We start from the raw sequence: 144,179 nt of genomic DNA, 5'->3' as shown, positions 1-144,179 counted from the left end.
GAGATGTCTTTCTCAAGGTCACGTGGTTGGTAGTGGAGCCAGAACTAGGATCCAGGTCTTGTAACAAGGAGGTGCTTTTTCCTGTTGCCTCTGCTGGCCAGGAGTGGAGCGCTAAAAGGGTTGTTGACCTGGCAGATTGATGCCACTTTCTGACTCTTTCTGTGGACACAGCGGTGATATTTTAGTATGACTTCAAAGAAGCTCAGACCTCTGGAAACCAGCTCAGCAAGAACCCAACTCACCTCACACCCAACACCTCTGTGCCTTTTGACCATAGATCATGGCAAGGGAAAAGGACTCTGGTTTGGTGTCAGAATGAAGTTAAATCCTGACTCTGTGTCTTACCACTCCCATGATCTTAGCCACCATTCTTCAAGCCAGAGTGTCATTTCCAGTTTCCAGAAGCAATAAATGTCTTTGCTTCTTGGCCCTTTGTTGCTTGATGCCAGCTTCATTATCCACTGCAGTTGTAGGATCTACAGTTAGTCCTGGGGTTTAGATTGAATATTCATAGTACCTTCCTTTAGGTATGAAGCCCAAGTTGGCATTGTTCTTGTCTAGTTTTTACTGGGCACAGGGGTTTCTTAGTCTTGGCTGCCAAGACATTGACCAGGCCTTCATTAATTTCCAAATCTAAAGAAACATATTAGAAGTTTCCTGTGGGGTAACCCCTTTGGTCCAAAGTTAAGATGATTGCTCAGCCAAAAAAGACTGCCCATCGCAGTCACTGCTACCAATCTTTGAGGTCTTCTAGACTGTGAGTTACCTAAAGACTATAGCCAGGTGGGGTTGAGGGTAGTTTCTAGGTTTTTTTTTAAACAACAAACACCACCACCACCACAATGGTGTTTTGCAGACTGGCATCAGAACAAGGGTTGAGCCTACACACAAGGCAGATGATAAAGAGACCCAAGGCAAATGAGAAAGCCAAATGGTACTTGAACTTGAAAAAGGAAAGTAGAGTGAAGGAAAGAAGTGAGAACTAGTTATTATTCATAAATGAACCACATTATTCTTATTTTTTGTAACTTTGCACTGAACAGTATCTGAATAAATAAGAGGCTTTTTAAAAATGTTATATTTAGCTAATTAAAAATATTCCACATTTTAAAAAGAAAGACAAGTATAAATTCTTTTGTTCTGATCCAAATCTCAGATTAAGGCACAAGGCTTGATGTTTATATATCAGCCAGTTAAGGTTGGTGGACAATCTCTATGTTGTGTTGGCAAAGAGATAAGCACCTGAGCTAATTGCACAAATGCCACTGGCTTGTTTATTAAACAGCTTCAAATATTTCTTAAATGGGGATGGACAATCAGCCTGCACCCTATAGGTGATGTAATAGGCAGGGCCTAGGGGTACCAGGAATCAAAGACTAATTGGCACCATCATTTACTGAGCCTATATTCATGGTCCTTTGGGGAAGGGTCATCTCTCCTTGATTCAAGAACACTTGATGTCTGCTCCTCAGTGTCAGTATCAGGAAGTCTTGGCTGAGCCTTGGTCCTTCTTGAGCAAGGCAGGATGTGTGAACTTCAAATACACATGTGCCCTGTCATCACTGTCCCTCTATTGATTGTCCAGAAATGAGTTTAATGAAGACAGAATGTCTCCTGTAAACAAATCATTATCCCTGATCAAGGACGTGTAAACAGAGCCCAACCTGGGAAGCAGGCTCTTTGTCTCTCCCTACCACAGATATGCGAAAGGCCTGAGCTCTGGGGATTTCCTCAAGTCTGGAGTCAATAATGGAACTTCCTGGAGCATAGGGGGAAGACCCAAAACCCAGACTCGCTGAGAGCCCCAACAGTGTCTTCAACATCAAATCTTACTCTAAAAATGGAAAAGTTGGGTGAAAGCAGGACGAGGTGAACCTTGTTTTAAAAAAATTAAGTGATCATAAATGTTTAAAATGTTGATATAAAGGGGATGGAAATATATCACAAGGCATTTTCTCTAAGACTACTTTGAATTAGAGGACCTAGAGCGGGATTCAATTTACTTCATATTACTAACATCAACGTTTACTTTCACTGTGCTCTTATATAAATCATTAGACCCCCTTGATGCTTCATTTATAATACATACTTCATCTACTTTGTATTTATAATACATACTCTAGGAAATTTGTTTTGTTTCTTGATGAAGATAAAGCTGCTTAGATAATTACGAAGGGCCAGGTAAACAGAAGGGGTTATATTTATACAATGTCCAGCACACCTGTCCATAATAGGTGCTTGTTCTTATCATCGTTATAATAATTATCATGATCAGCATCCTTCTACCATTTAATTACCTTGGTGCAAAGTGAAGGGTAGACGTATGTTCAAATTAATAATGTAATAATGGATACCTCTTATTGATTGTAAACTGTATGCCAAGTCCCATACTAGGTGCTTTGCATACTAATTAACATTTCAGTTATTTCAAGAGCCCTGGAGAGAAAGGCATTGTAGTCATCATTTTACTGAGGCTCAGAAAAGTCCAGCATCTTATTATTTTTTTTTCAGGTTGCCCAAGTTATTCTTATTCTATAGCCAAGATTATGAGCCATTGTTCCAGAAGTCTTATGGTCCTCCAGATGGCTCGTTAAAATGAATCCACTCATATTCTTCAGTAAGGGAGGCAAGAGAAAGAGCCCAGCACCTGCTTTCTACAAGATTGTTATGGCAAGGGATAACTCCTTGGCAGGGGTACCCCGGTGGCTGAGGGGTTTGGCACTTGGATATTTCCATGATGCCATACTTGCACCCAACAATCCAAGCCCCCTGATCAGTGCCTCCTCCAGACGAGTCTGCTGGCCCAGCTCGAAGGTCCAGCTATTTCCGAGGCTCTGGTGTGACTGGCGGGTTGTGTCTAACTTTCTGCAGGGTCCTGTTTGTGTCATTTTCAAACTCAGGAATTTGAGTGTCTTTTGTGAAGTGAAGATACCAATTCCTGCCTCACTGGACTGCTGTGAGGTTCAAAGCAGACAGTGTGGACAGAGCTCTGCTGTGCTCTCTACTGGATAGGTACCCATACCCACGAAGTGGGCTGAGTGAGGGAGGAGAGAGACTGCTTTACACCATCCCAGAGGGAGGGAGGCAGAGGGGACAGGCTGAGGAGCCCAGAAGATGCTGAGCTAACCTGTGTGGGCTTTCCTGAGAGTTCCTCCTAATGCCCCTACCTGTGAGAACCCCATGCCTACCCATTCCTCCAGATGGAGCCTGACCACATCGGAGCCACCTTCTGGTGGTTTCTCTGCCCATCAGCCAGACTTCCAGATTTCACCCTCCTATCTGTGTTCCTTACAGGTAAGAACTTAATTCTCTCTGAATTCCATCCAGGGGGTCAGAATTCCCATTCTGGACCCCTTTGCTAATTCCTTTTATATGAATTGGAAAAAGCACCAAAATATAAAATCTTTCCTCTTCCTTTCTGTCTTCTTTTCCTCCTCATCTTCTTGTCTCCCCTTTCCTCATTCCTCAAAAATAAGTGTTCTTGTCCCACACCTCAGATGGGGGAATCACTCAGCTTCTATTCTTATGGCTTCTCTGTCCCTCAAAATGGCAAGTTAAGGTCAAAGTGAGATGTCTGGGAGTATGTCTTTCAGAACCAGCATCAAAATCCTCCAGATTGTTCATTCATTCATTCATTGAATGAACGTTCAGTTTCAGGCATTCTTGAATGGGCACTTGCTTGAAGTCAGAGGACAGACAATCTGGAAGCGAAGGCAAAATGCATTCTGGGATCTGACCATTTTCCAGCATCCCACCAAGCCCAGCCTGGTCCCCATCGCCACCTCTTGTCTGGATAACTGCAGTGACCCCCTAAATCCTCTGAAATTCCTTCTTTTCTCCTTCTCACCTCACCACAGGCTAGTCTCAACAAAGAAGTCAAAAGGTTCTTTTGAAAATGCAATTTCTAAGAAGTTACTCCTCGCTCAAAACTCAACAATGACTCACCATTTCACTCAAAGTGGAAAGCCAAATTCTTACTATGACATATAAAGTTGCCAGATCTTCCTCTGTCCAACCCAGTCCTACTTAGTTTTCTGGCTGCTGTCCTCACCCTACCTACTCTGGCCCTGAGCTGTTACACACAGCTCCTTGTCCCCTCCTCAACACAGCAGGCACTCCTGCATGGGGGCTGTGCGCCGTCTCTGCTCTCTCTCCTCTTCCCTTATGCTTGCGTCCTTATGGAGGCTGATTGACTGTGCAGTCCATTTAAGAATGTGAAATTCCCGGCTTCCCCAGCCTAGGAGATAGCAGGGCGGTCTGGACGTTCAACATGGTAAGAAACACTAGTCTGCTCATTAAGGATTTCCTAGTCTGCTTCTACCTGAAGCCAAACATCTGGACGAAATATGCACAAGCCAGACCACATAGTTGGGTGTTCTTCACATGTGAGGGTATGCCAGCAGAACACAGACCAGCTGGTGATGGCTGCACTTTCATTCTGTGTCCTTAAGTTAAGGTTCAGTTACTTTAAATTCGACAAATATTTGTTTACAGCAACCCTTTGCTAGACCCTGTGTTGGTGGCAGGGGATCTAGAGATGAATGATTCCCACTGTGGAGGAGCTGGCAGTCCAGAGGAATGGGTGACAGGGTCACAGTAGATTCTACTCAAGGCCAAAGTATCTTGTAAAGATTCCAAAAGCTGCATTGGGTGGCGGTGGTGTGGGGGGTGTCATAGACCATCAGTGAACGGGAACGTTGGAAGCTGCCATCTGTCAAAGCCATGAGACAGCCTCCAGAAGCTCAATTGTTAAATCTGTAGAATGGGGAGAAGTCCTTGGGTTGTCTAAGGCTACAGTGGACAGTGAGGCAAAGACTGTGAGGTCCATGGGGTAGGGGTTCTGCCGTCTTTCTCTGCAAGTGGGGGTGTGATCAAATATAGGAATTTTACCTCTTTTGTAAGCAGATCCTCTTCCTGCTCTCTTTACTGGGTAAACATTTACTCACCACTTAAGACACCCCATAACTCTCACTACCCGCACCCCTGCCCCCATCATGAGAAGTCTTCTCTGATTGTGAGTACACCAGCCACTCTTTGCTGTCCGTGGTCACCTCTCGCCTGGCGAAGCTCCACTAGAGTTCCTATCCCACCGTGTTCTCATGGTCTGTGTCCGGACCCCATACGGACCAGATGGAAGGGAATCCCTGCCCTTCTCCCTGGACACTTCAGGGCTCACTGTCCTTCACATCCCAGTTGTGATGCCTTCTCCAGACACTGTCTAGGGAGCAGATCCTGCACGGACCATGAGGAAGGGACAGAAGGACCCCAGATGGCTGGGATGGGGGATGGTGGAGAAAAGGGACACTGCCTGGGAGCAAACAGTGCCAAGCCCTTTGGCTTTCTTTCAGCTGGAGACACAGAGGACATCTTCTGGCAGACACCATTCCACGACCAGTAGCCATGTCACGATGCCGGGCGTCTGTGTGCCGAGTGAAGACCCACTCTCCCTTCTTGTGCCTCTTTTATTAACTCCATACTGCATTTTATTTTCACTTGGTCTTGCTTCCTTTTTCCTTCTTCCTCATTCACCTTTATCTTGCCTTTCATTTCCTTTCCCTTTCTACCTGCCCCTTTTGATTCCCATGACTTGGGCTGGTCGAGGGTCCTGCAGCTGAGGGGGTACTGAGTAGGCAGAGGAAGCAGCCCTACTGAGCTGACCATGCGTTTCGCATACATATCCTGATTTCATGCCCATCCTCACTCTGTTGGCAGATTTTTCTCATTCCTGCTTTGCAGATGAGAAATATGGGGCTGGAGAGATCAAAGGAGGTTTTCAAAATCTTACATATCTAGTTTAAGAGGTCGCCAGGCCATTCTTTGAGTGCCAACGACACGCTAGGTCCTGCTCAAGCCCTGGAGAGCAGAGATGAATACGTCATTTACTGCCAAGCTCTCATAATCTAGCAGCAGCTGAACCCCTGTGGTTCTGCTGAGATTTTGCTGTAGCATGCTGCCTGGCACAAACCAATCACAGTTTGGGTGGAAACATACAGAGTAAAAATGGATGGGAGTCCCGGATGAAGTGAGAATGGGAAAATGTTGGTAGTTGTTGAACTTGAGTGATGAGTACCTTGAGGTTTATTGTACTGTTTTGTCATACCTGGCTAATGTTTGAAAATGCCACGTCAGGTGGCTTAAAATTATGCCTTCTCAAAAAAGAGACCCCACTGGGAGCATCCCTTCTCAGAAGTTAAAGACAGACTCCACCAGAACAGGTCTGTCCCTATAAATCCTTGTTCTTGTGTAGGGTTATATGGGTAAGAATAGCCCTAGAGAAAGGAGGAACTGAATAATATAAACAACACATGTGGGACACAGGCAGGAGAATCCCATGGAATGAGAAGTCTCTGTCAACCAAGACATCATGGAGTACATTATCTTCTATTTTACAAGCCTTCTGTGATACATGCTCTATTTATGACGATTGTTTAGAAGGCACTAGAAAAAAAAAATTATGATACCTTCAGACGCCGAGACCATTTGTTCTTTTGTCTTTTCTCTTCAGTATCAGAGTCTCCGTTTCTAAGAAGGCAATAGAATAATCGATTTCCTACAAGATTGCTTTGTACAGGAAAGAGCTTGACTGAAAACCAAAGCCACTGATTCCATCTCCCATCTGCTTGGAGGAGGCTTTTCTTTCTGGTTCTTTGAAATCTTGGCCATAGTGGCTTACTGGTAGACGGATCCTACTCTATAAAGAGCCTGGCAAAAGGCAGGGTCCTTTGCTAATGTCAGATCTTGCCCCACTGAAAGGCGGCCATGTAACGATCTCAGAAAGCTGCTCTTCGGGTTCTTTCTGGATTTAGAAACTGGTTTTAGCTGCTGACGTGGTGCTTCTATGCATGCATAATCTATAGCCCGAGTGTGGCCAAACCCAGCTCTGTTGGTGGGTGAAATCTGTTAGGCTGTGGGGAATATGGGGTGGGAACATAGGGTGGGGAACAAGGAGAACATGGGGTGATTGTACCAATCTGTCAGTTCAGTGTTGTTTACTGAGTACATTCTACATGCTGAGGCTTGTGCTAGGAGCCTGGGAGAAACGGAGAGGAACGTGGTGGGGTCCTTTCATGTGGGAGCCGGGGAGACAAGCAGCATCATTTAAGCTGAACATGTTCCAAAGCAAGATTCTCCCATTTTACCCACAAACTCTTGCCTATTTCTGTGAATGATCCCGTTCACCCTCCACCCCCATCCCCATCCCGCTTCCCAGAGACGTGGGATTCCTCCTGGATCGTTCCCTCCTCCCCTCTTGTATAACATCCTAAATGCTCTAGATTACTCTTCCTTCCTCCTTTCCCATCTCATGAGCTCTGCCCCATCAAGTGTCTTGTGTGACCTCTCTCTCCAGTTTCCTCTGTTTCCCCTTCCCAGATGACAGCTCATGTCAATGGCTCTCCATCTCCTTCTAGGTCAAGCCTACCTAGGCATCTGAAAGCCAGGTGCTTCCCGCGATGCAGGCTCATGAGATACTTCCCATCAAATTTCCCACTGTTTTCCTGTGGGAGTCATCCAGCAAGTTCCTTTCCTTCTTCTGGGATTCAGTTCTGTTTCCCTGATGCTCCCCTGCTTCTTGAAATTTATTCTGTCTGGCATGTATCTCCCTCTGTTGAAATGCTACCTATGCTCCTTACTTACTCAATGCCACCTCTTTTATGAAGCCTTGCATCTTCTTCCTGTCCGAAGGCATCTTTCATCTCCAGATCTCTCCTAGAAGCATGGTGGCTAGACCTGAGGCTTAAGATAAAAGAGGCTTGTATTGAAATGTGATTAAGTCACAAAATAACCAGGTGCTGTGAGGGAGTTGACTCCCCAAGCCTCAGTTTTTTAATCCATGAAATGGGGATGAATCATACATTTATTGTGAGTATGTGAGACAATCATGCCATGTGCTTTAGAACGATGCCTGTAGAAGGTGTTGGGTAAAGAGTGGGCATCATTATTATTCATGACCATCATTAGGTGTGGGCATTGGCCAAAGTGCCTACACTCAGAGGCCCAAGTCCAGCTCACAGAGTGGCTGCCCAGAGCCTGCCCCTATGGGTGGCGGGTGAGGGCTGCACTTACTGGGGGGTAGGGGTTTTGGTCCAGCTCCTGAGGGCACCGAGTGGTCAGGGGGAATAGCAGGCTCAGGGCCGATGCTGTCGAAGCCCTGAGGCCCCGCAAGGACCAGCCTGTTTCATTAAAACAAAGGGAAGGGTTTCCTTGAAAATCCTATTTTTTCCCCAGATTTCCCTCTTGGCTGCTTCTGTGGCCACACATGTTTCCGATGAGTACACATTCAAATGAATTTCAGCCGACAAATAACTCGATACAGCTCTTCGGTGGGAGAGAATTCCTCCGGGATGAGGTCATGGTTTGGCTACAGTAAAATTAAAAATAACCCAGAGCACGCTCCCCCCACCCCCCACCGCCCAACCTGGCATCAAACCAGGACAGTGCATTTGGGAACTATTATCGGGTTTATCGGGGTAACGTATCGCAGAAAACCTGCTTCTGTTTATAGACCATTTTATTATTCCGTTTTGACATTTCCCTTTTTTCTTCAACCTTTTTCCCCCTTAAGCAAATATCTATTAGACTGAGTTGAAATGTGATCCAACCAAATGTACTCTTTTTCAACTTCAGGCTAAAGCAGGTCTGACTAGAAGCAGAAATGCTTAAGTGAAAAGTTATGATTTACTTTCTTTCTAAAGGGAAACAGTGTCAGAAGGAGAATTTTATGTGACAAGGGAACTTGCAGAGCATGGAGGAGCCGGGGCCAGCAGCTGATGCGGGCCTGGGGAAGCCTCCCTGCTTCGAGAAGGCCAGGCACAACCCGGCCAGGCCCCATACCACCGACAGCAGGCGAGCAGAACCTGTCAGTTCCAATTCGGATAAGTTCCCAGATTGGATGGTAGATGTGTGGATGGTCAGGTCAGGAAGAAAACTTAGAGATAACTGACTATCATCTCACTATTAGGTAAACCAAGACCCACAAGGCTGCAATGACTTGCCCAAGGTAATTAGGCCGAGCTATGGAGCTGAGAATGCAAAAGCCTGGAAAGCAGCTCTACCACATGACCCTGGGTAAGAGACTCAACTTTCTTGGGTCTCAAGGCCATTGTCTGTGATATGGGATAATGATGATTGCTGTCCTACCCATATTGCACAGTGATGGAAGGATCCAGTGAAGGAGCAGCTAATGGCACAGGTATTTTCTGAGTGTATGCACTGTTGTAAGCCATCACACACCCACCTACTACTCACGGCCAATCTACCAGGTGGATAACCAGAATTGTGCCCGTCCTAAAGATGAGGGAGCTGAATCAGACTCAGACAGAGTCTGTGCTCTTGACTGTGACGTGGTCAGTTCTCTGTGATCACTTAGACCAGATCCCTGACATGGATGTGAAATGTGACATCTGGGCTGAGCCGGGATGGAGATCCAGGTCTGCTGACTCCTCACCTCTGCTCCTGTGTCCTGACTGCTCAGCTTCTGTGCAGTGGGGGCAGATGGCCAGGCTGCTTTCCTGCCCTTTTGGCCAGGCCTGGAGCAAGAGACTGAATTATGAAATGGAAAGATGGTTTGAATTCTCTATGAATGCATCAAAGGACAGACCTGAAAGGAATGTGTGCTGCTGCGGGTTGGGGGTTTGAGAGGCGGGACTTCCCTGAAGGCTGACACGCATAACAGCATTTCATGGACAAGGCTGTGAGGTTGGGAGGTCCCTGCGCTTGCTGCATCAGGCTCTGCCCTTGCATCTGCTCTCTCCTCCCTCTTCCTCCTTCCCTTTGACTTCGGATTGTTCCCAGGCATGACTGCCTCCTGGCTCCCCTCTTCATAAGCTCCTGATGATCTGATGACCTGGTCAGCTTCCTCTTTCATCTCCATATTCTCGTCCTTTTTCATCTTGGAGTTACAGTTCCACTGCTCTGTGTGTGTGTGTGTGTGTGTGTGTGTTGTGGTTTGACTACTTCTTGAATGCACCAGGCTCTCCCCCTCCCAAGGACTCTTGCCTCTGCCCAGAATGTCCTACCTTCACTCTGCCCAGTTAATAACTCACTCTTTGGGCCTCCATCCCAGTGTCCTTCCTCAGATACAAACTCCCTGATGCTCTGTTTTAATCTTTCCCTACATCTCCTTTGTTCTCCCATGGAGCCATTTATTTTCCTTTCCTTCTTACTCTTTGGGCTCCCACATGCATTTATTCTTTTTATCTATCCCTTTCCAAAGACCAAAGATCAACAAACTATCTATCTCTATAATAAACAACTAATTAAAGCATGAGTAAAAATGATTTTTACATTGCCAATGGCTACGTAAGTGTCTATATGATATCCTTGATTTTGCTTCCTGAGCCTGCAAAGCCTAAAATACTCTTATTTATATTTACCTTTTAGGATAAAGTTTGCTTACCCTGTTCTGGACTGTAAGTGCCATGAGACGATAGGCCACGTGTCTTTTACCTCCTCTGTGTACCTAGTATGTAACTCAGTGCCTGGCGTGTGGTAGGGGTTCAATAAATAATGATTTACTGATCAATCAATTTTCTCCACTTTTTAGTTCCTCCTGGAGGAAGGCAGTGGGCTTGGTAGGAAGAATTCAAATGGCCATCCAAAAAAATCTCATTTGAACTTCAATTTTACTGTTGACTAACTGTGGGACTCTGGATGATCAACAACTTTGAACCTCAATTTCGTCATCCCTCAAATGAAATTAATAAAGGGAGGAGTGAAATAAGGCGATAAACAGAAAGGGGATTTGGCCAAATATAAAGACTGTATAAAATGTTAACTATTATCATAATAATTGATGCTTCTGTGTCAAATATTGCCTCTTAGCTCTCACCTTTCATTGCTTGCTTGTGATAATGAAAGACCCTGTTAAATATTTCCCCTTTGTCAGTTCACGAAATGTTTAGCTTTTCCAGTAGAGGGCGCTGAAGGGACAGGTCAAGAAGAAGGGGGCCTCTCTGTTCTGGTGAGCTGCTTCCTTCTTCTACCATTCTGCTGTCAGAGTCCCATTCAGGGACCTCTGCTGATGCTCCCCTCTATCAGGGTGTGGGGGCAGCTCTGTGGATGATTTCCCTTTGACTTTCAGCACCGCCTCCGTGGGGAGGTTCCCAGTGGGTCTCACAGACTCTCCAGGCAAGCTTCCCAGCCTTGCCTGCTTGCCCGCATCACCGTAGGCTTCCGGCCTGCCAGGTATGCCTGGGACTCCTCGCCTTCCATCCTGAGTCCATGAGCGCCCCAGAGGGGCATTTCCTTCTTACCAGTTCTGGATGTGGGGTCCTTCCCTTCCATCCTGGCCTCCCTCAACCTAGGAGAGCTGTTTCCTGTTTGCCGCATTTGTTCCATAGTTCCGTGCCTGCTACCCTCAGCCTGGTGTCTCTGCTTCAGCTCTGACCTGTGTCAACCCACCAAGCCTCCCTGCTGCCCACCAAATACAAAAAGCACCTTCTCCAAGGAGGTGAAGCCTATCCTTGAAGAAAGTCCTTTATTTCCCTCTTTATTTCCCCCAAGACGTTCTCCGTCAATCTTAGGGATTGCTCATTATTCCTTTATAGGTGAACTATAACTGTTGTTAGTTAGTGATTCCTTATGTTGAACTTTTCTCTGTTCAAATAAGTGTATGCATTCTGTCTCCTGACTGTACCTGGCTGATACAGAATCATTGTGGGAGGGAGCCTCAGGAGACAGACTACAAAGACGGGATCTAAGGATTGATTTGGCTGGGTCTTCAAACTTCAGTGTCGTGCTAGGTTTTTATTTTTGTTTTTATTTTTGCTAATGGGACATGAGATGCTAGAAGTCCATGGCAGGCATGCAGGGACATCCTGGTGAGTCAAGCTATCACTTGTGGTTGGACACGGTCAAGTGCCAACTGGAGACACACCTTGGGGGCCCCAGTGGCTTCTGCATGGGATGATTGTGGTAGTGATGGTGACTACAGGAACTGTGGTGCAGGAGCATTCTTTGAAGCGCAACTGAGCAATTGCACAAAGAAAATGATGAACTTTAGTCCTTTCACTATCAGCTCAAGTGTACTGAGGCTCAAGAAGGTTCTAATGTGCCTGGGTGGCTCCATTGGTTAAGCGTCTGCCTTCCACACAGGTCGCAATCCCAAGATTCTGGGATCAAGTCCTGTATCAGGCTCCCTGCTCAGTGGTGAGTCTGCTTCTCCTTCTCCCTCTGCTCTTCCCGCGGCTTGTCCTCTCTCTCTCTCTCTTGCTTTCTCTCTCAAATAAATAAACAAAATCTTTAAAAAAAATTAAAAAAGAAGACCCTAAAATGTGCTGTTATTTCTTATAGCCACAGAGCTGATGCATGAAAAACAACCAAAAATTTATTGTGCAAGTTGCTGAATGACAGTGACAACTGAATTTAGAGTCTTACTAAGTGTCTTATGTGGAAGTTAGGACATTTTTTTGGGGAAATATTAGGCTACTAAAATTTGGAGTGAGAGTATCTGGTTGAACCCAGAAGCAACTGGCAATCCTCAGCTTCCCAGTGACCCTGCGGTCCCTTTGTCACTGATTAAGCATCTTCTAGACTACCCTTCCTTTACCTGAAAGGCTTATCATAACCCTACCTGGAGTAGGTTATTCCTATCCTGTGCCTTAACAGTGGACAACCATTTTCCTCAGAAATCCACCACAACCACTCCTGTGGTTGGACTGGATGGACACCCAGAGTTTACACCCCAGAGGCTCCAGCCATACAGACACATACTAAAGCCCAGATGGAGATAGTTTAAGCCAAAACGGATTTTATTTGTGCCTTTATATCAGCAGAAACCCAGAAACATGAATGAGGGCGGATTTTATGGATGTTAGACCAAAGAGGGTGGAATATAACAATAGATTGGGCCAAATCCATTGCTACTACTAAATATTCCAGATCACGTGCTAACTCCTGCATCCAGCCGTGGCTCTCAGAGCTTACTTGGGAACAATGAGCCAGCAGGAGAAGTGGATTTTGTAGAGGGAGAAAGTATAGAGAATTACAAGCCTCACCTCTACCCTCCACAAGATCATGATTCTGCTGGAGAGAAAACCACATGAAAAGTGAATCAAAAGGAATCTTTCGGGAAGGCAGGCACCTCAGAAGAGTAAGAAAACAGGCAAAATAAATGGCCAGAGCTGTGGTCCTCAGAGGACTGGGCTGGAGGAGTCAGCAACTACTCCTTGGAAGGGAAGGGCTTTTGTTGGAGCTGGACAGATGCCTCGGTGTGAGGAGACCATGACAACAGAGCAGGGTAGGTGAAAGAGAGAGGCAAGCTTTTAGATCAAGAGGGAAAGCATGGCCCCAGATCAGGGTCATGGGATCTGTGGAGCCTGACAAATGTCCCACAGATGCTTAGGAAAACTCAAGGTCCCCATAGGGCACAGACTCTCATGTCAAAGTATGACATATGGCTTCAATATCTTCAGCCTGTAACTAGGGCTGAAGTGTCTTCTGTCCAGATCGAAATGGCTTAGAATCACAGTAATAACACTTTGACGAGATACAGTAGTATCTTGACCAGAGATTCTGGAAAAAAGCAAAACAAAACAAAACAAACAAACAAACAAACAAAAAAACCCTCAGTCCTTGGGCAAGTCACTTCCCCCTAGTAAACTTGCCTTCTTGCCTAAATGATGAGGAACTTGCAGTGGGCAACACTTCAAGCTCTGAAAATTTAGGATTCCTTATATCCATCCATTTGGTCCACACCAAGTATCCTATCTGAAGGTCTGGAAATCAGTGAGTTAGAAATAGGGGTGCCGGTTTGTCTCAGAAGAGAGACTATCCACGTATGGGTCAGCAGGGGAAGAGTCAATCCGCTCTACTCGTTCTGTCTCCCAGACTCTGATGTTCATGGTCTTGTGTCACTTTCGGCTTCTGAGCATTGGTAGGGGTTGGTGAGGCAAAGCTGCCATTAAAGGAACTACAATCCTCTATTTCAGCTGAATACAAAGAACATATTAAATGTTAAAAAGGTAATTGACTAGTATCCCTTTAGAGGTATAAGCTCCCCAGTCCTGAGGTGTGCAGACATCAACAGAATGACTGTTCTAGGAATGTTGTAAAAGGACATTTCAGAATGGCCTAGAACCCAGGGAACACATGCCAATCTTCCACTTTCTAGATTTTACGCTGATTAATCCATGAGATAAATATGTGTGCTGGTCACATAAGGTTGTCTTACTCCACATATCACAGAAGAGAAAAAGACACTTCCTTCATTCATGGGCCCATCTCTGGATTGCATGGACCTTAAATCCTTGATGGTATCAGGATCTGATGCTTTTCTCTTAAGTAAAGCATACACTTGTGAAAAGAAAGAAGAGAAGACACCAGAAATTGGGCGGCTGCCACACAGCTAAATTGGATATGTCATGAATAATAAAATAAAGATGAAATATGCCTTATTATTTGCAAATTTAACTAAATCTATTAGAAATATTTAATTATAGCTATAAAAGTTGTCATCAAAATGACCTACCCTAATATGAATATAAAAGAGTAGACAATGAAATCTTCATTAGTTAATTAAAATTTCTTAATTTAATGAAGTAAATGTCATTCTGATAGATTAAGTTAAATAAATATGGTATGCCCTGTAGTTTACAAATGAAACCCTGAATATGAGTTAAAAAAAAATAACATTCTGTCTTTGTTTTGTTCATCTGTTCATTCAGTGACCTCAGTATGGTCTGATAGGACATGTGTAGTATCAAGTGTCAGAGCTAGAAGGATCCAGGACAGTGGTTGGAACTCAGTACAGATTTCTGCATGCACAGATGATTATCTCCTCCACCACACACTGGACACTCAGAGGAGGAAACACCCGCTGCCAGAAGCACTTGCCTTTTATCAAGGATAAAATATATCTTCTACAAGGGTATTGCTGTAATGGGGGCCTTATAGATATTATCTGACATGTTTGGATGAATTGCCCAGTGTTGATGCCAAAGACTTGTTAAGTTGAGCCAGGGGTGAAAGAATGAAGGCGATCGGATGCCTGTCTGTCCCACTACATACGGCATTGGCAATCATCCTTCACAGATTGCTAAGTGAGTTTAGAAACTTCATTAACCAATTCAAGCCCCAGCCCAGGGCTTGCTGAGAGGAATGCATTTACCCTGGCTTCTGTAGGAAAGTGGGCCAGCCTCAGAACCCCAACAGGAGGCAAGATTCCAGCACTGGGATGTATGCCATGTAAACCAGACAGTGTGGCCAGATCCACTTGGTAAAGATTCCTTTGTCCTACACAAATCTGTCCCTTGAGGTGATAGTTGCACATCCTTCTGAGATATTCCATTCCCAGATACTCCATTCATAGCTCATTACCACTTCCTGAAGCTGTCATTTCCCTTACTCTGTGACATAGCAGTCCATAGACTGTGGAGTCCCCAAACCCTGAGATTCAACTTTGAGGTTTCTTAGGGCCATAACAGCTGTTAAAAACTACCCAGGAGATGCGTAATGGGACCCATGGAGAACTGGTATCTTGGAGAGCAGTGGTGTGATCTAGTCCCTCACTTGCATTGACAGCAAGTGATTTGTCACCGAGCCTGACTTACTGGGGGACAATGTAACCTTTAAGCCTTTGTACATATGAGTTGTACAGACATTCAATGCATGACCTCTGTATCCAGCCTCAGTTTATACCCCTGGGTGTATGAAATGGGCCCTGAGTCTATGGCTCTCATAATATCATCTTCACATTATCTATCTTCTTGTCTATAGGGGTTTAGAACCTCAGAGTTCCTGGGAAGCTTCCATAACTTCTGGACCAGTAGTTTCTAAAATGTGCAGTTCAATATCTTTGGTCTTCCATGTTCGAGGATACTGGGCAGTGAGAAAGTAGGCATCTAGACCTATTCATCCTACCACTTCAGCCAGCTCTGCTTATCTGTGTTTCACCTGCTGGCATTCCAGGAAAGCTTTGTTAAAGCAAAAGGATTTTTTTGGGGGGGGAGCAAACATGTTTAAAACTGTTACCTACCAGCAGCTGTTGTTGTGAAGAGTAACTGGAGGAAACCAGTCTCAGCGGTTAACATATGGTCTACTCGTGTGGAGAGCCCCTGAGAACCCACCTTGCAAAGTGAAACACAGTGATTGAGAACGTGAGTTCTGGAGCTCAGCTTCCGGTTTAGAGTTCTCTACCCGCAATTACAGCTCTGAGAACTTGGAGCATTTACTTAATATCTTTGTGCCTCAGTTTTCTTTTCTGTAAATAGGAGGCTTTAAAATAGTAGGGATTCCCCAGAAAGGTTAAGACATGTAATTCACCTTCTGGGCTTACCTCCTGGTAAGTGCTATATGTTAGCATCCATACTTATTTGTATCCTCATTACTAATTGCTGGTCTGTCTCCAGTTCCCTCTTTTCAGTCCATAGTTTTCAAGTCTTCCTCCCATAGAGCCATCAAAACAATCTCTGGAAGGCATAAACTCAGCCAGGTCACGTCTCAGTGTAAAATCTTTCCATACCTTCCTATTGCCCTCATATGTTTCTGCCTTCTTGTCCAGCCTCACCTCCCATTGGACTCTCAACATTTATACCTCAGAAGAGAAAAGCTGTGTTCTCCAGCAGTATGAAGTCCCAGATTGAGTCATGCTCTCTAGCCATAAGCTGTTACTTCTGTCTGATACAGTCACCCTCTTGTCCTTGTCCCTTTGGAGGTCTCCCTCTAGTCCTCAAAGCTCAGCTAGCTGCTGTCATCAGGATGACCTCTTTGATGTCCCCCCAAGCTGACTAGGCTACAGGCTACATTAGACTTCCCATGTTCTGATGACATGATTTTGTATTTATTTCTACTATAGTAATAATCAAATAGAATCATGTTGCTCATGCTTCCCCTCATCAGAATGTGAATTATCTGTCTTCCATAATCATATTTTTGGCAATTAGCACATGGTCTTATACTCAGCATAAGTAATTTGGTAGCTGAGAAATGGGCCAAAAAACCCATCATGAGTTCAGAGAAGAGAAAAAAATGTTGTCACGCAGAATTTCCTCCCTTTATCCCTGGGTCAGTGATCTTCCCTTATCACCTCAGGAATTCAGAGATGCTAATCTGACAACCCTCTGAAAAAATTGGGTAAGGGAAATTATAATTTTATAGGTACAGTCTAGCTATCTTGAGGCTATAAGATGAGTTAATAACAGGTAGTTTAAGTCAATATGCCATGCATGGCTGCTACTCTAACAACCCAACTCAGTCTAAGGCTAGAATGGGACATTTATTAAAAACACTGGCAAAGTCTGTCAGAGTGAGACCTTTCATATCTGTAATTCCTACCATCTGTAACATCTTATGTTACATAAGATCCCCAATTACCAGTAGCAGTGTTAATCCATCATCTGTCCTAAATATTTTTAGCTGTTCTTTATATACCCTACTTAGCTCTTCTTTCTGTTTTTGTAAGTATCTGTTCTTTACTTGCCACAATTAATTTTATGCTGACTTTATCATATTACAGGACTAGCCAAAATCCTTTGGGAATGATTTTTCAGAAGGATTACAGGGTGCAATAACAACTTATACTGAAGCCATAGAAAAAAAATCACAAGTCTATCAGTTAAGGAGAGGCAATCAAGTTTTCCTCCCCTTTTAAATATTATAAATATGACTTCTTATGGGTTTGTTATTTTTACCTAATTAAACGTCATGCTATAAGTCTGTGTTACTATTTATAGTAATAAGAAAAAAATACATTTTCAGGAAATTACTAACACTAATGATTTTAGAATGTATCTAGTCTATCTATTCTTAATGAATACTAGAGTTATTTACTCTTCAAGTTCCAGTTTAACATAAAGAAAATCTTCATCAAATACATGTGCGCAATTATTTACCATTTGTTAAGTGAGAAAATGATACAGAGCTGTATCTCTATTTCTTTTGGGATCTTGATACTCTCATGTATCCCTAAATAGTACTGTCTGCCTTGTGAAGTATTGAAAGTCTTCTATGCAAATTTAGAAGCCAAGACTGGAAATCATACCTCAAAATATACTCCTATTGTTAGCACACTTTACAAATGGAGATGATTTTGTGAGTAAGATACAGTATGGGTCCCCACACCTGACCCTGTAGGTCAACCCCATGATGTCAGAGGCAGCTGACTGTGGTAAGTGGGCAGTTCTCATGCACGTTGCCAGTGGTCCTCTCAGGGTCTGACCTTGCTCTCTCCTCATGTTTTTGTTTCTCACTTTCTCTGAAGTCAAGGAAGCTTGCTCAACTCATGTACAGGCACAGCCCAGGGAAAAACTCAACTAATAGAGTCAAGGAAACTGTGGATGAATTCTCCAGCTTCCAGCCGTGTGGTGGGAGAACACGTAGGAATTTCCTGTGCAGTTTCTTAGAGGGTTTTGAGAGGACTGGACCCCGGCTGCCACATAATGCACTTTGTTCAACGAGGTGTCAGCTGTTAAGTGCTCCTCTGTTCCTGTTTCCTTCTTTGTTCCCTTGCTCCTCCTGCCTGGTTTATCTCCTTGGTCACTACCTGTGGCTGAGTCCTTATATCGGGCTGTATTTTGGGGGGCAGGTGGGGGTTTGAACCAAGATTAGGCTACAGAGACACCGTTGATGAATTCCAAAATGGTAGCAGTAGCAGAGATTACACATTCTGATCATGACACAATAATACTAATATTAATGATAAAATTAGAGTACTAAACCCTCAACTACTTGAATATTTCAGATCACTCCTAAATAACACTTAAATGATTACAAATTATATCTAGAGTATAAAACAGCTTAGTAAAAATGATAATGAGATGCAACTAAGGTGTTGCCATAGAAAAATCCATTTTCTGAGTTTTTCCATGCACAAACACAAATCCACTAAGTATTCCACATGAGACATTATAAAATAGAAATTAAACATTTAGTAAATGAAAAAAGTTTCCCTATGAAAACAGGAAATAATGAAGATAAAAATTACTGCAGTAGACATTAATAGTTACAATTAACAATTAACGATCTGTTACTATATGCAAGACCTTTGATTGCTTTTTAATAATTAGCATCATTTTGCAGATGGTAAAACTGAGGTACAAAGTTGCCCAAGATTACACATTTAGAAGTCATGGGACCTGAATGGAAACTCAGGCTGCTGTTTGAATAAAATGATTCATTCCATTCCATTCACCTCCCCCCACCTTTTTTTTTTTTTTTTTAAAGATTTTATGTATTTATTTGACAGAGAGAAATCACAAGTAGATGGAGAGGCAGGCAGAGAGAGAGGGAAGCAGGCTCCCTGCTGAGCAGAGAGCCCGATGTGGGACTCAATCCCAGGACCCTGAGATCATGACCTGAGCCGAAGGCAGCGGCTTAACCCGCTGAGCCACCCAGGCGCCCCATTTACCTGCCTTTTTAAAGCCATGCACAGCCACTCGATAGCTAGTTCTTATAGCACACAGACACATGCATACATGCACAAACACATGAAACAATAAAGCACATGTCTGTCTAATCAAGGTAAAAAAGGAAGAAACACAGACTCAAAAATATAAGTTCCAAGGAAGTGCATGTAACTACAGATAAAGAGAAAATAGTGAAACAATGAACAATTTATAAAAGTTTTTGTTAAGTAATTTTAAATACCAATAAAATATATCACTTTCTGTGAAAACATAAACTAGTAAAATCAAAAGAAATGTAAATAGTGCATGAACAAGTCTCCCAAATATGGAAGAAATTGGTAATACTGACTGAGAATACCTCCCTCTAAATATCAATTGAAATAGTCTCTTAAGTAATTTGTTTGAGGCCTTCAAACAACATGTTAAGTCTTTAGATGTTTTTTTTAATTCTAGAGTTGATAGAAAAAATAAGTAAATCTGATTCTTTAAAGAAGCTAGCATAAATTCTATAATAAGTCTCTTGTACCTGCATACTTACACATGCATGTACACATGCAAGGCTAATATCACTATGAAAATTGAGAAAAAAATGCTAAATAAAACTAAACCAAAGAGAATGCATCTATATCTGATACTACTCTACAAAAAAGTATATCCTATGACTATGTAGAATTTACTCCAGGATTTAAGGATGGTACAATATTAAGAAATTTGTCAATATTACTCTTGATAACATTTTATCTCACAGGAAAATTTATAATCTTATTATATCCTTAAATGGGCATTTGGTTAAAAAATTAACTTACTTCACAAGGAAGTTGTCTAGGTCTACTATGAACTATGTATTACTAGGCAATTGTGATAGAATGGTGAGCAAGATGGAAAAGGGCTTTGTCTCATAGCTGGCCAAAAAATAATGGTAAAAAGCAATTATAAGTATAATATGTATTATGAAAGAGGAAATATGGTGGGTTATGGCAACATATACCTAGAAAAGATGAAAAAAAAATCTAAGGATTGGAGATGGGGCTTCAAAAGAAAGTGATTTTAAACTAACACAAGAAGTTTGGGAAAGAATTAGGTAGGTCAAGGAGTTTAGTGAAGGGCGAATTCTGTCCAAATTCTTCCAAAAATTGAAGAGAAGAAAATACTTTCTTATTACATTCTATGAGGCCAGAATTATTCTGATACTAAAGACAGGCAAAATCATTACAAGAAAAGTAAATTGAAAGCTAAGAATCCTCATGAACGTAGGTGCAAAAATTCTCAACAAATTTTTAAAAGCCAAATACAAAAATGTATAAAAAGGACAAAAAAATCTTGAGTAAGTAGAGTTTACCTCAGCATTGCAAATTTGGTTTAACATTCAAAAAATTCTTTTTTTTTTTTATTTATTTTTTTTTTTTTTATTTTTTATAAACATATATTTTTTATATACATATATTTTTATCCCCAGGTCTGTGAATCACCAGGTTTACACACTTCACAGCACTCACCAAATCACATACCCTCCCCAATGTCCATAATCCCACCCCCTTCTCCCCAACCCCCTCCCCCCGGCAACCCTCAGTTTGTTTTGTGAGATTAAGAGTCACTTATGGTTTGTCTCCCTCCCAATCCCATCTTGTTTCATTTATTCTTCTACCCACTTAAGCCTCCATGTTGCATCACCACTTCCTCATATCAGGGAGATCATATGATAGTTGTCTTTCTCTGCTTGACTTATTTCGCTAAGCATGATACGCTCTAGTTCCATCCATGTTGTTGCAAATGGCAAGATTTCATTTCTTTTGATGGCTGCATAGTATTCCATTGTGATTCCATATTAATAGTGTAAGAAGTAAAAAAAAAAAAAAAAAAAAAAGAAGATGTGATTATCTTAATAGATTCAGGGAAAGCATTTGTCAAAATCCAACATGTATTATTTTTTAACTCCTTAAACATATTAATAATAGCTTTTTAAAGTTTTTGTCTGCTGGGCCCCTTGGTGGCTCAGTCATGAAGTGTCTGCCTTGGGCTCAGGTCATGATCCCAGGGTCCTGGGATTGAATCCCACATCAGGGTCACACTCGCCCTGCTTGTGTTCCTTCTCTCACGGTATCTCTCTCTGTTAGATAAATAAATACAATCTTTAAAATAAGTTTTTTCTAATTTTATCATCTCTTATATTTATGGATGTGTCTCTGTTGTACTGATAAAAGTTCTCTGATTCTCTGTATATTAACTGAATTTACTATATATTGTATATTGTAGATGTTGTATTTTTAAGAGTCTAGTGCTTTTATTGTGTGATTTATTGATGATTGATTTAATTTCCAGTATAATTAACATACAGTGTTATATTAGTTTCTGGTGTACAATATAGCACACCAGATGTGTGGTGTAATTCAACAATTCCACACATCATCTGGGGCTCATGACTACAGGTGCACTCCTTAAGCCCCATCTATTTCACCCATCCCCCTATCAGCCTCCCCTCTTGTAACCACCAGTTTGTTCTCTATAGTTAAGAGTCTGTTTCTCGGTTTCTCTCTCTTTGCCCTTGCTTGTTTTGTTTCTTAAATTGCACATAAGTCTGGAATCAAATGGTATTTGTCTTTCTTGGACTGACTTGTTTTGCTTAGCATTGCATTTTCTAGCTCCATCTAGGTCATTGAAAATGGCAAGATTTAATCATTTTATGGCTGAATACTATTCCATTGTATATATACATATATACCACATCTTATTTATCCATTCATCAATTAATGGACATGAACTGGTTCCATAATTTGGCTATTGTAAATAATGCTGGTATGAACATAGGGTGCACATATCCCTTTGAAATAGAGTTTTTGTCCAATATGTATTCTTGGTAAAAGTTCTCAGCAAGAAAAAGAGAGATTCTCAATCTGGTAAAGGACATTTACATATAGCCTACTACTAACAACACTCACAATGATGAAAGACTTGATGTTTCCCTTTAAGGCCAGGAACTAGGTAGGAATATTTATTCTTACCACTTTTATTCAACATTTTGCTGGAGATTGGTTAGTCTTATAGGGCAGGGAGAAGAAATAAAAGGGATTCATATTGAGAAAGAAAAAGTAAAGCTACCTTTACTCACAGATAGTTTATGTAAAACATCTTACAAAATCAAAGAGGTCTAAACAAATGGGGGAGATTCACTGTATTTACAGATCAGAAGATTCAATATTTTTAAGATGTCAATTCTTCTCAAATTGATGTGTAGATTCAATGAAATCTTAATAAAATTCCAACAAACTAATGTGTGTGTGTGTATGTGTGTGTAGAAATCAATAAGCTGATTTTCATGCAGAATACACTCTACCTTCCTATGGATATTTACAATGAATAAAAAATCTGGTAGTAAAAAAATAAGTAAGAAAATATTGTGTTTGACCTTGTTTCATAAGTACTTGAAAACTGGAAAAAAAAAAGCTTTTTAAAAAAAATAGATCATAAATTAACATCTCTGGGACCAATTTTCAGGAAACTTGCTAAAGGCAATCATATGGCACAGGCATGCTCAGATATATGTCACAGGAAGATGAGTGTTGGCTGCATAAAAAATGGGCATGGGGGAGAGTAAGGACTGGATGATCTTCTAAGGAAAAGATGGTGAAGCATAAAGGAAATAAAGCAAAATGAACTGGGAGAAGTTGATTTTGAGACTTTTTAGAAAAGATATTTGTTAGGACTTAATGATCAGCTCAAGGAATTAGGGTAAAGAGGAAGAAGAGTCATTCCTATGAGTTTGGCTTGAATCTAAAACTATGAATATAAAAACCCAAGGTGATACTTGTGCCTTTCCAAAACTATTTTCTTTCCTTTTTTTAAAATTTAATTTTATTATTTAAGTGTTCCAAGATTCATTGCTTATGCATCACACCTAGTGCTCCATGTAATAAATGCCCTCCTTTAATAGCCACCACAAGACTCACCCATCTCCCCACTTACACTCTTGGTGGGAATGCAAGTTGGTGCAGCCATTTTGGAAAACAGTGTGGAGATGCCTTAAGAAATTAAAAATAGAGCTTCCCTATGACCCTCCAATTGCACTACTGGGTATTTATCCCAAAGACAGAGAAAAAGAAAGGTCATATGTACCCGAATGCTCATAGCAGCAATGGCCACAGTCACCACACTATGGAAAGAGCCAACATGGCCCTCAACAGATGAATGGATAAAGAAGATATGGTTCATATAATATTATGCCTCCATCAGAAAGAATGAATACCCAACTTTTGTATAACAAGGGCGGGACTGGAAGAGATTATGCTGAGTGAAAAAAGTCAAGCAGACAAAGCCAATTATCGTACGATTTCACTTACTTAGGGAGCATAAGGAATAACATGGAAGACATTAGAAGAAGAAGAAGAAAGAAAGGAAAAGTGAATTGGGGGAAATTGGAGGAGATGAAATGAGAGACTGTGGACTTGGAGATCCAAAACTATTTTTTGCCCATCTTATGTGATATTCGAAGTCTCAGGACAAGGAAAAATGCATTCCCAAGTACCTAGCAACTTATTTTTTGTAATGAACATATTATCTTTAATAATCAGAGTTTTAGAGACAAAGTGAAACCAAGTAATAGGACAGATTCCATGATAAGTGGCTCAGGACTGTTAGGACAACACGCCTAGATTGCTATCCAAGGTGCTGAATGGATTTGTCTAGTGATTGGAAACCCTCTGCTTCTGTTGCCCTTTTGCCTTTGCCTAAACTCAGTCCTCTGATGGAGTAGCAGCCTTGTCCCAGACCAAGCTAGACTTCATCTGATAGAATGCCTGTCCTTGCTAGAACTAACTGACTCTGACTTTTGATTAAGACAACAGACTGATTTCTCAACTGGACTCCTGGCATATCAGCTGCAAGCTGTAAACTGTGTCCACAGAGGTTAAAAATATCCTGGCACATAGGTAAATATTTCCTCCAGGAATAACGTTGACCAGCCACGGGAGCAGAGACTTTGTTACTATGGATAGTTGTGAGCTATAGAAATTAATTCTCTGTGTTTCATTTCAGCACATTCACGTGTCAGAACCCTGAAGTTTCCCCTTTACAGGCAACTTTTATTGGCTACTGGCTTACATTGAGCTTGACCTTGTTGGGATATATTCTTTTCCCTTAGGAACTTAACAGCTAGTATAAGAAATAAACATATAAAGTGCTGTTCAGTGCCCTACATCTAGCATCAAATAAATTAAATGCTTTAGAGACCAAGAACAGAGAGGATTAGCATGAATTGGGGGTGGTTAGGAAAAGCTTCTGGAAGAGGTAGAGTATGACCCTGATGTCTAGGTAAACTTCAGGTAGGCAAGGAAGAAGAAGGGGTGCGTTAATGACAATATCATAGGAGTGGAAATGCCCATGACACATGAAAGTAGTAAATACTCACCTGGGTCTGCCTAGAGCTCCCTATTCTTTTAACCTCCCCACCCACTTCACATATAACACTATCGTCTTTATCCACATCCCCACAGGGTGTGCATTATTTCTCTTATACAAAGGGAAGATAGCTTTCCAATGTGGAAGGAGCTTTTTAAAACCACTGATGCTCAAGCCACAACACTGTAGGAATGGCTAATAAAATATAGCTCCTAACTTGAAACAAAGCCCGTCAAGAACAATTAAAAAAATGAACAGTAAGTGCAGGGAGAGAGAAGAACAATCTAGAGATATACAATTTGTAGGGAAAATTGGAAGATATCATAGGGAAAAGACTTTCTTAAATGAGTTTACAAGATGTCTCAGCCTAAATGACTCCTCAGAAAATTCTGGGATTTATCTAAAATCCTACTTACCACAATTTCAAATGAATTTTTATAGAGTTTGTAACTTGAGGTGACCAGAGCAGAAAAAAGTCCCTTCTTTGTAGTCTGACTTTGAGCTGAAGAGACAGAACAGTCAACACCTCTCTTTATTGCTGTATAAAAGCAATAAATGGGGGTGTGATCAGCAAGGCTTTGTTTGTTTCTTTGTTTGTTTTTTGTTTTGTTTTGTTTTGTTTTTACTATTAGGGATCAGGATTTTGGCACTGGATGGAATAATGTACTTAATGAATATGAATATTACAAGTAGATAGTATAAAAAGTATAAGTACATATTATTTAGTATTACTTAATTACTTAAGTTGTGATGAATAAATATAGTACAGACGTTTCAAGCAAAAAATGCCTGCCTAGAAATTCTATCTAGTCAGTGATACCTCAAAGTATGAAGTCAGTGTGAATAGAGATCACATATATTCACTCTTTACCAGGTTTCACGAATGTGACTAGCTAAACTCCTCATCTCCATCCTTTCAAGAAAGCCCTGATTAATAACCAGCTTTTTGGATGGCATGAAGGTATTCCTCATTAGCTGTATTCCTCTTAACAATCACACATACACTCATTTTTCCCCCATGTATCTTAACTCTCAACATTCATTTACTTAGTGTCTTTCTCTTTCTCTCTTGGCCCTTTTCTTCTCTCGCCTTCCAGCTTGAGTCCATTTATAATTCATCAGTGTGTCAATTTACAGAAAATTTGACATTCCTACTCATTTCTCTTCTGAGTCCCAAATAGTCCTAATTATTGTATTTTTGTTTTTTGTATAGAAAAGGTCTCTTTTGGAGACTGTGACCCATTGATAGCACACACAATTAGGTCTCAGGTGGAAAACATAAAATGTCCAAGGATGCTCTAAGCGGTTTCAATATTCAATTTTTAAAAGAATTGCTTTAGAGCTTAAGTTGCCTAAAAAATATACATATATAGAATAAGGCAATGGCTGATATTGTTGAATCCAGGGGGCTCCTACTCTCAAAAGATAGAATGTGTGGGTATTTATCAGTGTTCCTTAGCATCCTTGGGCAATTAGGTCTCATGCTTCTCTAGATATCAATCTACCTCTTTTTATTCTATACCTTTTTAAATAATGAAAGCTCTTTGCTTAAATAAATAAAATATAGCTGGTACCAAGAGCAGAACATTTTTCATATTTTATGTTGTAGGTAAAGAAAGGTGAAAGGCAGATGGTGTGATTTGCTGGTCCTCAGAGCAGTTGTTTAGCAAATACTGATGTTTAGCAAATATCCATGTTCATGGGCTCATCACATGGAACATCATGTAAAATAGAGGTATAATTTTAAATATATGTACCAAACTTTAATTTTCATTTCACACTCAAAACTTCTGTACAAAAAGAGGCAAAGCAGGCAAAAAAAATTACAATGACTTTAGCAAACAGCATATGACAACTTTAAAACAGGTTTGTGTAGGCAACAGCCTTTATAGATGTAATGGAGAAGTTAGGTTCCAAAATGTCTTTAAGATAAAATTCCACTGTTTATTATTAATGTATAGAAAAATTTGTAGCTGGGTGGATACCAGATTGAATGAGAATTCTCTGAATTCTACTTGCACAATTGGATTCCAAGACTGGGTAGGCTTCATTTTTCTTTTGAGGAAGCACAATTCTGACTTTTTTAAAACTTAAGTGTGATGATGTATCAAAAACCTCAGTTTACCATTAATGTCTTGATATAATGATGATGACTAGAAGCAAGTGATGAAGCATGAGATTAACTAACAATTAAGAGATTACTATCAAGACTTTCTTTCTGGTTGTTAATAAATTCTCCAGCCCTAATGGGCTACCACAATTCAAAACACTCATCTCCACTTGCTTTCATTAGCAGTTCTTAGTGATGCATGAAAAACTTCTGAGAATAATGTCATGGTGTCAAAATAGCAGTACATCTGAGCAATGTGATTTTCACCTGTTGTCTGCCCCCAAATAAATAGCTGAGTAATGGAAAACACTGTTTATTTGAAAACTATGAAACATCAAATATGAAATATAGTTAACATCGACATGGATACTGTGGCTAGCTCTTTCCCCTAAACCACCCACGGGTCTTAAACACATGTGCATGCAGCACACACAGGAAAAAAAAAAAAAAAACCCAACAACAAAAAAACATGATTGTTCACAGACTCCTGGTGCCTGGAGGACAGACTGTTAAAAGAATTTGTCTCCCACAGTAGCTCAGGAGTGGATCCAAGGTCCATTACCTGTTAGTGATCACAGACATTCAATTAACTTGTCCTCCTGATCACCAGAGGCAACAGTTCTGGCCCTGGGCTTTTGAAAATCCATGTACAGATGAATCCTAGCTTTGAAACAAGGTAGCCTGGCTGTATTGGGGCAGGCCAGCAGCACCCCCACCCTGTATATTTGGTCCCATTTGATAAAATCTTACTAAAAATTATAAATGTGCTCAACTGTTTCTTCTCTTTCCTCTTTTCTCTCTCCAAGAATTAAGCTCCTCACCCGATAACGGAACAAAGGGACCCAATGATGATAAACATCGAGAGCCTCTATGATTCTTGTCTTGATGTTGCTGCCCAAAATTGCTGCCCAAAGATGACATGTGGCTGCCAAATAGAGCATTTCTTAAACTAAATAGTCAATGAACTTGACTATTTACCTTGTTGTTACCCTATTTCCCAGCTTCCTCTAAGGTATTAAGATCCCCAGATTTGAAAAGATCATGAAGGCCATCAAAGTGCATTTCTGTCCTGATGAGAAAGCCCCATATCCAAGGAGCTATATTTACTCAGCTTGAAAAGCTAAGGAAAATAGTCTTTTTTTCTCTCTCTGTTGACTGGCATTTAGATATAAACCAGAGAATCTGTTCTGCCACTTGATTGGAATTCTTGTTGCTGTTGTTGTTAAAAATAAAACAAAACAAAAGTATGTTTCCCCCTTTTTGGAGAACTCGAGAGAATGCCAGCTGGATCCTAAAGTCTGGAGATCAATTATGTCTGACAGCTCCTTCCTTGGGATATGGTGCATGAAACCCTGATGTACCCAGGCCCAATTTCTGGGATTATCAATCACTCGGCAACACTTTCTTTCTATCAGAAATAGGCAAGTAATAATATAAGCCTGACTGAAGGTTGACTTTAAAGTGTCCAATCTCATTCCACAGTATATATGCATAGGCCACATGGTGAAGAGGGAGAGTCAGGAGTGAGGGATCCTGGGCTCTAGTTTTACCTGGGGTCTATCCTATTTGATTTCACCCTTGTCTGGTTTCTCCACTGGAGGTTGGAATAAGAGATTTCCAAGATCCATTATAAGCTCTGATCCACATAAAGAATGACTCTAGGCCCTGTCTTATTTTCAATCATCAAGACAAGATGGCGTGATGCTTCCTGGACGGTCTTTCTTAAGGAAGCATGTAAGAGTCTGCCATTCTATTGGCTGGTTGCCTTGCAGAGATCGTCTGTTCTAACTGTCCATTTTATAGATGAAGACAGTGATACACAAAGACCTTAAGTGAATTTCCAAAGATCGCACAGTGGATCAGTAAGGTTAGGACTAAATCCAGGTACCCGGATCAAAGTTGTACACATTGCAACAAGCTAGCTATGTGGTCAAGGAAGAGCTACCTTTTAAATAGTAGGGGACTGGAAAATGTAGGGTCTCCCTGCTCTGAATTCCCTAGTCTTCTGGAAATCAGGGAAAAACCTGAGACCCCTGTCACCACATGATCAATCTACAAAGGGCAGGGCCCATTTTAGGAGGGGGGCTGGGTTTCCAGCTCCCCAAAGACACCTGGAGTGCCAGTAAAATTACCCAAAGCCGGAGGCTTGAAGTGGAGAGAGGACTGTCCTGTTGCCTGTGTCTCCTTCCTCCCAGCCTGTCCCCCACGTCCACTACAGCCACCTTCCCAGCTCATCTATGACAGCACATCTATCTATACCCACTTCTTTCAAATGAATGGATTCAAGTGCAGGTGATTTTCCTCTTGCAGAATTGAAAGGGAATGTTAGAGGAACATAAATCCAGAGATAAGGAGAATAGGTTGATAAATAAAATACGTGCAAACAAAAAAGCTGCACATGTGGTTTGCAGTCTGAGGAAAGAGGTGGGGTGGGGGGGCGTGCTGAATTCCAAACACTTGAGTTGGAGTCTTCACATGCATTTTTCTTTTCTTGGATTCCTCTCTCCCTCTGTCAGGATAATGGTTGTGTTTCTTGTAGCCAAGCCGACACAGGAAATCAAATAGTTCGTGTTTCTATAAGTAAACTTCCCAGAGAGATTACACATCTAGAATTAAAACACTACCACAAACTATTGGGAATTTCGGATTGTTATAGGGGTAGTTAAAGGACTGCAGTAGCAAAGATCAACATCGCCAAATTTTGGCTTTGGAGAAGAGGGCTTTGTTTTAGACATCAAAGGTAAGGCTCTCAAGTCAATTTATGCTCTGCTGGGTCGAGTCAGTCAAGATACAAATTAAAGTCCATATATTTCAGTGACAAGAATGAAACGGTTATGTAAATACACAAGTATTAACATCAATCTGTATTAAATTATGTAAACATGTACATCTTCTGAGGTCAGTACATAGATCCTCTTCTCTCCTCCGAGCAGAGCTCTACTGAAGCATTGCTCGAATCTGTTTGGAAGTTGATTCATCATTCAAGTGCTTGGTAGTGAACCTGGATGGAGAGAAAGCGACAGGGGTCAGCGTGTGAACAGTCCTCTGCCAAAGCTTCATGACGACTCTCAGCCCATCTTTACCTTGAGAGACACGATGGCTATGTAAAAATCAAACTTGGGCTCTTTCCTTACACAAAGAACCAGATTTTGATGCCGAGTGTATTTTCAGAAGGATTTAATATTTGATTCTTCTTCCCAGAGGAATTTTGGGATTGTGGTTATTTAACCATTAGACCTTTTATCTAATCAAATAAATACCCGGAGAAGACAGTAGCCGTCTCGTTTTCTGGGGAGAGAGACGTGAAGGTGTGTGACATTTCAGTCGTCTCAGATCCCCTTGCTGAGTTACAAATTTCAGAATGTGGCTCCGCATCCCAACATTCCCCCAAACCTCAATGCTGATGGTTTTCTACTTTCCTGGGAATGCTTATGCTCATTGTCACCACAAGGGGGCCCGAATGCAGGTAAACACACCAAAAAAAGGAGGGGGGCAGTCTGCAAGGTCACATTTACCTGGCACAGGCCTGGGGTCCGGAAAGGGAAGGGAGGGGAGTTAACATGTCATCAAACCCTGCCAAGTCCCAGGCACTTTGTGTACGTTCTCACTTCACCCACACTAACTCTGCAGGAGGGGTCCTGTCTCCATTTACAGGGGAGAAAACTAAGAATCAGAGAGGAGAAATCACCCATTTCAGACCACAAGTCTGCCCACGTGTGATTTGTGAGCGATCTGTGGCTTCTGATTTGGACGCAAGTCTGTCTGCCTCCAAAGCCCTTCATCACAGACAAGACACCGCAGATACCTGCACTCGTTTGGGACTCACTGCTCAGTCGGTGCCCTGCTCTTCACGAAGCCTTGCTCGACTGAACAAAGTTGGAAAGTTAAAAAAAAAAAATTCAGGCATTAACGCCTTACTGTGTATGGGAAGCCAACGTGCCATGAAATGGGCACCAATGGAGAAAAGCTTGGTTCATGCACAGAGTCTGGGAGGCTCCATCTGTTCTGAAGGACGATGACCTAGCAACTCCACAAAACAGCACTGACCTCAGTTTTATTCATTAAATGTGTGGCTGTTTCTTCCTTTACTAAATGGGGGTGACAGATCACCTCCCCCTGTGAGCTATGACGCAGTCGGGAGTGGGGCACAAGACACGAGTGTTGCACACAGAAGGTTGCTGGTCCCTTCCACTTGTGCTAACTGAGCCCTTCCTGCACGCACAACAGAGAGTGGGACTTGGGGAAATCAAAGATGAATGAGACAGCGAGGACCTGAAACCTTCCAGATTGCAATCCAGCATTGGAATAATTCATATGGTAGGAGGAGTCAACAAATTCCTGTCCATGTGTCATGGCTAAAAAATAAGAATGCCTTCTCTGGAGTGAATCAAGTGCGTGTATCCTTGGAAGAGAGGCCGCTGGGGCATCAGCTGTTAGCAGGGAGAAGCCGAGATGAACCACAGCGGCCAAATACTTGGGCATCAAGACAGGGTTGAGCAGGTCCCCCAGGGAGCTTTTGAATGAACACAAAGCGGATGCCTGTGTCCCCACCCTCGAGACTCTAATTCGTTCGGTCAGGTTGGAGCCCGAGTGTCAGGGTTTCCAAAAGCCACCCACCCTTCCCAGATACAGCCAGGGGCAGGGAAAGGAAGACTTGGGAAGCGGCTTCTGCTGAGTCTCCACTCACCACAAGATGGCACAATGTGGAATGAGGCTCCCGGCCCGTGGGGTGACCAAGACCCAGGGTTAGGCTCTAGCTCTGTCATCTGCTGTGTGACTTTGGGGAAGTTATTCGAGTCCCTACATCTCCGTTTCTTCTGTCTGAGAAAAATGGTGCTGACTTCAACTGGTTGTTGGCAAGAGTAAACGTGTGAAGACATGCCCGGGGTCAAGCCTGGTGCTCCAGCGCCTGATCCCTAAGAACATGTGAATTTGAAGGCGCTCCGAAGGGTCGCGGGGCTGAGGCTTACCTGAGGGCATTCAGCAGCCCCTCCACGCTGTCCGGGGCCTGTTCCTTTAAAACCTTTATGCAGCCTTTCATCTGCGAAGAGAAAGCACAACATTTTGTGAATAGCCTAGCAACGGTGTCTGTGGTAGGGTCCGTTCACGCTACCAATGGTCTCTAATCAGATCGCGTTGTTTCAGCCCAGAGAAATCAAAACAGAAACGACCCACAGACCTTCCTACTCCCTCAGGGAGTTGCTCCTCAGAGCAGTTCTCGAAGTTGTGTATCACTTTACTGTCAAACACTTAATATTTCCCTTTCTTTATCCTTCCTTCTTTCTTTCCATCCTTCCTTCCTTCCGATAGAGCTAAAGATCATCCAAACCGGATGATGACCTCATTACCTTCAACAAGTAGAAGTAAACACCGCCTCTTTGTGCTCCTAACAGCACACTGGCAGTCATCAGAGGACCTTGGAGATTTTAACGCCTGGGTTGTTTGGGCTCCCTCAGCAGCAGGGGACTGGTGAAGGACAGAGGTCAAGGATATGAGGGGCACCTGGGTAGCTCAGTCAGCTGGGCGTCTGGGATGGAGCCTGGGGTCGAGCCCCGCATATGGGTCCCTGCTCAGCGGAGAGCCTGCTCCTTCGTCCCCCTCTGCCTGCTGCTCTGCCTACTTGTGCTCTCTCTGTCAAGTCAATAAGTAAAATCTTTAAAAAAAAAATACAAGCCACTTGGGGGTGGATGGCTTTGGTTTCCTCCATCCATGTTTATTTAGTACCTGCATGAACCTGGGCAAGTTTCTTAGTTTTTTGCATCCCTGGAATATAATTTAGTCATACTTTGGGGAGTGTATAAAAACTAAGTTTACATGGATCACATTATGCATATCTTAGAATTTTTTTTTTTTTTTGGACAGGGAAGTATCTTCCTGCAAAAAATATAATCGCTCATTTTAAACTCAGATGTTCATGTGCTGTATTGAACCTGGGCAGACCAAGGGCCTCTTTTATGAGGGTCTCCTTCAAATACTTTCTGTGGGACTACTTCTGGTATGTAGGAAGTTTTATCTTCTGGCCTGAAAGACTCTGGTAGTTTGAAGGAGGCAGCCAGAAGCACAGCGTTGAGAATCATTTGGGGGTCACAGTATAGGCTCATCAAGAAAGAATGTCATGGTCCCTCAGAGATGTCTGTCACAGGTGCAGGATAGCAGACTAAAACATGCCCAGTGTGTGCCATCCTGAGGCTGCTCACTTCCAAGAATGGGCTCCCAGCCAAGGGATATAGAGATTTGGTCCCTTTCCCAGTAGAGTTCATGGTCTAGTGGAAGAAGAGACCCTCAAGGTTCTCCGGCAAGTGTCCATATTCTATCAGGAACACAAAGAGCCTGGCCTTCTGGCACCCAAGAATGGTATCTTTTCTGTCAATGACCCAACCCTTCTGGGCCTCAGTGACTTGGCTCTGATGATTCACCCTTCCAGGAGCCTTCCTCCTCCCCTCTGTCCACTTGGGGAAATCCTAGCCCTTCTCCAAGATCCACCTCAAACATCACCCTCTGTCTCTTCTCTAAACAGAATAAGCTTCTCCACCATCTGGGTTTCCAGGATACGTTCTTTGTAAGTGCATGGAATGAATGACACGCATCTCAGGGCTTCACAAATAAATATTTGTGTTTTTTTTTCCACAGTTGATGATACTCAAAAGATGTATAAATCCAGTGCGTGGAACTGCTGGCTTAGAAGCAGACTAGTATCTCAAAGAGCCCCTTTATGGTGTCCAAGAGCATGGCCCATCTTGACTATGTATTGTATTGGGTAAGCCTGAAACTTTCTCAGAGAAACATGCACAGTTCAGTATGAACAAGTTTTTCCTAGTGAGACCAAGGAACAAACAAGATTTCATGAAGACTCTGGGTGGTTAGATGTAACATTATATAATGATTGTGACCTCAACAGAAAGACTCAGTAAACGATCAGCAAGGACAAGCCATAGTTGTCCCCAGTGTATTTTGAATTGTTGACTCTTAGGTAAGTTGACAAGTGGCTCTGGTCAGTGAGAATGCCCTGTGGGTTCCAAGTGATAAACTCAATCCACATTCAAATGATGTCCATGGAGTTATTAATAGAGTTATTTACATGTGATCCACAGTATGAACATGTTCAAGCCTCACAAAGAATATAGTAAAAATGTTCAATGGTATGAAAAAAATTCTGTAAAATACTGTGATGCAAATTTTAAAATAGTAATTACAGCAGGGGGGTGATCTGTTATGTACACACACACTTGCATATACACAAATATCCGCATAAAAGGAAGGGAGGTACATATGCTGCCATGTTGACCATGGTCATTGCCTATGGTAAGGTTACTATAGAAGACACGTTCCATTTTCTGTATTTTGAATTCTTAGGTTTTCCTAATTCTTTTATACTAAATATTTCCCCCCCGGCAAACAGAAAAATAATAAAGTGATATTAAAAAATAAAAAAAAAATTATAACGAAGACTATGAAGAACGAAGACTAGCTGTGCTAGGAAGCCAGACCTGCAAAATAAGTCGTCTAAGTTTACTGTAACTGGTAAATTTCCTTATGGTCTTCAGCCTTGTGGTCCCTCTGGGCATGAAGACTTTTCTGTCTGCATTGTACTAAAGTAGCAGGGACGTTGTTCTGTGCAGATGAGTGAGGACAGAGTGTGCCTCCCAAACTGTGCACGGTCAGAAGGGGTTAATCCCAAAGGGGCCTTCCTATTCTGCCCCTAGAAGGCTGTATATTAATGTCTGGGGTATGCTATTGGGGTGGTGCTGCAGAAGGGAGCTAGGAGGAGATGTGCTTTATGCTATCGTCAAGTCACTTGTATACCAAAACCAGGTGTCTTCTGGTTATGTGCATTCATTCAGCAAAAACGCTATGGAGTATCTATTGAGTGCCATGCTCTATGTCAAGTACGACGTTAGGCAGTAGAGCAAACGGTGGGTGTACAGATCATGGTCTCGGCCCTGAGAGACACACTTGAAGTCTGTGAGGGAATCTGAAAATCCAAAATGGTTAAGTGGTGTGGGGGCCAGAGGAGGAGAGAGGTCCTGATCACAGAGGGAGGGAAATGTGTTCCTAAGTGAGGTGACATTTGTGGATTGGCTTAAAGGAATCCACCCATCAGAAAGAAGGGAGGGTCTTCTGGGCAGGGAATGGGGCTCAAGCATCTCCCAATGACAAAAAAAGGCATGGCCATCGGAGAGAGCCACCAGTGGGGAGTGGTTGGAGAGGAAGTTGGAACGTTGCTTGAAATTTGACTATGGTGTTTTGTAATCAATCCAGTCTCTCCCAACACTGTTTGCTTTAAGATACATAAAACATATTAATATCGATATATTTGCATGGCACATTGGGTGCAGACGGAAGGGGCAGTTTGTAACTAAGTGACTATTCACGTCTGCTCTGTTCCCCTGCCTGCTGTCAGGGTCAGTGTCTCTGAGCTCCTTGCCAGGATTGTTGACTGGATGTTTTGCTGTAAGAACATGCAAAAGTCTGTACATCTTGCTATGAGGATAGCTGCCAATCGGGGGTCTTGCCTCCTGGACAGATCCCTGTCTTCAAGTGGTGGACAGAGGGGAGAGAGAGAGAGAGAGGAGAAAGGTCTGTCTGGCATCATTCGTGAGAGCTCTTATTTGGAAAGCAGAGTTCGTCACTGTTCTTACATCAATCTTGGATGTCTTGCAGAAAGCTCCCACGGGGTGGACGTGGTCGTACAGAATGATAACCCCCACCATGACCCTCATGCAGAACATCAGCGTCTCGTCGCTGGTGAACCTACTCCTATATTCCCTGCAAGACAGAAGACATGGCAGCCGTGTTACTTCCTTGCCTGAGCACGTCCATTTCTGACCACTTTAGGCTCCTCCAATCATCTCTTGAGAACAATCCTGGACCTACAACAACCAGGTTAATATGCTCTTAAAGAAGCCCATGATGATAATTCTCCTTGAATCTATCCAACCAGCAATTCAGTGGGAAAATAAGGTAAATTAGAGGGCAGTAAATTCTTTTCTCTCCTGCCCTTCAGCGGCACGGCTCATCACGCACATCACTCCCCCACCCATCAATCTTGAATATTTTATAGCAAGTCCCTCTGGCTGTCCAAGATTATCGAGAATAATGGCTTCATTATGGAGAAAAAGAATCGGGCTCATTTCTACAGAGCGGCTATCGTGCCTCCAGTCAGAGGAACTTCCTTTGTTAAGACACAGGCTGCAGATTGAATTGGATGGACAGAGATACGTAAAAGAAATTATGTACCATTCACTGGGGCTAGGAGTATTTGTGGAGCTGGAATTTTGTTCACTTACCTTGACAGGGTCCCTGATGATTCAGATCATTCAAGATAATTCTAGAGGCTTTCTTAACAACTATTTCATTATGAATTCGGCCCACAATGAAGATGATTACTATTTCTGTCTTGGGATAAATCCTAACTTGGGTATAAGTGAAATACTTGAAATGAACACCATCTTACATTTGAACAGAGTGTCACATTTCATATGGCACTTTTGAGGTCTCTGGCCCTCCCCAGCCCTCTGCCGCATAGAGGACCTTACGGGAACCCCATCAGGGAAGGAAACCAAGGCCTGGGCAGGCCATCGACCTGTCTACAGGCACAGAAGTAGCTAAAGAGATTACAGGGTATGGAGAGGTGTTCCAGGAACCCTGGCTTGTGGGTGTGGACTTCCTCATTACCACACTGCCTTATCATTAACCACCTCCGCCACTTCTAAAATCCAGCAACTAGTTTAATTAAGCATAAAGGATCTGCTGAGAGAGGGAGACAGAGTGAGAGGCAGAGAGGGAAGGGAAGGGAGAAAATGCAAAGGAAAGAGGGAGAGAAGTCTGCTAATCCATTATCATTCTTGCAACAAGACTACCACTTGTACTCTTTTGTTCTAAATCTTCTGCCAAATCCCTTCTCCAATATACTTATAATAATAATAATAATAATACCCAGTCATGTAAGCTAGCCCTCCATTTGGCCCTTCCCCATCTTCTACAGCACCTTTGGTGTGAGTCCTGGTTCTGCCATCTAATAAGCTATGAGAACTTTGGGAAGTCAGATAACCAATTTGGACCTCAGTTTCTTCAACTATACAATGGGGCTGATTACATTTATCACCCAGAGTTCCTTATAAAATTAATTCAAATAATATATCTGTTAATGTCAATATGCTGACCCAAATGTTAACACCACCACCATCACCACCATCATCATCGACATCAAGATCAACATCAACATCATCACCATCAACATCATCAACATCATCAACATCAAGTTAACAAGCTCTCTCCAGGCGACCTCCAGACCTTGGACTCTACTCTGATCTCACTTACGGTGTCTCCAGCATGACTTTACAGACACTTGTCATCGTGCTGAGGCAATCTGTCGTGTTCTCTATCGGCAGGGTTTTGTTCTGAATGGGAGACACAGAAGTGTGTTAGCCCTGCGAGCAGCTTTTCTGCGCAGCTGGGGAAAAAGCACCTCAGGGCTCAGCTTCACTTACTTCGGAGACAAAGTGCATGGTGGCATTGCTAAGGGTTTTCAGCATTGGTGTGGCTTCTGCATAGAAGAGGGACATTCGATTGGCCATCTCATTATTGACTTCATTCTCAATGTCTAGCTGATGAAAATAAGAAAAAGCAACTGATAAAGACAGGGTCGACAATCCCCAAACAGTCTCCGCTGGAAGGGAAATCAGAGACAGGGTTGTCTTTTCCTTGGGCCCTGCCTGAGGCAGCAGCCAATGGACGGTGTGGGGAGTGGGTGCACAGACCAGGAGACCCAGGAGCTCACATGCATGTTGTTGATGCGGTTGCGACTTATCGTCCTTCTGTAGTAGCTGAAGTCATTCTGAATGGCTGGGTTCCTCATCTGAAATTCAGAAGAGAGCAAAGAAAGTCATCTCTCTGTGTCACAGAGAGGACAGGCATTAGGGGCCCAGACACTAGACTTGGGAAATACACCAGGACATCTCTTGATTATACAACAATCAAAGCAACTTCTACTTAAAAATGAATACCCAGTGCCTCGCTGTTTTAATACAGGCCCTGCTTTTCCTGTCTGCTAGATCTCAAGGAAAGAATACTTGTTCTCAATCAGGATACAGATACTTTGAAAAGGTCTCCTCTTCTTGTATTTGGCGGATTTTGAATTTACACACACAAACTGCGATTCTAAGTCATGTGGACTATAGGAATGCAAATTCTCACCATGTTTGATGTCTCTGTAGGGAGGGAGCTACATCCTACTCATCTATCCCCCGCCCCATGGCATTAGCAGAGTGCTGACACACAGTAGGCCCTCAGGACAAGTTTGTTAAACTGTCTTAACGTGTGTGGTCTAACCTTCAGCTCATCAAATCGCAGGGTAAAATGAAGAATTTCTGCAAACTCCTTCGCCAGGGCCTGCTCGCGTTCCAGGTGCTGGGTTGGTGTGTAGGGTGGACAGGTCAGAGACTCTAACAAACTCTGAAGAGCTTTCTCTGAAAGTCAAAGTGATAAATATATATATGAGGTGGCCCACAGAGATCCTTCTAGAAGCACAGTTCTTAGGCCCCATTGACATTCTCAGAGACAACCTTCTTGGATCTTTCTTTCCCATGTCTTTTCCCACAGCTGTGTACAGTAGGACATGTGCAGAAAGGAGAAGGAGGCCATCAGGCCTGAGCAGGTGGCCCCCCACCTGCGGAAGACCCCCCCCGGGCCACACAGTTTCCCCTGTGTTTCTCAGAGCTCAGCAACTCTCAATGTTCCATAGTGCTGACTCCTACCACTGTTTGGTACCAGATATGTTTTTGGATCCTGTGCTCAAGAATGTGCAGTGCTTTTCTGCCAAGCCATTGCCATATCAACCTCCATTACTGTCCTTGAAATAGTCTCATTACTCCCTCTTGTCTATTCCTAAACATTCCCTCCTATTTTCCCTTCACCATATTTCTAATAATACCGACTCACTTAGCCAATCCTCTATAGCAGGGGTTGGCAAACAATGGCGCACAGGCCAAACATGGCTCACAGTCAACTGTTACAAATAAAGTTTTATTAACACATAGCCCCACTTTATTTCCATTCCTTAATGTACTGACTGTGGCTACTAATGTGCTACATTAGTTGTGAGAGTTGGGTAGCTGCAACCAAGACAGCGTGGCCCATAAGCCTAAAATATTTATAATCTGCTTTTTACAGATAAGTTTGATGGCTCCTGATCTGCAGTCCTGAATTGTCTTTCATAGCATCTTTACAAGAACATCTCTTGCCTTTTTCATTTATGGGGATGTACTGCCTTCTGAGGTAGCCCTGACAGGGTGGGTCTTTGTCCTGTTAAAAATTTGGCTCGTTAGAATTTCAGTTCAGTGGATCTAGATATATACTTTGGTCTGCTCTGACAGGTGGGTCTTTGTCCTGTTAAAAATCTGGCTCGTTAGAATTTCAGTTCAGTGGGTCTAGATATATACTTTGAAGAAAGAGAGAGGGAGGAAACAAGAAGACACTGACCGAGAGTCTCCAGAAGCTCTCTTTTAGTTCATTCAACCATTCCCTTTGGGTCTTCATTTCAAGTTCTCTCAATACTATTATTTCCCCAAAGTATTTCAATTTCTCTGTTTAACTCTTAAAATGTGATATTCACTTACAGCAAAAGTAAACATGACTATCCCTTTCCTCGTTCAAGCTGTATTAAATAATGAAACCACAGACAGCTTAATTCTTGGGGGTGTGGTTAGATCATTCAGGTGGTCACGTCGAGCCTATTGTTAACCACACCTAACTTAGCTCTTGCTTCTGCAAAGCCATCCTGTACCTGTACATGTTGTTTTTAAAGCTTAAGGGCAGAATATTGTCTGTTTTCCCCATATTTTACTATATTAAATTTATCACAAGACTCCAGCAAATCAAGTTTTTGGGATTAGCAGGTGACTTGTTTGTTTCAACTTCTCTGCCATTTAGGAATGTGATCAGCCTATAACAAAACTGTTAGCTGAGAACAAGACCAGAGGACATCCAACAGCAGAGATATGCTCAATGTGCACGTAACTGCAGGGTAAGGATCTCTGAGCTGATTTAAGGAAATGAAAATGACAGGTGCTTCTGTCCATGGATGGCCTCTCCTAAGACACTGGGGACGGATGTGGGCCACTCCCCCGCTCACTGAGCTCGCTCTTCCTGCTCCCTAAGCAAACTCCATAACAGAACCTCACACGCGGGATGCAACCTATAAACACATACTCACCTAGCCTTATGGAAAATTCATAAAATCTCTTTAGCCTCACAACCAGAGGACATACTGCATTCCAAGCCTTTTCTTGAAGCTGAATGTCATTGGGATTCTGAATCGCCTACAAAAACATGATAAAATTGTCTGTTTAAAAAGCAGGAATAAGCTCCACATCAAAATGCTGTAAGATTGAGAAGGGATTTTAGTTTAAGAAAGTACAATGCCTGATGCACTTCACTACTGTGCTAGTAAACTGACATCAGTTTCACCGACTGTCCTGCAAGATGTTCAATTAGAATGGAGATCTTAGCCCTTAAACATAATGCAAATGACCCTACAATTAGATCCTGTGTCATCTTACTTGTTTCTCTGATTTTCAATGCAAAAAAAAAAAATTGCAAATCTAATTGGAAACCAGTCAGCTTTCCTCCCTCACATGTTGATTTTACTAAAGTAAAGCCAGTGCTCATTAAGAAGTGCGGATCCTGCAGACGTCTTCCTTTCTCTATAATATGCATTACGTGCCTTCCGTTCTGGGATGTTACCTGAAGTATCTAAATTAATGGCGACCCCTAAGTAGAAAGACGACCACTTAAGAGGCTGTCACATTCTTAGAAATGCTGTTTTGTCTGAGTTTCAGCAGCTCATGGATTATGCCAGTGGGATTTTTCCCAGAAAGACGAAAGCGGCGGCAGTAGCGTGTGTGTACGTGCGCGTACGTGTGAGTAGGTGTACGTGTCCGTGCGCATGCGTGCGTGTAGGCGTGCGCATGTGCGCGCATGCGTGTAGGGGTTGATACGGCCACGAAACTGATTTCAAATACAAGGAGTGTGAAGTTTTTTGCCTTTAAGGCATAACCGAGTCTTAAAAGCCACACCGACAACCTCCTTTGTTGTTTGGGTGGTTGTTTTTTCAGGGATTTCTTTTTTACAGCTCAAAGTCATTTCAAGATGACAGGCCTGTAGGCTACTTGAAGCGACCTTGCTTACAAGGAGCCTGCCCTTTGTGATACTGTGGGACCTGCTAAAATTATTACAAATGCTGAGAAATTCGTGCAAATCCAGACCTCATGACTTATCGTTCTTCTTCTTTTTTTTCTTTTCTCGTGACTTCTATTTCAACTTTTGTACAGAGACCGTGCATGTATGTTTCCCTTACCGAGGTCGTATGCGGACCAACCAGTGTCTAAGCGTCAGTCCTGCGCTACCGCACGTACGGCTGAGAAGAGAATGGCTAATTTTTACACGGTCTACGGCGCCGTGTGCTCAGATGAATGTACCAGAATAAAAGGGACCATTCATACTTTGTGAGAACCACATTACCCTCCTTGTTCTTCCTAGTACACTAGGAAATATTAGGGTTATTGCTTAATCTTGCTGCGTGTGTGTGCGTGTGTGTGTGTGTGGGTTTCCCTTCTCGTCCAAGGGTGTTGTCCGCCCAGTGTTATCATTGGCATACATCTCGGATCTCTGGCCCCGCGCCTTTGTAAGCCTGCAGGTCTGCGAGGATGCTCTCCGAATCCTGGAGGACCGCGCTGATCTGGTTCCAGATTTCCCTCTCTCCTTCTGTGGGCTGGGCATCTGAGCAGAAGGGAAACCAAAAGACACAGAGAGCTGATGTTTACAAACAGCTTTTGGAATGAAGATCAGCATTCAGCTCTACTTGCTACAGAGTTCTGTTTGATTCCTGCAGGTTTGGTCTTTATGTTTTAAGGTAATAAGCTGCTAGGAAAGGAAACTAACACAACTTCTGCCCATGACTCAGTTCAAGACAGTCATCTGACTCTGTACATGTTACACAGAGCACACTGGAATCACTGAGAGCACTTTATTTATTTGTGTAGAACATACTTTTTGCACTCCAATTATGTGCCAAGTGATTAACTGGGTGATGGAAGGAATCGATGTTGTGTTCTGGGGACCATGTTTAATAGGAGAAGCTACTGAATAGATCTGTTATGACTAAAAATCTGTGAATTTGAGTGTAGGTGAGAAAAACACTCCCCCCCATTACCATAGAAACAAATAAGCTTAAGATATTAGATAATCCTTCAGAGCCATGACAGAGATGTATCTTTCTGGAACACAAAGACAGGGAGAAAGCATTGAGATTTATAATTGAATGTAAACTAAAGAAGTACATGAGGTTCATTTGATTTATTTATTTGCTTGTTTATTTCCAGTAAGCTCTACACCCAATGTGGGGGCTTGAACTGATGACCCAAACATCAGGACTTGCACGCTCTACTGACTGTGCCAGCTAGGCACCCCCAACAGGAGGTTCATTTTAAAGATACTTATACTATTCAACTTTGATCTTGATTATAAACAATTCCCACAAGAGTAAGTGACACATTCAGGTTTACATAAATAAAGAACATATTCTAACAGCCATAGAAGCCTCCTCTCGGCTCTGAATTCCAACTTTTACACTGCATTCCCGTAGCCAATATATATTCTTGTCCCTACGAGTATTTTGTGGAAGCTGGTGAGTGATAAAGATTGGGTTTTATCTCCGAATACTTACAAAATAGGTTACTTTCCCGGCTATTAGGGAATTAATTTCCATTCCAAACAAAGGTACTGCTAATGGAGAAGGGGGATAGATGCCACCTCCTAAAAATTCATTTTAAAAATCCAAGTCCTAAGGTAGTGAATTCTCTCAGCAGACCCCACTCATGAAAAGGGAGCTAGAGTTATGTCAGGTAAAACATTCATGAGAACATTATTAGGAACATGACCGAGACCCACCGTGTTATGGTACAGAACCTAGCCTGGGAGGAGAGATTACTCTTTTATCCTCGTCTATCCTCCCACTGTTTCTAGAATATTCTCAGGTATAGTGTTACACACAATATCAATCACTTTAGAGCCTATCCTTTCCTGTTTCCGAAACTTTCCCCAAAGTGATATGGGTGTCTTAAACAGAAACCTTTAAAACTTAGTAAGTTAGGAAGCCTGTAACTGAGGACAACATTTTAGTGAACAGAAATCCAGGGAAATTTCTGAGAAAGAAAAAAGTCTGGGAAGAGAACGTGTGCCAAAAATGCAACACGAAGGTATTAAAAAACAAAGAAAAAGGAAAAGCTCATTTCCTCATATCCTTTTTCCCTTCTGATGAATGCACTGAAAAATCACAAGCTAAAAAAGCCAATTTCCTAGGGAGAAATTTGAAAAGGAGGAAAAGAAAAATAGGCTGTAACCAAGATTCTGGGAGGTAAGCCTCCTTGAATGTAATTATAAAATAGTATGAAAAGAAGAAGACACTTGGGGATCAGGAAAGGGAGACTTCTGATCTTGGCCATCACCAGGGTTCCATCTGAGCGAGTCCCCACTTGGTGAAGCTTTAGACAAAACAATTAAAGTGGATGGAAGACGTGGGCCAGACAAACACAAAAACCTGTTCTTCTAGTGGTGATTAACACAAAAGGAGAAAACTTTCAGTCAGTTTTTAAAAGCAGAAGCCCTTTCTTAAGTGCTTCAAAAAGAAGACCATCTCCAATAGAGTGGCCTGAACGTGGTATTGGCAAACTTTGCTCTCTATCCCAGGAGAGGTGACACCTTCTGCTATGACTTAGCCCCGACCGTGATGTGACCAAAGGAGCTGGATGAGTGGCATGGGGTGGTGTCACTTCTCTCAGGGTGGCAGAGTTGGGGCTGTGGGGAAGCCCCTCCATCCTAGGGTGACCCTCTCGCAGCACTGCAATGGTCTGTGAAACAGGACCCCTCAGTCCCAGCCTTCCTCTCTGGGAAAATGTTTCTTTTGGCAAATGTCCTGGTGTCTTATTAAAAGCGTTTTTCTTATAGCCCCACTTCACAGGGGTGGGGTGGGATTGGAGAAACCCAATCCATCTTTGCTTCTTCATCCCAACTTAGAAATGTGTTGCTCATTTTCTTCCATAATTTGTTAGTCTTCTTGGATGTTCTATTTTTTTTTTTCTTCCCCTCTCATGGAGGTGAAATCACTTCTTCATCCAGCTAATGAGTAAGCCCTTGGGGCTGGCAGCATGGCCCTTGCCTTCTGAGGACTCAAGTCACAAGTAGGGTCAACTTCTAAGGTGAAGAGTGCTGACTGGGAGAAGCTCTAATCTATTTGTATTTTTCCCCCCCACAAATAGAAAAAAGACTGTGTAACCCTAATTTGGCATAGGCTCATGTCCCTATGGAAGTTCGTGATTCATCCTACTCTGATTCCCCCGAGCCATGTGATCAGACAGCCAAGGCTAATTAATAAGAATCTGACCCATGAGGCTGCAGGACTCTGGCTTTATTTGTTTCATGTGATCTTAAATCTCCAGGGCCTGGCATATAGTATATGCTCAAGAAAGAGTTGCTGAATAAAATACCTGAATGAATGATTTATTTCTCACACTACATCTTATGATTTTTCTGCTTATGTTTGAATTGGAAGGTTTTTGGAGACACGGTCTATATTTTCTCCTCATTGCCTCCATATGTACTACCTATTGGAGACACTCAATAAATATGTCAGGACTCAATGAACATATGAGGACACTGACCAGGTGGTAGAGGAGGTGGGCGTTTGGAGGCAGTGAAAGAAACAAAGGTCCTATTACGTCTGGATCCTCTCCTCTGCCTCTTCTTCCAACTGGTCTCTATACTGGTAACCTCTTTTCACTGTTATTGTTTTTCTATATGTATATTCATCTACAACCAAATTGGCTATTCATCCTTTCATTAACACTTGTGTTTTTAAATCATCCATCATTCATCTACAACTTCAATATCTCTTCAGTAGGGTCAATACACTGTTAGGATATTTGTTGAGTGAAAAACTATGCCTATGTTGACTATCCCAACCCTAAGGCTGCTACCATTTGCTTTCTGGAATATCCCTTTGAGAGGATTTGGGGTCTTTACGTCTGGTTCTCTCTGTATTCAGATTCAATAGGTAGCCATGTTTTAAAAATGTATTGTGTCTTCAGATGTCAAAGAGAAACATCTTAAAAAATGAGTGATTGAAAAGGTACGCTGATATCTAACCTATCAGCGACCTTCTAAAGCGCCTGCAGAGTGAACAGGAAATCAGATTTATGGGTTTTGTTTTCCTACTTTTAACACAAAGATTGACCCTTACTCAAAGGTACGCACACATACACATGCCCACCAGTGATATTACTGATGGACACCAGTTTTTATTTTCAGTTGTAGCCAGTGAATCCCTCAGTGATGTTTCTTCTAAGAATCACATTCCAAAATTCTAATCATTGTCCATTATTCCATCTCCATCGAGAAGAACGGTTATACCAAGCCAGACTGTTCTTATCTAACAATGAAGCTGTTTAAAAAAAACAAAAAAAAAAACCAAAAAAAAAAAAACCAAAAACCCACCCTGTGATTTACACACGCAATTTCAGAAACCAATCCTCTGAGGAGCCCCGGAACAGGCCTATCCAGGCCATTCCCCAGGCAATGATTAAAACCTCTGTTCTGGACTTGCTATTGCACAAAGTATGAAAATGTATCATCAGCACTGTGGCCTTGAATACATTGTTAAGAACTTTCTGAATTCCAAGTGCCTAGAACTTTTAATGGAAAAATAACCCTCTTATCAATGAAGATAGTGAGGCGGTATTCATTTTGTTTACAGGGGGTCTATTTTCCCTCCTTTGGCTCAATTTGCTTGCGACTGTGGATATGAACTGTCAGGATTCTGGTGTCACCAGGTCAGTTGGAGGCTTTGCTGTGGAGGCCTGTGATGTTTACTGAAAGCAGAATGCCTTACATTCCTCGGGGAGGATGGAGAGGAAGGTGGCCCAGTGTTTTTGTTTGTCAGGAAGGAACATCTTTGGTGAACATACCCCGGGGCATGGCAGCAGGGCTCAAACCAGAGCAGGGCTGTCAAATCAAAGGGTTCTTATCTTTATAAATCAGTCAAGGACATCCTCTGTCTTCACAAGCATGGGGAAACATGCATACCTTCTCCTCACAACCGACTCAGAACTGTATTGGAAAATCTAACAGAATCAAACAAATTAACAGAAGATAATGTGAGCAGAGGACACCATTTATGTGGAGATGTCTTTGGCTTTGAAGGAAGCTGTGGCCTTTCATCTGTAGGATATGCTTCTCTCCCTGTACCCAGCGGGGGTTTAGAAACCCTGAAGACAGTTGCAGCAAAGGGATTCGCCACAGCTGTAAATTAAGCCTCTTGCTCTTCTCCCCCACCACTTCCTTCCCCCTCCGCCCCTTCCCCCTTTAGGATAGATTAAGAAACATAACCAATTATCTATGATTAACATTTGGGGATATAAAGTGGTGATGATTTATAGCAGAATACCAGCTGCTTGAAGCAACCACATAAAATTGCAAAGGTCCATTGGAAAATGTTAAGTGTGACTGGGCTGACATATTTATTTGCACATGAACATTAGTCATCCCTTTCCTATGGAAGAGTGAATGAGGGCCTGCAAAAAGCAGGGAGGGCTGAGGTTGTGGAAGGCTCATTTTTTCAACCCCAGGCAGTGGGATCCCTGTGACATCACAGGAAGAGGAGGGAACTTCAAGGATGCAGAGTTTTGAGACTGGGTCCTACTGCCCCCCTGCCACTCAATGAATATGAGACTTCAAGGCCCCCTCCAGTCATCTCTCGGGCTCTCAGATTACTTTATGGCAGAGAGAGGGACACGCACAAGAACCCTGTCCCCTCCCTGTACAGTCTTGTAGGGACTATGGCCTGGAGGCTCCTAATGGGATGTTGATGTCGATCAAAAGCACTTAAAAAGAGAGTGCTGGAAATTTAACCAATCACCGGACTGAATATCTGTATTGGCATACATTAATTGCCTCGCAGGTCTGTTCTGTTGCTTTTTGCTTGTTTGTTTTTTTTTTGTAAAGTGACCAGAAAACAGCTTTTATTTCCCCCTCTCCTCTCCCAAGATTATCTAGCCGTCTCTGAAGAACCTTAGTGGAAGTGAGGGTACCAGGGAAGGGCGGGGTGAAAGAAAAGCTCAGTAGTATCACTATATTATACACCTAAAACTGACATAACATTGTATGCAAACTATACTGGGATTAAAATTAAAAACTTAGTTAAAAAAAAAAAAAGTAGAAGAAGAAGGACGCTCAGCAGTGCAGGAGGTAGCCTGCTCTACCAAGATCATCCCAGGCAAAGGTTTCATCTGACACTCCTCCTTGTTTCAAGAGGTAGGAGACTGTCATCCTAATAGGTCACAATATCCAGAGCCTTTCTGTGAATATAATGGGTGGCTTGGAGGCTTTAGAATTTCCTTCCAAACTAGCCCCCACCCCTGCCCCCTGACCACTCTTACTGTTCTTGGTATTCCTATCATGCTCACAGGTGGATTTGTCTTATAAGAAGATCATTTCTCAGTTCCTATCTGCCAAGAAACATTTGCTCCCAGCCCTAGAAGCTGTACTTTCTCTCCTGGCTAGCTTGCCCCTCGCTCTCCCTTCTCTTGTAGGCTTCTGCATTGTTTGTCCTATTGTCTGTTCAATGTGCTTGTGACTCTCCCCAGTAGAGTTCTGTAATCCCTGAAGAAGAGGACATGGTTCTCCTAATGCCCCCCCGTATTGATGTGCTCTATGTCATCTCCATGCCTCTCTGCCCCCATTCCTTTGTTCCTGCTTGATGCTACAATGCAGCGGAAGCCCTGCATATAATTACTGAATTAGCATCAGTACAAAAAAATCAAAATTCCTAAGCAGATACTTCATGTCCAGCTCTGTGCCATCCAAGGCCCCTCTGCAGGGAAGTTCTTCATGTGAAAGTGAAATGATACCAAAGACATCTAGTTGTGTAAGAAGGAATGGGCAACACCAGAGCCAGCCACTGTGTCCGTAAATAGAAAAGATCTATTTAAATTGCACACAGACACACACACACACACACACACATTGAGAGTCTAAAGGAAAGGAAAAGGCCACCACACTCTGCACTAGGGAGTTTCTAGCAGCTATGAAAGCAAAACAGAAAAGAGCACAAGGGTGGAGGGATCTGTGACAAGAGTCCTGAATTCTTCATGAAATGAAGACTACAGTGGAAGATTGATTCTCATAAGTCAAAGATGTATCTTGCAACAAGCATGGAGGGGCAGAACTAAGAAGCCAACAGAAAAGATCAAAGAGAATACCAAAATTATTCTATTTAATCAAAAGGCATAAAGATATTAAGAGAGAAAAATACAACAAGTAGAAATCAGTATAAAAATAGGCTCAGATACAAACATTAATTGAATATAAATGGGCTAATGACTCCAATTAAAAGGTAGATATTATCAGCTTGGATGGAAGAGTTGGGGCCAACTACATACAGTTTATAAGAATTATGCTGTAAAGATAAACAGGATGCGGAAACATATGTCATACAAACAGCAAGCATAAAAATCTGGTATGGTCAAACCATAACATTCTTAATGATACACTTAACAAAATATTATGCAAGACCTCTAAAAATTATACAACATTGCTAAGTGAAATCAAAAAATATCTAAACAAATGGAAAGATATAGTATACCCATAAGTAAGAAGAATCAATATTGTTAGATGTCAATTCTCCTCAAACTGATCATCAGATTTTATATCATTATAATCAATATCCCAGCAAGGTGATTTTGTAGCAATTGAAGGCTGATTATAAAACTTACTTAGACAAGTAAAGAAACTGGAGTAGTCGAGACAATCTTGAAAAAGAACAACAGATTTGAAGGACTTACTCTTCTTGACTTTAAGATTTGTTATTTGTTACAGTTTGGTAATCCTTGGTCAAAAGACTCAAGAAATCCATGGGGGAGAATGGAAGGCCCAAACAGATCACAGGGAGCTGATTTCTGATAATGGCACTCAAGCAATCTACCTGTGCTAGAACAAGTTGATAATGCATGAAAAAAATAAACCCAACAACTTGCTCATAAAATAAAAATTAGTTCAGTATTGGTCACTGGCCTGATGTAATGATTAAATTTCTAGAACTTCCAGAAGGAAACATCAGAATGTCTTTAGGACCTTGGAATGGGCCATGATTTCTTATAGAGGAGATAGCATGCACTTAGCACAGAAGAAAAGCAGTCATAAATCACACTTCATCAAAATTTAAAAGTTCTGTTCATGCAAAAATAAGAAAAAAAGAGGCAAAGCTCTGAGTGAGTAAAAACATTTGCAAGCTATTATCTCACAAATGACAGGTATCCAGAACACACTAGCTCCTACAACTTAGTAATACAATGAAAAACAACCAAACTCAAAATGGATAAAAGATAAATATATTCTAAAAATGCCAAGTGAATATTCAATAAGCACATGCAACAGTGTCCAACAGTCTGAGTTATGATGGAAATGCAAATTAAGCCACAAGGAAAAATCATCCCACAGTCACTAGAACAGCTGAAAGGGAAAAGATCGACAATGCTAAGTTTTGGAGAAGACATGTTACACCTGAGCACTCTAGACTTCTGGTAAAAATGGAAAATAGTACATCCCATTTGGGAAACAATTTGACAGTTTCTTGAAAAGCTGAATATAACTACTCAACAAGTCTATCTTCCATATGTACACGAGAGAAAAGATGCATGCAGATATTCTACAAGAATGTTCACAGCATGTTACTCCTAGTAGCAAAAAACTGGAAGTTGCCCAAGGTGATCATCAACAGGAGAAGGGATGCAAAACTGTCTCACAATAAGAGTATTTAGCAGAAAAGAGAGAAAACTCTGATACATGTAATAACATGGTTAGATCCAAAAAACATTTTGTTAAATCAGAAAAAGGTACCAAAAAAGCATACACTGTATAACTCCATTTATATGAAGTTCAAGACTTTAAAGATTAGCGAAATCTATCTTAGAGATACAAATCAGATCTGATCAGTAGTAGTTTCTGGGTGTTGGTTAAGGGCAGGGGACTGACAGAGAAGAGGCATGCTGGAACTCTTTGGAGTGAAATATTCTGTCTTGTCAGAGAATATGGCATTGGTCAAAATTGACTGTATTTCAGCCTGTCTAATTCAGCACATGTAAATTATGCCTCAATAAAAATAAATTTTAAAAAATGGAAAATTCAGGAAAAGAAGAAAAATTATCTATTTTGAGTAGATGGAATGGCTTCTTCCCTTCCAGCAGCAAGAAACCGGATTTTCTAAAAGAAGCATTTTTTTTTTTCCAGTAGCAGCTTTATTGTGATACAGTTCACATGCCACACAATTCACCGATCCCAAGTGTTCAATGATATGTAGTATATTGCCATTGTACAATCATCACCATCACCAATTTTAAAACATTCTTTTATCCCTCAAATAATTTGTACCCGTTAGCTATTGCTCCCCATTTCTTCCTAGCACCCCTAGACTCAGACCACCACTAATGAACTTTTTATCTCTGTAGATCTGCCTAATCTAGACATTCCCCATAAATAGGATTATACAATATGTACTCTTTTGTGATTGGCTTTTTTTTCTCACTTAGCATAATGATTTCAAGGTATCCCTCCATCAGTATTTTACTTTCTATCACTCCGTAATGTTCAAGTGAATGGCTGTTCCATTATGTGTCCATTCATGACTTGATGGGCATTTGGGTGGTTTCCATTTTGGCTATTATGAATAATGCTACTGTGAAAATTGATGTCCGAGTTTATGTGTGGACCTATGTCTTCATTTCTCTTGGGAAGTACCTAGGAGCGGAATCATTGGGTCATAGGGTGACTTTATGTTTCACATTTGAGGAACTGCCAAACTATTTCCAAAGCATCTGCACCATTTTACATTCCCACAGACAGTGTAAGGGAGTTCCAATGTCTTTGCATCCTCACCAACACGTTTTATTATAATTTTTTTGTGTGCAAAGTGCTCTCTTGTGGTGGTTTTGCTTTACATTTCCCTCTTGACTAATGACAATGAATGTTTATTTCCTGTGCTAAGAGGATTTTTGTTCATCTTTGGAGATGTATCTACTCAGATCCCAAAGGAATATTTTGATAGATGCAGTTGTTTGGTGAGACAGAATGTCCTCGAAGTAAGGTAACCTTGCATAGATTGTCACCTACTGGGACTTGTGCCTGTCTCGGACACCTTCTACTCCAGAGTGGATACTGCGTGAGAGGCTGAGGAAGCATGTCACTCCATAGGGTTCAAGTTCTAAGTTATGGGTACCTCTAAATCACCTGCCTGGCAGGGGAAAAATAGGGAACCAAAACCTTAAAGAAGTCTTCTGTGACCAATTCCGGAGACCTCATCCCTGGATCTGGGAACTCAAAAGGTTGCCTGGTCAGCTCCGCTGTCCCAGACCCTAGGGTGTGATAATGCTTGACTTGAATGCCTTAGTTAAATATGGTTCCCAAACTTCCTGACCATCAGAGCCACCTGGGAAATGTGGGAAAAAGCAGATTCCTGGAACTAGGCCACTGAATCAAAATTTTGGGAGAGGCTCAGGCAACTATGGAAAATCTATATCCAGCAGATGTTTCTAATGATCATTTCAGTCTGAGAATCCCTGGAATTGTTTTGCTGGATGGCTAATGCCCGCTGCTTACTTTGGGTGTCATAATGAGTAGATTCAATTGAACAATCGTCAACAGACCTTCAGGCATATATCTTCCTGTACATGGTCCCCAAAGCCATAGCTCAGGCAAGATTAGGTTGCATTTTATTCCCCTCTCTGTCTCCCAGCCTTCAAAAAGGAAATGAAAATATGTCAAGGAGGCAGAGACAGAAAAAGAAAAAAAAAAGTAGTGGGATAAAAAAAAAAACAAAAAACAAACCCAACAACAATAAAAGAGATGTTAAATAGTTGTGTAGAAATGCGAGCACAGAGTGTGGAACTCACTGCAAAGGTCAGACAAGAATTTAAATTAAATCTACACAACTGAAAAACCTTAGGACAGATGTGTCTAATTTTGTCTTATATTTTGACCCAGCTTAATTATATCTATTTGACCCAGTTCAATTATATTCCATCACTGACTTCAAAAAGAAGACTCAACACTCAGAGTAGAGGTGCCAAATTCATTTAAGCTGTTGCTACATGCTGTTTGGCCTTCCTCCCTCCCTCCGTCGCTTTCTCCTTAACTCTTTGCAGTCCAGCCTCTACAGGCAAAGGAATATGTCTTGAATCTGTTCTGCCAGTGGCTACAGTAGCTGGGTAGCTCACAGCCCATGCTGCCATTCCCTTTCCAAGCCTTATCCATCTGGAGTATTTTGCAGCACGTGAATCCATTAACAGTTCCTCCTTCTTTACTGTCTGTGCTCTTCTGGCTGCCTCAATCTAGCTCTTCTATTCCATTCCTTCACATGGCCAGCATCTGTTACTAAAGCTTATTGGGTGATCTGTTCTCCATGTTCAACATGGGGAGAAGATGCTGGGTTGCAAACCTGAGTGGGGCCCGGACTCTGCCATCATGAGTCCTGGTTTAGTAAGATGTTCTCTTTCCTCTATAATCTAGTCTCTTTTCCTGATCCTCTGACTCATCAGCCTCCTGATAAGCATGAGCATACCTAAAGTTCCCACCTGCCAATCCCTTATCTGCTCTCGAGGAGTTTTCCCTCAGGGAGTTCAGCTATTCTTTTTGAAGGTGAACGCCAATTATGGACCACTTAGCCCTGAGCTTCTGCAACTGCTGTGGTCTAATCTGAGCCAGCCCTCCATTTCTGCCCATACTTCCTTTTCGTAAGCATGAGCTGCTCTGTCTAAACTGGGCCTCTTGCCTTTCTTCAAATACGCCTTCTTATTCCTACCCCTACCTACTTCCACTGTTGGAAAACTTCTGTCCCTATATGCTTGTAGAAAAATCACCCATTCTTTAATGCCCACTCCAAAGGCCACCTTTTGCTAGAAGACTTCTCCAATTCCTTCTGTTGTCTTCCGTTAGCTGAAACTAAATGCATACTCTTTCTTCCTCTTTACTCCCCAGACTACAGAGTGGTATTAAGCCCCCTATTTTTATCTTGTTTTGAAAAATGTGCCTATATTATCCTGCACACCAGCCTGAGATTCCAGTGACGGTCCTTATTTAGCTCTGTCTCCCTGATGTTACCTGGCTTACGTGGATGTTCATAACCATATTGCACATAACACTGTTGTGCTGAGCGGATATCTACAGCCTACAGAGAAATCATGGCCACAGCCACCTTTGCTATCCTCTGGTCCTTTGCCATTCTTTTTTGAAAACCACCTTTAGGAAAGAGAATTTTCAGGATCAAGAAAAACTTATTTTTTCCATGAGATGTTTTAGTTCATAGATGATGGAGAATCTCTCTACTCAGGAACAGGATGATGGCTGTTGTACTTCTAAGAGGCTGCTTTTGATGGGCTCTTGAGGAGGAGAGCCAGAGACCTGTGCTCCATCTCAGGTCCTTACTCATTCCCTACATGACATTAGCCCAGCTATTTATCTTTTCTTAGTCTCAGGGAAATCATGTTAATTTTCTCCTCAGGATTGACAGGGAAATAAAGAGTTCCCATACATTTTTTAGCAAATTTCTAGGTTTTTTTGTTTGTTTGTTTGTTTGTTTTCCTTACATACTACTGCTCTAGTCCTAATGAGCCCCAAGGCATGAGAATCCAGTCCACAAGGAACCTTGTTGAAGATACTATGGCAGATCAACAAGTAGAGTTTTTGGTACCATAAAGAACATCATCAAAATTCAAGATATTTAAATGTCCTTTTTAGCCACAATGACCTTTTTAAAAACAAACAGACAAAAAAATTAAGAAACTATCCAAAGTACAGGACCGAGGAGACCAGAGTGCTTGGTCTTAGGAGAGAGAAACAGCAACAGATCCTCTGCAACAGCAGTGGGCCAGGGACCCCCAGAGGGGATAATCCCAGAAGGCTGGTCCTCTAGAGAGCACCCTTTGAAAACCACTGCTTTAAATTCCTATAGATTGTGATTTTCTCACTTGGAAGACTTTTCAAATTAGACTTGACAAAGAACTCAGTATTACTCTTTGTAAAATCAAGAAAACTACAAATGCAAGAACAGCTAAAGAGACAAATGGGAGCCACTGAACATAGTAGGCATTTGTGAACAGGATGTACAGATGCATGTGGCATTTAGAGCTTCAGGAAAAGTGCAGGCATTTAATTCCTCTAGGGGTTTATATGCCCCTCCCCCCACATTTTGGGTGAATGGAGTATTTTACGTTCAACATTGTTTTGGACCTTGTACATCCTGGACGCAACAGTGTAACATGCACGTGACAAGTGGAAGGAATCAACTAAACATGCAGACAGTAAGATTAGGGGGATGAGATAATAGGCCATTTATCTCGTAAAATTCTTTAAAGTTATTAATAAATCTTCATTAACAACAAGAGCAACAGCAATGAAGATATGTGTTTGCTAAAGTTACACCAGGAAAAAGCAAACAAACAAACAAAACATTCCTTTCAACGTGTCGTATCAATCTGGTATTGATCCCAACTATGGCACTTACCAAACCCAGCCAACCCAACCCAACCGATCCGACCCAACCCAACCAAATCCAACCAATGGCAGCAGCAGAAAATGAGCTAACTTAGAAGTGAAATATCCTTCATTGAATATAATCTAAAATCTGAAATATATGTTTAGGACATGTGAGCTTCGGGGTCACTTTTCCTTTTCATGCAGCTCTCTTACACTTACCGAAGATTCTGAAAAGACATCTCTAGGGCGCCGTCACCTTTTGCTTAACTGTATCTTTGAAGGGTCTTCTAGCATTCTAGAAAATTTCTGTTTGCAAGTTTAATCTTGCAAGTGTATGGAAATGCTAGCTTATTTTTTAGTATACATAAATATTTAAAAAACTAAAGCTTAATACAGGTTAAAGTTAGCAACAAATGGTGAATACTGACAAAAAGGATATTTAATGTGCTTGATATTGTGGAACTGCAATTTAGAAAAAGGGGAACATAATAGTGAAAGTGGAAACACAAGCTTAGTTGATAAAACATGAATGTGTCACTCATCTGGAAATATATTCAATCAAAAAAATAAACATGGTAAGGAAAAAAAAAACCAATGTTTCTTCAGTCATAATTCACAGCCATTTCACATTAGCAAAAAATAAAATTTTTGATAAAAGAAACATAACCTTCAGACAAAAGGAGTATATCTCAAAAGTTTTATATAGTTTTATATAATCAAATAACATAAACAACAGACAGCAATGACTCAGAAATAAATAATCTATATGCCTATTTTCTAGTTTTGATAATTTTTTCACATCTAATGATATTTGTTTTATATTCATCTCTGTAAGTTACTACATGTGCTATTTTTCTTTAGAATATGATGTAGTGTTTCATAAGATTTATTAGGAAAAATGCATAATGATGATAGATGCTAGCTGATGAAAGTAACTTGTTCTATAATCAAAGAAAACCATGGATACATTAAAAAGATTTTCTATGAGATTTTTAAAAAATAATAATGGGAAGAGAAAGAAATGAAATAATCTTTGAAGACCCAGAAAGAAATGCATAGTGACATTTGGATTTAAGTATCACATAAAATCTTTATGTTATAACTTCTCTATCAACAAGCTATAAAGAAAGCAAACAAGTTCTCCTCATTATCTTTTAATTTTTGGAACTTACTTTCAAAATCCAGGAAAAAGTGTGGATAATTTTCAATTTCCCTGGTAAGGACTTTGAGCAGGTTTCCCATCCCAGCAAACCTAGGAGAAGCAACACAAAACCACTATCATTAGCAGGATGAAAAATAGAGTTATTTTTCTTCTTCTCCTTCTCGTCCTTCTTCTAAGAAAAAAATAACACAACAGACTTTTTAAAGGGTTGGACCTATTTTATTATCTTGCATAAACCACACTGGACCCCCATCAGTTGCATCTGAAGACCAGAGACAAAGCATCTCCGTACCAGGCGATGACTAATAACTTAGCAACTTCTTCCTGAATCAGGGACAGATAAACATCTCTGAGGTTCTGGCTCTCTAAAAATTAGGGTTATCTGGCCTAAGCCATATAAAGTATGACAGTGAGAACAATGTCCCAAGCTTTCTCTAGAAAAAAACACTTGTGTTTTACATATCATTCCCTGTAATGACAGTTAACCAAAGAACATGCTATTCCTTTTTTTTTTTTAAATATTTTATTTATTTATTTGACAGAGAGAGATCACAAGCAGGCAGGGAGGCAGGCAGAGAGAGAGAGGAGGAAGCAGGCTCCTTACTGAGCAGAGAGCCCGATGCGGGGCTCGATCCCAGGACCCTGAGATCATGACCTGAGCCAAAGGCAGAGGCTTAACCCACTTTGCCACCCAGGCGCCCCAAGAACATGCTAAACATGCTATTCTTTTTTTTTTTTTTTTTAAGATTTTATTTATTTGACAGAGAGAGATTACAAGTAGGCAGAGAGAGAGAGGAGGAAGCAGGCTCCCTGCTGAGCAGAGAGCCCGATGCGGGACTCGATCCCAGGACCCTGAGATCATGACCTGAGCCGAAGGCAGTGGCTTAACCCACTGAGCCACCCAGGCACCCAAAAACATGCTATTCTAAAAACCAGGTATTTTAGTTGTAGGAGGCAAAGCTTAGGTATATTCTACATTGTTTACTTCTCCCCTTCATCAGTTCCCTGAATCTTTACAATTAATACTTCAGCGTTGCTTTGTTTCCTTTTCACCCATGTGGGAACATACCATGTTAAAGGAGAAGTACAAAGAAGGCACTATTAAAATATCTGTCCAGGAAAGAAAGTTTCTTAAAATTTCTGAGGAAAAGAGTTGAGAAAACAGATTGAGAGCCCTAGGGACCCCTTATGGTCTGTACAGGAAGCCAGACTTCCCAGAAGTTCAACTTTCTGGCAAGTCAGAAACTCTCATTTTTTGGGACGCCTGGGTGGCTCAGTTGGTTGGGCGTCTGCCATGATCCCAGAGTCCGCGGATCAAGTCTACATTGGGTCTCTTGCTGGAGTCTGATTCTCCACCCTTCCTATTCTTATCCCTGCTCAGCTTTCCTCTCTCTCCCTGAAAAATAAATAAAATCTTAAAAAAAAAAAAAAAGAAACTCATAATTTGAAATTTCAGTGGTAACAAGATTGGCTACTTCATGAAGTGCAAACATGAAAAAGTGTTGCTATTAATCCAAAAACTTATTTTCAATAAAATCACAGTGTAATTGCATAAGTGGATCAAACCAACAGAGAAATACAGATTTGATATATATTGGCAATCCCAACTTAAAAAAAAAAAAATAGGGAAAACATAGTTATATTTAGGTTATTGGGAAAATTTCTACTGCTCTCAGCTTCAGACATTAAATTATCTTCTTCAGGAGGCCACTGGTCCATTCATTCATTCGGCACACATTCATGGAGCCGCCATCTGATGCTGGGTGCTGTGCTCTTTGGAAGGCATTTCTCTAACTCCTGACACAGACCCCCTCAGTTTGTAAAGAATCAACTTGAAAAATCACTGGACCAGTAAAAGAAAACCGCAGGGCTGCAGTTTTCTGTGCACGGGGCTTCAGACAGTGTTTATGCTGATACAGGAATTCCTAAAAATACAGCACTGTAAGAAAGATGGGAGGAGCAGAGAGTGCTTTGTGTGAGACAGTATGTAGCCAGAAGTTCCCTTGGATGCAGAAGGTGATATTCGAGTCCTCATCACCCTCCGCTGAGAAAACACTTGCACACATCATCCACAGAATAGGCCACTAATAAGCTAAAAAGGAGCTTGGGAAGCCCGATTTCCATCCTAGTTCTGTGTCCTGCTACCTCTGTTAGCCAGGACAAGCCTCTTAATCTTTCTAAATCTCAGTCTTCTCATCTGTAAAATGAATTTTTGAAATGTATCTATTTCATCAAGTCCTGAGACTTAATGAGATCCAATTAGGAGATGCTCTGCACATCATTTACAGGAAGTACTCAAGAAGGGTGAAGTACTACTAGTACGGATAATGATGACAACAATTGCCAGCATCATCGTTATCATGATTATAACAGCCTCTGGACACTTAGGGTTATCCTGTGGAAGATGGGTTAATAGGTTGTATGCAGCTCTAGGGAAGAGAACCAGGGTCACTGAAGAAATAACCGAAGAAGACCTTCATTTAGTGTCATGAAAAAAAAAATTTCCAGTTGTCTGAATAGTGAGGGATTTGCCTTGTAAAATAGTGAGCTTCCTGTAACTCGTGGTGTTTAAGTACTCTAGCAGCCTGTAAAAATATAGACATGAATGATGTGTTGGGCAGATGGCTGGCCAAGATATGTCTTAGACCTCTGCCATCTTGAGGCATCTGGGTATGCGCACTCACGTGTGTGCACACACATACACACCCGCCTTTGTGCACTGGGAAGCAGACACCATGCTTCCCTCTTCCGAAAGAATCTTCCCTATTCTTTCTGTCATTTTCCGTGCCTTTAAGCACATTTATATTTAAGATATTTTTCGAGCACAGCTCTGTATGAGGTAGATTTTGCCAAAGGAAAGCTCAGAACTGGTGTAGTCCATTCCTGCCATGGGGCAACATTCACAAACCCTCCTGAGTCTCTTGGAAAGAATCTGTATCCAGCTGAATGAACAATTCCAATTCAGACCCAGAGACATTCCTGGTAGGAAGATGATTCTACTGTTTAGTAGCGGTCCCAACTTTCACATAAAATGCCTTAATGGAAGTTAAATATTCTTGATTTTTCCTGGTTTAGCGCTATTAATGTGTCGCAAGAGACCTGACTGGATTTAGTTCCCTCCTAAAATTCTGTCTTGTGTGTGATTTTACTGTCAGACTACCTGGGCGGGAAATATGTCAAGCCTTTAAAATTGGTAACAGACTGAAAGGAACACACTCAAATATCAGCCGGCTACAGAATTCTGTCTGTTCAAAAGGTCATTTCAGCTAGCTGGCTGATATGGTCAAACATTTTGCAACATGATTCTAACATCAACTGTGGTCAATTAAGGAACTCCCATTATTCTAGATGCTTCATACTCCCAAAAGGAACTGTCTGGAACGATGACTGTGGGATATTATGTAGCCTTAGGGGTCAAGTCCAGTCCCATGGAACCTGCATTTCCAGACACACTCTTTGAATAAGTACAGAAAGGTTTGATGCTTCTTGTTCCTCTTTAAGGTCAGCAAGAACTCATGGAAAAGTATTCTGGTTTCAGGTCTGCAAAGTGAGTTAACATTACACAGACGGTCAGTGAGGTGACCCCGGATCCACTTGGAAGGGACCCTCAACCATGGGGTTTGACCACCGCACCAGCCATATCCTGTTGGCAGTGACTCTGCAGTCTTTGAAAATAGCTCTTCAGTGCATAGAAAACACATCTTTATGCAGCACATTCCTAGTGAGATACTTTCATTCATTCATACGAAGATTCTTAAAAAATATTTTATCTTGTTCAATACAAGAACATAAGATATGTTATTATATGCTATTAGAGAATGCAGATCCATAGCAAGAGTGGGGAGAAGAGAAAAGTAAAAACAGAGTTGGAAGAAGAAGGTAGAGAGGCAAGGAGCACGTGAATTATAGGACATCTGGGCCGTACGGTCTTCATGTTCACTGGAGATGAGTGTTCCATTTGGACCTGTGCTTCTGCTTGCCAAAGCGAAGGAGAAAAAATGGTCCTTTTCAAGATATGGTGTCCAGAAAGTAAAAACAAATGGGTTATGCTGAAGAAGTAGAGTTTTACTTTTTTTTATTAAAAAGAAAAAAAAGGAAAAATTGATCATAGTTAAGAAGTAGCTGAGACAAAGAGAAATCTCCTGTGCCTAAGAGTACATGGAGAAGTTGTTCCTATCTGAGGAGGAGCCAAGGCTCTGAGCTCCCGGGGGCACAGAAGCGGTTTCACAGCTGAATGGGGGGGGGGCAGAGCTGCTTGGCAGGCAGTTTGGGGCTGTGCTTGAGAAATCAGAAACTCTGGTTTCCATGTTGCATTTCCAAGGAGCACCAGTTACTTGCCATTCTCCCCTGTGGTGCCGGAGCTTCTATCAGAATGAATACAGAAACCCAGCAAGTGTTCTGCTTCTCCTAGGAGGACTTTAACCTGAGTCCCTTAAAATGGGGATGATGATTCTGATGATGATTCTTGGCAGTTTCTATAAGTAAATTTCCAGGAATAGGAAAGGCCTCCCCAGTAATGCACGAGGGGGAGGAGAACCAATGTGAAGGAGGGAAGTATAGCCAAAAATGTAGAAGCTGAAGTACTAAAATACTTGGCTAGAAATAGAAGTCAGAAAGGAGGATGGTAAGTGGGACTCCAGGCATAAACGAGATCAAGTCGTAATGTAGAGAGCATGCTTCTTACTCAAAAGTGTGTTGTCTGTATTGTGAGCTATAGGTTTACTTTACACACACACACACACACACACACACACACACACACACCTCTCCTTTGGCATCTTCAGAGATTGTTTTAAAGTGAGGCTTTCCTGGGACTTGCTCTAGCTACAGTGTGCATGTCAGGGTTGTGAGATCTGAATGTATTTCTGCGGGAAGAGTCTGGTAGGGGTGCAGCAAGGGAAGAGGGACAAGGTCTTGGCTATCAGATGAAGAGAAAGGAAAGGTGTATCAGTTGGATAAGAACTTAGGAAAGGGTGAGCCTTGCAAAGACACTCGCTGACTCTTTGACTTGGGAGGTCTCTTGCTTTTGGAGAATAGCGTTGGAACGTAATTCTCTTGCCATCAGTTACCACTCTGGATGGCCCTTTGCTCTTAGAGGCACCAATCTTCTTCCATGGCTGGATTTTCCAGGACTACCCCTTCTTTACCAAAGCAAAGTTCTGCTGGGTTCTCGGCATGTTGACTTTAGCTATTGGCTGGACCTGTTTTCCCACACCATTATAAGCTAGGATCCACCAAAAAAGATTAAGACATGGTCTTGAGAATTTAAAGCACAGAGTAGGTCAACATCACAATATGGCCCACCGGTATTCTCAAAAGATGAACACCGTAAGTAGCAGATGAAGGAGATTCACCCAGAAAATCTTGAAAGAACTGCACAAATGGAAAGCACCATCTGATTCTCCCATTATTCTGGAGCGAATCATTTCAGTTGTGAGTCTTGGGTTCCTCATCTTACAAAATAGTCAAATAATAACATCTCACAAGGGCTAAATGAAACAGGTGTGAAATGGTTGTGCATACTGTAGAATGCCATGCAAATATTGCTACAATGATTCAGCATTACAACTCAGTTTAAGATATTCAGGGAATCAAAGAAGTATAATATTCCTTGACTCACAATATAAGTTCCCTTTCTCTAGATCTTTCATGCTTGGTCTCTTAAGGTCCATGTTTCTTTATGCAAATCACTTTCATTATCATCAGGTTAATAAGTATCTAAAAGCATTCATAGTTGACATGGCAAGATATTTTTCTATGGACCAAACAATGTATTTTAGATATATTTTTCTTATTTTATCTTCAAAATATACTTAGGAGAAAGATATATTTTCTAAGGTTTAGAAAACTGAGGATTATGAAAATTAAATATAGAAGCTGATTGAAAAAATATAAATCCTTATTTTAAAAAAAACCCAAATTTTCAGAAGAACAGTATTTATGCAAGTTTGTAATAAGCAGAGGCTGAGGTCTTCAGATAACGTTGTGTACATTATCAGCCATTTCCAGCACAAGAATTCCAAGCATATACAAATGCTTTTGAAAACAGGAACAACTCAGTCACTCTTTTAGTAAACGTTAGAATCGTCATTGAAAACTTCAAATTTTAACCAAATGATTATGTGCCATTTCATAAACATAGCATAAAGTCCAAGGAAAACACAAATATTTAATGAAGAAAACCCCACCAAAGTGACTCATGAAACATCTCCACTGAAGAGGAATGAAGTGCCAAAGGACTAACGTACAGATTTGCAGCAATCTAAAGAAGAGGAAGTTATGATTATTGCCCACTCGGTCCCAGGAGACTTGGTTCCTTCCAGTGCTGGCCTTCGTCAGCACTGATTCTCTTGATGACAGTGACCTATCTAAATAAAAGGCAAAAGCAAAAGCAAGCTCCTATCCCAAGACAAGGGAATCTGATAGTAGTTTGGTGGAAAGTTTCTCTCCGGTCCTCCACCTTTGCTTGTGAAATAAAACAAACAAACAAACAAACAAACAAACAACCTGTGATAATTACTGGAAGGAACCAGTCAATTACTAGTTGAACACCTCGACTACCCAGGGCACAGGCGTGGGGTATGCGGGGGCAGAAGTCATGGCCTCAGCACTCAGGGAGGTATATTCTATTTAGGGAGATGGCAACAGGCTTAAGAATGTGATCTACCCAGGAAACATATAACACATTTCTGATAAATGATAAGTGCTCAGAAGTGTTAAATGAATGTGAAAGTCACAGAATATACTTGGCACATACTGAGAACCAATCAGGGGGATTAGAGCCTATAATTATGATACCATATACAAGAGGAACCAGAACATCACTTTTTATTGAGTGCCTACTGTGTGCCTGACGCCACACTTGAGCTTCCACACATTTCAGTCCACTCAAAACTCACGGCAGCCCTTGAGCTTGCTGTAACTATCTTCATGTTTATTGGAGGAAAAAGAGGTTCATGCGGTTAGAGCATCTTTCTGAGCACTGGAGGGAAGTACAAGATAGAGTCACATTTGACGCTGAAAGACTGTGAGCATAAGTCTATGCTCTTTTTCCCACAGGAGGAGACCTGGAGCTCCAGACCCTGGGTGGTCTGGGGACTTTGGGAGTCCATGAGCGGGGAAACTGCACGCAAGTGAGCCTGTTATCACACGCATGCGCTCTCTTTTCTTGGAAGAGGAGCCACCGTTTCTGTTCCATTCCAAAGTGGCCTCTCCTCTTGAGCACTGCTCAATGCCGTAGATAGGGAGGGAGGTGAAAACCACGGCGGGTGGAGTCTTCCAGAAAAGCTGACTTGATAAAAAATGAGCTGCCCCGAGAGCGTGAAGCACCCTACGCATCTGGACCGGCCAAGGGCAGCCCTCCCAGCTGGGTTTGCGGGGGAGAGGAGGGATTTAGCGACGAGAGGAGAGCAAAGGGCACAAGCTGGGTAGCTCGTCACGTCTTCCAAGTACAGAGGGATTATCCCTCCAGGTTCTTTTACTGCTATATAATTGTGAAATGGGTCCTTTCGCATTTTTTTTTCTCCAAGTAGTCTAGAAGGAGGGCGTTTCTCTAGTCACTGTAGGAGTGTTAATAGTGCCTGTAGAGACGGCCCCACACGCCCCTGCCAAGGGAGGCCCTCATCTCCCAGGGGTGACAATTTGGGATGTGCACATGGTATTTTCTATGACTACTTTCTTGGCTCCGGGCATAAGACCACTTCCACCAAGTTAGCTCTAAACCTGCTCAGTAGAACACAGAGACTCTTAAAAACCAGTTTTCTGCTAACATTCCCAGTTTCAAAAGAGAGGAGAAAATGAAAGGACATACACACACAAATATAAATATCTATATACATATAGAGATATGTATATTTATATGTATATAAAATTTGGAACTCTGCACTGTTTGGAAGGAGCAATTGAGTAATAGCATTAGCTATATTTCCATTGTAAAAGCGAATAAAACAAATCCGAACTTTGTCTTAAAAAACTTGGTCATAGTTTGTGAGGAAATTAATCTGTTTACTCTAAGTGAGAATAACAAGGACCCAGGCCCAGGGTGCGGGCATTACTGGGAAGGTTGACCTTTTCCTGCATCCACCAGAATTTCAACGCCAATGTCCTTGATTAGAGAATAAGCGCTCAGAAGATTTCCTTAGGAGCTATGGCTATTTGAAAGGAGAATTTCAAAGTCAAGAGCACCTTTATCAATAAAGAACAGAACGTGAAGAAAAGAATAGATAAAACAGCAACCCCACAGGGTTTTACCTTCTAATATATTTTCCTTAAGGTTTAAGACAATGAATCCCCAATGCCTCTATCAGAAGGGATAGCTTTTGTTAACATATGGAATGAGACGATGTCTTCCAGAATCGATAATACTTGGCATCCCTGCTCCTGGTGCAAAGATTTTAAGAAATCAAAGACTTTGGTTCCTTATCTATAACTCGGTATTTTGCAGGATAAGAAGCCTGGTTTATCCTAACATTCTTCTGCAACATAGCATATAAGCCACCGACCAGTCACAAATATAGCAATGACATATATTTACATAATATCACATCTTTGTCAAAGAGGTGTCTGGCCACAATCACCCTCAACAACCAGCACGTGTCAAATGTAGAAAAGGTATTATTGAACCCATTTTACGGACCAGAAGTCATGGGTCAGGTATAGTAAGTGTCCTTCCCTAAGTCCCCGGATAGATTCTGGACTTTCTGATCACCCAAATGTCATCACAGCACGTTCTATAATAGAACTGGGATCATCTTTTTCTAGCTCCTATTTTTACAAAAAAGCACTTGCTCAAGGACCCAAAATAGGGCCAAAGAAGGGACCAGAACGGAGATATCCTGCCTCTCCATCTGCCAACACAGAAAGTAAATGGGACACCTAATCGGTTCTTTAAGATGTAAGAAGTACAGTGCGACGTACTGTTGTCGATGGAGGGTTTCTGCAGCAAGTTTGTAAGGTCTCATCAGAACGTGCTAATTGGCGACCTAACAAGGACATCCCCGTGGACGGTTCACACACTTGTGCACACTTCTCTGGGGCCAGACCTTGATTATGCTAATTCGGACACTCAGCAGAACTTGTCTGCATCCTGCAAACAGCCCCCAAACTGATCTTCCTGACTCATCTTGTTACCCTGCCATTCATCTCCATGCGATTGGCAGCGCCCTCTCTCTAAGCACAAATCTGATTGTGTTACTTCCTTTTCCACTGCTCCCCAGTGCCTGCAGGATATAACACAACCAGATACATGCACTGGGCACAGAAGAACCAGGCCTCTGGCCTCTGCTCATCGCCTCTGCTCCCTGTCTTCCTCTCTCTCCAGAGAACCTACATTCCCCCCTAGACCCTGTGCTTCTCTAAAGGAGCCCTGCTCTTGATTGCCTCAGGGCCCTTGCACATGCATCTCCTTTTGCTTCCAATTATAATGACAACTAATATTTTTTAATGCTTTGCAGGTCATAGTGATGAGAGCTTTTCATGTATTAGCACATTTTGATTTTTACAACAACCATATGAGGTAGGAACAGTTGTTCTCTCAACTTCAGAGATAAAGAAAGAATCTTAGGGATTTAGAAACTTGCTCAAGCCCACAGTGGCAGAGTAGGGTCTGGAATCCAATTCCACGTGACCTTTAAGCACTAGTTTTGGCACATGCCTCCCTGGAATTCCCTTTGAAGTATGAGTTTGGAAACCAGGGTGTTCAGAAGGAGCACGCTGACTCCTTCCTATTCTTTGACCCCACTCTGGTAAAACAAAATCCCCTCCCCCGCGTGAGCTCTACCTCTCTGCTCACGCACCACGCTGTGCTACTACGTCACAGTGCTTATCAACCTGGACCCTGACTGCACGCTTTCTCCCTTACCTCTCTCAAGGTCAGGTCTTGGGCAGGCTGTTTTATACCTTACTGTATCCCCCGCACTTAGCACAGTTCCTGGCCCACAGTTAACACTAAAACGTAGTAAGCCATCCTTAACTGCTCTGCCCAGTGGTTCCAAAGCATCAATTAGTCTAAAGCAAAATAAGAAAAATAAAGGTTATGTCATGAGCCTTGCCGAAAACTAAAGCTATTCAAACATTTTTATGTAGCAGTGTTTTAATTTATTTTAAAAAGCAAGGGTGAGCGTTACATCCTAAATCCCCAAAGTTTATTTGGAAATTTTACTGGTTTATGAAATTCAAAAATCTCGGAACTGCTAACCTGGTCAGTTACTTGCCCAGACTTGGGAACAGAGCTCCAGGGGGAGCCTGGTCTCTGCTCTCAGGCCAGTGCCTCTCCGTGGATCCTGTTACCAGCCTTTATCCAAAGTCTGACCTTCTCACTACAACAGTGCTCCAAGATTTGCCCAGCAGAATGGAGAAGAGCAGGCCATCTCCAACTTTATAAGTGTTTCTGGGACTATCTGTGAATTTAGGAGGGCTAGTAAGACAATCTACCTTTCAACCTGAAAAAAATACCTCTCGACTAAAATAAAGATACATTGCTTAAACAAAATAAGCACCTGATTTGTTGGGTGGAGAGGGGGATAGGCCCCAATGGAATGAAATAGCTCAGCTTATAAATTCTGGGAGCTGGAATTTGCTAAACTAGGTTAGCGATTTCAGATAAGTGAGCTGGGCTGGACTTTCCTTCTCCATCTGCCACTTGTGTACCAGAGTCGTAAGGTTGTCTGTTGTGTTGCCGAATGGGTTGCCAAGAATCCAAAATGAGTTCATTCTGAGATGAAGGAGGAAAACTGAAGTAGAGTGAGTCTATTAAAGCATTTTCATCTGACAATAAAAATGAGTTAATGGCTAAAATGTGTTTTCAAAATGTTTTAACACTACAAGTAATGGCACTCAAATGGGAATATGCTTTGAATATTCTCATTGATCATTAATACCATGGTGTCCCTCAAAAGGGCTTGGCATTCCCTGTGGAATTCAAACTGCTAGAGTCCAGTCATAAGACAATCCGTGGGAATTCTTCAAAAAAAAAATATATATATATATATATAGAGAGAGAGAGAGAGAGAGACCATTATGGAACAGAACGATAAAGTGCAGGTTTAAAATAGCCCTTTCAATATGTGAGCTCAGTTTTCTAAAATAAACTATTAACCTCATCATAGCTAATTTCCCCATAAACATCAATATTAAAGCAGCAAAAAGCCTCCAAGAAACGAGGGCAAAATCCGATTCTTTTTTAAGGAGTGAAAGTCAAAATGTCCCTCAATTTCAGATGTTTGTGAAGATGGAAACCATCCGACTGGGCTTCACTCTGGACCAGCCCACCGCTGGGAAGTCCTTAGTGAATTTGTTCCCTTCAACTTGTGAAATCAAGAACACAGCACGGTGATGAGCAAATGGGTTGGTGAACCTGCCCCTGCCCGACGAGGAGGGCCGACAGTCTCAGCCCACCCAGGCCAGGTCTGCCTAATTTCAAAGGGAAAGTGACCCCTGGTGGAACCAGCAACGGCTAGTCTTAGAAATGTCTTTTGTCTGGTGGCTAATTTATTCGACTTCTCTGGGATGGCTTCAGTTTAGAAACCAAAAGAAACACCAAGAAGTTACTTAAAATTTGGGCTCTCCAGACCCTCAATGATTTAAACACTGTCCATCCTCTTGGGTTATAAATCTCCTTTTTCCAGAATTCCCTCTTGGGTAAGCAGCTCGACAAGCAACCAGCCCCCCTTCCGCTCAGGGACGAGCTGCCGAGAGGTCCTGCTGGACGTGCTCTGGGTCAAACCCGCCTCCCCGACTCTGCTTCCCGGTCTCTGCTCCTCTCTCCTCCCTCAGCGTTCCTTCTGAAGCCTCCACCTCCATCTAACCTTCAGATGTCCGTCTCCACCTGTCTCCCCTCACACCTTTCCCGCCCTCCCAGGGGACACCCTCCAGACTCCCAGTTTTTGCCTGAAAGACTTCCGACGACTTTCCCAACCCTCGCCCCAAACTCGCCCTTCCTCCTCACCTCCAGGCGCGCAAATCTAAGTGAATTTCCTGAAAGCCCCGGGATTTGGGTTTGGATTTTAATACCTGCCGCAAATATCCCTCCCTTCCCTTAATCAGCAAAAGGCATCGTCATTCAAGCAATGGTATGAGCCGGAAACCCGAGTGTCACCTGAGATTTCTGTGCCCACGACACTCTCCACTCCCCCGACCCGTTCTCTGTCCCAGACTGTCCACGTCACTGTCACATCTCCCTGAGACCCGCCCCTCTCCATGCCTCCTGCTTGCCGCAGTATCTCCTTATCGCCTCCAGTCCCCATCCCCACCCCCACCCCCTCACCCCCACTGATGCAGCCCCAGATACCCTGAGCACCTCAGATCACGGACTCGTCGCCGAGCTTGTCACAGGAAATGCCACATGCAAAATGGATGCTGATGGGTTAAATCTCTTCCGTGTCTGTTACCTTATAATATAACATTAAAAAAAAAAAAAAAAGGGATTTTCTTCTTGTCTCTGCCTGTTTTCATTCCATGGGCAGCTGTGTCACACAACATTTGTGCTTGAAGCTTCTCTGCCTCCACGGTTCCCTGTCAGCATGTGAAATATGTCCTAGCAGGTTGATACAGACGGGGGGCGCTACTGGAAGAAATTCTTCTGGGAAGTGAAAGCCGCCTGGAGAATCCCACCCACCCCAGGGCTGTGGGATGACTTCATGTGTAAGTCTAGATTTTCAGATGTCCAGGTTTCTTAAACTGGGGCCCATCTGTATACCGAAGGAGATTTGGAATTGGCATGTCAAAGCATGATCTACTTCCCAGATCAAATTTATTTGGGGGGGCCGTGCAGTTGGAAAGTAAGAAATTAGGTAAGTGTCAAAAAGACCAACAAAAGGCATTTGGTGTACTAAAAACCTGAAGAATTTGAAGCCAAGGGAGGTTGTCATGCTGCATTCCATCTCAAGCATGAAGGGCACTGAAGGGCCTGAAAACTTCCCTTGAAACCTCACAGACAGGAGTGGTTCTGCTTTGGTTTCCAGTTTCTGAAGCCAGCCATCAGCTTGATTTCAAAGTATTGTCCCTAGCAGACCAAATAAACATTTTTTAATGATTTTTAAAAATTTATTTATTCATCAGAAAGAGAGAGAGAGGGAGTGCTCGCAAGCACAGGGAGAAGCAGGCAGAGAGAGAAGCAGGCTCCCCACTGAGGAAGGAACACTCTGCGGGGCTCCATCCCAGGACCCGAAGACAGATGTTCAACGGAGCCACCCAGGTGTCCCTAAACTAACATTTCCAAATAAATCCCTGGCTTGAACCCCCAAGCAAGTGATGAGGACCATCAGCCTAGGCAGGGACGGGAGAGGTGAGTAGGGAGGGTTTGCTGAGCACCAGGAGACGCGGCATCCAAGCCAGGTGCTTCCTGCGGCAGACTCCATGGCTGCGTGGGACATGGGGTTAGCTGGGGAGAAGGAAGGTGCATTTTAGCATCCATGCTTTCCAAGCTGGCTGTCAAATTAAGAGAAGTACAACTTTTTAAAACATGCTACTGAGGGCCATACCATCTGAGCCAGAGCTCCCTTTCCAGTTTCAGCTCTTTGAACACTATGTACTTGGGTGGCACCAGAATATGGACAGTGCCAACAGCTCTGGACTCCTTCTTGTTGTTTTCCCACCCCCACCCCCCCCTTGCTTATGTTACTCTGGTTGCCTGGACCGCCCTTCCTCTCTCTTCTGCCTGCAGATGTTCTGTCTTTCAAGATCCAAATCAAATAGCATGTCCTCCCAGAAACCTCCTACCTGACTCCCAGGCTAAATAAGCCACCCTCCTTGCTGTGAGTTCTTTCAAGCGCTGGGTCTTCTTCATTCTCAGAATGTCACCCGTTTCAATCCACCCTCCCTCCTCCTCCCCACGGGGCACCAAACGCAGGTCCCGCACAGCACACAGCCCCTTCCCTTAGGTCTGCTGACACAGATCGGAAGAATGAGACGAGCAGTCACGGCATAGGAACAGCACTGAGATGTCAGCTGGGAATCCACTCCACAGAGAAAATAGTCATGGGTACAGGGAAGAGGTCACAGAAAAAGAAGCATTTCCCAAAATAGAAATATCTCTGGGTGCCTGCCTCTTTTGTTTTACGATCGCAGATGACTTCAAGAATCTGATGGATGTCAGCCTTCTCGGGGAAATGCACACATCCACTGACCCACTTTATTATTATTATTATTATTATTATTATTATTATTTTTGCATGTAATTCCAGGAGGTACTATAAACACACCGAAGCCTGGCAATGGAAATTCTTCACCTACTTTAAAATCACTGATTTCAGTGTATAGGCACAAGTGTATAGGACAAGGCAGGTATCTTCACGTGTGTGGATCGTGGACCACACTGGAAAGTAAAGAGTCATTTGGTGGGAATGCCATGTGTTCTGGACACCTTGGGCAAGTCCTTCTACCCTTCTGAATGGGAGTTTTCCTCATCTGTAAAATGCCAATCATAACACTTCCTTTGCCAGGTTGCTATTGAGGAAATGAAGGTAATGCCGATTAGGGGGATTAGGTAGCTGGAGGGGTATCCGGCCGGCCGCCAGCCCCTGACAAGAGATACTCGGTTCCTGCACCTCCTGTCGTGCAGACCAGAAACTGCAGCCACAACGCAAACAAGTCATTTCCCTTTGAGCAATAAATACGGCGCTGCTGTTTCTGGGCAAGAAGAAAGCCCACTCAGATCACCGCCTCCATGAGGACGTGAAGCCAGGTGCTGCACGGCTGCTGCGCGCTCCCGGCCTGGCTATTAATCACACAAGAGCCCATTTATGACAAATACAGGTCCCTCCCTTTGCATGACAAGGCGTATGGGTCCACAGAGCCCCATTATCCAAAAAAAACAGAGCATTGTGGGCGACGCAGGCGAAGCCGAGTGCACACACACAAGCGGACATTGTAAGGCTGTTTGCACAACCCCGCAGTGCTCCTCGAGGATTTCCTGCCAAGGCGACATTTAGATCTCACAGTCTGCAGCAGACGTTCGCTCATTCAACATGGCTTCGGGCAGTGGGCTGGAGAAGCCCGGGCGCGTGGCCCCCTCTTCTGGCCATCTCGGGAACTGCATGCCAGGGATGCTTGGCTGATGGGGCTCTCCAGATCCCAGCCTCTCCCCCCTTTCCCTTCTAAGTCTTGCAGTGCAACAGGCAGGAGCTTGGGGAGTCTGAAGAGCCTAGTTCAGACCTTGATGGTACCCTCTGTTAGCTTCAGACCTTGGACAAGTCAGATCCTACTCTCCTAGATAGAGTCCACTCTATTCTCCTAGATGGGAGTCCACAGCACTCATTTGCCTGTGGCCTGGTCTACCCTAGAGGACAGCAGGGCAGGGGGAGCCTGCCCATGGCCAGTGTGCAATGCACACTTGTCTCCGGGAGGGTGGGTGTTGTCCTTTGACCTCTGGGACTAGGAAAGGAAATCAACAAGCGCCTCCTGGTAATGTCGTTGCTCTAAACTGTAGCTGGCATTTAGAGCAGAAGCATGACTCTGTCTTGTGTCTCATCTCTGATGCTTTTTTCAAATTGCACCCCCCCCCCCCCCCGCTTGCTTTACATCATACACCCTGTCGGCAGAGGCGGCCGTCCTTGAACTCCTTCAGGTGAACTGTGATCTGCTTCCTGACTGCGGCTCTGCAAGGCAATGGCAACACGGAGTTGGGTTGAATCCCAGCTCGGCCAGCGTATGAGCTGGGTGGTCTTAATCAATGTTGCTTAACAACATTTATAACCTCCCTGAGTCAGAGTTTCGATATGAGTAAAACAGAGATTATTCCAACCTCTTCAAGGGTGGCTGTTGGAAATAATGAGACAGCCATAGCTAAGCAGCCAGATGCATGAACGGTAGCAGCCATAACTCACTACTACTCTTGTTCTTTTTATTGTTCCAACCACTGTTTTTAGTTCTGTCCTCCCTAGTTCTGTCCTCTGGGCCATGATGAAGAATTCCATTTTCCGCACAGTGATGGATATCCGTGAGGGTTTTCTTAGAGATGGAGGCGGACGGCTTTCAAATTCTTATCTGTCGCTTTGATCCTCTTGTTTGAACTCCCGACTTGTATCTAATCGACGACTTGACTCTAATAAACAGCTGAAACTGAATAGACCCAACATTACACTGGCCCTGCTCCAGTCTTCCCCAGCTCAGCCAGGGACAATTCAGATGCTCAGTCCAGACACTCAGTCCGAAAAGGCTGGTGTTATCCTAGACGTCTCTCCTTCTCTCATACCCCATAACCAGGCTAACAAATCCCATCAGCTATACTTTGAAGATGTACCTTGAATCCAATTGCGTCTCACACCCATCATCACCAGTGCGCTAGACCAAGCCACAAGCCATCACCTCTTGCCCAGAGTATCAGAGTCGCCCCTTAAAAAGATTTCCCAGCTTTGCTCTTGCCCGCTCTCAATCATTTGGTTAATTGCCTGTCTGGCAGCTGTAATGATGTTTTAAAGTTGCATCGTGTCACTCTGCTTAAATCCTTTTAGCAGTGCCCTATTTTACTTGGAGTAAGGTTAAAGATCCTTATCATAGTCCACAAGTACCTCTGTGATGGTATCTCAATGTGGTTCATCTCCTGCAACCTCCTCTCGTTCACTCTGCTTCAGCCACCTCTGCCTCCTCACCTTTTCATTTTTGAACTTACCACATGCTTTTCTGCCACAGGACCTTTGCACTTGCTAGTCCTTCTACCCAAATGCTTTCCTCTAATACATCTACATGGTTTTTCTCTAGGCCTCTATTCAGGGTTAATTTTTCAGTGGAGCCCAACCTAACCACGCAGTCCAAAATAGGATTTCACCTCACCTCACCACCACCCTCCCCAACCCTAGTCACTGTCTTTATTTTTCCAATCTCTATTACCATTGATATATGTACCTTCAACTCCTAGACTAGGGCCTGACACATAGTAGGAACACCACACATGGTCATTCATTCATGAACAGAACTCCCATGAGCCCATGGAGCTTCTCTGTCAACAAAAGCTATGTTTTTTCCTCCATATCCCTGAGGAAGAGAGGCTGTCAGGTCATGTGCATAAGAATGAGGGAGAAGTGGTCACTGCAGGGGATGGGGAAATGCTGGCCAGTGAGCATGGTCCTAATGAGGAACAGTATGAAGCTGTAAAACAGAAAGTATTTTGGAGGGGAGGGGAGGGAGGGAGAGGTCAGAAGACTCAGCTGAGGACTGATGATACAGGAACTCTGCAACCAGAGAGTGGGAGTAAGGACATTCCTGGGCAGACATGCAGCTTGACACCTTGGATAGGTCTGATGGTTATTGTGTCACCCAAGGCCTGAAGGACACAGGACATGCCATGGACCATAATGCCTCTGTAATGCCACCAAGTGCACAGAGAGCCATGGGCTCTGCATCCTAATCTCATTTTAGCCACTCATTTGCTGCAGAATCTTGGGGAAAGTCATTTCCCGGCTCTGAGCCTCATCCTTATCATCTGTTGCCCGCAAGGACTGGCCCAATGTACTGGGAAGTCCGCCCTGTCCGAGCGTCCTAGGATTTTATACAGTAAAAATGTGCAACAATTTCCAAATATGCATCCAGGCAACCTAATGTCAGATCACGAGCTGAGTTAATTAGAATGGGGGATGCACTTTCCATGTCACTCACAGCATTCCACACCGACAGCACTTTCTGCAAAAGCTGCCCTGGTCTTACCCCTCGAAGCCATTTGGGTTTCATGTTCTTTGGCAAGGACAGTGGCGACAGAACACCAGCACTTTAGAATGTCCCATGCTGTACGTGAATTGACCACTGCTGCCATCAGGGAGTGCTAGAATCACAGCAGTGATTCCGGAATCTGGCGGAATTCCGATACGACTCCATGGTCTGAAGCCCTTGAGCACGTTGTCATGAAACGCGTGGGGGTGCAAACTACAAATGATTTTCATATCTACAACAAAGTGGCCCCAAAGTAGCGCTATGCAGCCATGCTCGGACAGCCTGGTTTCATCTCTCCTGTGTCTCCAAAGATCTAATAGAACATTCTCTTATTCGACCCCTTTCCTTTGGAATTTGAGAAGAAACTGAAGATCTGCCAAGTCCCAGCCTGAGAAGCCCAAATCAGCTCTCGTCGCAACTGTAATAATAGTACAATTGTGACATCAGGGCCCTATGTTGGGGATAATTTGCAAACACCAAAGCTTTGTCTTTTGGCTTTCATATTTCAAAAAAAAAAAAAACAAAAAAACAAACAAAACAAAACAAAACAAAACAAAACAAAAAAAACACCACGTGATGACAAAGAAGTGATCTTAACACAGATCCCAAGGCTTTAGAAGTCTAGTTACATTGCCCAAGAAATGGCAGCATTTCATTGGAATAAGTAATAAGCTTTTTCAAAATTTCTAGGAAGTACTATTTTAGCGAAAGATTTTGTTTAGTTGGCAATACTCTACTGGTTCTGTTGGGTTACCTATCAATTTATATTCAATATAATTAAGCTGATACCCCATTGCCAAAGATTTCTAACACCACTGCTCACCCACGCCACTTGCTCCTGAGTTTAAATGACCTCTTCCTTCCGAGAACCCTAATATCCTCAATACCTAGCCAAGTCCTTCAGAGAGTAAGAAAGTTGGTGAATGGTCTAAGGAAGAAGTACATGAACATTTGCTTATTTTAGAGACCCATGCTCAGTAAGACTCCATTGCTGCAAAGCACAGTTCAGTGAGGGCAAGAAGCCATGTTCAAAGCCCACCATAAAGGATCGGATGTTCTAGGGAGGGCTGTGGTTTGTGTTCTGGAAAAGGGGAGCAGGAGGAGAGGTGACTTATCTGGGTTGGAATAAACTAGAAAGTTCTCATGTAGAAGGAAGCGTTGGAGTCTGGAGGAAGAAGCTCTCAGTGGACATCTGGCTACTGGTGAGACCAAGGAGCTGGATGGAAGCCAAGCCCAGGTCCCTCATTGTTGAAATCACACACTCTTGGCGAGATTGGGCATAAGGGATCTTGGGAGTGACAACTGTCACATGCTCAGCGTTGCGATCCCTGGGCAGACCCCAGTCTTCTGTTCATGATGAAGTAGTGGGACTGGTTTTGCTATAAGCATTTACTCCTGTTCTCAAGGTACTTCTCTGCCAAGTAGACTTCCAACCTCCACTGGTCAGGGGTGGGAGCCATGTCCCTTGCCCTCGGCTTCTCATCAGACCCCAGGAGCCCTCACACGCCACCCCTGCACATTCTAGTCATTCCTGCTTACCTGTCTGCCTCTCTTCCTAGAAGGTGAAAACCTCCAGGACAGGAGCCAAGACTTATGCTTGACTCCACAGCAGGCCGCTCGGGGAATACGTGTTCGCTAATAAATGAAAAAAAAAAAAAAAATGAGTGGAGACGTGATGGCATGAATGCCAAAATCGGTATCCAAGGTCTCCCGAGTCCCGGCCGTTTACTTAGAAAGAGAAAAAGGGAAGGAAAGAGGATCGGCAGGCAGGAGAGGGAGAGAGGGGGAGAGCGAGGGGGAGGAGAAAGGACGGAAGAAGGGAAGAAAGGAGAGAAGTGACGTTTCCCCGTTTCACCTAGTTTCATAAAGATATAACTAGTTCCTGGCCCAGGGAGACGCAGACAGGGATCTCATGCTATGCTTGAAAATTGAAAGAAAGAAAACTTGAGTCATCCGAAAGGCGAACTACAGCCTCCGGGATGCCCCAGTGGACTGAAGCCAGGCGGCAGGCTCTGAGATAGCCTGGGACTCGTTCGCCTCAAGAGGAGCCTGGGACCGGCCCTGCCTCGGGCCCTGCCAATGGGCTGCAGCGGCCCAGCTCGGAGAAGCCCAAGGTCAGGGACAGAAATGACAAAATAACATGTCTCAGGGCTGTAATTCCCATCTGTGGAGGCCTCTTTGTTTTTTAAAGATTTAATGTATTTATTTATTTTGAGAGAGAGAGAGAGGGAGAGCGTGGGGGAGCTGGGGGAGGGGCAGAGGGAGAGAGAATCGTAAGCAGACTCTCTGCTCTGCGTGGAGCCCGACATGGGGCTGGACCTCAGGACCCTAAGATCATGACATGAGCCAAGATCGACAGCCAGACGCTCACTGACTGAGCCACGCAGGCGCCCCCATGGAAGCCTCCTTGACTCAAAATTCTTGCCCAGTGAGAATGCACCCCCCCCCCCCCCGGCAGGTGGGTTGGCAGGAGGAGTCCCGGCTCAGGGGACGAGGGGCCACTTTGGTCACCTTTCCTACCACAGGTCACTGCCCACACAGAGGGCTCTGAAACTGAAATCCTGGGGGCTCCAAAGACCACTTGGGCCATCCCCTGCTTCCGCAAATCCTCATGGTCAGATGACCACAGTCACAGTCAATGATCAGTCAGTGATACTCCCACGTTCCATGCTGTTTTAAGCTTGCCCACAAATTATCTCATTTGATTCTCACGACGCCCTTCAAAAGCAGGTACCTTGTTTAGTTTAAAGAATTGTGAAAGTGGTGTCTTCCTGCTCACACAGAGCTTTTCTTGGAGCTTTTCTTTGGGCAAAAGCAAGAGCCTGCAGTTAACAGGCTCTCCACTAAGAGGCATTCTCGGCCCATGTTAGAATTGCCAGACCAGGTCAGGGTAGGGCCTTTGTACAAAGCCAGAAGTTGTAAAAAGAACAACTCAGCAGGATAGAGTTCAAAGTCCTGGATATTTTCTAAACTTTATTCCTGTCCTCTTCGTAGTAACAAGTGTTCAGATTCGAGGCTGTATGACCCAATGCTTACTTAATACTATAATTTACTTAATTCCCGTTCAAGGTCACTTCCAAAGCACTGATCTTAACCAGACTGCCGACAGGGGAGCCATGGCAATTGGGGGAAATAAAATCAATAGATTCCACCTTTTGGGTAAGTAATCAGCCTCCCCATCTGCTCTCGCTAATTTCCCAAGTCACGTTTTCCTCCAGGGGAAACATGGCTTGTGGCTGAATCACCTTGACTCCAGCTGGAATGCAAGAGAAAGAAAAAAACGGAAGGGGGTGGAGGGGAAGGCTGAAATTCTATCCCAAGCTCATCAAAATGAGTTTCTCTAGTTTACTTTGGCACACCTGAAAAACCCTCTGGAAGTGTAAATTAGGACAGCGGGAGATCCTCCATTAGTGACGGTCCTGTACCCCAGTGTGAGGCTGTTTTTACACCCACGGACAAAGTTGCTCTCACAGAGAGAGGATGCTCTGCAGGAAATCCATAATACACACAGACCCCAGCAAAGTCGCAGAGGGACTTCCCTGTTTGGATGGATCCACCAAGACCACAGTTAAACCAAACAAACAAACTCACCGAGTTTATCTCCAGATTTACGCTCAAGGCCAGCCCCACTCTCGATGACTCAACCACGCGCTATCCTGATTTCAACTTGACCCTGCAGCTGGGGTTCCCAGGCTGGTGTCCCTGGCCGCAAATGACGGTGCTTGAGAGCTCTGCTCTCCATCTGCTCTGGGGCTCGCCGCCCCGCAGACGCTTGATAGGGTTTCGGTTGCATTTTAGTCCCACTTGAAGATGACAAATGTATATGCCAATACGAAGTCTGAGGCTGCCCTGGGGTCGGGACCAGCTGAGAAGCCCGCTAAATGAAAGGACTCCAGTCCTGTGGTGCCCAGTGGAGTGTGGGAAGCACCTGCGAGAGACTGGGGAGACACCAGCTCACCTTCCCCGACCAGCCGGCGGCCTCGGCCATACCCTGGAGAAGTCCCGCCCTAGACTAAGAACTGGAAGTTCCAGCGTCAAATCCCCTTTTCACCCTGTAGCTCACAAGCAAGCTCTTGTTGTAGGACGAAGAAAATCAGAAGTTTCTCCTGTACTGATTTAACATGTATTTTGTTTTATGAGCGTTTCATTTATTGATCCCACTTGGCACACATGGAAGTTCACAGCATCATCGGGGACAGCGTTTGCCGAGCCCTGCTGTGGGCCAGGTCTTGGCCTAAGTGCTCTATACACAGGATCCCGATTCTGGAGCCTGGGACTGGATAGGTGGGAAGGTTTTTATTCTCCCCACTGTGTTCACACTGCCTCCTACTTCCCCCAGCCTCAGTCTATTCACCTAAAAAAAAAGATCAAGCAGAAGCTAGACCAGCTAATCTTACAGATTCCTCTAAAGAGTAAGCTTTTCTTTTTAATTTCTAAAAAAGTATTTATTTATTTATTTAAGAGAGAGAGTGAGAGAGGGAGAGCACACAAGCAGGGGTAAGGGCAGAGGGAGAGAGAGAATCTCAAGCAGGGTCCCCTCTGAGCACAGAGCCTGATGCAGGAATTGATCCCACGATCCTGAGATCATTACCTGAGCCAGAATCAAGAGTCGGATGCTTAACTGACTGAGCCACCCAGGAGCCCCTAAACAGTAAGTTTTTATGAAATTTCGAAGGCAAAACTCTATATAAGCATTCGTTAAAATAGAAAACCCAGGCGTTTTAATGAAATGCTTATTTAAGAAAAAAACAAAAAACAGAAATCAGCTCAGTGTATGCAGCGATACTTAAGCTGGCCCCCCAATATTTGGTCTGTTACTGCCCACGCAGCTGGCACCTCAGAACCGCGCCCAGTGACTCCCCCCGGGGGGTTCAGACCAGCCACTCAGCAGTTCAGCACTGGCCCCGGCAGGACCCGCGAGGGCACAGGCGCATGTGGCCAGCGCCACCTCCCTGCCCTCTGCCGGGGAGCACGTTGGCATGGCGACGCCTGAGCCTGTCTTCCCTGGCTCCCGCCCTTCCCTTTCAGGCTATTATCACTGTGTGAGATCTTGCCCCAGAAGAACAGAGAAGTCCTGAGGGTGAGCTCTGATGTCAGGGGAGAACAAGTGAGTCTTTGTCGGACCTTCAAGGAGAGGAGGCCCGGCCCGGGGCTCATGGTGCACACAGAGGAGCCTGTGCTCTCTCACTGCGGCCCAGCGGGCCTGCTCCAGTCCTGCCTGCGCGGTGGGGCCTCCACGGCACATCCGGAGCCCTCTGCTTCCCCCCACCCTGACATGGAGCTGGACGAAGTGGAGGGAAGCCCATCGGGTGCTCTCAGGCCCGCCCATACCAACACCCACAGGCGCTCCCAAGCCATCCCTCTCTCCGGGGCTGTTCCCCCCGTCCTGTTCCCAACGACTCCCTCATCCCTCCATCACCCCAGTGGAGCTCCTTCTCCTCCTCATCACCCGACATCCTGCCTCCATCCCCTCCTGGCCATCACGCCCACTTGGAACCACCCCGGTGGCCTGAGCAGCCTTGGGGCTCAGGGCTCTCTCCGGCTGTCTCCAGCCTCCTCATATGTTCTGATGGCCACATGATGCCCCACGTCTGAGGCTGAGCTGCTCAACACTGTTGCTGACCTAGGCTCCAAATTGCCTTCCTTTAGGACCAGATCTGCACTCGGAAGACGCTTAATAAGCAGCTCTTCAGTGCTAGAAACCACAGTGCATCCCCAAAACTTACTTTTAATATAATATTCAACAAAGGCTTCAGATCAAAATAAAACCAGCTAACATGTGCTTACCATGTGCTGGGCACCACCCGGAACAGACACCTAGACTAGCTCCTCGAACCAGCACGATAACCCTGAATGGCAGGTGCCGTCGACTTTCTCCCTCTACAGACAAGGAAACTGCTGGAGGCGAGATGTGGTCACTGACCGAACTCAGCAACTAGCGGGAAGGCCAAGAGGTTTCTGACCCAGATGGCGTGGCTCCGGTCTGAGCTCCGAACCCTAAAGTGACTCCACGTTCCTGAGCCAAACCTTGTCTGCGGTCCTCGCCCAAGGCACAGTACCACGTCATTCCCCCAAACTCGGACACGTGCCTTTGCAGATGGCATCACATTTCCAGGCTCCAGGAACCCCTTGAGATGGCAGCAGCATGTTGGGTTTCCCTGTTCCCCTTCTCCCTGGAAGGGCCGCACGGTCCGGAGAAGAGCCAGGTGGGGTGCTGGGGGTGAGCTCTGTGGAGGACACACGTCCTGAGCCTGCTTTCCGTGGTAACAAATCTCTCTTAGATGACTACTTCCCATTTGCAGTCAGATGATTGCAGATCAGATGAAGTCCCCATCCTGGGCCGCCAGGCCGGCAGTTTCCAAGTGCCAGAGAAAGGCAGGCTCACCCTCGGGGCTAAGCCAAGCACCCCAAGCTGATTCTCCTACCTTCCAACAGAGGGGAGGAGCACAGGGCTGCAGGGAGCTGGAAAACCAGAAGAAGGAGCAGAACAGGGGTGGGGGCCGCGCCAGGGCTCAGGGCATCGGGGTGGGGGTGGGGAGGTAGGCCGAGCCCTTTTAGGCTGAGAACCACTTGGGTGTTCGGAGGTCCCGGAGGATGGAGGCCTGTCAGTTGAGGGGTCCAGGTTCTCACCTTCCAGAGGCGCTTCCTGGTGGGGTGAGGCAGACGTGAACCCCACCCCCCCACACACACTGGGGTCCTGCAAGGCTGAGTGCAGACCCAGCATCATTCAAGGACTCTCTCTGGGGTCAAGTTCAGAAATGAAAAACTCTGAACCATCAAGCCCAACTGCCTCGTAGTGACGATGGAGGAGGGAAGCAGTGTCCAAGGTCAAATGGTCAATTAGGACCACAGCCTGGTCTAGAACCCGAGTTAACCCTGATGCCACAGCCGTCCTTTTGGTCCTTCCTTTTCTCTTTCTTCCCCTTCTTTTCAAATTTCACCTTCTGTCTGTTAAGGGCATCCAGAGGAAATGCTTACTTGCCCTGAAAAAGCCAGGGCTGTGGAGTGAAAAGGGACGGAGAAAGCTCGCGGTGAGGTATTTCCTTAGAGGGAGAAGAGAAGAATTCCATATGCTCTGTCTTCCACTCAGCCTAACCCATCAGGAAGAACACACAGATGTCCCTCAAAGCAAGAGATGAGGAAGCCCCAGCTGATTCTCCTGGCTCTCCAGCAGGAGAAACGGAGATGGGGCGTGCGCCATGCGGCTGCCCGTGTCTCCCAGAGACTCCAAACTGAGCAAACCATCCCTCCCTAAGCTGCTTGCTGTTGAGATGTTTAAGCCTACTAGGAATGAAGGAGTGCCTGGCTGGCTTAGTCAGTATAGTATGCTCCTCCTGATCTTAGGTCATGAGTTTGAGCCCTACATTGAGTGCAGACATTGCTTACAAAAAAAAAAAAAAAAAAACAAACCACCCCGGGAGTAAGCCGACTGAAAATGGGACAAGGTTCGTTTCAGAGATGGCTCTGTAAGGAGGGAAGGGTCCCTAGTGCCCACAATGAGAACCTATTGTTTTATCAAGTAGTGAGCTCCCCGTCCCTGGAAGCAAGTAGACAGACGCCTGCTGGGCAAGCTGTAGAGAGTTTGCTGACACCACAGGGATCTGGAGTGGACTCTGTGGTGAGAGGCCACTGCTCTGCCCAGTGCTGCCTTTCAGAGCTCCAGGTGGGAGCCATGTCCAAGGGTGATTCTCTGCTGCTCCTCTCTGTGCCGTCAGAAGGGCGGCACAGCACGCGGAGCAAACAAGGGGACAACAGGCAGACAGCCTGACTCCTGACCGCCTCGTCGTCGCGGGCCTTGGACAAGCTGCCCCGTGGTTGAGTCTCCGTGTCCTCTTCTGTCCGTGGACATCCTGGGGTGCGTGTGAACCCCCGGTGCTGGGAAGCACACAGATCGCAGCACACCCAGGGAGCGTGCAGGTCGGCAAGGCCACCTCTACCCCATCCACTCCTCTCCCAGCCGGCTCGTGTGGCTGGAGGGCTTCCGCGCTGGGCTGCTAGGCTAGCATAGGTTCTAAGCAATACACGCCTGAGTGTGTGTGTGTACACACATACCTGTATAGACACAGAGTGTACACATATATACGTGTGTCTGGATACACACACACACACACACACACATTTACATATATATATATATACACACACACATATTGTTTCCCCCCTAAGAGGAAGCTAGAGAGACTGACATAGTTCTAAACCTCTCTGGCAGTTTTCATGGGGAAGCAACAGACCTAGTTTTCTGGAAAGCTGAATTTGCCTACCAGAGAGCGCCGGTGGGAGCTACACCATCTTCACCATCACATCAGTGTTCCTGGAAGACGGGGATGGACTCCTCCTCCTCCTCTCTCCACTTCTTTCCGTGGTCCCTGTCAGCCTAGCCCACTCACTGACACCTCCACGGGGTCAGAGGAGAGAGAGCGACTCAAATTAGTCAATCGGATTATTTTTAGTCACTGTTGGGAACAAGGTGGCAGCCTGAGGAGGCAGCTACTAATGGGTTCTCAAAAGCAGACTGGAGGCATTATCTTCGTGGTGTTCACTGTGGCGATTTCCTCTCCATTCCCGCCACCGATATTCGAATGTTGGCCTGTATTTATACGGTGCCATTCCGTGCTGAGGGTGTCTCTTGCCCAGCTCCCCACTCCTACTCACGCTTCAATGCCCAACTCACTGGGCCCCTCCTGGAAGTCTTCCCTGACTTCCCTGGGCAGAGACCATGCTCCCTTTCTGCACTTTCACAAAACCAAAAACAAAAAGAAAACAAAAATAAAGACAAAATTTATTTATTAATTTATTTATCTGGGGTTGGGGGCACAGGGAGAGAGAGCCTCTTAAGCAGACTCCCTGCTGAGCACAGAGCCTGACACAGGACTTGGTTCTGTGACCCCGAGATCATGACCTGAGATGAAATCAAAGTCAGACAGGCTTAACCAACGGAGCCTCCCCGGCGCTCCTCCCTCTCTGTACTTTGTTCGGGCATGGGGCTCCTGCCCATGATCTGTGTCTGTGACTGCTGGATCCTCAGTCATTGTCACGAATGTGACCTCCTTGGAGGGGTGAGCACGTTTCATTTGTCTTGATGAAGTTTCCAGGCCTAGCATAGCGTCTGTCCCACGCTAGGGACTCCAGCATTCCTTGCCCAGCGACTGTGTCCTTTCCAAAGAGAACATTCTTTTTGTCCCCTTCAACTAGGAGAGGGTTAAGAGATGGCTATTACCTATTTGCTTTCTAACTGGAGGAAAATGTATCAAGACCTAAGTTCCACCATTCCCGCTAGAACAGCACAGGCTTTTGCCAGCCACTCTCCAGTGAGAAACAAGGCTCGTGCTCTAACCATGTCCCAGCAACGTGTGCACTCAGGCTGCACATGAACCGGCCAACACTTACCATTCATGAGGACGACAGAAAGGGCCGCGTATGCATCCGCCTAGATGACTACCTCATTCTCTCCATCCGTACGAACCTACTTAACATCCGAGGAAACTCTGATCTTACGATTCTATAAGAAGTGCGTATAAAATAAGCCCTTTAAAAACCAACCGATTTTGATAGATCAGAATAAATTTAGGGTCAATAAAATTAGACCCTTTGCCTCAAGACTCTTTACAGGTCTGAGCTGCCCTCATGTGGACTCAAGGTGGGTGTTCGAGGCCCCCAGCGAGACTTCCATCCTCCCCTTCTGACTGGGACCCTCGGACCTGCCTCACCTCATGCTCCACAGCCACAGTGACTGACAGGTGCAGCGTCTCCAACGGGCAGCCCTGGCTTACCCCTTTCCTTTGCCTGGGAACTCCCAGCCCCTTCCCTGTCATTGCGCACCCTACCTGCGGCTCACCTGTCTGACTGCTCTTCACTCTGCGACGGAGTGGAGACGGTCCCCTTTATGTGGGTCAGCAGCCTCTCCTCAGGCTCCCTCATACCCACTCTTATTACAACACAGACAGTGTCATCTAGTCCCTAGCAGGTCTCCCAGGAAAACTGTCAACCCCTTGAGGGCAGGGAGCCAATCTAGACATCATCTGTAGCCACTGTCTACACCGACACTCACGCAGAAGAAGCACTCAAATCTTTGCTGAACGAGCTGGTCCCCTCTCTATCCCGAAGGCAAGACTTGGTAACACACTATGTGAATGCACTCCAAGAAACCGGGTAGAAGTGACCTGTGGGAGGTTCCGATGGGAAATGCCCACTCTAGCAAACTGGTTCCACAGGGACCGATTTAGAACAGTGCCTCACTTTGGCCTAACTTGTCAGTGCAACTTTTGCAAGCAGCCTGACCGGGGGCTGGATCATGGGCTCCTAGGGCAGGGCTGCATCTCATTCATTCGTTCTGGAGTCTGCGTACCGAATGCCCAATATGGGTTTTTGACTGGATGCCTTATAATCTATGGGATGAGACCATCTATCCCTTCTTCGACTTTAGGATGCTTCAGGAATGGGGAGATGATCTGGGGACGGGAGAAGGATCTCTGGAAAGGCCAGCCAGCCCATAAAGCCCAAGACCTTACAGGTGCATATGAGGCCCTACGCGATCTGATTGATTTCTCTACCTTCACCTCCTTCCCCTGTCCCCTCATGCCTCTTGCTCCAGTCCTACTGGCTGCTTGCCATCCCTTAAAGCCCAAGCACATTCCCCCCTCAGGGCCTTTGTTCCTTCCATCCTCACTCCCTCACTCTGTTTGGGTCCTACTCCAATAATGCCTAAGCAGGGAAGCCTTTCCCTGGATCCTGTTCCCGCTTAACCCACTTTCCATCTCTCTGGTTTGGCTTTATTTACTTATGTTTTCCTGATTTATTTTTTTTCCATAACATTTAACACTGCCTGATATAGTGTACATATGTTTACTTGTGGACCATTGCACGATCCCACGAGAATGCAAGCCCCATGAGAACTACGGTTTGTTCTGTGCTGTAGCCCTAAGACCAAGAATGTCACCTGCCATGTTCTTCACGCTCCCAACACCCGTGAAATGGATGGCTGGGTGAATGAGTGCCTAAAACTTCTAGACACATAAGGCACAATGTTCTAATAGAACCCGATGGGGGACCAAAGCTATATTTAAGTAATTCTAAATGAGATTGGGGAAGATAAGGAGCCTTTTTTTTTTTTTTTTTTTAAGGAAGAAATTATCTTCTTTGATTCTGATCACAAGGGTACAACATAGGGCATATGGTCCCCATCTTACTGGTGGGGAGACAGAACCCCACCAATTTAAGGTGATTTCAGCAAAATCATGGAACTAATAAATAGCACAACTGAGGTTTGAAATCAGGTCTGATTCCAAAAGCTCTTCTTTTTCCTCTACTTTATACTGTAGCCTGGTGGCCACCCTAGAAAAAGGAACCACAAGAGGAAGAAATGAAGGGAGCCCCAGATAATCCTATCCCCCTCAAAGAGTGAGCATGTGGTGTCAGGAACAAGTCTAGGATAAAATGATCCTGGGAACTGGGACTGGAAACCACCCGAGAAATCCAGTCTTACCTTCTCTGCTGAGCTCAGCTATATGAAATGCTTCTGCTTTTAGTTCTCAAGGGAACTCAAGACATCTAGATGTGAGGAAGAGCGTTAGGACAGAGGACAGCAGAAGGGAAGCCCAGCAACTGGACGGAGATGAACAGGTACAAAGCCACCTCAGGGTGTTGGCATCTCCTTTGTGATTCCTGATCCTGTCAGGGTGGGTGCCATAGGCCAGCTTAAGGAAATGTGCTAGAACACCAGCACCTGGGGCGCTGAGCCCCTCAGTAGATCTTTAGTCATCTGGGAGGGGTGTCGGCTCATGTCCAGTCCAAGTTCAATGAAGAAGTTCACGGAGGTGTGGCCCCGCCCTTGCAGATAAGAAGTATCCATAGTGAACGGGGAGGGGGTGACAGAAGAGGGAGGGAGGAAGAGCAAAGAACCCATGTGTTGGAGGTAAGGCGACCTGCCGCTGGAGCAGTGCGGTTGTCTTGGATGCTAACTGCACAAATGGAAAATGCCTCAAAAGATGTTATAGCGAGTGTGACGCAAGCCAGACCTCTTGCCTGAGACCCAGATCTTGTCCTGGGTTTGCTAATGAAGGCCATCTCCTGCTCACCTAAATCTGCGTGACTGGGATAGACAGAATGGATCCTGGAGCATTCTTCCTCCCCAATGAATTCTGCATGGGACAGTATCCTAGAACTACAGTTCCAGTCTGCTCTCTGCTGCCTACGGTTCTAAGCTATTCTAGTTCATGCCTCACATTCTCCAGACCAGGATAAAAACAGCTCCCACTCAGAAGGCAGGTGTAGAACCCAGGCACCTTTAACCACTTCAAAACTATATCTTTGGGTTTTTTTGTTTGTTTGTCTTGTTTTGTTTTTCCTCCTTTTATGTGTATGTGGTGTTAGGAGGCATGACTTTTTTTTTTTTTTAATTTAAATTCTATCAGCCAACTTTCAGTATATTATTAGAGGAAGCACAACTTCTAATCAAAGATGACGAATCTGGTGAAACGACCTCCCCTCACGCTTGCTAGTGTTCTGGAAGCACACCTACCCCGCATTCTCTCCACCAGCTGTGCTGCTTATCCCTGTGCTGTGTGCTGGAACCCGAGTCATTTTTTTCTTACCTAGAGCTCTCTCTTGTGATTCAGGTTCACCCGTCCAGGCTGATGGGACAAAGCAGCTGGCAAGTCTGGGCTCCCAAACCAGGGCTATGGCCCCCTAGAGTCCTGTCGTTTCTCCGTAGTCAAGTGAGTGTTAATCTGTTAAAGGGAATGCAAGTCATGTTACTTTGAGAGGCCATTTCCTGTTCTCTTCTAGAAAGAATACATGTGTTAAGAAGAGCAGAGAGAATACCAGAATTACAGATGACCAGGCCTACAAGAAACTGATGCAATCGCCACTTGTGCAATGCTTTCATCTTGTAGTTTGGGAAACTGAGGCTTAGAAGCAAAGAGCCTCATTCAAGGACTCGGCCACTTGGAGAATTCAAATTGGAATAGGCCTCTGAGTCGCTGGCCTTCGGAATTTTTTAAAAAGTAGCTCGGTGGTCAGGCTGACTTCTCAAACAAGTGGTCAGCGACCCTGGTTGGGAAGTCTTTTTTTTTTTTTTTTTTTTTTTAAAACAGATTTTCAAAAAGGGAGGTGGGACTTTTTCCAGATTGCTTTTTTTTTTTTTTTTTTATAGTTTTGCCCCTGGGAGCTAAATGAGTGAAGCAGGCCTGTGTTTGGGATTGCTCTATTTCCCATCAGAAAAAATATTATTGTGGAACATTGGGCCCCAGGAGCACGGTAGTGGGTGGACTTTGTTTTTCAATGATTTGTGCCCAGCCAGTCACTGTCTCTGTCTCTCTGTCTTTCTCTCTTTCTCCTTGTTTCAGGAAAACACAGTAACAGATATGGACCCTCCTCCCAGGGGTGTCATTTATTATGTGATTTTTCCAGCTACTATATAGTTGAACAGTCACTCCTCTGTGCGGAAAACCAAAACCCAGGAGGGGACCTCACATTTATTAAGCAAATAAGATCTTCCAGGCCTACCATATGAATCTGACAGATACATTTTCCTGATCTGTCCTCAAAAGTCCCCATGAGGTACCGGTAACTCCATTTTTCCAAAAGCCTAGGGAACTCAGTTTCAGAGAACCAGAATGATCTAGAGAAGCATAAAGAGAAGAGAGTGCAGACCCAGAAATGAACTCCTATCTAACTCCCACATCACTGTTTTGTCCATCTGAACTAGACTTCAGTTACTTGGCCAAAACACTAGCAGTTGTCTTATTTTTCCAGTGTTTTAGCTTGAATACAGGAGAAAGTTCTTTGGAAACTATGACTTGTTGCAAGGACATGAAGCAATACTCTTGTTGGGTTCTCTCTGACAGGGGCCTCTAAAGGCCAGACTTCCTGCTGTGCTCCCAGCAGAGGCTCCAGTGTCCCAGAGAAGCTGGGCCCGTCCCTGGCTCCCAGCAGTGAGAGAGGGCCCATCAGGAAATCATGATTATCTACGCTCTGCGCTTTGTTCCTGTTCTCAGACAACAAGGGACGGGGCTGGAGAGCCGGGCTAGGGGGTGGAGAAAGAGGAAGAAAAAACAGGAAGTGAAGTGGGGAGGAGAAGGAAGGAAATGAAACGGAAAACACAGGGACTCTGAAAAGTCCTTGGCCTGATGAGAAAGTGAATCCTGAGCCTGCCTTTGGGAGGCCGGCCCTGCCCTTGGGGAACCCCGGTCGCAGAGGTAAAGGGGGAGAGAAGCTTGTCTCTGGATTTGGGGTTGTGTTCGTAAAGTCCCAGCACAGAGCACAGCCTGAGGAAAAGGGAGCCCTGACACGGGGGCTGTTTCCTGTGCACGTGGGTGTAGGCAGCGAAGAAGGTGAATTTCTGAACTAGGATCCGGGGTCAGATGGCATCTCTCACCTTTTGCCGGGTGTACCACAGAAGGACCTGAAAACAAGAGAGAAGAGGTTGAAGTCATCAGGTATCAGGGTCACGGTCCCACCCCCACCGCTTTCTCTCCCAAACACTCTCAAAATTATAATCCATTTTCTGTGTATATGATAGGAACTTGATTCTCCCCCCTGAGGTCCAGCCAGAATCCCACTTTCTTCCACCACAAAACTAAGAAGGCCAGGCCGGTAAAATGCTAGGTCATTGCCAGACTGTGACTCTCTGGTACTTCCAGAATGTTCCCCGACCCATGGTGTCCTCTCAAAAGAGCCCCAACTCCCACTATACATCACGAAGGACACGGTCACCTGGTTAAGCTAACAACCACAGGAATAGATAACCCTAAGTGTAACCTGATCCTTCCACAGGGCTAATACTGTTAGCACTCCCCAGCGTCCTGATGGGGACCGGGAAGGGGACAGTAACGAGGAGCCCTCTGACAGGCAAACCTAGTCCCACCCATGCTAGCAGTTCCCAAACTCATTGTGCATCTGGAGAAGCTGACAGCAAGTACAATTCCATCCTGGAGTGGCGGTCAAAGCTTCTGGAGAGTTTCGATGTCACCATCCTGGCTCTGGTCCACGGACCAGCATTTGGGTCACTTATGATCTTATCCAGCCGCCAGCACAGCCCACCTCCTGCCTCCGACTGATGTGGTCACAGAGGCCCTCTCAGGGAAGGGCTCGCTTGGAGGATCTGCCCTCAACTCAGTGAGTTACTCCCCCGGCATCTAGACAGAGAGCAACGCGAAGTAAGCCCATCTCCGAGAGGAGTCCAAGCTTTTGAAGTGATGGCTAATGGCTTCCTGTTTGAGTCACCCTTAGGCCAGATGTCCCTCAGAGAGCGCAGAGGTCAGCAGGGAAGGACACTTAACAACGCCCGTCTCGGGTCCCCACAAGCAGCACAACCTCACACAATCCCAGTGCTGAGTGACTTCTGTCCCCTGCCATGAGGACTGTCGCCGGGGCTGCGGCCACGCCCCCTGCTCCACCCGAGACCGTCAGGGACCCTCGCGTCTGTACCTCCCTCATTCTGGGTCATTTTCTAGAAGGGTCATTGCTCCCATTTTGAAACTGGGGACACTGAATCCAGAGACATGAAAGGACTAATCCAGGGTCACACCACAGAACCCAGACGATGAGAGGCATCTCCTGACCTCCTGTCTACGACGTGTGTCTTTTTCTCCACGTTATGTGTCGCTGCCCTGTTCAGTGGAGGTGCAGAGAGCTCAGAACGGCGGTGTGCCTTCCACTTTTGAAAGGCTCCAGAAGTGAAAGGGCAGCGCAGGGCACACCAAAGAGAAGGCAGAGCCTGGTGAGAAGGCCCCGCATGGGTGGCTTGCTCCCGAGAGTCCCCACGAACCTGCAGCAGAGCCTAGACTGGGGCCAGGACACCTCCCTGCAGCCTCAGCCCCACGGCACCAAGAACACCCGGGGACATGAAAAAAACGGGAGCGGGCAGGATTTTATGATACAAATAGCCCCCATTCAGCAGGTATCCTCTGGGCATCAGGCATTGTTAAGCTTAGTGACCCCTGATACCTCCCAACAACCACACGAGAGACGTATCCCTCTTGCCTCCTTTCACAGATAAGGACACTGACGTGGTCCTCCAAGGGACTCAGCTTTTGGGTGGTAGGTAGAGCCAAGATTTCAACTCAGGCAGTCCGGGTGGACTTCCTGCTCTCAACCACTAGGGAATCCTCCCTTTCAGAGCAGTCACATTCAAAGAAAAAGAAGAAGAAAGAAAGAACGGGCGAGGCATACAGAAAAGCAAATTAATGGAAAGAACCAGGGAATTAAAGTAAGGACCCTGGGAACAGAGGACACCTTCATTCAAGAGGCACAGGAAGGCTCCCCAGGCGGAGAACACTGAGAGATGCCCCACAGGCCCACCCTGGAATCTGGACCCGCCCTTTCTTGGGTGCCCCGCCCCCAGTAAGTGATGTTCCGGCCTTGGTGTTTATACAGCGTTGTTCACGGGAAGAGGAAGTAGGTTGGGCCGAGGAGCACCATCCTTGGGGTGGGTGGAAGGGGCGATGATGTCTTGGGAACCCATCTTCCATGTCAAAGAGGGATGGCCCCACCGGGCAGGAGCCCGAGGGAGCCTCTGTCCAAAGTCCTCACCTGGGACAGCACACACATTCCCAGGGACACTAGGTTCTGGGGATGCTACTCACTTTTAGTCTCATGAAGACCCCGGGCGCAGGCCGGGACAAAGATCACCCATCACCATGTCACAGATGGAGGGACTAAAGCCACAATAATAACGGTCACGAAATAATAATAATAACAAGAATAACAATAGTGGCAATGCCATCCGTTGGTAGCTTATCATGTATCAAGAAATAAGCACTTGCTTGACATGGGTTATCACATAATGACACCAACTGTTGAGTCTCTATGATTATCCCCATTGGATAGATGAGATAAGCTAAGTAATTTCCTCAAGGTCAAAAAGCCAGCAAGTTATGAGAAAGGATCTAAACCACTCTCTATTTGACATTTTGGCCCATGATTTCACCTCGAAGGCATGTGTGTTACAAGACAGGGACATGCCTCAGTCACAGGGTACAGCCACGCTCACACACAGTCAGCCTCGGAGCCATTGGAGCACACAGATATAGGCTTTTCTTCAAATAGATCATCGACACTGCATCTCTGCTGAGTGTACATATAAGATGACACGCAATTAGGGTGACCACGTGATTTATCAGCCAAACCCAGATCCTTCTCAGAGTGAAAAGGAGGTATTAATGATGCCTCTGGGACAACAGACAGAGAGCAGGAGTGGCCTGGGCCCACAAGACATCTGGTCAACCCCCACATAATCCACAGGGCCTTATTTGTGGGGCTGCTTGTTTGGATGTCTAGTTGTGCTGGACTCTCCTGGGTGCCCCCCTGCTTTCCAACCCCTATAAATGCCCCTTTGCAGCCACTTACTCTCCTGTGCTCAGCAGAATGCCTTCTAAATCTGCTAGACTCAAAGGTCCTACATATAAAACAGGCTGATGTAATTTGATTATAAAGGAGCCACGCTATGATTCAAGAAGCAAGGCGTGACGAGTTTCGGCAATATATTTTAAAAGGACCATTGGGTTCCTTGGGCCCTCACACCCAGAACCTGAATGTGCAGCTGTTCTGATAACCAGTCAGTCCCCCAAACGGGAGGGCTCAGTGGCTCTCCTTTCTGGGGCAGCCTAGGGCAGTGTGAGAGCAGCCACCCAGCCTCACTGGAGAAACTGAGGCCCACTGCTAGGTGGACCCCACTTCCTCAGGGATAGCATTGCTAGGACAAGCCAGACTTCCTCCAAGACCAGCAGGTGCTGACCCTGACCTGGGGGGTGTTGAGCTGGAGCCTTTGGCCAGGGATCTGGCCTGGAGAGGAAGCCCTACTTAAGAATCAGGCCATAGCGGGTTGCATTCATTTAATCAAGGAACATCACAGCACTTGTAGTCCAGTGATTTCTGAGGACTCTAGAGAAACTCTTGGGCCTAAGGAAGGTTACTCATGCCTGAAGGGGCTGCTCTCAGAGACAATGGCTGCAGGCCTCATCCTGTAGTAACAGGCAGCAACGCCTGCTCTCTGCTTCCTGAAGCAGATTCTGCAAGTGATGATATTTGAGGAATAAGTGAGACCCTGAGACCCTTCTTTCTAAATTAGGCCATATTCACAGGTTGTGGGGGTTAGGGCATGGACTTTTGGGTGGGACGACCACCAATAAAACCACTACTGACATCGGTACTATCATTACCACTATTGATATGACTGTTAATGCCATTCACAGGATCCCTGAGTTCTAGAGAAGGGGAGGCCCTTGTCTATTGCCACCCAGCAGGTAGGCGGAGAAGCCAGGACTGGACACAGCTCTTGGGACTGGTTCCAGTTTCTTGCATCTTGGCATGTAGCCACTTGTGCTGGGGACACAACCTGGGAGCAGGCCAGAGTCCAGATGGTGATAGCCCAGAGTGTCTGGGCTCAGACAACTCTAGACTGTCAGAGGTCAATGAGTGAATGATGGCAAGGGGATCAAAACATGGCATTCATTTGCACTGTGCACTGACTGTGCACCAGGCCGTGTGCTCCACATCCTGTGGTCCTCCTGGAAATGGCTGTGCTCATTCAGATAAGGACTTAGAGAGTGACTCCGAGAGGCAGAGTGAGTAGCCAAGGTTGACTGTAAACTGGGGTGGGAGGGTGGGTAACACCTCTGAGCCCAAGTTCAATCCCTAACTCCCTAATACTGCATACTATAACTCATAGCTGGTGTATCTGGCATAGGGTGAGAGGGCCATCGGCAGTGGCAGGCAATGGCAGAACCAGGACATGAGCCTGGGTCTCGAGCAGAGCTCAGGAGCACTGAGCTCACATCTGTTCCATTTCCTAGGGTCGTGGCTTAACATCTGTCTGTCTTCTCTGTCACACCTCAACAGCGCTAAGGTAAGTGCCCCCCATGTGGAGGACAGGAGGACACCAGCTTCATTGACTGGACCTGTCAGGAAACTTGGCCCAGTTATTTAAGAAGTTCACATCTCATTCTCTGCACACCAGCAGCACAGTGGCTCCCTCCTCTTTGCGAAGAACATGTTTTACAGTATTGATCATGTCAACCGGAGGTTCTCCTCCGGCGTGGGCAGGGGGAGACACTTCTGAAAAGGAGTGGGACCAGCATCCTCTCCCGGATGACCCTGACCGTCAGTATAATTAAATCGCAGACAACAGGGGAGTTTCTATCGTCCCTCCTCCCTCCCTAGGCAGCAACCATAAGATTGCTGCCTTTCTGTAGGGAAAGGGCCACAACCTCATGGGTTTGAGGCATCAACATCTGACAGCCGCCTTGTCTGCACAGGCAGGCGGCAATAAGACAGAGACAGACAGTCCAGCCTGCAGAGGTTGTGCCCAGCCATCCCCAGTGACACAAGCCGAGAGGACACCTTGATGTAGCAGGAATGTTTTATAGGCAGTCAGGGAAACCTAAGTCTACTCCCAATGTGGCCTTGGTTGGGCTGTGCGACCTTTACTTAGTCACTGTTTCTCTCTGATCTGCAGATGGAAAGTCTATTAAATGCAGATCTTTCAGCAATATATACCAGCAGCTTCTCTGGGCCACTTTGAAGATCAAATGAGCTTTGTCTTCTAAAGCATCAAAGCTACTTATGCCCATGTTTTCTCTTTGCCACTGGACAGGGAGCTGGTTAAGAGGAAAGGCATGTCTTACTTCTCTTCAAGGGGGAGTTATAGCTCTTGTAACTAGCCCAGGGTCCCGCAAAAATGACAAGGCTCGATTGTAAAATTTGGCTTCTTTGAAGGCTCAGCGTGTCTGGGGACGAGGAAAAGAGGTAGCAGAGACAGCAGGAAAAGAGACGAGTGTCAGGCTATGAAGGGCTTTACCTGCACTGGTGCTTCCTGGGATGCTGCCCGTGAGTTAGCACATCTAACGCTTTTCCAAGTGTTAGTGGGGGGGGTGAAGCTGTGGCAAGTGCCTGGGGTCTTCAGCCCATCAGCTGTGAACTGTAACTTCTTTGCACCTTGGCCTCTGTTTGTCCATTTCATGTGAACTTTAGAAAATACAACTGCTCCTCACTATGTGGGCAAAGTGGGCCTAGCCCATGAGAGTAAAGGATTGCTCTGAAGCTCAAGGCCAGGGCTGCCCAGGAGTAAGAAGCTAAGAAATGGTGCCATGGCCAGATTGCACTGAGTGTAATCTGAAAGCCAGTCCAGCTGGAGTCATGTGCCACCCAAGTCCCTGTGGCAGGGATGGGTTCCCGCATACTGTGCCAACATCGCAGGCACTCAGGCTCCCAACGCCGCACGTGTGTCCTATGTCTGACGCCATCCGAACGCCGCAAACCACCTATGAACTCCCCACCAGCTCCTGGCCTGTAGCAACAGAGGGCCCTTTCTAGGTGGCTTCTGTTGGGTGTTTGATAGAGATAGCGCCTCTGCCGTGAGACCAGAGGGAGGCAGAGCACTGTGGGTTGAGAAGATCGTGAACCGGGCTCCCATCTCTGCTTTGATCCCACATCTCTACGACAGCGGGCAGGTCACTCCCTGCCACCTGCATAATGAAGAAGGCCTTGGAACTCGGGACTCGGGCTGTCTAGAACAGCCCATCAGTGGACCCCATCTATGGAGTAAGAGCCTAACCTGGGATACATACAGCGATTTGAGAAAGTGATTTCCTTCCAAGGCAGGTCTCTGCTAAACTACCAGGCAAATGGTTCTCCTCCTGCCCAAAGGCCGGATCTGAATCCAAATCCATCAGGGACACGCTGAGGTCCAGAGGGTGTCTGGAATCTGTCCGCCTGTTACTGATTCCGGATGGCTCCAGCCGGGGTGAGTCATTTTCCCTTCCCGGTTTTCTCACGTGAGCCTCCGAGGTTGTGCTACTTAGCTCGTGCTGTTTCCCAGCGAACTCTTGTTTCCTGACCCTCCACGGGAAGACCCCATCTCTGTTACCTCAGACGCCGTGAGGCTGGCTGTCCTTCGCCTCGTGGACAGGGACAGACACGCTGTCACGCATCTGGCGTGTGGGACATCGGGGCCTTTCCATCCTTCTCAGTAAGGGCAAAGGGTCACAGTCAACCCAGGGAGGAGTGACTGAGAACTGACCTGCGTCAGCTGGGAGACGGCTTATTGCGGGGGACCACGGTCACCCTGGCCTAGGCAGACAAACCCTGGGGACTGCGCTCATGCACCGGCACAGCTGGTCCCTTCCTGGGCCCCCCACTGCGAGGAGAATCGGGAGTCATGCATCAGCATTCAGCACGGCCTTCACACTCAAGCCTCAGAGAGACGGTGCCCTCCTCAACAGCACAGGGCTGCAGGGGGGGAATGTGGGCACCCCCTTGTCAGGGTCCCAGACCCCCATACCTTGCCAAAGGCAAAAAAGCAAGTGGGAGCTGCAAACAGGAAAACGCCTCTGATCTGAGCCCTGTGGAAGGATGACCAGAGAATGTGATTTCCTGTGAGGCGCACGGCCTTCTAACAAGAATCCACTTTCCAAAGCCTTGCATTCAGGTCTCTCCATCACCAGGTCCTTTACATGGCCATCCTTTACACAAAGTCTCAGTTTAAGCCCAAAGGGCTTTACTGCAGTTTGGTGTTTTCTTGCCTGTTCTGCAGCCTTAGGCTTATACCTCCATACAGCTCCATCCTTCCAAGTCAGCAGCCGCCTCACCTCCTCCAGGAAGTCCTCTCTGATACTCTGCTGACCTCTCCCTTCTCTGAACTCCCATAGCATTTTCTGTCTGTGCCACTCTGCATTAGTGTCTGTGGGGGGCTCCCTCACTTTTTTGTCTGGACTGTTGTGCCACTCCCTAACTTGTTTCATCCTGCCTGGACTCTGGCCCTGTGCTCTGCGGAAAGAAATTTCTAAAGCACACTTCTGACGATGTGTCTTCTCTTTCAGCTCTTCTCACCGCCTTCAGGAGAAACTCCAAATGCCACATCATGCTCCCGCCCTTCCTGCGGGGCCGCCCACATTCTAGTCACACTGAACTGCTTCCCAAGGTTATGGAATGAGGTGGTACCAAAGTTGGGATGAGAATCCAGGTCTTTCAATAACTCCCAGCTCCCCAAGATCTCAGGCTGGACCAGAGAGAAGGAGCATATGGCACTGAACCATGACCAAGTGGAAAAAGCCAAGACCAGCTGAGTTCTTAGGCCTGATGAACTGATACTGTAATGACAACTAATGACAACCAGGCAATCCTTCAAGCAATGGAGTAGGTGAGCACACACCTGAGGCTCCCGACATAAACTAGTTCTCCCTTCACAGGTGTGGAAACTGGGTCTTACAGAAGTTCAAGTTCATATCCAGACTAAAACTCTAGCCTACTCCCTATTCCCATCTCCCAGAAAGGTATGTGCAATAGCCCTGTGGCCATCACTACCCCATATCTCCAGGCATCTCACACTCAATATGATGGATGCTGACCAACAGCCCTTACGTAGCTCCTGCTCAGGAGTTGATTCAATCCAGGCGATCCTAAGACCGGAGCTTTCCTGCTTCTGCAGATCCTCAGGTGGGAAGATTATGAAATCAAATGTTAACAGGAGAGGGAGAAAATCCCACTCTAACTGTTCTGTGCTTATCCAAAGGGGTGATCAAAGCCTTCACCAGGCTAATGCTTCCCCATGGCACCTTCCAGTGTAAGTGTATCTGTGGACGGGGAAGAGAGAAGGGGCAGAAGCAGTCCAGGAGAGAGCAAAGCTATCTGAGCAGAAGCACACGTGAGCCCAGTGGCATCCTGGAACCAGCTGGCACCGGCCAACCAGAGCCAATTATACATGTCTTCTCCCAACTTCCGGTTCAGGGATGTCTTTTTGAGAAGAAACTGGCCAGGGCGGGGGTACTTGCACCATGACATTGGCAACCACTCCTAATCAGGTTGGCTTTGCTTTTGTTCTTCCCAGAGCATCAGTGACTAAACATTCACCACCCCACCACTGAGTGGATCCACAAGAAGGACACTGGGTTGGGAAGACAGCAACTGAAATTATAACCTTAGCTCTTTCCTGACTCACTGTTTGATAGGCAAGCCTGCCCTTCCTGGCCCTCAGTTACTTTAGCTATAAAAGGGGAGCAAAAAAATCCTTCCGCCTAACTACATAAACTAGGACAATAGACAGAAGGGCGTTTTGGTAAATGTAAAGTCTGAGGACGTATTTGGCAATGTCTGTGGACATTTTTGGCTGTCCCAGCTGGAGCGTGTGTGTGGTGTTCCTGGCACCCAGGGTAGAAGCCAGGGACGCTGCTGAACATCCTGCAAAGCCCTGAGAGTCTCCCACCATAAAGACTGATTTGGGCCCAAATGTCAGTAGTGCCTAAGTTGAAAAACCTTGATGGAAGATTTTCACACACTTTAACTGTCCTGTACTTACCTGAAGAGGTGATCGAAGTCCTCACCAGGCTAATGCTTCCTTGTGGGACCACACAGTGGCCCATTCAAGGTCCCTCAACACATCGGCGTGTGGGAGAAACATTGAGGGGACTTGGATGAGTTTACAGGAATCCTACCCAGACAGCAGATGGGTGCAGAACACTGCAACACAGGCGACAGAAAGGACCAGGACAAGATACGGTGCCCGGCACAGAGTACATGCTCAATAATAGATTGTGGGAAAAGCGAACGGGTCTGAAATCCTGATGGGCTCCTTCCTGAAAGCCCGCACGCCAGTGCGCATGCGCATGCCCTCCCCCCAAGGTGACACCAGGTGCAAGGATGTAACTAACACAATTTCACCTCCTCTGGGAGGGACATGGTGTCCAGTTCCAGTCCTGGAGACTCGGGTTAGACAAATAATCACCAGTCTGGCAATCGCAGCAGCCGTGGTCAGAAGAGCAATTTTATTAAAGTTACTTTCTAATCTGAGTTGAAACATCTTGAAAGGTGAGGTTTTCAACCCTCCCCTGGGGAGGCAATTGTTAAAAACACACAGCAGGCAGCCTTGCTTTCCACACATTCAGAAACCACTTTTTTTTTTTTTTTTTAAGACAGTCCTTTTATCCCTTCGACCACATGGGATTGCAAATGCACTTAGCACAAGCCACCCGAAGCGGAAATAGCGCTGGGTGAGCTCCACTCCTGTCGCTGCGGCCACCGTGGGGAGCCACAGCCGAAGCAGCCCTGGCAGGCACAACCCAGAAACTCCGAGGGAAAAAAAGCCAGGGTGGGCCACACATCAGTGGTCCCTGAGCCTCTGGGGCCTTGAGCCCCTGAGGCCTTGGGGCCAGGCTGAGCCACAAGCTCTTTCTGGAAGACCCCTGCACATCTCCCAGCTCCTTGCCTCTGTGCTGGGAGAAGTGGCCGATTTCTCAAGGAGGAGATGACAGGAGAGAGGACCTCCCTGCATGTCTCCCTGAAGATCTGAATCTGACCATAAACCATCTGACTCACAAAGCCCTTTAATTAAAAGCCCAAGGGTTCAGAGCTAATTCTAGATGTGACAGGACCCAGTGGCTTCTCAGGCACCAGAGCTGCGAGCAGAGTAATGAGGGTAATTTGGCCCTTCCTGGTCTGTGAATGACAACTCACTCAGCTATAAATTAGACTCCAAGGATGCCAGAGCTGGAAGCCACCTGGGCGACTGTCTGCTCTCCTCCTGCACCGTGTGGATGAGGAGCTGGAGGCCCGGGGAGGGGGGGTGCGGGCTGCCCCAGGCCCGCTGCTGAGTTTCTTCCTGACTCTCTGGCTGATGCAGTATTTTTGAGTGCCCAGAAGAGGCTCTTGTTCAGGTCCTTCTACCAAACTCCAAGGCTACTTGGAGCTCAGGAATAAGCTGGGTACAATCCAGGCAGGATTCACAGATGGGAGTAGAACAGCTTCAGCGAAAGAAATTTCAAAACCACTTACTGAGAACCAGCTCTGTCCTTGGCTGCACGTGGCCTTTCAAACCGCTCATCTCTCACTCATTTCTCACGTCCACACCCTGGTAACATGGGTCTCTTATGCCCGGCATGGAGATAAGGCAACCCAGGCTAAGAGAAATAAGGAAACGTGTGGAAGGCCAAACAGCTGGAGATTTTTCTTTGTTATTCTGATGTTCCTGCCTTGAACAGATTCTTTTCTTTTTTTAATTGAAAGTTGTAATGTCTAAAGCCATGCCATGATGGCTTTCTTCATCAGTGACAGTAAAATCCTTTTACTGTATTTTTAATAATCTGATTTCTTACATTGGAAGCTGGACTGTTTTTCATACTACTAACACTCAATAGTTTTGAATCTCCTTTAAGTACCAAGTACTTTACAACATAATCTCTTGTCGTTAACAAACAGCTTCATACAACACCTCTCCGTCATTTCACTGAGACAGATACAAAGGCTCCGAGCATTAAGGTCAATTTCCTGAGATCATACAGATCGCCCATTCATGGCAGAAGTGGGATTCTCACTCAGGTCTGTCTGCCTGAATACTGTGTTCCTTCTATCCTAACGACCTGCTTCTCCCCTGGTGACTTTGTTGACTCAGTGATAGATCAGACACCACGGATCTGGAGATGAACTTTCTCAAATGTTTCAGCTGAGCACAGTACCAAAGGCCTGGGTCAGGGTGGTGATAAATGGGGCAGCAGTGGTGACCTCATCTTGGGGCCTGAAGGCAACCACACACCTGATGGTACACAGGATAGTCACCAAACCCGGCCTGGTGGGCTGACTCCTTGTTTGGGGTACATCCGGAGGGACAGTGACAGGGAGGAAGAATCCCACCATGACCCACCCTGTAGCCAATTGCTATCTTCCTGAATTTCTCTAGGATGAAGATTCGGAGAGCAAAGCATGGTGACTCTCTCATGTTCCCTAGCAGCTCCTGAGCTATGAGAAAAGATACATACATGAAATGACAATGAAGATACAATGTGGCAGCTGTTGCAATGGGAATGAATGGGCTGATGTGACCGTGCCAGTAATGGATGCCTGAGCCTCATGGTGGGAATCTGGGGGATTAAGGCTTCCTAGGAGGACCTGCACTGAGTCCAGAATCCATGCAGGACATAGCCACGGAAATGAGGAACGTGAGAAGGAGAGTGGGAAGGGGGTGGTGCTCGGGTTCAGGTAACAAGGAGACAATATGTATGGACAGAAGTGATGTGGCTTATGAAGTAAGAACTCCATGTGCTGGGGTAAGGCTGGGGTCTGCGTACATGATGGGGTGCAGCGGGAGGGAATCCTGAACGGAAGCTCGAGGCGGGTGCTGAGCTAGAAGACAGAGTACCAGCAAAGCCTCAGAAAGGACCCTCCCCTCCGAATGGGAGCTAGATCGTAGGGTTCCCCTTTTATTGTTTTCCCATGGCAGGGCGATACCATCAGGCTCGTATTCTAGATCACACGTCTGCCGGTGTGGATGTGTTGGTACAGGGACCGTAGTCCATTGCATTTCCACTCCAGCTTCCAATTATTTAATCTCTAAAATGCTTAAAAACGTGGTGTTCCCACCATATCCCAAAGCATAAGAAGAATAAAAGGAGACAGTTAATAAAAGGATTATTAAAGATTAAAAAAAGATGGGAAGCCTATATAAAGAATCATAACCAGCTTCTCCCAGGCTATTTCAAGGAGAGCTAGGCATAGTGAAATACCCACTCCAAGAGGATGAATTGGGAGGGAGATTATGGGACCTGGAGCAGAGAACACCCCCTCCTACAGCCAGAGGCATTCCTATCTGGACGTCCTACCCAGTACTGTGCCCGCGGAAGCACTCTACCCTCAGCACTTGTGTTCGGGGCTGATGTTCTGATCCCTTCGAGGGCTCTCACGAGGCAAAAAAGCAAACAGCGGACACCTGCCTTTCCTCCTGACCCAGTCGATGGCTCCAATTTCAGATCAAAGAATTAGTTTCAGAAAGCCCTTCTTGACTTGGAGAGAAGTCGGGAAAGCACACCTGGTATTCAGAGGATATCTGTCTTAAGGGGTGGGTATACGGATGCCTAGTTCATGTGTTGTCCCTCTCAGTCAGCCCTGACTCTGTGGGTGTCTGACTCCTGCTGAAATCAGATAGATAAGACAAACCCAGAGCAGGCCCAGTACCTGGAGCGCAGGGCCACTGGGTGTGGGACAAAAGCTTCCTTCCAAGAGAACAGAGCGGCTTCCAATCATTGCACAATTACCTCTATTAGCATAACGTCTCCTCTCCTTCTGCCTTCTCTAAAACACTTTCCTTTTCCATCTAAGGAAGAAGGCAGAGACTGAAATTGCTGCCACCGAGAGGGGGAAAAAATATCCGTAAAATTTAAACCATGGGGCATTTGTTCAAGACTCTTGGGTAATAATGTCTCTTGATACGTAATTCATGATAGCCTTAAAGCTTGGCCTACTTCTGACACCGAGATCATACACTTGGGGGAAGTCAGGGAGGCAGAGGGAGAAAATCACTTTTAAATGGTCCCACTGTACTGTGTCTTTTGAGTAAAGCCAGACAATATTTTGGACCATTCTTTTCTACCATAAGGGCTTCCCTTAAAAAGCTTTTTTATTTTTTTTCCCCCTCTTGTAAATTGAAGAGGCAGCATATCATCCAGTTTCAGTTTTATCTTCTGTAACACTAGATAAAAGATGAGTCTGGATCCATCTGTTAGCACATACAGCCTAGAAACTGTGTGAAAGCAATCTCTCTCTCTCTCTCTCTTTCTCTCTCTGTCTCCCTTTCTCTCCCCGCCCCCCCCCCCCCGTTTTGCAGAAAAGGGGGGAAAATCCACACTTTTAAAAAATTTATCATCAGCAATCCTACCCAATGCCGACCAGATAGCAGCACTTTTCTCCTTTTATGGGCAGAGTCAGGAGGAAGCCAGCCTTGCCACAAAGGCTCGTCCCCCTACGCTGCCACATGAATTGGGATGCCGGTGTTGGCGGCAGGCCAGCCCATTCCCCCACAGCCCGGGGTTCCAACCTCACGGAGATCGGAGATCGGTGAGGATCCCCCTGGGTGCCATTACCTGCTCGAGTGTGAGCCCACTCGAGCGGAGGCTGAGAGACCGGCAGAGCAGCGGGAGGGTTTCTGTCCTCTGGTACAAAGGCTGTGCTCCTGGGGTGGATTTGCCTGGGGAAATCAGCAGGCAGGCTGCCCGGGCCCCATCTGGGTCACTTGGCATTTCCTATGGCACTGCCAGGCAGGGTGGCACCATGCATTTCCCCCTCCCCAGGGCTCTGACTACTGCTTCACCCAACAATTCAGGAAATGCCGCGCACGGCTGATCAGCCCAGACGCAACAGAAGAATCAGAGCCCGAGGGCGGGAGGTGGCCTGGATGGGCCCTTGCTGGCATTCATCTCTCCCATCTCCAAAATGACCTCCCTAAAGTCCAGGAATGCAGAGCTCCTTTGTTTCTTCAGTGCAGAAGCTGTGTGAATCACAGAGTTCCAGAAATAAGCATGTTTTATGTCATTAACGAGGTGAAACTCAAGTATGCCTGGTTCAGAGGAGGACTGGGGGGCGGAGGTGACAAGTACCAGTGACCAGGGACTGCCTAGGTCACTGCACTTCAAAAGGCTCCTGTGGTTTTTAGGGAGGGCCCAGAGCCCCAGCTACAGGCCAGGCGCTCCGCACTCCGGAGTGTTGACGTCCTGCGGGTTCTGCCTCTGCGGAGTCACACGTCACCCCTCCTCCTACCTCTCCTCCCTCCTCCCGCTGCCACTGCCCTAATTTAGGTCCTTCTTCTCTTTCTTTCTTCTGGACGGTTCTGCACACACAGCCAGATGACTCTTCCCGAAGCAGCACAGCTATTCCCACATCACTCTGTGGCTCCAAAGCCTTTAATGATTTCCCCGTTGACCAAGAAATAAAGCCCAGAATCTAATTTCTAAGACTCTCTTCATCAGGTCCTGGCCACAATTCCAGGCCCTGTCTCCCACTTGTCTCTCTCCTTCCCACACCCTTCCCTCCAGCTCAGTGCCCCCTTTCCAGCTGTCTCCCCTGCTCTAGCGTTCCCTCTGTCTGAAATAGCTCCCTCTTCTCTGCCTTCTCATTTCCAAATCCTGTCCATCCTTCAAGGCCACATCCAAAGGCCACTTCAGCCATGGACTCAACCTTGATCCCCAGGGGAAACTTCGGCGACCTCTGAACTTCCATAATTTTATCCTACCTCAATTGCTTCCTGGTGCTGTAACAGAGCCCAGACACCTTGGTTTTCTCTCTTAGATGGTAAGATAGCTGAGGGCAGAGGATTGTGCATGTGACTTAAACACACTCATGCCACCCAGATAGGTCCTGGTACACCAGGGTAGCCACTAACGTTACCTTAGTAATTAGTGGGGATGGCTCCGGGCTTGCTGACATAAGCTATTTTGTGGGGGCCTGGCTACTTGAACAGATCACGTCACTGCCGTGTAGAATATCATGAAAGGAGCACACAACACATGAAGGGCACACGCTGGGTGGGCAGGGACCCAGTGGGCCACACCCATGACTTCCAGGAGCCTAAATCCAATGATGAGTTCTCAACCTTCATCGTCACTAGACCGTCATCAGTGGTGACACAGTTGAGTCTTTGTTCCAAAAAGTCTTAGTTATCCGACCCCTAGATCATAGTCTCCTTTTGCTCCCCCTAGTTAACGTCTGCTCCTTCTTACTCTCTTTGGCTGGTTCCTTGGCTTTCTTCCCAAACTTCACCTTGGCATCTCCTGGGATTCAGGCCTTCAAGCTCTTTCTTCTCTATCAGGACTCACACTTTTGGTGACCTTATGCGGGTTCATGGTTTTAAGTATCATCTCTATTTCGATGAATCTCAAATCCATAATTCTAGTGTTGACCTCTCCCTTATTAAAAATAACCACAGCCTCCTCAAAGTCTACACTTGGACGCCTACCTCAAACGTGTCACAGCCCCAGACTGAACTCCCCGTCTCCTCTCTCTGTGCAGCTCCCCAGCCCCCAGTCTTTCTTCATCTCAGCTAATGACAATTCCATCCGTCCAGTGTCCTAGGACAGAACGTTGAGTCATCCTAGCCTCCTCTCTTATTTCACGCCCCACATGCAATCCTTCCAAAAATCCTCCTGGCCTTACCTTTAAAATATCCAGCATAGATCAAAACATATTCCCTTTACACTGCGCTCCATTTTTTTCCATTGCTTTTTTGACCTTCTAATATACTAGAAGGTAATAAATATCACTTTATTACCTTCCCCTGATTTATTATTATTATTGCTTTATTATCTACTTTTTCCCCTCACTGATGTAAGCCTTTCCCCAGAGCCTAGAACTACACATCCACAAAGCAGGCTTTCAGTACACGGTAGTCCAATGCTTGAATGGATGACTTTAGTCGACGAGCTCTTAACTGTAGCTTAAAAAATACACAGCATCCAGCCACAGAGAAAGGCATCTGTAGGCAGGGGAAATGTAAGAAGCAAGGACCTAGAGATACACCCTTCTCCACTGTCTTAAGACATAGCACTGTCTCGAAAGCCTACTGGAATTATATAAAACCACGGAAGGAACAGACCTGAACCATTCGCAACTTGTCCAGACCAACCAAGGAAAGGTCCAAGGGACTTCAGTGAATAATTATGCTTTTGTTTTATAAAAAATAGATACAGTCAAAATGAAACAAAACAACCCGAAGTCAGTAAATAATTGTGTCTCAACATCCCCTCTGTAATTTTATTTACCTTCCACATTTTCCACATTTCCCCCCCAGGATATTACAAAAGGAGTATCCGGTTCTGTCTGTATTCACCTACAATTCAATATCCTGTGTGTGTTTTCAGGACCAGGCCCGTGGCAGTCTTGCTCCCTGTCATTCCCTCAGTGCCCACCCAGACAGAGTGTTTTCAAAGTATTTATCTGAGCAAGGAAGGCATGTGTAAACGCCTTCTGGATGTGTCCTGCCAGGACCGGTTCCATGATATAAGAACATATTCTGAGAAATGACTCTCCACCAGACTTTCTTTGAGGCAGAAAATGCATTAGCTCTCCCTTGCCCCCAGGACCCAGCCCCATGGCCAGTGTCCAGCACTGTCGATGCCTAAAATCAAGTTCATCTACCTACAGGACCGAAGTGATAAAGGATGCCCACATACATCCCACTTGTTGACTCAGCCCTCTCTGCTCTGTTGCTGGGATCTGACCCAAAGCAGAGCACAGGCCTCGGGGGAGGTGGGACACTCCATTTCGCTGTCATGTCCACCTGCCCCACAGAGAGGTTATGACGGGAACCAGAAAGGCTCTGCTCTAGGACCACCCTCTTTAGTGGACAGGTTGAATCACCAGCCTCAGTGCTTGCATCCAGAAAAAGGACACCCTCATAGGCTATGATGAGGATCTGCATGGCCCTTCGGAGGCTGCTCGCATTGATTTCAGCCTCGGAGGACCATTTCTTCTCAGGGCGCTCCCTGCCGCGTGCCCCCAGGGAGCTGGAGCTGATCACGCTCTTCAAGAGGCATCTGTTGTGCGGGTCCTGGGGCTTAACTACTGGTCTCTATCCAAAGACTCCTCTATGCATGCTTCCTTCGCAGATGTTTGTGAAGAGATCTGCCATTACCAAACTCAGAAGCATGATTAGGGGCTTTGGGCTCTGATTAGAATCAGGAATTAACTGGGCTAAATCATAAAAGATGACTCCAGCCTTGCTGTGCATTCTTTCTTCTACTTTTGGAGGGTCTCTACCATAGAAGGGGCAGATTATTGCTATGGGAGATGAGAAAGGGAGCAGAAAACTGAAGCAGGGTGTTTACTGCCATGCCACCAGCAAGTGCACGCACACACACACACACACACACACACACACAGGCACATACACACAGGGAGTAGTGGCCACCAGGCCTCCCAGGGACCAGAAGCTGATTGGATTTACTTCCTAAAAAGGCAAGACTTATCAAGGACAATGATGAACATCCAAATGAAAAGGTATGAATTCCCATTTTCATTGTGGTAGAAACCAGGGTGGGGGGCAAGACATTCTTGCAACTGAAAGTCACATTTCAGTAGAACCTGTGGACAAGTTCCAGGGGACAAGGGAGGTAAGCAGAACTCATCCACGAGTGCAAACACTCTTTTCATGTTTCCCCAGCACGAGGGTACTTCTATGACCACTAACAAAAATCACACATGGCTTATGGCATTTATTTGCCTCTGAGTTAATCGGCTCCCTTCTTCTTGGCTTGTATATTGATTCCACCAACAAGGATGCACCCTGGGCTGGTGCAAAGGGGGACTTGGGGCCAGAAGTTTTGGTCTCAACTAAAACCCTAAAACTGTCCTGGATAGGTAGCTTCACTCTTCAAATCTCAGTTTTCTTGGCCTGTAAGATGAAGCTTATCTGCCCAGCCACCTTGTAGGGCTGCTGGGGTCAACATGAGCCTCTGTGACAGCAGACTGCGGGCAGGGTCTGAGGCACAATCGGCTCTTCTCAAAATATGCTGAACCCAAATTGAAAGTCTGTAAAGTCAATGCCACTGTGTTTCATGAACCCCATGGAGCAATCCCTTCAGAGTGGCTGTATCATTTGGAAGGACAATGGAATGCATTCACCTGTGACTCCAATATAAGGGAGAAAGTCGTAAAAGCACTCAGATGTCACGAAAAGAATGCTCTGGAGGGTCAAAGCAGAGATTATTTACGGCTGGGAACATCAGGGGACGCTTTCTGGCAGAAGGGACACCTGATGTAGAAGGACGCCACAGTTTAGTTTCAAGGTTACGGCTGGATGGTTGTTCGTTTATACTTTAACACATAGAAAAGTCCAAACCATTATGCTTGATGATTTGGAGGATATAAGAAAAGAAAGAGAACATGACAAAGACTCTGTCCCTAGACCACTGATAACCATGCGAGTATAACACACACACACACACAGTATCTGTCTCTGGCAATGTGTGGTAAATGATTAATAAATAATTCAGAAATTTGGAACCATGCAGGGCAATCAACAGGGTGCTCTGCTCCTGCTCTTCCCTCTCTGGGCCTCAATCTTCCCATCTGTAAAATAGATGGCTTAGACTAAATAGACTTTTTTTTCAATCATGCAGCAAAGATCTGCTGCTGTATGCCCAGACTTGGGGGAGTCAGTTGGTGGGTTCAAGGTGGCCAGAGCCCCCTTCCCCCATCCTGGCCTCTTGCCTTGGCCACAAGCAGCTTCAGCATGTCCTCTGTGGGCTGCACACATGGCACCATTTTCCATGTGACAATGAGATAGACCATATTAGACAATCCTTAGTCCAGGTGATCTCTGAGAATCCTGACTATTCGGTCAACCTTTCAAGTGGAATTGGAATGTTGCTCTGAAAACGAAGGACCTTGAATTGGATAAGAGCAGTCTTAGAATCCAGAGAAGCCGGTCCATACAAGGGGAGAGAGTTGGGGGCATGGTCCCGGGAAGGAGCTCAGGCCTTCCTCATTGCAACTTTTAATTTTCTTTAAGTATATTTGTATTTATAAAAATGGTCTCTGTGATGGTGAATATCCCAGGTCAACTTGCTGGGACATGACGTGCCCAAATGCTGGTTAAACATTATTCTGCACATGTCTTTGAGGATGTCTCTGCCTGAAATTCACATTAAAAATATTTTATTTTATTTAAATTCAATTAATTAACATACTATATATTTGAATCAGTAGGTTGAGTGAAACAGATGTCCTGCCAAATGTGGACGGCCTTATCCAATCCCTTAAAGGCGTTAACAGGACAGAGGGCAGAGTATGGGAGAACTTGTGCTCTCCATCTATCTGTCTTTGAGCTAGCACACAGGTCTCCTGCCTTCCTTCTGGAAGAGCCATCGGCTTGCCTGGTTCTTGGGCCTTCGGATTAGGATAGAACAACACCAGCAGCTTTGCTAAGTCTCCATCTTGCCGACTATGGATCCTGGACTTCTTGGATACACATGTGTATTTCCTATTGGTTCTGTTTCTCTGGAAACACACTAACCCTTACCGGGTACCAGGGGATGTGTTAATTTGCTGAAGCTATGAAACCACATCTGACATGCTCTCCCTTCTGAAAAGATGTGTTACGGCCATGATCTGTGTTAATGTGGTTCAGGGAAGAGACATTGAGCTTTCCTACATCATCATAGTTGATACGAAGCAGAGAAATGAACAACTCTATTCAAATCCTAAATGTGGTTGACCTTTGAATAACACGGGTTTGAACTATGCAAATCTACTTATATGTGGATTTCTTTTTACAGGACAGTATTGTACATGTGTTTCTTCTTCCTTATGGTTTTCTCCATAACATTATCTTTTCTCTAGCTTATTGCAAGAATGTAGTATATAAAGCATCAGGTACAAAATACGTGTTGACTGTTTATGCTATCGGGAAGGCCCCCGGCCAACAGTAAGCTATTCCTAATTAAGTTTTGGGGGAGTCAAAAGTCATACAGGGATTTGTGACTACTCACAGGGTGGAAGCTTCTAACTCCCATGTTGTTCAAAAGTCAATGTTAATGAACCAATGTCTAAATTTGAGGCAGGTCTGGGATATGTTCCGAAATTCAAAAGACCTTGTCCAATGTTGGCTTTGTCATTTGTGAGCTAACGGATTACAGATAAGCCCCTCAGCTTCCTCACCTGTTCCAGACACTTTGGCAGAATTACTAAAATACTCTTAAATCGGATGACACCCAGTTTAGAGCATTAGTAGGGCCATGGCTGCTCGGTCCCTGTCAGTTTCCAGTTGCCCTGTTAGAGACCAGTTCTGCACAGCCCTTCAGGTCCTGCCCGACTTCCAGCTCTCCCCTCACCACTCCGGCTTCATTTATCCCCCACACACCCTGCTGACACTTTTCTCCTGTCTTTGAACCAGCAAAACGAACTCTCACTTTCTATTCCTTTTGCCTTGTACAGTCCACCTCTCTCTGCAGACTGGGCCAGGACTCATCTCCCACCTCTTTCAGGAGCGTGCTCATCAGACCGCCTCCTCTGAACCACCTGTAGAGACACGAACCTCTTTCACTCTTTCCTGGCAATACCCAGTTCCATTTCTTCCCATGGTGCTCTCCATGGCCTAGCGTAGTGCATGCGTGTCTGTGTGCCTATGCACGAAAGATAAAACTTGGGGCTCTGTTTTGTTTAGTGTCAAGGGATCAATAAATATTTGTCAACAAATGTAGGGAATACATTAATGAATGAACCAGCAGGTTCATTGCAGTCCTGTTGCCAGTGCACGTGAGTGGAACAGAAAACAGTCAGTTTAGGTAGAAACTGATGACAGGATGTGGATGGGAAGAACTCACACCCCAGGGAGCCCAGGCTGATTACGCTGACCTCTCTGCTCTCCCATACCCCTGCATGGTCGTAGAGTGGACCCCCTGTACAGGCAGCTGTTTCTCCCAACCACTAAAACCACCCTCACAAACATACTTCGAGCCAAAGTAGAAAGGTTTTCATGAACACAAATCCTAACTCACTTTGGCCTGAGCAGCGAGGGCCAAAGAACCCTCAAAAAGTTTGATGTGAACCTCATGCAACCGACCTCTATCTCAACCCTGTGCAGGGCCAGGGTTGGGATACCCGCATACGAGGGGCCGCATCCGCTTTCGGGTTCAAGTTGTGGCCCCTCCCACTGATCAGCTTTCAAAACCTGAGCCAAGTGCTCACATGAGCCCATGAGCTGTAGTTCCCTCTTCGATAAAATGGGCTTAAATAATAAGGTGCCATTTCTAGAGCTTGTGCCCAGTCAGGGAGACAACGGAGATGGGACTCAACCTGGAAAGCAGTGTCCAGGGACCCCCGAATGACACATCTCAGAGCAAAACGTCCTGCCCACCTAATGCCAGCGAAAGGGGAAAATGATTAAAATGTAAATAAGGCCTACATTTTCCATTATTTCAAAAACACAGCATTCCAAATGAGCTGTTTCCTTTTGCTAATAATACCTGTTAATCTTGGTGACAAGAGAGTTAGAGGTTGAAATAGATTTTGAAATTTCTGGGTGCTCTGGATGGAGTTATTTAAATTCAATGCCGTTAAGAAGAAAGGTGACTCTGAATGACAGACGAACGAGCAGAATGACATATCGTGGTTTTCAAGTTCACAATATGGTACACACTGGCCTCTTAGATCCTTGTCTACTCAAGGTCTTAGAAGAAAAGAGCTGGTGAGGGCTTGGAAGGACCCCCTAGAGGATCTTATATGCATGGGAGGTGCCCCCTGCTGTATGGGGCATCTGGGTGGAGGGGCACAGGCCTGCCCTTCTTCTGGAACGCTCTCACCTCAAACCAGCTCTGAGCATGCTTCCAGAGTCGCCCACACGTCACATGCAGAGGTCCCACACCTTTGACAGACAGGTGGCAACTGCTTGACCCAGGCCATCACGTGAGGCCCAAGACAAAAATGAACAACATCCCTGCACAGTCCGTTGTGTCTCAGCTGAGCGTTGCTTTGGAAATCTCTTGCCTGAGTCACCATCACAGAAATATGAGGCCCGCAGCCTGACTGACTAGAAGTCCTGCCCTAACAGGAAGTCTCATAGGCCCCCTGTCTAAGAGGCTCAAGGGACAATGGGGACCAAGGCCCTTGGTCTGGTTTCTGAGGAGTTTTCCAGTCTCCGCATCTTGTTACGAGACTGTTCCAGACAGGAGCATGGCCACATTGGCTGCAGGGCCCTCCCTTCCTTACTACTCATCTCAGTCCCTCAGTCCATGGGGTCCCATCTCCCAGCCGCAATCCAAGACTTTACTTCTTCTCTGGCTCTCCCTTCAGTGCCGAGGCTGGACGGGATGGATTGTGGGTATCCTGAGCACTACTGATGCTAAACAGAGTTCCAAACCCTTCCCATGTATCATCCCGTCATCTTCTCACAACAGCCTAGGAGGAAGATACTAGTATGATCCATACTTTGCAGATAGGAACAATGAAACACAGAGAATTTGAGTAACTAGCCCAAGACCACACAGCTGGGGAGTGGAGCAGGGCCCATGCCCACTACCTGCCTTTGGCCCTGCCCTTGCATCCTGGCAGCTTGGTTTTCTTCTCTCTAAATGTAAGAAACTACCAGGGAGGCAGGTTAGGAACAACAACAAAAGTTAGGGAGAATAATATGAGCTCTGGAAAGCCCCAGAGAAAGACACAACAATGGTCAATCGCACTGTTATTGTTGCCCCTGATGAGGACAGAGATCCTCGACAGGGCTGGGGACCTTGAGTTATGTTTGTACCAGAGTTCTTTGATATAATGACATGAGTTTCAACATAAAAGAAGAAAAAGGCTTCAGAATTTAAGAAATATACTGATAACCTTATTTATCTACTATACAGTTGAAGTCTATGCTTTGCCAAGTTTTCTCCTCTTAAATAGACTGTAGAAACCTTAATTATATTTGGCTTTTGAGTTCCCAGAGAATTAGAGCAGCTGTGATCTCATACAGTTATTCAGAACACCTAGTATATTCTGTTATCTACTGTTTTCCAGGCTCGGTGCTAAGTTTTACCCTCAGCATATTGGGGGTAAACCGCATCAAATCTCCTCCATCCAAGAGCATCGATCTTCTAGTGCAATCAAATGTTGGCTAAGTCAGCATATTTCAGTTAACTAAAATATTAACATAAACTAGCAGGTCATTATGATTTTACTAAGAACCTAACAAGCCCATCTTGTCCCACAGGTTTATGAGGTATGGGTTAAGCTACACTGTCTTCTCAACCATAAAAAGATTATATTGCCCGTCTGGCTGCCATGTGGCTTGCATGTCTGATCTCCCTGCCCATGGAAGGGGGAGCTCCATTGATAGAGGACCTGGCCATTTGTCCTGTTTAGCAAGTAGAATATAAGTATAATAACGCAGAAGTTTCAGGAAGCATTTCAAGTTTCTGTCACTTTTCTCACTCTCTTCCTTCTGTCATGAGCACAGCACACTCCCAGAAGTCACGTGTCCCTTCAGCCAAAGTCCCAGAATAGGAAATGTAGAGTTATATCACAGAAGGCAATCTACAGCCCCCAACATGGGACATAAGAAAGATGTTTGTTGCTACAACCACTGAAATGTGGGGCTATTTCTTACCACAGCAAAGCTGATGAATACACCACATTATCACATATAAAATCATTTCATATTCACAGGTAGTAGGTTGAGGACAGCAAAAAAATGAATTTATGTTCATTTTCTGGATGAAGTCCTTAAGACATAAGAGTGGTTATTAAAAACACTTGGAAGCTAAAGACCACCATGCTTAAGAACTTTTGGATCAACCAGGAAATCATGGAAGAACTTAAACAATTCATGGAAACCAATGAGAATGAAGACACTTCAGTCCAAAACTTATGGGTTATGGCAAAGGGAGTCCCCTAAGGGGGAAGTAATAACCATCCAAGCCTCCCTCAAACAAAACTGAAAAATCCAGAATTCACCAGCTCTCTTTATACCTTAAAGAACTGGATAATCAACAACAAATTAAGCCAACCCCACACAAGAAGGGAAATAACCAAGATTAGAGCAGATAGATAGAAACTGGAGATACAGTAGAACACATCAATGAAACTAGAAGCTGGTTTTTTGAAAGAATCAATAAGATTGATAAGCCATTGGCCAAAATAATCCAAATGAAAAAAGAAAGGACCCAAATTAATAAAATTATGAATGAAAAGGGAGAGATCACGACTAATACCAAGGGAATAGAAACAATAATCAGAAATTATTATCAACAGTTATATGCTGATAAGTTAAGCAACCTAGATGAAATGGATGCATTCCTGGAAACCTATAAACTTCCAAAAACTGAATCAGGAAAAAATTGACAACCTGAGTAGACCAATATCTAGTAACGTGATTGAAGCAGTGATCAAAAGTCTCCCAAGAAACAAGAGCCCAGGACCTGATGGATTCCTTGGAGAATTCTACCAAACATTCAAAGAAGAAATAACACCTATTCTCCTCAAGGTGTTTGAAAAAATAGAAATGGAAGGAAAACTCCCAAACTCTTTTTACGAAGCCAGCATTACCTTGATTCCCAAACCAGACAAAGACCCCACTAACAAGGAGAATTTCAGACCAATATCCCTCATGAATATGGATACCAAGATTCTCAACAAGATCCTAGCTAATAGGATCCAATAGTACATTAAAAAGATTATCCACCATTATCAGGTGGGATTCATCCATGGGTTACAATTATGGCTCAATATTCACAAATCAATCAATGTGATAGAACAAATCAATAAGAGAAGAGAGAAGAAACACATGATGCTCTCAATTGATGCAGAAAAAACATTTGACAAGATACAGCATCCATTCCTGATTAAAACGATTCAAAGTATAGGGATAGAGGGAACATTCCTCAATTTCATAAAATCTATCTATGAAAAACCCACAGTGAATATCATCCTCAATTGGATGATGAAGGCTGACAGCCTTCCCTTTGAGATCAGGAACACAACAAGGATGCCCACTCTCACCACTCTTGTTCAACATAGTACTAGAAGTCCTAGCAATAGCAATCAGACAAGAAAAAGAAATAAAAGGTATCCAAATTGGCAAAGAAGTCAAACTCTTTCTCTTTGCAGATGATGTGATACTTTATATGGAAAACCCAAAAGACCCCCAAACTTCTAGAACTCATACAGCAATTCAGGAATGTGGCAGGATACAAAATCAATGTACAGAAATTATTTGCTTTCTTATACTCTAATAATGAAAATATAGAAAGGGAAATTAGAGATTTGATTCCATTTGATTCCATTTACTATATCACTAAGAACCCTAAGATACCTGGGAATAAACCTAACCAAAGAGGTAAAGAATCTGTACTCGAGGAAGCACTGAACACTCAGGAAAGAAACTGAAGAAGACACAAAAAGATGGAAGACAATTCCATGCTCGTAGATCAGAAGAATAAACATTGTTAAAATGTCTATACTGCCTAGAGCAATCTATACTTTCGATGGAATCCCAATCAAAATTCCACAGACATTTTGTAAAGAGCTGGAACAAACAATCCTAAAGTTTGTATGGAACCAGAAGAGACCCTGAATTGCTAGGGAAATGTTGAAAGAAAAACAAAACTGGGGGCATCACGTTGCCTGATTTCAACCTTTGCTACAAAGCTGTGATCACCAAGACAGCATGGTACTAGCACAAAAACAGACACATAGACCAGTGCAACAGAGTAGAGAGCCCAGATATGGACCCTCAACTCTATGGTCAAATAATCTTTGACAAAGCAGGAAAAAAAATTAACGCTGGAATAAAGACAGTCTCTTCAATAAATGGTGCTGGGAAAATTGGGCAGCTACATGTAGAAGAATGAAACTCGACCATTCTCTTACACACAAAAATAAACTTGAAATGGATGAAAGACTTCAACATGAGGCAGGGATCTATCATAATCCTTCAGGAGAACATAGGCAGTAACCTCTTTGACATCGGCCACAGTAACTTCTTTCAAGATATGTCTCCAAAGGTAAAGGAAACAAAAGTAAAAACGAACTTTTGGGACTTCATCAAGATCAAAAGCTTCTGCACAGCAAAGAAAACAGTCAACAAAACAAAGAGGCAACCCACGGAATGGGAGAAGATATTCGCAAATGACACTACTGACAAAGGGCTGATATCCAAGATCTATAAAGAACTCCTCAAACTCAACACATAAAACAGCTAATCACGTCAAAAATGGACAGAAGACATGAACAGACACTTCTCCAAAGAAGACATAAAAATGGCTAACAGACACATGAAAAAGTGTTCATCATCATTAGCCATCAGGGAGATTCAAATCAAAACCACATTGAGATACCACCATACACCAGTTTGAATGGCCAAAATTAACAAGACAGTAAACAACGTGTGTTGGAGAGGATGTGGAGAAAGGGGAGCCCTCTTACCCTGTGGGTGGGAATGCAAGTTGGTGCAGCCACTTTGGAAAACAGTGAAGAGATTCCTTAAGAAATTAAAAATAAAGCTACCTTATGACCCTGCAATTGCACTACTGGGTATTTACCCCAAAGATACAGATGTAGTGAAAAGAAGGGTCATCTGTATCCCAGTGTTCATAGTAGCCATGGCCACAAGTCACCAAACTGTGGAAAGAACCAAGATGCCCTTCAACAGACAAATGGATAAGGAAGATGTGGTCCATATATACAATGGAGTATTATGCCTCCATCAAAAAAGATGAATACCCAACTTCTGTAGCAACATGGACAGGACTGGAGGAGATTATGCTGCGTGAAATAAGTCAAGCAGAGAGAGTTATTATATGGTTTCACTTACTTGTGGAGCATAAGGAATAACATGGAGGACATTGGGAGATGGAGAGGAGGAGTGAGTTGGGGGAAATCAGAGGGGGAGATGAAGCACGAGAGACTGTGGACTCTGAGAAACAAACTGAGGGTTTTGGAGGGGAGAGGGGTAGGAGGTTGGGTGAGCCTGGTGGTGGGGATTATGGAGGGCACATATTGTGTGGAACACTGGTATGGTGCATAAAAAGTGAATTTTGGAACACTGAAAAAAAATTAAGTTAAATTAAAACAAAACAAACAAACAAACAAAAAAGTGATGGCCCAGAATCAAACAGCAAAGAGATAAAGATACTAGAAACAAAATCCTGATCATAGCCCAGTGTGATTAAAAACAGGAATGACACATTTTCAGTGTAAAAATTTCCTTGCAAACTGCAGACTGATCGAAACGGTAGCAAGCCACACAGGTTTCCCTGGTCTCTGGGCCATTTCCTGAGATCAGGGATGACACAGCCAAAGAACAAGAGACCTACAGTAAGACAAACACAGAACCAGAGGGTTGAACCTCCATCTGCGTTGCACTGAGCGGGCAGGGGGTCGGGGGACTGGCCTCAGCTCTCCTGCCCCACGGCTAGAGGGGCTCCACATGGTCTCACTGAAACATCTCAGGGACAGTGGCTATTCTCTGGCCACAGCAAGGCTTCCCAAGTTTGCAGAGTCGCCCCGCAGCAGCTCTGAAACAGCTCCGTGTCACGTATCCCCAGGATGCCCGGCACATGCCTGAAGCCAGCGCTGGGAACAGTGTGTCACTTTAGCAGGAAATAAGACCATAAAGAAGCCCTGACCTTAAAACCTTGTCAGGGAGGTCGTGATTCAGGACCGAGGCTCACCGGATCTGTTTGGGGTGACTAATTCCAATTTTCTTATTCCTATTGTTTTAAATCCAAACCAATTGTTCTCGGTCTCTTCTTTATTTTTCTTCTTTCTCTCGTATTTTCACTTTAAAAAAAAAAAAAAAAAAAAAGCTCCTTCCTCCAGGAGTGGGTGAGTGACCTTCAGTACTGATTTAGACAGATTTCAGGCAGGCTTTACACTCTCTGTCCCAGCTTACTGACATATATGGAAGGCATTCGTCAACAGCGGATCTTTTCACCAGAAAGCTCAGCTTTCAAAAGCTCTATTTGGGGGTCTGAGAGAGTTGGCACCCTGCGATGCTGCTTTTCATTCACACTATGGGTTTCCTACCCTGACCCAAGCGAGGCTGACTTCTGACACCCGCCTCCCCGCTCTCTACCCACAGATGCTATTTTCATAAGGCAGCCCAGGCTTTTCAGATCCTGAGCGAGCATCCTGGCTGCCTTCTTTCTTTAGTGTAATAGCCACCAAAAATACAATCAGCCCCACAGCCCTCAGGTACACATATACACGTGAATGTTTTTAAAATTTTGCACCAAACTGCACAAACCGGGCACTAGCACGAAGTCAGGAAAAGCCATTGTGAAAGCTGGAGGAAAGCCCATACAGGCAGTCCGAGACACCAGAGAAGCAAAGTTTCTAACGACTGGGTTGCGAACACATGTTAGGTTTCGTCCAAACCTCTCACAGGTGCTACGTTGTTAACGGAGGTCCCTCTCAGGCAGGTGAGTAACACCTCGTGAACTGTAGAGAGCTTTTGACTTGTTTTCAAAGTTTGTTATGTTCATCCGATCCCCAAGAGGGAGGGCTGCAAGGAGAGAAGGCCAAGTCCACCGACGGGGGGGGGGGGAGGAGAGAAGGGCCAGGCGAGGCCGTGACTTGTTTTAAAAACGTCATTGGCGCCGAGACAACTCGCTCTCTGTTCTTCACGTGTCAGGTACCGTGAATGTGTATTCCCCCACTTTTAAAGATTTGCAACATGCATTAAAAGCCAGAGCATTCGGGGCGCCTGGGTGGCTCAGTGGGTTAAGCCTCTGCCTTCGGCTCAGGTCATGATCTCAGGGTCCTGGGATCGAGTCCCGCATCGGGCTCTCTGCTCGGCAGGGAGCCTGCTTCCTCCTCTCTCTGCCTTCCTCTCTGCCTACTTCTGATCTGTCTCTGTCAAAGGAATAAATAAAATCTTTAAAAAAAAAAAAAAAAAGCCAGAGCATTCAAGAGATCTTATCTCAAGTGCCCTGGAGAACAGTGCTTCTAGAAACCCCTACAGAACGGAGACTCCGTGAGGGCATGGGGGTCTAGACAGACAATCCCCTAGCAAGGTGCCTGTACATGGTTCATTCTAAAAAAAAAAAAAAAACTCAACCAACCAAACAAACAAAAACCTGTTGAGTCATGACAAGCCAAACTTTTCATTTTCCTACTTTATTCCTTCTAAACAAAGCCACCACCTGGCACGCCAGCTATGAAGGAATTACTGTCCTCCCCAACTCTCACCGATGAACGCTCCACAGTTTTGGAAGAATGTCATACACACTTGGACACACAAGTCCCTCTGGTTGAAAGTCCCGTGTCACCACTGCCTTGTTGAGATGCCTTAATAGCTTCCCACCGACTTCAGGACGTCTGGCTTCAGTCCACACTCCCCCAGACCCTCTGGCTTTGACCCTACTGAGCTACTTGCATCAAGGCCTCTGAGTTGGGCCATTGCACTATGTCCCCTTTATCCTGAGGGTGCACGATTCTGACTGGAAGCAGAAAAGAAGGTGGGAGCTGATAGCCACGGGCGGTCTCGCAAGTGACGAGTCACCAAAGGCCACATGCTTCTGCCCGGCCCTCCTGTCTTAGCCCATTTGCATTTCACATGTTCCTGCCCCACCTCAGAAGCAGCCCAAGCCTCTCAGAGACCAGAGTTCCGCTCTGTGAGGGGAAAGTCCCGAGCAGGGAAAGTGTTCTTTTCTTTCCAGAAAGGTCTCCAGAGACAAGGCTTTCCAGGTCCCTGGGGGCCCCCTCCCCAGCTATCCTCTGAGAAGCAGTGAGTGGAAAGTCCTTGCTGGTCTCCTGACCTTCTTTGAGGGTTTCTCGAGAGCCTCCTGGTTCCAGCCTGTGGTCACTTTCTGTAAACACCAGTACCCAGCAGGGAACTGGGCCATCCTGCTCCTTCCCTGGGGATTTCGGGTGAGGCCCTCTTCCTCTGGACTCCAGGGAACACCCTCCTCTCTGCAACTTTCGCTTCCAGCTTTTTCTTGGCACCTTGTTCTCTCCCCAGGGAGTCCATCCCTTTGATGGCTGTCCAAGAAGGAAGTGGCTAATTGGAGTTTAGAAGTGGCATTCCTTCAAAATAACCATTTTTTATCAAAAGAATCACAGATAGTCTTTAATGAGAACACTTGGACTTCCAAAAAGAAGCAAAAGAAAAGGAGTGGACTTCTACACGCTGCACGCTTCCTCTCCCCTAGGCCTGAGCCGGGGACTGGGGATGTGAAAACCAAGGATGTAAGAGGCCTTCCCTCTGGGCTGCACAGACCAGTATGCGCGCAGAGCAGTGGAAAAGGTGACCCTAAAAATTACAGTGAAGGCTTTCAGTCAGAGGGAAAAACACGGGGTGACTGAAATCACAGGCCAGGGCGCCTGGGTAGCTCAGTTGTTAAGCATCTGCCTTCTGCTCAGGTCATGATCCAGGGTCCTGGGACCAGGCCTCGCACTGGGCTCCCTGCACAGCGGGAAGCCAGCTTCTCCCTCCCCCACTCCCCCCTGCTCGTGTTCCCTCTCTCACTGTGTCTCTCTCTGTCAGATAAATAAATAGAATCTTAGGGGAAAAAAAGGAAAGAAAATCACAGGCCAGCCCTAGACTGTCATCCCAACACCTCTGTTTACCCCTGCCCACCTGTCGACTCAACGACAAGCCCTGGTCTCCCAGTTGGTCCTTCAACGGGCTGGGTACACCTATCCTGCCTACCCTCTTTCTGGACCATGTCTTCCCTAGCCAGGTGCACGGCTCATTCTCTCACTTACCGCAGACCTTCCTTCATCCTCACCTTTTGCGGGGACGTCTGTGACCACCCAACGTAAAGTAGCAACCCTCCCCCCACTCACCCTCACTCTGCCCACCTTCTCTGCTTCAGTCTTATGCATGGGACACGGGACATCTAACATAACACGCATTTTACTTGTTCGCATGTTTATGGTGCATCTTTCCCCAGTGGAATAGTTTCATGGGGGCAAGGAGCTTTTTTGCCTGATTCACTGCTGAATCTCTAGACGTTGACACCGAGGAGAAATGCCCAGCTCACTGTGAATGCCTGATAAATATTTGTTGAGTAAGTGGATGGATGGATGGATGGATGGATGGGCGGATGGACGGATGGATTTGGCAAGAGTTGGGGGATATATCCAGGAGACGGTAGTACCAGAACAAAAACTCAATGAATCCTTTTTTTTTTTTTTTAAGATTTTATTTATTTATTTGAGAGAGAGAAAGTGAGTGCGAGAGAGCACAAGCAGGGGAGGGGCAAAGGGAGAGAAAAGAGCAGGCTCCCTGCTGAGCAGGGAGTCTTATATGGGATTCAATCCCAGAACCCTGGGATCACCACCTGAGCTGAAGACAGATGCTTAACCGACAGAGCCACCCAGGCGCCCTCAAAGGATCTTTTGGGTAAGTAAAATGCATCTCAGATGAGATTGAGGCCACTCAAGGTGTAAGAAACAGCGCAGAGGATCGCAGGGTGAGGGAGAGAAAACTGAATGGGAAGAAATCACAGAGGGAGACAAACTATGAGAGACTCTTGACTCTGGGAAACAAACTGAAGGTTGCTGGAGGGGGGGGGGATGGGGTAGCTGGGGGATGGGCCTTAAGGAAGGCACGTGATGTGATGGGCACTGGGGGTCATCTGCAACTGATAAATTATCAAACATCTGAGACTAATGATGTACTGTATGTCAGCTAATTGAATTTAAAGATTTTAATTATTTATTTGACATACAGAGTTGACAAGTAGGCAGAGAGAGAGGAGGAAGCAGGCTCCCTGCTGAGCAGAGAGTCCGACATGGGGCTTGATCCCAGGACCCTGGGACCGTGACCTAAGCCAAAGTCAGAGGCTTAACCCCCTGAGCCACCCAGGCACCCCAGCTAATTGAATTTAAATAAAAATTTTTTAAAAATCATTTTGGAAAAAGAAGGCCAAGCCCACATGTGATCTTGGGTAAATCATGTTACCGCTTTCTCCTCTGTAATATGACACTAATGCTTAATGTTGGCAAGTCTATGATGAGCAATGAAACTGAAATAGGAGTTCAGACTAACTGAAATGAGCTAGGGACGGTGCAGGCTAACGCAAGATGGGGAAAGACAAGAGGAACCCTGCCTTTCTCCACAACCACCAAACTAGGTTCCAACCGCAGCCGACGGAGACTGAGGAAGCCAGGCACAAAGCGGGTGTGAGCAGGGTGGGTCAGCTGAACTTGATCTCACAGTTTCACAAGGGATGCCTTGGTCCCAGGCCAGAAGCAAAATCCCAAGCGCGCTCTAGAACTACATTCTAAATTGTTCATTCACAAAGTGAACCATCCCCTTTTTATATGCTATTTGCCTTTGTGTACATCATGGCATCTGAGTCTGAATTTTGCCCTCTGTAAGATAAAGGCCACATCTTTTCCTACTAAATGACACAGAAAAGCTTCTAGAGGAGTGTCTGCTACTTTGGAAGTACATAGTCAAAGTTTGTTATATGGAAATACAGTGACTGCATGAAGCTTACATTACAGCAGGGAGAGCCATGGGACTCCATTCTGGAAAAAGGCAGCGCACTCCAACTCAGATTGTATTTTCTGAGGCTTAAGGAGAGTCATGGCAAGGGGAGAAAAAAATCGTATTTTCCTAAAAAATAAGATTGTGGCCTGGAAGCAGTGAACTATGTGGTGTGGGTAAGTGTGGGATTTTGAGAGCCGGGCAGTTTGGAGTCAAAATCCTTGGGCCCCATTTTCAGTCCTATGTCTCAAAGCAAGTTTGTAAAATTCTCTTGACATCCTTGCCTTTATCTTCAAAAGAGAAATCAACAGATCTGCCTTGCAAGGTTGTCTATAGGGTGAGAAATGCACCTAGGCAGCCTAGTAAAATAGAATTTAAGAGGTGCTCCGTGTGCATGGAAGAGCGTAACTTGTTGGTACTAATATAACTGAACATTTGAGTGGGCTTTGAAAAACGAGGGGCCCTGCTGGCCCTGGGTCATAAAAATAATTCATGCGCATATACCATAAAATATCAAAAACACCATCGCTATTTCTGTTTCTATGAGCTACTCAGAGTATTTCCTGAACCTGAGGTTGAGCAGATAAATTTGTACAACCCACAGCCTCGCTAGCAGGTTAGCGAGTGAATGACGTCAAAAAGGGAGGAGGAGATAGCATCTTGACCCAGTGCTTTGAAAGGAAGTCGAAATAGGAAACGTGCAGGGAACACTTCATTCACTCGAGCACGAGCACGGGCTTACAGGCTTGCTCTCAGGCACGAGGGAGGAACGCCCGCATGTGGATGGACCCTCTGGGGAGGGACGCCACCACTGCAGACCGGAGCCAGGCTTTCCTTCTCCCTTTCCCGGAGAGCCTTGGGCTCAGAGTCGGGGGCCAGGATTCCCTCTTCGACCCCAGGAACTGCTCTACTCTTCATCTAGTGAAACTCACTTATTAGTCAGTGACCGGGATCCAGAGAGGGAAGAGGAGTGCAGAAAGTGAGTGAGTCAGGGCAGACCTCAGCTCCCCGGGGACTCCCCAGGTCCTGCTCCTTCCATATCCTGCTAGGTCTTCGGGCTCCTTGGAAGCTTAGGAAGCTAAACTGAGCCAGGATCCCTCGCTTCCTACTTCGGTTCCTTCTGCGCTCTCCCCTCCAGGCTCCCAACTCCACTTAGCTTGCACGAGAGGACCCGAGTACCACGGTTCCTGGGATAGAGGCAGCTGCCACAGTTTTCCTTCTGGGTTTCTCGTTTCCCTTCTCTTGCCTTTCTCCTTCATCATCTTTTCCTATGTCCCCCAACTGGCTGTTAAACAAAACTGAGTGATTCCCTTGTCCTTTACCTTTGAAACCTTATATTCGGGTTTTCTTTCATTTATTTTATTTTTAAAGTAATAAGTTCAAAGGATTTGAGTATTTTCAAGGATGTCTAGAATAAGATTTGACAGAGGTCTGTGTTTCCCAAGCAAAAGGATGAGCTATTTCCCCCTAAGAAACATAATGTAGTGGCTTCCTGACAGGGAAGCCCAGAATTGCCGAGCGCAGGGGTCACTGGTCCTTGAAACATAAAAGGTTCCTTAGCCCTGAAGAAGCACTTCAGTGGTCAGTCCCCCATTGAGCTACAGAGAAACCAGGGCTCAGATCGAGGTGGGCCTTGTTCAGAGTACACCTAGCAGGGCTCAGGTCTTGGCAGCGCCTCCCAGAATCTGAAAGGGCTCCCTAACATGTGCATTGGAAGTGCATGCACACACACACACACACACACACACACACACACACACACACACGAGTCCAGGCCTCTCTAACTTATAAGCACCAGCCATTCCCAGAAATACCCCCACCTCAGCGTGCCCTGGTGTCTATGCTCTTTCCTGCTCCCCAGTGGCTCTCACAGTCTCTGCGAACAGAAAAGCAACAGGATCCTAAAATTGGAGGTCACTTCTCCACTGTGGAAAACCCCTGTCCACAGTCAGGCCCCTGGTTCCTAACATGAGTTACCGGGAGGTGAGATGGCCAGGGTGGGTCCTCAGGGAGAGGCCGATCTACTGGAAGTTAGGCCCGATCTAACTTCCACAGTTAGATCCGGGAAGACAGGTGAAATGTTCACCCTGGCAAAAGCCAGAATGATGATACCTGAAGTGTAAACTTAAAAGGCAAAGAAATAAAGAAGGAGAGAGAGAGAGAGAGAGAGAGAGAATGAGATTCATCCCCAAAGCCCTTTCCCTACAGCTTCTATAAGCCATGCTTAACTCGTGAAGGTACACTCTTCCATTTCCCTGGGCAGAGCTTCCTGGTCCCAAGGTCTACAAGAGGGAACTTTCATGCTCCTTCCTGACTTCTCAGCAACGCTGAGTGGCCTCAACCACTACCCTAGGCAAGAGAGAAGCTGCGGGGAAGGCCACCTCCAGCAGGGACCCGGTCACCAGCAATGTTTGCGGGAGTGTCACTGAGTCCTTGCTGGGTGACGGTGCAGGGCCTAGACCCCAGGGGATCCCACACAAACCAGTCCCGAGGAATCAGAAGGTCAGGGCTGTGAGAAGGAACAGCCTGAGGAAACCTATGCAGAGTGTGGGGAAGCCTCGTGGCCTCCCTCTCTGGTCCGCATGGAGGCTGGATGGAAGCTACCAGAACACGGCCAGCAAGCCAGCTGCTGAGCTCTTTTCACTCTCTTGGGGCCCCCACCTCCACTCCCAACCTCTCAGAGAGGGAGAAAGACTTAATTGACTTAGAAACCAAGTTCCTAGGGCCCGGAGAAGGGAAGCAACAGCCCAAGCTGAACAGCCAAGTCAAGAGCAGACCCGAGATAAGAAGCAAGACCTTCTCACGCTCGGCTGGCCGCTTTCACTTCCCCTGGTTCACTCTTCAGGACCTGGTTCCTCCTCACGTGGCTAAAACGATGAGTAAGATTTAAAAATTCCCTTCTACCTTCCTCCACAGGCCAATGATGACATTGGACTAGAAGCCACACCAGACCAAAAATTCCCAGCTTATTTTTAGTTCTATGGAATTTTCTAAAAAATCACTTTGTCTCCATGAAACTTTGGAACTACTGCTTTAAAAGGCTTTGTTGTTGTTGTTGCTGTTGCTGTTGTTGTTTTGGGTCCGTGCCAAGGATGGTCGTTTAATATTTTTTCCCTATTACAGTGGATCCTTGAATAACACAGGTTGGAACCATGCAGGTCCCTTATACTTGGATTTTTTTTCTTTTTTAACAATTGCAGTACAGAACTATAAATATATTTCCTCTTCCTTATGATTTTGTCAACACTTTATTTTCTCTAGCTTCCTTTATTGTATGAATATAGCATGTAATACCTATCCCATAGACAATATGCGTTAAGACTTCTGATGAGGAATGAATGAACCAAGTCCCCATACCAACTGGTACCAAAAGTAGGATGCTCAAGGGCCCACTCATATCTTCCCAAGCCCCCAACCCAAGGGATGCTGTGTGTTCTTATGGGCTTTTGAAGAAGAAGCCCACGAACCCTTCTTTGAAATCTCTTCCCTACATGTACTTCTAAATTCAGAATCTTTCAGATTTTAAAACAATAATATAGAGCATGTATTACGTATACCCTGGGTAGGGTGGGGGACACTCATCCATCTGATGAAAGCTTACCCACCTAGAGCGGTATAAATAAAAGCTATCCATAGTCTCAGGTACGATCAGGCCAGCTTTTGCTTCCAAACGAGCTAGGAGAGATAAAACTTTAACTTTTCAGATGATTTTGGATTTTGGACTTGCGAAAAGGGGAATGTCAGAAAACAGCTTATAAACTCATTTTTCTGTCTAAGACACTCATGGGCCCAGATTTGAAACCTCAACACTCCAGAAAGAAAACACACACACACACACACACACACACACACGCGCACGCACAGTAAGAAAAAGACTTAGGGTGACTTACAGAGTCAGCACAACCCTTATACTACACTCCAGCAAACACTACAGCCAGCTTCAATTCAAGTATAAAATGAAGGCTCCCAGCTAGAAGCATCAACCCAGAGGAGTGGATTCGGGGGATTTGTCGGGGGCAATTCAGGAATGTATTTCTAAAGGCAAAGAGAAGCCCCAGGTCATTTTCTACCCCAAACAACAAATAAAGAGGCCCCTAAAGGAAGTAGCAAAAAATTCTCAAAAATTTTCTTCGACAAGCAGGCACAAAAGGGAGACTGAGATAGGTTTAATTGATTTGTCCTTTACAATATTCCTGAGAGACAAGTATCATTAACTTCATCTCATAAATTACAAACCTCAGCAAGCCTGAGGAATTTGCCGAGGGGAAGAGCCAGGATTTCAACCCAGGTTTGCTTGCTCTCTCTGTAGCCCTAGGATATTCTCCCAGAACTTCTACATGCACGTCTCACCCCCAGACCTCTCAAAGAGCTGTAGCCCTGTTGCAGCTTTCGTGAAGCTGAATTCTTGTGCTAGCCCTGGAAAAGCCTTTGATACTGGCTCCTCAATCTATCTGTCTCTTTCTCTTAACTTCGGTTTTTGTACAATAGAGGAAGTAGACCAAAGGTGTCGTTCCAGTTTTGAGGACAGGCAAGTCCGTCATTCTGCAACTGAGCCCGCAGTTCTCTTGTGTTCCCGTGACCTCCAGCTGTCACAGGGAGAGGTCTGAAAAATAAGTTCTGCACAGCCTGCCTCAACTGGGTGGGTTCCACAGCTCAGCAAGGCCATATGCCGCACACACCAGAGGCTCAGCTCATTCCTGCTGGCTGGCGTTCTCTGATGAAGCGGGCTTAGCAAAGGACACCAGCCAAGGACATCGGTCTGACATCGGTCTGATGCAGAGATACGGTCCCAGGGAAGCCTGAAAATACAGTTCTATTTTCTTCTTCTCCTCCTCCTCCTCCCCCTCCCCCCCCCCCCTCCTTCTTCGTCTTTTCAATTTCAAGGTAAGGAAGCACATCTAGCTCTTTGAGATGAGGATTTTAGCCAAGACCCATGCTTATTAATTGCGCCCTCCTCACACACGCACGGCTCTCATCTCTCGTGTGGGTGACGGAGACAGAGAGACCAGGCTTTGCAGGCACACAGATGTGGCTTCGGGCATCAGCCCACAACCTTCCTTAACGAGGTGACTTTATGCAAAGCTCCTTAACACCCCTGCATTTCTGTTTCCCCATCCAGAATGGGGATATCCGTTTCAAAAGTTCTTCAGAAGACGGCTAAAAGTGATCCGAAATGCTCATAATTGCTGTGGACAATAATTTCCATGCCTCGGAAGGTGCGAGGGCCCATGTTGGACCGAGAGGACCATGAGCCTCAGACAGATGAGAAGTTGCTCACCTCCCAGCCCCAGCACACTGCCACCCTAGTCTAGGAAACTGGGACCCAGTCCCGTGGTTGCTTCTGGAAGGGCCTGTGTTTGGTTGTCAGTGGGAAAGATGGGACTTGATGCTGTGCTGAGAGAGTTGGGAGTTCATCATTGTTCCTCACAATCCTAAAATGATTGTGCATTTTCATTTATTCTAAAGCTCAGGGATTATCAAACCAAATTATTTTTTTTTTAAAGGACATTAACTTAAAGCATTTGTGGTAGCCAAGACATCTGTGAAGCCAAGCCCCCATCTCCATGTCAGCAGAGACCCTGGGAAGTGGGAGCAAGCTGGTGACTCCTCCCCGCCTCTGCTGAGCTAGAGCTCCTGCATTCCTTTTGTCTCTCCCTGTTGTCATTGGCCTTGACTTCCACTCATTTATCTGATGGTCAGTCAGAATGGCGGATTCCTTTTCTGAGAAGGAGAGCAAGGTTTCTCTGCTCTTTGAGAAAATTATTTGAAAATGCCCTTGGCTCCCCCCATCCCCAGCTTGGCCTTGGCGGCCCCCTGACTAAGGCTGCCAGGTTTGCCCCTTCCCCTGTCACTCAGGAAAAGGGGGTCCCGGGCGTATTAGAATCATCAGGGTTGATGCCGAAGGACTCTTTTAAGCCCTCAAATCCAACCTTTCCCGTTTCACTGACAGAGAAACTGACCCAGGCAGCGAGGAGCAGGGCTGAGAGCCACGCCCGGGTCATCAGCTGCCCCAGCCACGCGTTTTCGCCCTCTCCCTGCAACGTGTCAGGTGTAATTCAGGGGCTCCACAAATAACACAATAATAATTCTCACTGTGTTGCAGCAAGAGTCAAAATGATTACATTTCCCTCTTTTTCTGGCACACGGCATTCTATAGGACAAATGACAAGGATCCACTTAGGTACGCGGCTTCTCCTCTGCCTCGCCTGAAATGACAGCCAGCTGCGGGCAGGGATGATGCCCTCTTGATCACTGTACCCTACCTAGCACAGCACAGGGCAAGAGCTTACCCCATACCTATTTGTTAAATGAATGAATGATCTCATTTTAATGCTTGATCCACCATAAAACTGCAATTCTTTGGGGGCAGACCATTTCCCCAGTTTCATTTTAAAGATCTAATTATCCACACCATACAGAATTTTTATTAGAAAGTGAAGTCATTAAATAAGCAGACACCAGACTCAGGCCCTGAGATAATTGCAAATAGAAACACATCTGTCTGCAGCACTAAGCTGGACCCAGGAAGCCCGTTGCTGGGCGAACAGGGCACCCATTTTCAGCACTTGGATTCATTGGGACAATGGCTTCCTAACCAGGGAAATCAGGCTTCTAAATTACCTGAGAAAGGCCAGGAGTGAGCAATTTTTCAATCGCTTTTCAGTACCTCCATCTTCCTAGACATGGGTTATGATGCCTGCATCCAAACCACCCTCCCTTTTAAAAGCCACCCCCCCACATTTCCTGACCTTGCTGCTTTGGTCCCTATATATTCCTGGGACGTACCTGTCATGCTTTCTGTTCGTATGTTCAGTTATAAAATCAGTTCAGTTTATTTCAATGACAGACCAGCAATCCATTCTTGAGCAAAGGAAGCTACTTCTAGCATCATCGAACATTTTCTCTTAACTCAGACATTTCAGACTCTTTCATTCATCACTTCTAGGAATGAGGCCTCAGCCAACCACACAAAGCTTCATTAATGCTACACTGAGAGCAAAATCCTTATTAAAGGTCTCTAAATATTTACTACGAGTCTGAGTTACTGACCAGTTCCACTCCCGTTGAAATCTGCTCTCCTCCTCCAAACAGAATTATTTTAGGTCACTGACACACCAGCCAAGGAAATGACAAGACTGTATACTATGGCGGAAAGTGCAAGCAGGCCACAGTTTTAAATTCTGGCCTTCTCCCTTACTAGCTGATAGACTCTGCCAGTTACCTTGCCTTTCCCGCTTTCCCTAACTATAGAAAAGGGGACAAGAATACTAACCTCACAGAGTTCTGGTGATGATTTGAGAAAAATGTAACATGGTTCACGTTACAGTGTAGCATGGCACATGTTACAATGTAACACGGTAAATATTACAATGTAACATGATAACTTAAAAAAAAAAAAAAAGAAGCTAAACACCCCAGTATAAAACATATGAAACATTCATTTTCAAGTGTTCACTGACAAAGGAGCCAAGAGTACACAATGGGGAAAGGGCAGGCTCTTCAACAAATGGTGTTGGGAAAACTGGACAGCCACATGCAAAAGAATGAAACCAGACCATGACTTTGCACCGTACATGAAAATGAACATGAAGTAGATTAAAACCTTGCAAGTAAGATCTGAAACCATAAATGGCCTAGAACATACAGGCGATAAGTTCCCTGACACTGGTCTGGACAATGACTTTTTGGATCTGACAATAAAATCAAAGGCAAAGAAGCAAATTACAGTATTCTCACGGATAGTAGCATATTCTTGAGCTCAGAGTGTCCTTTTGGCCATTTCAAATTCATTCCTCTTTGAGAAAACAAAGTTGGTGATTTGCATAAACTCACCGTGTTTGGAGCATAGTTTATCTGTCGAGAGATATTTCGCAGACTGACCAGCAGTTGAGGAACTGGAACATGGGCGATTTTTAACCTTTCCAGATAATGAATAGATCTCCAAAGGCCAGAATCAGTCCAAAGAGCTCCCCACCTCCGTTCTAAGAGGACCCAGAGGCCCAGTAACTGAGAACTCTTTTCTAATCAATAAGAGTAAATAAGAGCAAGTCTACTGTGAGGTGGGCACCATGCCAGATGCCATAAAGACATGAGATTATTTCCTTCCTAGAAGGCAAGTATCAGTATTACCATTTTACAGATACAAAAACTGAGGCTCGGAGGGGTTAGACAGTACTGCAGGATCCCACATCTGGGACACAGCAGTAGCAGAGTCTGAATTCATAGCTGACTCCAAAATCTACTTCTTTCCCATCACCGTTCTGCACTGTCAGGTAAATCATGCAGCCTCTGAGAAAGGATTATAAGCAGGATGAAGTAGGAACCAGAGGATACCATGGGTTGAAGAGTTGAAACTCAGCAAGGCAGGGCTGGCTCCCGGCCGTGGGCCTCTGCTGTTCCTGCTCACCAGCCAAGGGAGGGGCTCTGGAACAATCACCCCATCGCCACGCAGGGTGGAACTCGGGCTTCCCAAGTGGGCAGTGGTAAGACAACTAAATTGTAGCCACCAAGCACAAGATGCCTGATTCAACATTAATGCCTGACCTAGCCAAGTTGTCTGAGGCCCCACCTCTCCCTGACTTTCCTTCAACGCGACACCCCTCTGACGAATCATAAGGATCTCTTTCTATGTCTGACTTCATTCTTTGAGAAGAGGAATAATGGACAGGGTTTTAAATGTGCAGTTCCCAAAACTTTATTTGGCTCAGAGTAGATGCTCGTTGAAGGTCAAGTGGATGAAAGGTGAATTCAACATCAAGGCTGGACAAGATGACTTCGGACGATGCCTCCCAACCCTGAGATATCACGGCTTAATGATTCCTAGACCAGCTTTCCATCTCCAGGCAACAGTTCAGGGTCTCTTCTTCAACAGTGAGATTTCCCAAAGGGATGAGAGCATTATAGGTGCTTCAGGACTTCAACCCTTCAAAACACCCCCTACAGGCTACTCCTTGCCATCCTTCAGGAACAAGCAAACACGGCTATTGGAACAGATGCTGTCAAACCCATTTTAAAGACTGTAAACTGAGGCCCATAGGACTGAATCGACTTCTCCAGGGCCAACATTTGACAATGAAGCTGCTGATTCCCTAGTCTTTTCATGCTACCAAGCCTGGAGCATAGATAGGCAAAGCTGGGGTGGGGGTGGGGGCAGGGCAGTGGGAAAGAAGAAAGTATGCAAAAAAGTGAAAATAAAAGGGAAGAGGGGGCAGCTTCTCTGGAGAGTGTCACTGACAGCTGACAGTCGGTGACCTATAGCCCTGGCCAACTCTGAACTCCTCACTCTGGGCTGGCTGGGCTGGGGGTGGGGGTGGGGGTTAACTTGGCTCTCAGAGCCCCTGACTTACCAGTTGCATCTAGGCCCTGAGAGCAAAAGCAAACTGAATGCTTCTGGGTGCTGAGTAAAAAAACAGGAAGTGACAAGTGGCTTCTCTCTCCTCTCAACTTGGGTCTCCAACAGTTGGGGTCGAGGGTGCACCAAAGACCTGACAGGCATTTCCCTGGCAGCTTGACACTGTGGGAGTCAGTGGCACCCCCAGAACATGGGGTTTAGGGGGCCCTATTGTCCCGGGAGGAGCAAGACCAGGAAGCCTACAGGGTAGGAGGTCAGGGACATAGGCCTTTGGGGTCAGCTCCATCACTGTTCCATTCGTTGAACAAAAACGGAGCTCTGACTACAGGCTAAATCCAGACCTGAGGGAGATGGCTCACTCTGAGCTTGGTTTTGGTCATCTGTGAAGTGGGGACAGCCCCGAGCCCACAGGGCTGTCACGAACATCAGTGAGCTCCTTCACTACACATGGAGTCTATTATTAGCACGGAGGCAGGATGGGAGGCATGGTGTGCCTGAGACGGAGGCGCTGCCCGCTTCCCAAAGCTGGGGGCAGGAGGCAGTGTGGGCAGGTCCGTCCCCACCTCTCTCCCCTCGCAGGAGCCCGGGGCCAGAAGGAGGTGAAGTTCTGCCAGCCCCAGCCTGGGCCCAGTGCCCATGTTTATGACTGTTTATTTCAGAGCAAGTAGAAAGGAGAAATTAGAGTCATAAAAGACAGGACAACAGACCAATAAAAACCAGCTCCCAGAAGAGTCAGAAGGAAGAAGAGAGGCAAAACTGTCACCATAGCAACACAAGACAGTCAGAAGCACGCAGGAAAAACAGCCCCTGCTCTGCCTCCTCTCATCACAGCCAAGCGAGCCTGGGACCCCACTAGGACTCAGTGAAAGCCCAGACCCACCCCAAGGCCAGAGTCCCCAGGCCCAGATACGCAGCCTGACCTGGCTAGCAGCCACCCTCCTTCTGCTGGCCCTTCATTGCAGCACAGGGCCCAGCCTTTCCCGGTCCCAGCCCAGCTTGCTGTGCCCTGGGGACTCAATGCAATGCAGATGGCCCAGGCCCTATCCAGAGGGACGGAGATAGTGAAAGACGGGAAAAGTTTCCAACAGAGTAAAGCAGGAGGGCCACAGAGCTGTGGGGCGACCGAGGTCCCAAACACCTGCCCCTGGAGTCCCTGGGGCACAAGCAGGGAAACAAGGACATGGGTGAGGAGACCCTGGAGGGTGGCCTGTCACTGCACGACTCCACACACCCAACACAGTGGCTGGGGGAATTCCTAGGATCTGGGGGTGGACTCAGCAAATACCCCCGGAGGTCTTAAATGACAAATGTTTTCGTTCTGGTCCCTGGGAACACTGGCCAGCAAGTCAGGACAGCTTGAAGGAGGATCCGGGAACCCACTGGCTCATTTTGACAGAGGCTTCTTAGTCTTTTGGCTGGCAGGCAAGACAGGTGTCTCCACCAAATAGCACGGCTGGCCTGGGACCAGCCTTTTGGGAAGTGGGTCAAATTGTTCCCAGAGCGCAAGATCTGTAAAGTCCCTTTTGCCAGACTGGGATTCTCAGGAGGAGGAAGGTGATAGGGCCAGGAGGCCCGGGTCCTAGACACAGCAGTGCGCTGACTGGCTAAGAACATCTAGGGCAGGTGGCCGCAGAAGGGTCCAGGTGTGCAGGCACTGGGGGCAGAGGGGTGGCGGTCATCCTTGCTCTGGCGCTGTAGAGAGAGGCGGGGAGCCTGGGCCTCTGGTGGTGGGAAGGGGGAAGCAGAAGGTTGGGGTGTCCTGAAAGAATGGCTTTGGAGCTGAAGATACCTGGCTGGGGGCGGAGAAACCGGGAGTGGGGGGGGGGGGCGGACGACCGAGTGGCTTAGGGGTGACGGGGATGACCTGTAACCCAATCGGGAAGCAGACCTGGGGATCGGGGCAACCGGCGCACAGACGGACATCTGGACGGCGATCGCAGAATTAGGACTGAAGGACTGGGTCCTCCGCTCTCTGTCCCTCCCTCCCTTGAAGGCTGCCGGGGCATCGGGAGCTGGGGAAGGATGGCACAGCTCTCGGCGGCGCCTCCCGAGCCCCCTTCCCTGCCGATCCCCACCCGCGCTCCCCGCCGCGCCCCCGCCGCGTCCGCGCTGCGCTCACCCGGGGTCGCCGCCGCCCTGCTCGGCCGCGCGTCCGCCGTTGCTCCAGCTGCCGCCGCTGTGGACGCCTCTCCTGCGGCCGCCGCAGCCTGCGAGACGGCCCCGGAGCCCCGCCCCGGCCCGCCCCGCCCCGGCCCGCCCCCAGCCCGGCCCGCTGCGGCCGCCCCGCCCCGCCCCGGCCCGCCCCGGCCCGCCCCGGCCCGCTCCGGCCCCCGGGGCTCCCCACCCGCGCCGGCACCCGCCTAGCCCCACACGCGCGCGGCGACCCCTTCCGCGCCCCCGGGAGTGGTGCTGGCCGCCTGCGCACACGGTAGCCCCGGCCTCCTTTCGGCCTTGGCCACTGGGCATTGGCCTCCGCGAGCAAGCCGGGACCAGCCCTTGCTGCTTCTACACACGGAATTCCTTCATACCCAGTATGCGCTCCAAGGAAACCGGAGAAGGGCCTTGCAGTCCACCCCAAGACGCGCGGGCCACCCTCAGTTTAGTGTTCGTGCCCCCGCCAGACCGCCCTAACCACTTCCCACCCTCTCTCGTTACTTTGGGTTGTGAAGGCGCCTTCCTCCCTGTCCTTGCGTGTTCATACTTTGAACAGATTCCTAGCTTTGGGGGCTGCAGGGATCTGATGGGACCACCAAAAAAGTCTTTCAAATGCTCCAATCCAAATAACGTTAACTGCTCTAAAGAGTAAGCCTGCAAAAACACTTGAAAAAATTCTGTGATGCCAGGGAAGTGTGGGAGATTCGGGAGTGTCACTGTCGTGATCATTGTTTTAAAGCATCTGCCATGAAGGCTTTCTGCATTAGAGAGAGATTCAGGAAACCCGAGAGGTGCAGGGTGCCAAACAGGTTGTGAGTCAGAGCTCTTCTTGGGGGGCCGGGGGGCTGCCTTCTCCTACTTCCTTTCCCAGTCAGCCAGAGCATCGTGAAACATTTCTGGAAGCCCATACAATGGGCCTCGCCCTGTGAAGGGAACCGGGTCAGTGTCAGGGGGTGTGTGGGTGGGAGCATAAGGCGTCCCAGGTCCCAGAGTGTGGAGGGCTTCAGGAGACTTTGGTCAATGCCATCTCCTTTCCGAGATCCCCATGCTTCAGCTGATGTCATCCCTGCCTCCTTCAGACTCTGAAAAGCTGCCTAGCATGGCTCCAGCGCTGGGTTTTGGTAAGAATTCAGGGAAGGCCCAGGAGGGCACAGTCTAGTTAGAATGACTAACAATAACTAGGAGTCTAGTTAGTCTCCTGGTTGGAAGTGTCCTTAGAACGAATACTTGCCCCTTCTTCATTTGGGAGTCAAGACCCCTCATGTCTGGCCCAGGCCCGGTTGTCAATCTCTGCAAAGAAAATCCATTTTAACTTGGGGTGTCTCTATTAGAAGACCCTTCTTAGTGCCTGCCCATACATACACACACCCAAACTTCTGGCTTATTCTCTCCACCTTGGACCTGGCCAGGCAGGACAGGACAAAGATGAGGCAGCCACAGATGCCATGCACCCCATAAAACACTATCATTTCAGACCACAGGAATACTCCTTACTTTACGTGGTCTGTCCCTAATAATAATACAGCTTAGGTTGGTGATAAGAGACTATTTGATGTATGAGACTTCACTTCCACACACTTAAAAGATGGCTTCTGTTTCTGTAATTGACGGATACCTGTAGAGCATTGCCTAGCCCATTATGAAATAACAGGGTTTCTAATTATCAGTGTGGAATTTAATAATTAAGTGTTTCCTAAGACACAATAATCAGACGAAATGGTCTTTCAACTTCATTAGTAATACTAATAACAGGTCTAGAGGTTACTATAATAAAGATTATAGTGAAATTAAACTGTCATTGAAGGGGCAGGAAGGTTGAGATTAAATTTTCATTCACAGTATAAGTTTGCTAAAATAAACCTTAATGTCTTAATTAAATTAACTTTAAATTGAACTGCTCTAGTTTCAAGGGCATCTTCTTCATGTATTTATTTTTTTAAAAGAGATTTCTCAAGCTTTGATGCAGGGCCAGGCACTGTGCTAAATGATGGCATAAAGACACAGGTCCCTGGCCCTGAGGAGGATTCAGACAGATTGCCAATCCTGGTTTATGACAAAGCAGAAAAGAAAGCAGGAGAAAATAGGGGCATTTGCTGTATGGGCCCAGGCCAAGAAGGAATTCATTGAGACTGGGGGAAATGGAAAGCAGATTCTTTTAAGCTGAACCCTGAGGGATGAGTTAGTCTTTAATTGGCAAGAAATGGAGTCAAGGACACTCCAGGTAGAGGGACAAAAGAGAGGTCCCAGTGGGAAGGGGGTCGGTATGGCTGCAGGGCCCGGGGGACAGCACGAAGTGGCTGAGAATGAAGAACCAGGGTACCGGCCCAAGAAGGCTGCCCTTGACCATGGCAGCTTCAGGCAACTGGGTAGTCTCGATCAGAGTGTCAACTACAGAATCTGAGAGGTCAAGTGTACCTGGGGATTGGGTGGAGAAAGAAAGGGCAGCAATGAGGATGGTCAGGTGAAAAATATCATCACTGGGGGGTGGGGGGGGGCTGTGGGCTGCCCCCCAGGACCAGGTTTGACTCTGTCACATTTGAAAACGCATTCTCTAAAGCATCCCTAGTGCGGAGAACAATACTTGACACAAACTCGGTGCCCACTAATATTTACTGAGTAGAAAGGCAGGGTCATGGAAGGTGAGCATCTTCTAGTCACAAGGACTGGTCTCACTGAGATCCAGTCCAGGCCTGGGGGAACATTCCCTCTAAATTCTGGACTAATTAGTTTGTTTTTTTTTTTTTTCGTTTCTCAGAGCAACCCCTTCCTCCAAAGGATCGTTTCTGCTTCTGAAGCTTTGCTTCCTTGTACACCTAGGATGATTCCTTTTCCCATCTCCAGCTCTCAAGGCCCACTAGTTCTGAGGCTCATGATGTCTGTGGCCAGTGGTGGCATCTGGGCTTATGCTTCTTGACTCTGAAATCTCATGAAATTAACTGTCTGAGCCACCTACCCCTCTGAGTCACCATGTACACGAGTTTCCTGAGGACAAGGAAACTTCTCTGAGACATGGCTGAAACTTCCACTCGATTTGAAATCAAAGCCGAGCATAAATCCTGGTTGTGCCACTCACGGGCTGTGTGTACTTAAGTTACCTCGGAGTTTGGGTTTTCTCTTCTGTAAAACGGAGGTCATAAAACCTACCTCAGGAGGTTGATGTGAAGGCAAATATAACTGCTTTGCAGCTGTGGTGGGAAGAGTAATTGTGTGTGCATGTGAGTGTGTGTGCGTGTGTGTGTGTGTCCATTACCTCCTGGTGTCTTGATTAATGCTGGCCATACAATCAGAGTCAATTGCGGCTAAGCTGGTTAGGGGGCTGATTCATGGATGAGGAGGTGAAGTGATGGCAGAATGATCCCGTGTCAGGAAATCCTCCAGAGCTTTCTGCCTTATTTTATTTTATTTTATAGATTTCATTTATTTAGTTATTCAGTAATTTATTTAGCTGTTTGGTTAGAGAGCCTGAATGGGGGGGGGGGAGGGCAGAGGGAGAGAGAGAATCCCAAGCAGACTTCCCACTGAGCGCAAAGCCCCATGCTCTATCCCACGACCCTGAGATCATGACCCGAGCTGCCATCAAGAGTCAGATGTTCATCTGACTGAACCACCCAGGCGCCCCAGGAATCTTGATCTTTGTCCTCCTGGTTTACTTTCCTCCAGCAGGAATTACACAGGGCTTGCTTTCCCTCCTGCTTTACTATAATGGCTTCCGAAGGTAGTGGATGTTCTTGCCAATTACAGGCCAGGGTTCCTTTATGTAACGAGGGGTTTCTACGGAAACATGGCCCCGGCGTCAGAGGGAGCATAATAGATTTGATTATGAATATTGAGCCAATTTTCACAGCTGACATTCTGTACACTTCCTCATCGCAAAAAATCACAGTCCAAACTGTGTAGAGAAATTTGGTCATGCCTGCAAATTCTGCATGTGGATGATTTGGAGCCCGTGGCTTGAAGTATCTGATTTTAATCACTTTTTCAATCCTGGAGCATGTCAGGCTCTTCCAGATTTCCCTTGCTTTGCATGTGGCTCCAATCTGCCTTGAATAACCTTCCATCTTGGTTCATTCATTGAGTTTCTACTTATTTTATACATTTTTTAAAAATCCCAACTCATAAGCAACCCCTCTATAACTCCTCCTTCATCTCTTCTGGGTGGAGCCCATACTTCTTTCTGGTGTGCTTCTGTAGATTTGCATTCATACCTTCACCATCGCACTCACCAGGCTGTGTCTTGTGTGTGTTTCTGTTGAAAATACCTTATTTAATGTGCACCTTGTATGGCTTGATTCATTAACATTGAACTCACAGCCAACAACACTGTAGCTCATGCTTGAATGAAGCTTGTCTAACGTGCATTTTCTCCGTAAGACACACCATCCCTCTGCACACTTTGGGGCACCGTGCATGGGGGCAATTTTAAACGTGCAATCACCAACAGAAAGCACACAAATAAGAAAGGACCATGGAAAGGGCACGTGGTCACAGTATGACAGCTGAAATGGGAAGACAATTTTGCTTCAGTCGACCTCCGCTAGGAACATATGTGTTGGCGACTTGAGTTTCTCACTGCTTGGTGCACAATGGAAAATGACACATTGGAAAATCACCCAGAGTATTGATTTTGAGGTTACAAATACATTTCAGTGAGTGGGCCAAGTCACAAACATGAAATCTGCAAATAATGCACATCGATTATAGGTGCCTCCTGCCTAGACAATGAACTCTTTGAAACCAGCATGGGTGTTTATTGTTTTTTATATCTTTCCAGTGCTTTGAAGAAGACCCAGTACATGAAAACCCAGTCCTCAGTGAATGCCAGTTGAATGAGTGAGCCGTTCAATCCCGTCTTGCTTTTCTTTAGTGATTGCCCCAGCAATTTATAAACATATTAATAAAGCAGCAAATGTCTCTGGTTCTTCTCCCATATGAATGTCATGGGCCTAATTTGATTCTTTGCAGTTATTTGAGAAAAGCCCTGCCTTTAAAAGTAAAGAACGTTATATATGGAATAGATTCTCATATGTGACAAATCTGGATAATACAGATACTGGCTTCCACAATGGATAAAAAATGATACATAACAGAATCTACCCATCTCCTCCCAAAGAGAAGAGGGAGCAACACATTTCTAGGATCTGGAAAAATAGTGTCAAATGATGGCTAACAATGGAGAAAGATGCCATAGCCCAGGATCGGAAAGGGGGATGCTGGTGATGAAGTACACAGTGGTGAGAGGGAAGGAAAGTGGATGACAGGAGGCAGCAGAGTCATGGGAACCGTGCAGGAACTTTGCAGTGAGGTCAAGATTCAAATCTAGGCTCCTTTCTCTCACTCACAGAGCAGTATGATTTTGGGCAGGTTTCTTGACTTCCTGCTTCCTTGGTCATCACGTACATAAAACAGGGATAATAGGATGTATCATAAAAGGTTACTTAGGGACTGACATTTATTGATGCCACTATGTGCCAGATAGAAACATGAAAGAGATAATATACAGGCAGATAATTAATTAGTATATAGCACAGTTCTTTTTTTAAAAAATTTATTTATTTATTTGCTGGAGAAAGAGAGAGCACAAGCAGGCAGAGAGGCAGGCAGAGGCAGAAGGAGAAGCAGACTCCCCACTAAGCAAGGAGCCCGATGTGGGACTCGATCCCAGGACCCTGGGATCAAGACCTGAGCCAAAGGCAGCGACTTAACCAACTGAGCCACCCAGGTGTCCCTATAGCACAGTTCTTAATGTTAACTTAGCTACTAAGTTAAAAAAAAAAATGATCTTCACTATTTCCACCCTTAAGTTATTTCTGCATTCATTCTGCTTCTCTTTCCTTCTGTCTCTGATTTTCAAGGCTTCGAGGTACTACTTCTTCCAGTCTCTTCCATGTCCAAACCCTCTGATACTTTTTCATGGTCAGTTGATCTCAATATTTAGCTGGCCAGGTGAATCCAGAAATTGCTGATGGCATCAATTTTTGGCAGCTTAGACAAAATGAGTCAGTCCCTCTAGGGGACTCTGTCTCACCACCCACAAAGCCCACATCAACTCCAAAATCACCATCAACAAAGTAATGACACATATATGGGGACATTTGAGCAAAGCCTGGGAGCATTTTACAGGCATTGCCTAGTCATTACGCTGCAGCATAAACAGGTGAGTGGCGCTCACTTCTGGCTCTACCCATTTTATAGCCAGGGAAATGAAGGCTTGATGTAGTGGGTACAAGTCATCAGTTGAGTTCTAGCCACAGACAAGAAAGTAAAACATAGGTGTCATGAATCACAGTTGAGAACCAAGCATTGAATTCCTTGGACAACGTGATCTTCCTTGTCTTTAAAATGGTTTTTTTTTGTTTGTTTGGTTGGTTGGTTTTTGTTTTTTTTTTTTGCTTTTCAGGAAGTCTATCAGTGAGCAAACCGACAAGTTAATTTGGACGCAATCTAGGATTCTCTCTCTTGCTACCAGACTTTGAGTCCAGTGTGGGGAGCTGAAAACACAGCTCGGTGCTAAGGTGATGTAAAAATTCTCAGCAAACACAATGATTACTGTACTGAACTTCTTTACAAGACCTGCTAGTAATGCACGAGGGTTTCTTGCCTATAGACACAGAAATACTGTATGTGACATTCAAAAAGATGACCATATTAATGTTTTTTAGCCTGTTGTGTTTGCCTTTGACTCTTCAATCACTTGAAAGATACCTTATAACAATGATGCTTGATATATTTCGACCTCCTGCTGCTTTGTTTTTGTTTTTTAAGTTTTTTTTCATTCTCCCTTTAGCCACTACCCAGATCAACCACTTATTAGCCCTCACTTGAGTCACCTGGACAGCTTTCTGATGGGTTCTCGGCCTTCACATTCAATCCACTGCACTACTGTCTACCGGAAGCCCCAGCGCCCCCTCGAAGAGAACCATGTGATGGGTGCAGCCCCAGGACATGGTCTCACGTCTCTGTAGAACTCACGTGGTTGTTTATAGTCTGCCCTTGCTTGTTCTTCCTCCTGCACTTCTTTCTACTCCTTGACTCAAAACATTATATCACTCCTCTCTCTCTGCCTGCTGTTTCCTCTCCCAGGAATGCCCACTCTCTGTTATAAAATGGACAAACTCCAAGTTATCCTTCCAGGTTGGAGAACATTATCTTGTAACAAAATCTTTTCTGAATCCTGATTTTCAGCCTGCCCGGGCCCACCGACTCACATGCACTTTATCTCAGTGTTTTAGTTCTGTGCCACACTTCTTGAGCCCCAGAAATTTAGAAATTGTGTGCATGTGTGTGTGTGTGTGTATACACATGTATGTATGTATATGTATATGTATATCTCATATGTATGCATACATATACATATTTTATACATTTATACATATATATATATATATATATAAACATATAAGTACAAATATACCTGATAGGTATAAGTATATACATATTTTACACACACACACACACACACACACGTATAAAACATCTGTGCTTTCAGTTCTTGACATCTAATTTCCACTTGACAAATATCCACTGAGTTTCTCTGAGTTAAACTGCATCCCTCCAGATCCAGAGTCTAGAAAAACTGTGCTTTCAAGTTAGTTCTGGAAAAATAAAGTACAACCAAGCTTGAAAGAACCCATACGGGATCTTTTCCACAGAAGAATCCTTTTTTAGAGTGCTTTTTTTTTTTTCTGATTAAAAAGAACAAAAACCCTTCTACAATGTGCTTTGCTAGCTGTGTGATCTTATAATAAAATCCACGTTAGTGATTATCAAGCAAACCCAACCAATGGTTCTCCACTTCTGATGTTGAAATGATCCCTTTCCTTACATGCCAACACCTCTACATTTTCTTTGTTTTAATTACACTAAGCGTCTTTTTGTTCTTCCTGGGACACTTGCCTGGGAGGCTGGGGCAAGCTATAAATAATAATCATCATTATTATAAGAAATAGTATTTATAGAGTCTATTCTTGGAGCTGAAGACTAGTTCATGAGCCTGCCCAACAGGGGTCTGGTGGAGATGCCGTGATTTCTTGGGGAGAGTCCTGGGCTCTTGAATATTTCACCTGTCTCATTAACGTCACTCATGTGGCGTGACTGTTCAGATGGTGGCTGCTTCATCCAATAAACTTCCTCAAACTGCTTCCCATCTGTTAATGGGGAGGAAACAGGAGATTTTAGAAAATATGATGATTTTTATGTTCTTGTACATAAATGCAAGTGGTTTTCTGATTTCTACATTTCCTCTATACCCAAGACTTCCATGAATCTATTAAATATATATTTTTTTAGAAATAAAAAGAACATTATCTTTTATTACACATATTTAGACTCTTGAAGGTCTTAAAAGAATCTCAGCGCAGAAGGGGTCCTGGAAATCTAATTCGGTTTGTTCATTTGACAGATAGAAAAACTGAGGCCCAGAAAGGGAAGGTGATATCCCAAGGTCAAATGGTAATAAATGGCAGAAGCTGGGTTTTTTTTGTGGGGGGGGGGTAGATTTAAAACACAATGTGCTGGTTCCATGTTAATTTTTTTTAAAGATTTTATTTATTTATTTGTCAGAGAGAGAGAGTGTACAAGCAGGGGTGTACAAGCAGGCAGAGGGAAAAGCTGACTCCCCGCTGAGCAGGGAGCTCGACGCTGAACTCAATCCCAGGATCCTGGGATCATGACCTGAGCCCAAGGCAGATGTTCAATGACCTGAGCCAGCCAGGGGTCCTAAAACCACAAAGGGAACACCCAGATAGGCCACTGTTTTTTTTTTTTTTTTTTCTCTCCTTGATGCTGAACAAATCTTCACACACCCCCTACTGATCTGAGCCCTAAAATTTTCAGCCTGTTACATATTTAGGGCACTAATCTTTTGCACATGAATTATCCAGTTACCTCCATAGTTTCTTGTAAATCCTGAAACTATTTTATTGGACTGCACTGGGTGTTGTCCTGAAGATGGGCGAGCCTATGGAGGGAGAGACCCAGGCGAGTGCTGGAGATGAGAACTGGAAACTGCCGAGCCAACAGGCATCATGACCTGGTGGGAAGGGCTTGTTATCCTTAATCCTGGGTTCTAGGAACGGATCTTCTGGATTTGTTCTAAGATTTGGGGCAGGGCAGTAAACTCATCTTGCTTCAATGTTTTAATTTGTTCATCATAGATAGTAATTGCTTGCCCTTCCTTCCCTAGAGAAATGTGGAGGGAATCAAATAAAATGACAGATGTGAAAAGACTGTGAAAAGATAAACACCAACAACAAAAATGATTTTTTCATTTGGCAGCAGAAACAGAGCAGACTCTTTTGCCTCTGTTTATTGCCAAAGTGTCATGTATGGTAATTTCATGCTAATTTCCCGCAGGTGGTCAGGTTTTCCTTGACCCTTATCTGTCTCCTACCAAGTATCACTGAAGTACAGGACACGTTTTATATTCTCACATATTTAAGAATTTACTTAGCATTTACTATATGCCAGCTACGCCGACAGGTGCTAGGGATACTAGGAAGGACGCTCTTGTGAATTCACCACCCAGGTGCGAAACAGACATAAAAATATATGAGAAGCATTTAAGGAATTTAGGGACAGGTGTTCAACCCAGGCTGTGAGAAGAGCTGCCAGGAAAAGTTGTGAAAGATCGAGGACTGATTCAGGGAAAGAAAAAGGGAGAAGTTAGAAATAACCACAAGTGCACTGCGATGCTGAGGTACCTGGAACATTATGAATGCTTTGGTTGGACAGACATGACCGTGGATGAGAGACAGAGGTAGTGGTCATTGCAGAGACACATTGGATACTCTCAAAAGCTGATACTAGTTGTTGAAAGTGTGTGGGAAAGTTTGATTTCAGCATGCACCCATCTCCTTTCTCCTATCTTTAGTCCTGATCCAAGCACACTTAAATTCACACTACCGAGTGATGATATGATTGAGATGTGCTTATCCCTTTCTGGAGAGTATGTGTACAATGATAGTATAACAAATACCCATGATCCCATCACCTAGAATAACATCTTGTTATTTGTGCTTCACTTTTTCTATTAAATAATAGGATATTAATGATTTATACTGGCACATTAATGATTAATAATAGGATATTAAAGATTAATGATTAAATGTTCCCATGGGTAGTAGAAACTTCTAATGCTAAGAAAATCCTGTTTCTTCTCCCTTCCTGGATGCTGGGGGCACCATACTTCCCTGACTTCTTGTCACCCATTCTGTCCAATGGTTTGTGGGCTGATACAAGTCCCTTCTGGGTTGGAACACTCAACTGACAAGGTGAGACTCCAAAAACTTTTACCCTTCCTGTTCCAAAATGCGATGTTCATCATCATAGGTCCTGGAGAAAGGGTAACATGGAGAAGCCCACCCACCTGTGCCACCCATGGCTGATAGACATATGGGTGAGACATAGATACACCCTCTTGTTTAAGCTGCTAAGACTGAGAATTTGGAGTTTGTTTTGATGGCATTGTCTTCTAGCCCTAATCCCAATCTTTCCCATCTAGAGATAACCACTATTGTGAAGTCATAGGGAATATTTGCATTCACATATTCTGAACAATTTTCTAAATAAGGATGTGAACTTAATATCTGATATTACAGTTTGAAAAATTTCATAAAGGCCATCATACGGTATTCCAGTTCTCACCTCTCCTTATTCAACAGTATGGATTTTTAGGATAACCCACTGATAACTATAAAATTCTGTAGATTGTGTACATGTTCCATTTTACGAGATGCTGGCAAATTCCTCTTCAAAATCGTTCTCTTATTTCTCTTAGTATTTTAATACTCATAGTATCAATGAGTGAGTGTGCTTACATCTCTACTTATTTCCCAATATTTCTCTTGTCAGTTTCTCTTTTTTTTATATATAAAATGTAATTTTATTGTTTCCATTGATACCTTGTTTAGTAAAGACATTGAGCATTTTTTCATGTTTATTGATTTTTCAGGTTTTCATTCTTATAAAATATCTGTTCATATCCTTTGTAATTTTATCTATCATGCCACTTATAATTTGCAGGCTTATAATGTGTCTGTTATTTTGTTCTTGATTTGTAAGAGTTACAAATTATCTTCTGAATATATTTCCGTTGCTTATTATGTGTAACTAATACCTTCATTTAATCTGCTGTTTGTCTTAACTTTGTTCATGATATGTTTTATATATATATAATTTAATTTTGATGAAGTCAATTTATATTTTTTGTTTCATCTTTAAGAAAACTTTTCCTGACCAGAGATAAAAAGATATTTTCTATTTTTGTCTAAATCTGTAGAGTGTATTTTTCAATTTTGTTTACATCTTTGATACATATGAATTATACTTGGGAAAATGGTATAAGAGAGATATCTTTTCTTTTTTGTAGGAAAAGCCATTTGTCCAAACATGATACTTTCTGCTTTGTTTTCTAATACTTCTCCTAACATAAATCAATTTTACATTTATTCCTCTTCATATACTACACTACTGTGATTAATCTATTTTTTAATAGCATATCTTAGTATTTGATAGGTAATGTACCTACTTTTTCCTGATTTTTAAAGAAATTTTTGGGATACCTTTGGATTTTTCTCCTTGATATGGACTTTAGAAGACATATCCTGATTAAATTTAAATTTTTTATTAATTTTAAGTGGTTGTCTTTTTTTTTTTAAACACAGACTAGGAGTTGGAAAACTACAACATATGGATCAAATCTGGTCCACTCCCAGTTTTTGTAGAAAAAGTGTTATTGGCACACTGTCACATTCATTTGTTTATGTGTTATTTATAGCTCGTTTAAGCTTCAACAGTAGAGACTATATGGCCTGAAACATCCAAAATATTTATCATCTGGTCCTTTACAGATAAAAGTTGTGAACCTTTAATATGGACAATCACATCAGTTACAGCCAAGGGCAGCTGAGACTAGGTCTTTAAAGGCTTTATTCATCAATTTCTCTTTCTTATCATATTGTATGGAGTACGGCTTTCAGTGCGATGTTAAATAATTATGCATATAGGGGTCATCCTTATCTCCTTTCTGAGTGCATTGGGAGTACCGTCAGAATTTCACAATTAGTTATAGTAATTCAGAAAGTTCTGGGTAGCTGTTTTTATGAAATAAAAACATTTTCTCCTATTTGTATTTTGCTAAGGGTCTTTATCATAGATGATGCTAAATTCTATTTTTCTACATCTCACATAAGTTTTCTTTTTAAATTTCTTTAATGTCATAAACTATTATTGATGGATCTTCTGTTGTTGAGCTATTGTTTAAAAGATTTTATTTATTTATTTATTTATTTATTTATTTATTTATTTATTTAAGAGCGAGGGAGACAGAGACACAGAGAACAGAGAGGGTGAGGGACAAGCAGACTTTGTGTTGAGGGCAGCCCCTGATGTGGGATTAGATCCTATGACCCCAAGATCATAACCTGAGCCAAAAATCAGGAGTTGGTAGATCAATTGACTGAGCCACCCATGTACCCCTGTTGTTGGACTCTTGAGAATCCTATGAGAATTTTTTTTTTTTTAAGGTTTTATTTATTTATTTGATGAGAGGGACAGAGAAAGAGGGAACACAAGCAGGGTCAGTGGGAGAGGGAGAAGCAGGTTCCCAGGGAGCTGGGAGTCTGATATGGGGCTCGATCCCAGGACCCTGGGATCACAGCTTGAGCTGATGGCAGACACCTTACTCCTGAGCCACTCAATCACCTCTCCTATGAGAATTTCTAAGATAAACTTCTTAGTTGAAACAACTGTGTTTTATTTAGATTTTTGCATTTGTGTTTACCAATGAA

The 144,179-nt window shown here is 45.1% G+C and overlaps 1 protein-coding gene across 3 annotated transcripts; it reads right to left on the bottom strand.

Annotated features, from left to right (window-relative positions):
* Nucleotides 1–26,469: 26,469 nt before the first annotated feature.
* On the bottom strand, nt 26,470–131,468 carry CYRIA (CYFIP related Rac1 interactor A). Of its 3 annotated transcripts, XM_059132600.1 has the most exons (14): nt 131,360–131,468; nt 87,594–87,620; nt 85,810–85,944; nt 74,759–74,854; nt 55,590–55,669; nt 41,498–41,619; nt 40,055–40,160; nt 38,173–38,309; nt 37,622–37,699; nt 37,332–37,448; nt 37,162–37,241; nt 35,481–35,607; nt 31,812–31,882; nt 26,470–29,842 (listed from the first exon to the last, which is right to left on the bottom strand). In XM_059132600.1, exons 5-14 carry the CDS (start codon nt 55,657–55,659, stop codon nt 29,779–29,781), a joined length of 972 nt encoding a protein of 323 aa, XP_058988583.1. In that variant the 5' UTR covers nt 55,660–55,669; nt 74,759–74,854; nt 85,810–85,944; nt 87,594–87,620; nt 131,360–131,468; the 3' UTR covers nt 26,470–29,778. The 3 variants fall into 3 exon arrangements, with proteins under 3 accessions (XP_058988583.1, XP_058988584.1, XP_058988585.1); XM_059132601.1 differs by lacking the exon at nt 74,759–74,854; XM_059132602.1 differs by lacking the exons at nt 41,498–41,619; nt 74,759–74,854; nt 85,810–85,944; nt 87,594–87,620; nt 131,360–131,468.
* Between the last annotated feature and the right edge of the window lie 12,711 nt (nt 131,469–144,179).

The sequence above is a fragment of the Mustela lutreola genome, chromosome 9 (assembly GCF_030435805.1).
Source record: "Mustela lutreola isolate mMusLut2 chromosome 9, mMusLut2.pri, whole genome shotgun sequence".
Lineage (NCBI taxonomy): Eukaryota > Metazoa > Chordata > Mammalia > Carnivora > Mustelidae > Mustela > Mustela lutreola.
Note: the sequence above shows the minus strand (reverse complement) of the source record. Positions and strands in the feature narration are given on the sequence as shown.

What these genes read in the sequence shown, in the direction of transcription:
- CYRIA (XM_059132600.1), bottom strand. Translation starts at nt 55,659, where the DNA reads ATGGGAAACCTGCTCAAAGTCCTTACCAGGGAAATTGAAAATTATCCA. An exon ending in CTTTTTCCTGGATTTTGAAA is followed by an intron (nt 41,620 to 55,589) that starts GTAAGTTCCAAA and finishes CCTTCTGCTCAG; the next exon opens with ATGCCCAGCCCACAGAAGGA. An exon ending in TGAATTTTCCATAAGGCTAG is followed by an intron (nt 38,310 to 40,054) that starts GTGAGTATGTGT and finishes TTTGACTTTCAG; the next exon opens with AGAAAGCTCTTCAGAGTTTG.